The sequence below is a fragment of the Pipistrellus hanaki genome, assembly GCF_964339955.1.
Source record: "Pipistrellus hanaki genome assembly, chromosome: 10".
Lineage (NCBI taxonomy): Eukaryota > Metazoa > Chordata > Mammalia > Chiroptera > Vespertilionidae > Pipistrellus > Pipistrellus hanaki.
Window position 1 is genome coordinate 59560079 of NC_140512.1, and position 144179 is coordinate 59704257.

The 144179-nt window shown below is 40.0% G+C and overlaps 3 protein-coding genes across 4 annotated transcripts; 2 read left to right on the plus strand and 1 right to left on the minus strand.

The window, feature by feature from the left end:
* Positions 1 to 1728: 1728 nt before the first annotated feature.
* Positions 1729 to 33181, minus strand: ASB15 (ankyrin repeat and SOCS box containing 15). Of its 2 annotated transcripts, XM_084897675.1 has the most exons (11): positions 33088 to 33181; positions 29372 to 29439; positions 24131 to 24239; positions 22479 to 22531; positions 22262 to 22393; positions 20568 to 20726; positions 14282 to 14527; positions 11646 to 11817; positions 8958 to 9528; positions 7325 to 7478; positions 1729 to 2363 (listed from the first exon to the last, which is right to left on the minus strand). In XM_084897675.1, exons 3-11 carry the CDS (start codon positions 24235 to 24237, stop codon positions 2191 to 2193), a joined length of 1767 nt encoding a protein of 588 aa, XP_084753801.1. In that variant the 5' UTR covers positions 24238 to 24239; positions 29372 to 29439; positions 33088 to 33181; the 3' UTR covers positions 1729 to 2190. The 2 variants fall into 2 exon arrangements, with proteins under 2 accessions (XP_084753801.1, XP_084753802.1); XM_084897676.1 differs by lacking the exon at positions 7325 to 7478 and having other exon boundaries at positions 1730 to 2363.
* A 13924-nt stretch (positions 33182 to 47105) lies between these two features.
* NDUFA5 (NADH:ubiquinone oxidoreductase subunit A5) lies at positions 47106 to 54959 on the plus strand. Its single transcript, XM_084897681.1, has 5 exons — positions 47106 to 47243; positions 47496 to 47540; positions 48090 to 48206; positions 50415 to 50480; positions 54792 to 54959. The coding sequence occupies exons 1-5, from the start codon at positions 47223 to 47225 to the stop codon at positions 54891 to 54893; spliced, it is 351 nt and encodes a 116-aa protein (XP_084753807.1). The 5' UTR covers positions 47106 to 47222; the 3' UTR covers positions 54894 to 54959.
* A 7797-nt stretch (positions 54960 to 62756) lies between these two features.
* Positions 62757 to 114604, plus strand: IQUB (IQ motif and ubiquitin domain containing). The gene is made up of 15 exons (XM_084896440.1): positions 62757 to 62930; positions 67413 to 67489; positions 68381 to 68453; positions 71769 to 72187; positions 74355 to 74489; positions 82590 to 82748; positions 82836 to 83008; positions 83215 to 83370; positions 87102 to 87312; positions 91112 to 91287; positions 97308 to 97478; positions 101126 to 101302; positions 105754 to 106002; positions 107174 to 107359; positions 114283 to 114604. The coding sequence occupies exons 4-15, from the start codon at positions 71773 to 71775 to the stop codon at positions 114466 to 114468; spliced, it is 2394 nt and encodes a 797-aa protein (XP_084752566.1). The 5' UTR covers positions 62757 to 62930; positions 67413 to 67489; positions 68381 to 68453; positions 71769 to 71772; the 3' UTR covers positions 114469 to 114604.
* The last annotated feature ends 29575 nt before the right edge of the window (positions 114605 to 144179 follow it).

Consider the following 144179-nt stretch of genomic DNA (forward strand, 5'->3'; position numbering starts at 1 on the left):
AGATAGAAGGAAAAGAAAATGCAAAGACTCCCAAGATGTGAGAGAGCAAGGTCTATTCTACAGCAGTGATTCCAAAACAAAGCACCTAAGACACTTGTTGGGCCAGAATGAATTTTTTACCCGTCAACAGGAAAATGAGGGCAGTGTGGTAAGTCTTTCCTAAGCTAAAGTCACTCAATTTTAATAATTGAGTTTAAGGCTGCCTTATTTTCTGGCATGAAAATGGCTGCTGTTTTATGAAATGACAGTGGTAGCAGATGATATACAAATCTATTTGCATTTCCTTCTCCTGTTGCCTGAGTGCCTCTATGTATATTTAGATAAATGGCCCCATTTTTAAAACGAGCAAAACAAAAACTACTGATGTGTAGATTTCACATAGGTCTGGGAATCACTGTTAGAAAAATACATTTCTAAAAATGGTTTAAGCCCTGACTAATTTGGCTCAGTGGATGGAGTGTCGGCCTGCAGACTGATGGGTCCCAGGTTTGATTCCGGTCAAGAGCATGTACCTTGGTTGTGGGCACATTCCCAGTAGGGGGTGTGCAGGAGGCAGCTGATAGATGTTTCTGACTCTTTATCTTTCTTCCTTCCTCTCTGTAAAAAATCAATAACATATTTTTTTAAAAAGTAGTTTAATATGGTTGAAGGGGAGGGGTGAAAGAGATATCGAGAAATAAGGCTAAGGAGGAAGGCAGGAAAGTAGATCATGGAGGAACTTTAAACTTTATCCTAAGAGCAATGGGAATGATTTTAAGCATTTGTAAAAGATCATTCTGGGATGTTATGTGTAGAATGCATGTTAAATGGGACCCAGACAGTGGACATAAGAGCTGGAATTAGGGACAAATCAGGGAGACTGAGAAGAAGATGATTTCAAGAGATAAACATACCAGGATCTGGTGATCTGTTACATTGGGTAAGGAAGATGGGATGGTCAAGGCTAATATCCAGGCTTTTGACCTGGGAAACAGAAGTGATCACTGCACTAACCATTGAGCTAGACAATATAGGAGAAGGAGCCTTTTGGTGGAGGAAGGTAGTGACTTCATTTGTGACATGTTGAACTTGAGGTGTCTTTGTGTTTATGTGCATCAGGGCAATTGTCTACACAGGTCTCAAGCACACGAGAGAAAGAGCTGAACCTCAGATGTACATTTATAGTCAACAGCACACAGGCAATAATCTAAACAGTGAACATGGATGAAATGTCTCAGAGAATGTAGCCAGAGAAGAGACGCGGGCTTAAGACATCCTACAAAAGGGCTGGCAGGACAGGAGCGAAGCAGAAAGAAGCCAGAAGCACACGGGTGGGGAGGAGCGCCAAGACACAGAGGCAGAGGAGCTGTGGAAGCCGCGGGAAGGCCTTTTCCAGGAGCAGCCAGCCAGGGCAGGTGCTGCAGGAACCAGCTGAAGAGACTGAAGAATGAGCATTGACAGAAGCAGCAGGAACTTGCTAAGGACCCTGGGAAAGGCAGTGGGGGGAGCAGAAGCCAGAGAGAGGGTGTGAGGCTGCAGGCAGGAAGGCGCTCGTTCATGCAGTGTGGCCATGAGAGAAAGGGGAGGGAGGGCAGCAAGGGGCTGAAGCTGTGGCTTGAAAAGTGAGTCCTTCGTTGGTTTATAAACATGGGAGGGACTTGCTGATGGACACTGTAGGAGCCACTTGATAGGGAGAGTTTGAAGACTTGTTGCAAATGAAGAAAATCAATAGGGAGTCAGACAAAATATTGACTTGCTTTAAAAAAAAAATCGCAATGTTTAATGGGAGACTTAGGTAATATTTTCAGCAACAAAGATCACAATGTAACCAAAACCATGGCTGTCAGAGGGGAGGGATGGGGGAATGGGTGAAATGGTGAAGGGGAATATAGCAATGATATTGTGTTGTTTGCACAGTGACAGATGATTACTAGAATTAATAGGATGATTACATTATAAGGTATAAAAATGTCAAATCACTATATTGTATATCTGAAACTAATACAACCGATATCATATTGTTATATCAACTATACTTAAATTAAAAAAAAAATCACAATGTTAAGGTCTTTAAAGATGTAAAACGTGGTGTTCTCATAAGAGCACAGGATTCTGTTATGAAACTGTCAGTGGACTTAAACACAGTGATGGAGGTAAAATGATTCCAGGAAATATTTTTTTTAAATCGCATTCTAAAATGTTACTTTTAAATCATGGCAGCTTTAGCTCTTGTCCATAGAGGTCATACTCCTTAAACAATAGGTATCTCTGAATGGTTGGTGGTAGAGGAAGCTTCTCCATGGAGGCGGGCTGGCAGAGCCGCTGCAGTCCCATAATTCTTCGGATTTTTAACCGACACAAATGCTTTAATGAGCAAGGATTCTCTGAAACGAATGGGAAAAACAAGTAAAAAGTAAAACCCAGTATTGGTGGGTGGGTCTGGAAGATACAGACTGTTTTAGAATAACACCAAGAGGTATGCTCACGTTAACAGCTGTGGCTTTAAGGGGAAGTCACCTTGTCACTAGGCCTTCCAGAACATTCCTCTGGGATGTAAGCTCCAGGAAGGCCAACCTGCAGTCTGTCCGTGTCAGGAAGACAGCCTCGCTCATAGCGGGTGTTCCACCAGCGGATGGATGTTAAATGAATGAATGGATTCCATTTAAGCGAACAAGTGCTCATACCTCCTCCTACTTATTCTTTAGAATTGGGTATTACAGAGATACATTTCTTTACTTTCTCTCTCTTCTACCAATCTTTCTGATGAATAACCATCTAGGGAATATCTGATGCAAATGATTCCATATGTCCACGATTCTTAGGTTTGTTTCAGCATATGACACCTTACCATTTTATATTTAAATATCTACTGAGGTTAAATATCAGAGTTAGTCTTTATTTTATTTATTTAGACTCTTAACTTTATCTCGATGGCAACGACAGTACTGACACCTTATCCCGGCAATGGGAGCTGGTGAGAGGGCAGCATCGCACAGGGCTCAGCCGCAGGCCCTGGGCTCGGTCAGGATTAGATGCTGGGGCTCTGCCACTTAGTATTGGTGTGACCTTGACTTCCATGAACTCAGTGTTCCCATCTGTGAAATGTGGATAAGAATGGGACCTACCACTTAGGGTTATTTGAAGATAAAACAAATTAATTCGTGTAAAGTATTGGAAAAGTACTTGGTACCTTGTAGCCATTCAATAATGTGAACTATCACTCAGTTCAAAAATGAAAGACATCACATTTCTATTACACTTGAGATGGTAAACATGCAAATTATTATTATTTTTTTTAAATGAAAGCAATGTTTTTCAAAAACTATTGAGGCAAAATAATTGTTACCCAAGTAGGCAGAATAAACCCATCTTCCTTCCTTCCTTCCTTCCTTCCTTCCTTCCTTCCTTCCTTCCTTCCTTCCTTCCTTCCTTCCTTCCTTCTTTCCTTCCTTCCAATTTTCTTCCCTAACAATACTATACTGCCCTCTGTATACCTGGAGAAATGCTGACATCCAGTGGTTATCCATACTCACAGCAATCAACTGACTTACATTCTGGTTGCAATAATATATGACTGAAACAACCAACAACATTCCTCCTATTTATTTTGGGATTACCTTTCTAAAGTCATAAGAATCGGTCCTTCTTTTTCAGTATAAACACATGGAAAATTAATTACCAATTAGAAGTAAATGTTCTATGACAGGAAATACATTGGTGATGGAGAAAAAGCCTAAGTTTTGAAATGAGACAGGCAAGGGTTCAAATCCTTGCTTTGTTATTGTCTATGTCTACAATTTTGGAAAATGAATTTGTCTAAACGTTAGGGTTTTTGCCCTTATGATCTCCAACATTTTTTAACCTTTTTATTGTAAAATAAAATATGGAAAGAGCAACTGAACAAATGTATAGCTTCTTAAATTATTATAAGTGACTAGAGGCCCAGTGCACAAAATTCTTGCACTGGCAGGGGGAGGGGGGCCCCTCAGTCTGGCCTGTGCCCTCTCACAGTCCAGGAGCCCTCAGGGGATGTCTGAATGCCAGCTTATAGAGTGGGCCTAAGGCATCAGCTGGACATCCTTAGCGCTGCTATGGATGAGGGAGAGGCTCCCGCCATTGTCACTCTACTCCCTAGCCATAAGCCCAACTTCTGGCTGAGTGGTGCTCTCCCTGTGGGAGCGGACTAATCACTAGGGGGTAGCTCCTGTATTGTGTCTCTGCCCCCTGGTGTTCAGTGCACATCATAGTGACTAGTCATTCTGCTGTTTGGTCTATTTGCATATTAGCCTTTTATTATATAGGATTATTAAGTCAACATCTTTATCTCCCAGGTTATAATAGAATAACTTCTCTAGGCACCCCACAATTCTTTCCAAAGTCCACCCCAAGCTTCATTTATTCCTCCTCTCTAAGAAACTACTATTCTGACCTGTACAGGAATCACTTCTTGTAGCACTTCATCATCTCAGTGTGTTTACCCTACACCAAGCATGTCAAACTCATAGACTAACAAGGCCAAATTAACAAGATTTAAGTTTATGTGGGCAGCAAAAAAACAAAAGCTTCAATTTTCATAAAAATGTAGGTTTATTTCAATAGAAACATGCTGAATACAAAGGGCTGAAATAAATGAGTCATTGTTAACATAAAATAATAGAACATATTAATAGAAATTAATATTTTTTCTTGAACACTAGCTTACACCGAATAACTGCAAATTAATAAGCGTAACACAAATAAACCTATTTTTCTTGTTCTCTGAAAGCAAAATATTTTCTGTTATGCACACCAAACAAGGCAGTACTAGACTAATGACATTGAAATTGGCTGCTAAAATATTTGCTGCTAGTTGTAGTGGAGAGAAATGGTGTGCCTGTGTGTAAGGCGCATAAGGGAAATGAATGCAACACGATTATAGTAATTAGTCATTAGCGAATGTTGTAGTTTGTTACTAATAATTATGTATAACAGGATTTTATAAAAATTAAGTTATGAAATTTTTATTAAAACGTTTCTTACATACCGTTATATTAGCTGGGCCACAAAAATATTCACTGTGGGCTGCATGTGGCACATGGGCCATGAGTTTGACATGTTTTCACTATAGTATTGACAATTGACAATATTTTTAAATTTTTGACATGTCTATATTTTTCTTATAATAAATTTATATGAAATTTGACTGCGATACTTTTCTGTTGCTCATTTTTATGGGACTTTAGTTTTCCCAAATTTCTGGAAGGAAGCTAGGTTCAAGATAGCTCTTTTAAGTTAATGGAGCTTCCTATTCTGTCGCCTTCTTGCAAGGATCCTCACCATGGCCGGTGTCTTGCTCTCTGAGGTTTCCTGGCTTTGTTCACACCCACTCACGTGGACCTGTCTTACCTCCATCCTGCTTGAGTTTGTTGTTATCCCAATGTGGGCCCCGCTCAGAAAGGGAGGCCTGTCAGCCCGGTTTCCTGAGTTCATAGGGTCCGGACTATGTTTTATAATTCTCTTAGCCTCAGCTTTTTATTCATAAAAATTAGCATGACAGCACACAACTTGTGAGGATTTCATGACATACTTTACATGTGCATTTCATACTTCACATAGACTTATGTGTAATAAAAATAATATAAAAACACTAATATTGTAGTTCATAAAATAGCTAAATTTGTTAAGTGCTTTAATGTTCTACATAGTATGCTAAGCACCTTACATGCATCATCTCTTTATTTAATTTCTAAAATATATTTTTATTGATTTCAAAGAAGAAGGGAGAGGGAGAGATAGAAACGTGAATGATGAGAGAGAATCATCGGTCAACTGCTTCCTGCACACCCCATACTGGGGATGGAGTCTGCAACCCGGGCATACCAGCTGGGCCACGTGTCATCTTCTTTAAGTTCCCACAACAACTTTATGAGGTAACTACTATCCTAGCTTCATTTTGCAGTGGGAAAACCTTGGCATAAAAAAGGGTAACTTTCTCAAAAATCACCCGGCTAGTATGCTATCTAGATCTTTTTTCAGAAAATAAAGAAATTTCACTCTCTTCAATGAAACAGGAATGATACAACAAATTGTTGTTTGTTTCCATGAAAATATCAGCCCTGAATGACATATACAACTCAGCAATCTTACTCCTAGACAACGTCAGAATTTTATGCCAGCCTAGGTCTATCTAACCCCCAGAGGTCAATTTCTAGGCTCACAATACTGCATTTCTCAGCAGATTCTCTAAGATTCCGATGTTAGTTCCCACAAAGTCTCTTCTATTGTAGAACTCATTCAAGGGGAAGTCATCTGAGAAAACCCAAGCCTTCCTGCAAATCTGCATTTGAACTATAAGTCTTTCTAGCCAAAGCCTTCACCCTTCCCACAAAAAAACTCAGGGGAATTAATTTAATGTGTGAGATTGATTGAAACTAAATGTTTACATGAAAACTACTTTATCACGCATATTTCTTTTTATAGAACTTTATATCTAACAAATTTGATATGTAAATCAGCTCAACATTTAAGTTTTATCTTTTTGACTGAAAAATATAATCTACCTAAAATTTGCCTGGTCCTAAAGAATTAGTTGTGGAGGTTTTGTTAATCCGTTCATGGGTGATTTGGGTTTATTAAGAGTGCCAGGTTATATGCATCTGACCCAAAGTTCTATGATTGCATCCATGCAATTGATGTCCAAGTAGGTTTGGGTGTTCATTTTTCCAAACTCATATTTTTTAAGAGAAAACCTCTCCAATCTATTATTATTTTTTTTTATATTTGAAGTAATTTTAAAACACCATTTTATTGAAACATTTGTAATATAATTCAAATTTATAATTATAACTAAACTTTAACCTCGAGCACACAAAGTAGCTTGTCTATAATAAAATCATTTGATGGTAGGAATTTGTTAATAAAGACCAGAGAGAGGGAGCATATCAAAAAGGGTAATTCTAATACATACCATTCATTTATTTACTCAGTATTTATTGACTAACACTTACTAGGAATTATGCTAAGCCTTGAGAATATAAAAATAAACGAAACAGATTCCTGCCCATATGGAGATTACAATCTTCATACATCATGATATTCTAGAAGTTAACTTTAAAAAAAATGAATTCTATTTAGAATGTTAATATAGTTATAATATTACCTATTATGCAACCAAAGAGTTAGAAAGTATTAAGAAAAGCAAAACAACATTAGCATCTTAAATCAGAGGAGATAGTAAGGGTGACTTTCAAAAACAGTGAAAATAAAGCATCGCTAAAAAAAAAAAAAAAAGTATTAAAGATAACATTGAGAAATTTACCCATAGATACTTTTCATAAAAAAATTTGTAGGCAAAACTTGTTTTTACCTAGTATTTGACGGATTTCTGGCCATTCTCTCTGTACTTCCAGTGCAGTCTTCAGTTTATCACACAGAGGGATATAATCCATGTAATCTATTAACACACGAATAACGCTGCCTACCAAGTGTTTCATCCAAGGAACTGTAATGAACTCACAGAACTGAGAGAATTGATAAAATTTAATTTAGTAGTCCTTTTACTATACCATATACATAAGCACTCAACTTGGTTATGAAAATTACTATCTCTGTCTTTTTTACAGGAAATAAAAAGTACCTCCTTGTAATGAACGAAAAATAAAAAAATAAATGGGTTGCTTGTTTCTGTGAAACAATGGGTCCTGAAGTTACATGCTCAGCTCTGATGTGAGGTAGATGGCGTAACATGGAAAAATCATGCTTCTCTCCAGGATTCTTCTTCCCCTGCTTTTAGCCCCAATATCCCACCAAATAAGCATAAGTTATTAACTGAATACATTTTCACATTCTTCTACATTCAGTTTCCAATTCAAGAAAAATCAACACCTTCTTTGGTGCCTAGTTTTACTCCTATATCCCCATATTATTGCTAACAAAAGTACAAGCGTGAGAAAACTATCAAAGTTAGAGTTGATTTTTCTTTTCTTTTTCTTTTTAAAAAAAATCTACTTTATTGATTTTTTACAGAGAGGAAGGAAAAGGGATAGAGAGCTAGAAACATCGATGAGAGAGAAACATCAATCAGCTGCCTCCTGCACACCTCCTACTGGGGATGTGCCCACAACCAACATACATGCCCTTGACCGGAATCGAACCTGGGACCCTTCAGTCTGCAGGCCGACGTTCTATCCACTGAGCCAAACCAGTTTCGGTGATTTTTCTTTTCTTGTTACATCTCCCAATGAGCCAAAAGTAGGCTCATTGGGAGATATAACAAGAAATGAGCCCAGCTGGCATAGCTCAGTGGTTGAGCATCAACCTATGAACCAGGAGGTCGCAGTTCAATTTCCGGTCAGGGCACACGCCTGAGTTGCAAGCTTGATCCCCCAGTGTGAGATGTGCAGGAGGCGGCCGATCCATGATTCTCTCTCATCACTGAAGTTTCTATCTCTCTTTCTCCCTCTCCCTTGCTCTCTGAAGTCAATAAAAATCTATTTTTTTTAAAAAAATGAAATGAGCCGAAACTGGTTTGGCTCAGTGGACAGAGCATCGGCCTTGGACTGAAGGGTCCCAGGTTCAATTCCAGTCAAAGACATGTACCTTGGTTGTGGACACATTCCCAGTAGGGAGTGTGCAAGAGGCAGCTGATGGATGTTTCTCTCTCATCGACGTTTCTAACTCTCTAACCCTCTCCCTTCCTCTCTGTAAAAAATCAATAAAAAATATATTTTTTTAAATGAAATGAGCCGAAGCCTGTATGGCTCAGTGGAAGAGCGTCGGCCTGGGGACTGAAGGGTCCCGGGTTCGATTCCGGTCATGGGCATGTACATTGGTTGCGGGCACATCCCCACTGGGGGGTGTGCAGGAGGCAGCTGATGGGTGATTCTCTCTCATTGATGTTTCTAACTCTCTATCCCTCTCCCTTCCTCTCTGTGTAAAATCAATAAAATATATTTTTTAAAATGAAATGAAAAGATGCACAAGGAAAGGCTGTCACTCACCGGGTTGTCCTTTATCACACAGGACGTCCAGCCGGGCAGCACCTCTTCCTCTATCTCGGCCCACACGAAGGAGTTGCCGAAGATGTCGCCGTGCCGGCACTGGAAGCACAGCTCGGCGCGGTAGCCGTGATTGAGCAGCAGGCGCAGCATGGCCTCGTCGCCCAGGGCGTACTGGATGGCGCTGGGGAAGCGCGTGTCGTTCACCTGCATGAAGTAGCAGTTGACGTCGGCCCCGTGGGCCAGGAGCAGCCTCACGATTTCGTGGCTGTGGGCCCGCACCGCCACCAGCAGGCAGTTGAGGGGGTCCAGGTTGGGGTCCGCGCCCGCCTGCAGCAGCAGCTCCGTGCAGCGCACGTCGTTGTTGGAAACCGCGAAGTACAGCGCCGTCCTGCGCCCGTCGTCGTAGCTTTCGGAGATGTGGTCGGCCAGCCGGGAGTTGACGTCAAAGCCGTGCTCGATGAGCAGCTCCAGGCACTGCACGTTCTGCCCGTCCGCTGCCGAGTGGATGGGTGTCAGCCCGCTCTTCCGGATTGCATGTTTGGATGTTACTGGGATGAGAAATTTCAGCGCACTGGAAATAAAAATAAATCAAATATCCCCATGTCATGAAGACGATTGAGAAATGAATTAAGTAAGCCAGCTTCCTCATGAAGACACATGAGTGCAGTTTGTTTTAGTTTTCTTTACGTTTGTTGGATAACCTTATACAAAGATATATAATTGTTGTCCATTGTCTTACTACTATTTGGGTTAGTGTAATGTAGTTTAGGTTTTTTTAAAAAAATATATTTTATTGATTTTTTACAGAGGAAGGGAGAGAGAGTTGGAAACATCGATGAGAGAGAAACATCGATCAGCTGCCTCTTATACACCCCATACTGGGGATGTGCCCACAACCAAGGTTCATGCCCTTGACTGGAATCGAACCTGGGACCTTTCAGTCTGCAGGCTGACGCTCTATCCACTGAGCCAAACCGGGTAGGGCTGTAGTTTAGTTTTTATTTAGCTTCCTGTTCTAAACGTTCCTGGGGATCACGATGGATCATATGTTTGGCCCTAGAATTGTGGCTCCTCAGGGACCCTCCCATCTTCCAGTTCTTCTCTGAACAACATACAATTTACCAGCAACCAATGCTGTTTCATGGAAACTACAAGAGAAAGGGAAGCCCATCTGATGCCATAGAGAAATGCTTCCTCATCGTGACCATTAGAATCACGGAGTCACGGGAAAAGAAAACTGGAAGTGGCCTTGAACATCACTCAGAGCAACGCCTTCATTTAACAGGAGAGCCATGTGCAGCCTGGAGAAGTAGAACGTCTTGTCCAAGGTCACACAGACGTGGAGCAAGGGTTAGATTGTAGGCCTCTTAGGATTCTCATTCATCACTCCTCTTTCACTGCTATCTGAGCCTTACCATTGGCCGTGGACATCCTGTCTACTTCAATATAACTCAAAATTGAATTATAAGAAGCTTCTTTCTTATTTCATCAACCTTCTAATAGTCCAACTGAGGTAATGAACACTGCTTATGTTTCTAAGAACTTGTGATAGCTACGAATTCCACACTTGACTGACCAACTAAACATGCACGAGAGCCATCAGCAAGGATAACCTGATCTCTTGTGCCTACCCCAGAGCTACCATGTGTGAATTTATGAACCCTGGGAACAAATCCAGGTAAACTTTAACAACGTGTCACTTAGCGTTAATTATGTCATTGGCCACTTAGCCGATGTGGCCACTGGAGATGATAAAGCCTAAGCATTTCAAAGTTTTGGAACTTATTAAGTATATTTCATTCCCTAAAACCAACCTCTCACTGCAGGTAGTTTAATATAATATAATGATTCTAGACTTCTATTGATATGCCAATTGTGGCACTTTTGTGATTTAAAAATCTATCCAGCTTTTTTTTTTTGAATAAAGAACTCTATACTTATAATGAGACTTTTCTACTCAATAATATATTTGACATTATACTAGAATATCCATTCATGTTGCTAAATAACTAAAGTAATACTGATAGTATTTTCACAAGTTTTAATTTTTTTCAAAGGGCAAAATTTTTTAGAAACGATAGTCTTTTAAAAACACAGTTAAAAAACAGGAGGGCATATTTGGATGGCTTGTGAAGAATTCTCATGTGTAACTTCCTTCTAAAAGAGAAACTCTTCATTATAAAAGTAGTATACATTCAATGTGGAAATTTTATACAGTGCAAAAATATATTATGATGTGTATTATGATGTGTCTTTGGAGATGGGTGAAAAGGTAAAGGGATTAAAAAGTACAAAGGGCAGTTGTAAAACAGTCATGGGATGAACAGTACAGCACAGGGAATACAGTCAGTAACATTGTAATAATTGTGTAATGTCAGGTAGTTACTAGACTTGGCGGGTGAGCCCCTCATAAGGTGTACAGATGTCTGAACACTCCGATGTACATCTCAAACTCATAGACTGTTGTATTGTATATCAACTGTAACTGAAAAAATTTTTAAATTGTTAAAACATAAAAATATAAAAAGGGCAACAGTCAACATCTTTAGAAGAACAAAATATTTTGAACATTTTGCCTATTTCTTTTTGGATTTGGGGGGTTATTGCTTAGAGAGAATTGTGATTACATTATACATGCACTTTTTTATTTTTTAATTTGAAATGACCATCCGCCGATCGGTCACTCACAGGTAATGGCCCTCATAGGCAGCTCGGTGTATGGGAAGATGCCCTGCCCTGTTGGGCACGTTGCCGCTTCCTCCGTATTCCAGCAGGAGAGAGATGCAGTCCGGGTTGCCCCCTCCTGCGGCCTCGAACATCACGGACTCCCCATCGTCCGCCAAGGCAAACACGTCGCCCCCTGGCGGCATGAACAATGCATAGCGGTCAGAAAGAGGGGCTCCTTCCGATGAGACAATTGTTTTTTCCTTGTTAGGACTTACAATCGAAAGTATAGAGTGAAGAGCATCTACATTCTCAGTATTTTTAATAAATAACGACACAACCCGTTTCCTTTTATTAGCAAACCTTTGCATCGCCGGAAGATCTGAGAAGTGAGTCAATCTCTGTATCAGACAAATGCTCCTGGGGAAAGACATCAGTTAACACGCTCTTTCAATAATGTTTACCAGCTGTGCCGCATGGGAAAGCACTGGGTGAGACTCAACAGAAGGTCCTAAGATAGCAACTATTTTAAGAAACTCCGAGGGGAAATGAAACAAACAAAAAAATCATCAAAGAACACAGAGTGTGCCATTCACCTGGCATCGGGACTAGCAGGTTCCGTGGCGGGGCGGGGGGGGGGGGGGGGGGGGGGGGGAAGGTTTGTGTTTGAAGTGCGGCTCCGCGGCTGAGCGTGGTAGCTGGGGACAATCTAGGTACCTGCATGAACCACATCTCCTCCTCTAAACTAGGTGCACAGCTTATGTCATCAGACTTACTTAGCAATTAAATGAGGTGCACTTTGAGGTTCCCGAAAATGTTGGTCTTTTCCCCATAGGTGATCCTTGTGGACCCTGTGGTCCTAGCCTTTACTGACAGATGAGGGAAGTCCGAACCAGATGTTTAAGTAACCAAGCTAGGGGCAGACAATGAGTAGGTAGCAGAAACCAGTTTCAGAATTTGGTTTCTTAATTCTTTAAAAAAAAAAAAAATATATATATATATATATATATATATATATATATATATATATATATATATATATATATATATATATATATTTCAGAGAGGAAGAGAGAGGGAGAAATATTACATGAATGATAAGAGAGAATCATTGATCGGCTGCCTCCTGTAACCCCCACACAGGGGATTGAGTCCACAACCCGGGCATGTGCCCTGACCAGGAATCAAACTGTGACCTCCTGGTTCATAGGTCCACACTCAACCCCTGAGCCACGCTGGCCAGACTGGTTTCTTAATTCTTTTTTTAAAACAATTTATTTTTATTTTTTTATATATATATTTTAAAATATATTTTATTGATTTTTTTACAGAGAGGAAGGGAGAGAGCGAGCTAGAAACTCGATGAGAGAGGAACATAGACCAGTTGCCTCTTGCACACCCCCTACCGGGGATGTGCCCGCAACCAACGTACATGCCCTTGACAGGAATCGAACCTGGGACCTTTCAGTCCGCAGACCGATGCTCTACCACTGAGCCAAACCGGTTTCGGCTGGTTTCTTAATTCTTAATAAAGCACTTGGAGGTTTCAAAGGAGGGGCAACGTCACAGTCTGTTGGGCAGAATTGGGGAAGGCTTCAGGGAGGAGGTGTCTCGAGAAGGTGATTTTGAGTTATGTCGGACAGAATTCCAGACGAAGGCAAACATCTGACTCTGACCCAGACAGTGGGATGGGAGGCATGCTGGGGAGCAGCCATCTAATGTGGCGGGAGTGCAGGATACACGCTGGAAGTAGTGAGGGATACACCTGGTAAACAATTCGAGAGGATGCAGAGGGGCCTGTGTATGACGTAGCGGGCAGCGGGGAACCACGGAGGACTTCTCACTGATTTACACTGTTGCAGCTGTCCTTCAGGCAGAGCGACTGAGTTCTGTATGCACTAAATATTCTCTGACAGGGAGACTTGTAACCTGAAGAACAATCAAATGACTGCCTCGGTCCAGAGAAGATGTGAGGGGCCTGACCAGGAAGCAAACCAGAGGGACTGCCAAGGAGAACAGATGAATGGGACCCAGCGGCATTCAGCACCCGACTGGATTTGGGAAAGAAGGTGATGGAAGAAGTAGAGATAAATCTACTTTGTCTCGGACGACAGAAATCTTTACATCAGAAGTGTGAACGAAGAGGAATTCCATTTAGAAGGTGAGTGTGAGACTCGGTGAGCCATCTCTATGAAAACGGGGCTGTTTTTATTGAGAGCAAACTGAGCGGGGCATGCAGACCTGCAGGTAAGTGTGCATACGGTTTAGTTGAGCACTCCTCGGTTTGGTTCAGTGGATAGAGCGTCGGCCTGTGGACCGAAGGGTCTCAGGTTTGATTCCCATCAAGGGCACATGCCTGGGTTGCATGCTTGATCCCCAGTAGGGGCATGCAAGAGGCAGCTGGTCAATGATTCTGATCCTTAATGTCTCTATCTCCCTTCCTTTCTGAAATCAATTTTTTAAAAGTATTTTTAAAATATATATATATATTTTAAAAAGATGTTTTAAAAAAATGAGTTGTGGCATAGGGGACCACTCGGGAGGCTGTGGAGAGCTGGGCACCAAGGCCGGATGCACAGTTCTTTCAGAAGAGGAAGAGAAGCCAGCGAGGGATGGAGGAAAGGAGACAAGCCAGGGACGGGCAGCTCCTGGCCACGTACCTTTGTGGATGAGGTGCTCCAGCACCTCACAGTGGCCGAACTCCGCAGCGACCCCTAGCGGCGTGACGCCAAAGCCGTCCCGCAGGTGCACGCTGCCCCCATGCTGCAGCAGCAGGGCCACCAGGTCCTTGCGGCCCTGCTTGGCCGCCTCGTGCAGGGCCGACCAGCGCTTGACACAGGGCTGGTCCAGGCTGGCGTCGTGCTTGAGCAGAGCAGACACCATGTCATAGGAGCCCCTTCTGACAGCTTGAAGAGATTTTTAAAACAACAATCGACAGTAGGCATGTTAACATGATGGTGTTACATGACCAATGTTACTATCAAAAGAGAATATTGCATTTTTCACCCCCATTTCATTTCTTATATCCAAATTTTCTATTCCAGGCCCTAGCCGGTTTGGCTGAGTGGATAAAGTGTCAGAATGTGGACCAAAGGGTCCTGGGTTTGACTCCCATCAAGGGCATGTATCTCGGTTGCAGGCTCTTCCCTGGCCTGTGCCCTGGTAGGGACAAGTGCAGGAGGCAACCAATCGATGTGTTTCTCTCACACCGATATTTCTCTCTGTCTCCCTCTCTCTTCCACTCTCTCTAAAATAATAATAATAATAATAATAATATAATAATAAACCCCACATATTTCTATCGTGAAATGTAAGCAAGCAAGATGACACTGCTGTTTCTTTAAGACTCTGACCTGAGAAGGTTCAAGAGTTTCATGAAAAGCAGTGCATATTGCTAAGATAAGATGCGGTATATAATCTTTCTAAATTTTTATTTCTTCATTAACAAAATTAAAATAACATCTGCTGTTTGGTTGTATAAATTAAATAAACAGTGCATATTGCTAAGATAAGATGTGGTATATAACCTTTCTAAATTTTAATTTCTTCACTAACAAAATTAAAATAACATCTGCTGTTTGGTTGTATAAATTAAATAATGCATGTAACATTTTTAGCATATGATAGGAGCTCAATAAATGATAACTATTATTATTAATAATATCATCTCATCACTTTTAGGATTCCGAAGCCACATATATAAATAGGGTTTATCAAATTTTCCTTCCTCTAGAAAGTTCCCCCAACGATAGCAATATGAAATGAACATCTCTTTGCCATAATCTTAATGGGCGTTTAGCAATAAGAATGTTTAGAATCTAGGTAGGTTCTCAATAGATGAAGCATATGACAGCCAATGAACTAGTTTCAGAGGCTTACTAAATCAGCTCTCCCATCTTCTTTGCTTGTCTCTAGTAGCTAAAATTACACTGTTAAAAGTGGTTCCCCCTTTAGATTAATGATATATTTCCCCAGCTTAGAGATAAATGTTTCTTTTTAAAAATATATCTTTATTGATTTCAGAAAGGAAGGGAGAGGGAGAGAGAGATAGAAACACCAATGGCGAGAGAGCATCATTGATTGGTTCCCTCCTGCATGTCCTCTACTGGGGATCCAGCCAGCAACCCAGCCTTGTGCCCTTGACTGGGAATTGAACTGTGACCACCTGGTTCATAGATTGACACTCAATCACTGAACCACACTGGTGGGCTAGATGTAAATATTCCTAAAAGATGTAATGCATTTTCTCTTATCAATAAATAAAATCTTATTAAGAAACAGCAGGATGAATGCTGCTCCCTGCATATGGAGATAAACACAGATTCATTCATTCATTCATTCATTACCTGCTGTGATATGAAAGGCACTATTAGGTACTGTGGACAGCAGAAAAAGACAGATGTTTCTCACTTGTGGAGTTTACAGTTAGGGAAGAAGACTATCCTGTCTGGTGTTTGGAGAAGAAGTCAGAGTCTGGGCCTTGGCTGGGAAAGGCAGGAGGAGATGTGGGCCCACACAGCACATCCCAGGCACCCAGGAGGCAGCATGCACAAAGGCTCTGAGGCCAGGCCAGGGGAGAGGGCCCCTGAAGGCCTAAACTCAGGCTGAAGACAAGCTTTGGAGGCAGGCAAGCATCGCTGCAGTTAGGTTCAGGTTTTGCCCTACTCACTGTCTAAATTAGAGTCTGTTGACAAATGCATTTCTCTGAAATAACCCACCTGCCACTGGCAGCTCTAATTACAGGGAATGACCTCATCCTAGCTGGTGTTTTTGCAGAGCAAACATTAATAAGTCAAACCAGCTAAGAGGTGTGTCCTCGTTTATCTTCTTGCTCCTATTGCATTTTTTCCCCTTTAGCCTGATTCAGAGAACATATGAATTAAAGATATTATTCTTTCTTCACAAGAACAACAGCATATCTAGGCCGTATTCAACTTAAAATACTCTGAAAAATAAAACTTTGCTTGTAATTTACTCTTTCGGAAAGAATATGTTTTCTTTTCCATAAACATAATAATGTAAATTGTGGGGAGCCCTTCCCAAGTTTACCCACAAAAATATACCTAATCAATAAATGGTTGAATAATGAAAATTAACAAGACAATATATTTGTGTAAAATAACCAAGTACAAATAATTTATGAAGTAAAACACACACACACACACACACACACACACACACACACACATATATATATATATATATATATATATATATATATATATATAGCTTCAATAATAATATTTTAAGAAAACCCAGTTTCAGTTTAGGAGTTAGAGAATTCCCATTAGAGAATTTTGCATAGTTTATATGCAATTTGTACATTTATTGTCTGGCGCTTTTCCTGTTTATTTAAATTCCTGTCACTTTCTCTGTGGGTATATGTGTCTTGCTCACACAATTTACTTGTCAGCAGTGAATTATTTTCTGACTCATATGACATACAAAGAGAGCAGGCTTTTCTGAGACATCTTGACAGGCAAGGGAAGATCGAAAGAGGATGGAGTGAAGAGAACCTATGTTGATTTGTGAGAAAGGAAATGTCCATAGCAAAATTAACTGGCTTCTTCTGGACCTTGGGCCCCAGTGGCCAGGACAACCTCATGGCTATCCAACTAGAGAAAGGTGACACCACTTCGGAGACAAGGCAGAGAGGGAGTTTGAGTGCAAAACCCTTCAGTGTCAGGTCATCACAAATCAGGTGTCTACCACTCAGCAAGTCACTGTGTAACATGACTGCAATACATCAGAGTAAGGCCTGATGGCTGATGGCCGGACCAAAAGTGACTTCAGGGGGCCATTTAGGGATATCAGTAAATAAGTACGAGGATACTGGGATTGACATTGCACAGAAAAAGAAAAAGAACAGCAGTTTTCTTCTCTTTTCTTTCCTTCGTGAGTTATGGACTGTGAGTAGCAAATTTTAAAGCATCTCACTGATTCAAGAAGAACATTGAGAAAGTACCATGAATTATTCACTTCCCTATGAACCTAAAAAGACAATGCGGTTTCCACAATGAAGGTCCTGAGGAATTTAACCCAAGAAAAATTCTTATTCTCCAGGATGATGGGGACATAAGTGAAACCTCTGGAGTATTTCCTTCATGAGACGCTGCCTTCTCTTTGAAATTACCATTTGGTTTTAAATGTATCTTATTTCTAACTGTTAAGTCTATTTTGACTGATAACTCAATGGTCAAGTTCCTTTCCCACACTTCAGACACTGGCAGAGTAGAGAAACCAACAAATGAAACTTTGAAATGCAAAGAAATGCTTAATGCTCTGTTGTGGGCATTAAGCATTTAACAATTTACATGAAGCAAAAAGAAAAGAAATGAGTGACAATTATGACTTATTTGCTCTTTATGAAATAAGTGGGTTTGGAACAGCAAGTAGAGACTAATTCTATATTTGCAAAAGTGTGATAGAAGAAAGAGGAGGAGGAGGAGGAGAAAGAGGAAGAGGAGAAGGAGAAAGGAGGAAGAGTTGGAGGAATAAGAGGTGGAGGGGGAAGGAGAAGAAATCAAAGACTATAGAAACAACAACAAATACATGGATGTCAGTGCAGGTACTCCATGGTAAATGCCTTTACAAAAACAACGCAGATCACATTAATAGTGGTACAGCAACCTGTAGCAGAGTATCCTATTAGTGCCTGTAGTGGCCAGCTCAGGAAAAAAGCTCTGGTCTGTTTATGAGAAGCACCATGTTACGGTGATATAAAGGCTGGTTAACACGCATACAGAGACAGCTATCGGTTCCTCTATTCTCGTGTTTCCCCTTTTGTTGTAGCAACAGAAGCCCCAAGTTTTAGCTGGTCACAGTCTATCCAGGTAGATGCTACATAACCAGGCCTGCCTTGTCCCTGAGTGTGGCCACGTGACAAAATCTGAACTAATGGCATAAGAATGGAAACGCTTTATCGATGTCCAGGTCATCTTCTTAAAGGGGAAGATGCTTTCCAAAGACTGCCTCTTCCCTCCTTCCCACGGGCTGGGAAATGGCACCTGGAAGCTCTGGGTGCTGGTGGTGCAGCCACCCTGCCACCCAGGACCACACACTCCGGAATGCTGTCTGAGAGAGACATGATCTTCTTTCTTCCTAAGTCAGTGCTGTTTGTTTGCTTTGGGTCTCTGTGTTTGTTTTTTGTTACATAAGCTTCGCCTGTACCCTAACTATAACATTAGCTTGGCCAATCAGAACTAAATTTAGGAAGGCTGAAAGCTCTGACATGGGGCAAGAGTTAGCAAGAAGGAATCGGATCAGAGTGACCCCAGGCTATGGTGGCCCCATTTATTTAACATTATGTCTACGGGCAGAGCCCCTGCCCCGATTTCCCTCCGCTGTCTGTGGATGACCCTCTACGCCCCCCAAGTCACAACAAAGAGCAACTATATCTGTGACAGTTTCACAGATTCAGTACTTCCTCATTTCCCTAGTTTACTTCGAACATATGCCTTTATTATAGTATTTGTAACATTCATTTTCTACTTATATCGTATCTAGCTCTCCTATGAGACTCTTGGAGAAGAACAAGATCATTCCACTTCTCTTTATATCCATGTTGCCCAGCACACCACCTACTCCACCTGGCTTAAGGTAACGTCTCAATAGATGTTGTTTGCATTGATGTTGTTGAATTAATGTGGAATGTAAATATTTTATGAATGTTTATAACTCGTCTGAGTTTTCTGTTAATATTTAGGTTGTTTTTTAAACATTCTAGTGATTTCCCTGTAAACAGGAGTGGTGGTAGTGTTAGCTAGTTATGACCAGAGCTCATGATGCTTTATTCTCTTTCCCTGTGATTGCTGATAAATAATCTTAGGTCTCCTCCGGACACACACACACACACACACACACACACACACACACATACACTTTCATAATGGCTCTCCTCTCCTGAGCATCTATCATGTGGCAGGGGTTTAATATATTTATATTTTCTCTAATTTTTATAACAAGTCTGTGGCAGGTGGTATATTTTCATTTTACACATGAGGAAACTGAGGCCCATAATTGCAATCTCAGAGCTAAGATCTAAGTCCATATAATAATACTCTACTGTGTGTTTGAAAGTTGCTAAGAAAGTAGATCTTAAAAGCTCTCATCATTAAAAAAAAAATGATAACTATGTGAACTGATGTAAGTTAACTAAACTTCTTATAGTAATCATTTTGTAATATATAAAAGTCATGTCATATATCTTAAACTGATACAGTGTTTTATATTAATTGTATCTTAATAAAACTAGGAGAAAATAAAACCACAGATCTGATATCAAAGCCCAAATTCTTACTCTACAACCCCAGTCCCTAAGAGAAAGGTGATGTTATCCCTGGTCATTTGTAGTTAACATCACCTCTCTCTCTGCCTCTGCAAACAGACCCTCCAATTCCTTCTGGTCTACAAATAGCAGGATACACAAGGCTGAGAATATGCTGATAATGACACCTTTAGGTTTCCATTATTTCTTTCCTTTGTGTCCTGGTGGTTAAGTCCTTTAGGGACCCAAGGCTGCATGTGAGAACTCCTCATCTGCTGGCTCCTTTTTGTTCTAGTTTGGCTTCACTGCTGATGTGGACCTGGACTCTCCTGTTGGGAGTCCCCTTCTGCCTCTTGCCTCTGACTGTAGACCGACCATGCAACCCCCCTTACAGCTGGCCCCTTCCTAGACAATGTTCTTTTAGAACTGGTACTTCTTGTTTCATAAAACTAGCTTGGATTGCTCCTGGTTAGTTGGTGCTGAAGACTCTTTTACATTTGACCTCTTTGTTGGATAGAAAAACAAAATCTTAGGACAGGTAATATGGGAGATAGGGAAGAACCCAGGGAAAGAAAGGAGACGAGGTCACATGATTTTAGCCAATACATAGTGGTTTCCAATAAATACACATTAATTATTATTTATTGCGAACAAAAAGTTATAGGGAAAAAGTCATTTACCAATGAGAAGAGGTGTCTCTCCTTTGTCGTTTTTGGTGTTTGGCCATACTCCTTTTTCTAGTAAAGTTCTTACATTTTCCACCAGATCAGCTTTGACTGCCAAAGTCAATGGTGTTTCTCCATCAGAGGTCTTGAACTCCCAGAGCGCCTTATAGGATGCTGAGATGTGAAAGCATTGCATAAAGTTAAAAGTCTTTGTTTAAAGGATATCACATAGATCAGAATAATACAACATTATACATATTAGTCTCAACAAAGTCGATTGATGAAGCAGCAAAGACTAAAGGAGATGTGAGTAAAGTTTCTCAAACTATAGTATATATACGTAGATGAGCATGGATGTGCTAATCAAACTGACAGCTAAAAAAACAACATGTATATTTCAAGGTGCTCTTTTTTAAAAAAAAAAAATGTGTTGTAAATCTTCATCCTGATAAATTATAAATCAACTTCCCAATCCTTAGCATTATCATTTAAATTGTATCTGAAATTGGTTTTTGTAAAATGAAGCTTGTGAATGTGGGACTGAGAATATATTTGAATGAATGTATCCTGTGAGAATATGTTAGCTACACTCTGCTTAACATCATCTTCTATATCTGTCTATATGTCTAGCTATCTATTTTCTTTACCTGACTAGCTGGCTGGAGAGTTAATCATGAAACATCATTATCTTCTACAACATACAACTAGGGAGCAACATTGAAGGTTGAAAGATGAAAGCACTCTCTAAGTGTTTTATGAGACATTGAGGTATGAAAAATACTGTATTAGAACGTGGAAATTATTATTAATACTTGAGTAAGGTCAAGTTACCGCAATATTCATTAATATTTATATTATGAAGAAATAATTCAAGATGAAAAATTAAAAACTGACTTCCAAAAGCAAAAATATTTATATTCAGCCCTGGCCAGGTGGCTCAGTTGTTGAAGCATAATCTCATAGACCAAAAAGGTAGCAGGTTCAATTCCCTTTCAGGGCTCATACCTAAGTTGAGGGTTCAATCCGCAGTTGGGGCATGTATGGGAGGTGACCAATTGATGTTTCACTCTTACTTTTCTCTATCTCTTTTTCTCTCTCTCTGTCTCTTTCCTTCTTTCTTCCTCTCTTCCTCCCTCCTTTTTTCCTCCAATGCTTCCTCTCTCTCTCCAAGTAATAAACAGTCTGGCCCTGTGTGGCTCAATGATTAAAAATCAACCTATGAACCAAGAGGTCATATGCCTGGGTTGTATGTTTGATCCCCAGTAGGAGGTGTGCATGAGGCAGTCCATCAATGATCCTCTCTCATCACTGATGTTTCTCCCCCTTTCCCTTCCTTTCTGAAATCAATAAAAATATTTTTAAAATAAAATAATAAAATCAATAAAAATTATCCTTGGGCAAGTGTTAAAAAGATTTATATTCAAATCAATTAATTCATGATGTATACAAACTTCTATCACTTTTAGGTGATAACCACATTTTCCAGCCAACCTGTGTCACATTCTTAGAAGGTTGCAAAGGTGAACCCAGAGACTCACAAAATGTGCTCATTTTTGTGCCCTACTGTTTAAAACATGGCTATTGCCTTTTCTCCGTTTCAAATAATATTTTATTCTGCGTCTTCTTTTTGCTTGTTACATTCATTGACATCACTCCCAACTCCTACATTCCTGCTTCAGTTTGGTCCAGGAGGCTTTGTGTTCGCTTACCATCCAGGACAATTTCAAGTATCTGTTGAATGGGCTGAACAACAGCTTCATGAAGGGGAAACCATCCTCTTTCATCCGCTTCATCTAAGGCATATTTATATTTCACATACTCCTGGAGCTCAAGAATGTGGCCTGCAGGAAACACAGGGGCTGATTAATCTGTCCCAGCGAGATGGAATCTCCGACTCCTCCCTGTTTGGGCAATGCGCTCACTTACCGTGCTTTATGGCCTCCACAAGTTTTCTGTTTTGATCACTTAGTGGCACAAATCTCCCAGAGAAAGAAACAGAAGCCATCATTATAAAAGTGAAATACCCTGAGGAACCAACATTTTAATCTATATTGAGTTCTGAAGATAATTTTAATAATCAATAGTTCAAGGAAATGCACACAACTGATTTCATCCACTTAAAAATGCAATGACTCAGAGTCAGATGTAGAGTATATTTATGATACACTACACGCAGGAACATTAGTGGAGATGATAAAATATAAACTCATAACACCCTCTCGCAAATGAGGGCCGAGCATGAAGGAGTAAACAACCTGAGGCGGAGCCATAGGAACCGGCTCGGGTTTTGTGCTTTGTGACTCTGGGGAGGCTGTGAGCCTTTCTGAGTGATGGTTCTTCACCTGTAAAGTGCTGGGAGTAAACAGAAAGGTCCCTAAGACTTCTTTCCACTGAAAAAATCCTATGCTCGATACATGTTTGATGCTTTAAGCGTAATAATTGCTAATTAATGATGGCTCATTTGGAGGCTTATGATCCACCCCGAATATTAGTTTTAATCAACTCATCCACAAGTGAAAACAGGCTGAGCATGCACAGAGCAAACGTCCAGTTACCAGCCCAGGAGGTCATGACTTCAAGCCTCCTGGCAAGTCTCTGGGGTGAATTTATTCAAAGGAAACAAAGCCTTTCATAACAAATTGATTTAACATTATCAGGCAGAAACCTGTGCTGCCATCCTAGGGCTGTGAATGCTTTCCCCAGAACGCTAAAGTTCTAATACCTGTTGAAGATATGGAGAAAAATTAAAGAGGCCAGAAATTTAAATGTAATATGTCCATTTTTTTAAAAAAGCTCAGGAACAATAATTTATAGCACCAAATCTATCCCAAAGCACTAGTAAGTTTCAGAATATTATAATAGAATGTAAAGGTAAACTGAAGTTCAGTTTAGTCAGAAGGATAATGTGTGTTGTTCAAGACAGAAATCTATATTTGCAGTTTTAGACTCTATAACCCCTGCTAACATAAAACACCAAATTTGTTAACTTCTGTCATTCGAAAAGTAGATAATGAAATAGGCTTTGGTTTGTATATTACTTCTCCAGGTATTATAGAAGCCCTCAGCCTTTTCCCCATTCATTGAATATATGGGCTAGGTGGGCTAGCATTACTCTTCAGATTTTAGTATATGTACTGCCGAAGCTAGCACTACTCTTCAGATTTTAAAGATGCAAATATAGAATACATTACTTATACTCGTAAAGGTTGCCTGAGTCTGTAGCAGAATGGGGTCTAGAATGTACAGAACAGACCTCTGTATACCTATCTATACATTACTTGTATAAACTGTACTTGTAAATTTGTTTATTGTCCTTTTCATGCCATTAATTTAGAAAATAGGCAATCATGCACAACTGAATTCAACTAGAATTTCCATCTTCTGCCTGAGTAGGGATTTGTGGAGGGTCAGCTGCTGAATCTATCACAGTGGCCCTTGTAAAGCTGCTCGATTCTCTGCCAGAAAAGAAGGGTGGCATTTTCCTGGAAAGAGTCAGGAAACAGGATTTTTTTTTTCATCTTATAACCAAATGATTGTCATAAAGGAATTTTGTTGAGGACAGTCAAGTCGATTGTTACCTTTCAGGATAAAATTCAGTCTTGCTGGCTTCAATGGATTCTTGAATACTGAGCTGAATATCATAACTTGTAAGATTGTCTTCATTGGGGTCATCATTACTATCCATGACTAAATATAATTTTGAAAAAAGCAATTTCTTATTATCAGCAAATGGCACAGAACACTCATATAAAGTTAATTTGAAAGATGCAAAGTGAAAAACTAAAATGTGTTTACCTTTCTCCATTTAACAAATACAAATGCATTTGTTAACATTTTAATCCAAATTGTATATGAAGCCCATCCTAATTTTTGAACCTTTAATTACCTGTCTTTTGGGTATCTGTGTTTACTAATTTTGATTTTCTTTTCAGTAATGACTATAGTTGGGCTTATAAGAATTCATTTTTTCCACATTTCTGACTTAACAAGAATGTTGGCCTATCCATTTCCTCAAGACACAGCACATTAGAAGTTTAAAACTCTAATCCAGAAGTAAGAAAATGGCAGGAATAGACAACAGTGAACTTTCCCATTCTTTACTCATTGTTTCGTGTCTGCTGTCCTTGCTTATTTGTTGATTAATTCCTTTGCTCACACCAGCAGTGGTTTGAGTTGTCTGCTTTGAGTAGCAACTGTTTTTGTATTTGTGTTCAACTTCTAATGGACTCTGTGCTTTTTGAGGTGAAGGGTTCTCTCTCACTCATGTCTGCTTCCCCTACTGTTTTAGAATGTACTGGGCACAGGAAAGATTCTCAATGACTATTTGTTGATTAAAGTAGAGAAAACAGAACATCACAAATGCAGTGCCCTAGTCTTACCTTCAGAAATTTTGAAGCATTGAGATAAGAACTATCTTAACTCCATTCCCAGACCAGAGAACAGCCCTCTGTGGATTAGAAATCCCTTCCCCTGCATAGTTATCCATTAGAAGCCACTGCTCTTGATTAGTCCCTCTCCTCTGAAGATAATATATAAAAATATAGCTTATTTATCATTGCCTTATTTCTTCCAACTATCAAATTAGAAGAGTGAGTGTCTCTCATTGCTATCGGATCTATTGTTTTATCTTAGAAATGTAGTAAGTGTAGAAATCCAAATAGTACTACAGCTAGGCTGATTGATCAATATGAAATTATTTTTGACTAGTGATACTTTTCAAGACAAAATGTATTTACATGTAGTATGTGTTTTCAAGGTGAAAACAAAACAAAACAAAAACAACTCAAAATAGTATTCTGTGGGCAATTTCCAAACATAAGAATTGTTTACCTCTTCTCATGGCTCAAAGTTAGATAAGCTCAAAAATTAAGAAAAGTTCTGTTCATGCTGGCAGCTAAGGACCCTGACCTGTGCGCAGACTGCACACAAGTAAATTGCATCATGATGATTTTATTGTTCATTGTTCTGTATCCAGTGGCCTTACTATCAGCTGGAAACAGAGAGGAGAGCATAGTGATAGTGTGCACTCCACTGAACATATTTTCTCACACCATGATATCTTAGTCTACTCAAAAGGCTAACATGTGCCCTAGGGATTATATTCAACAAATAGATGCAAGTGATATTTTATTTTCTTTGTTATTATTTACTTGATCATTGTCTTTCTGTTCCCCCTAGAATGCAATCCAATAAGAGGAGATAATTGGTCTGTATTGCCAGTGCCTAGAGAAGCACCAGCTCATGACTTATGGTCTCTAAATACATATTAAATGAATGAATGAATGAATGAATGAATGAATGAATGAGTGAGTGAATGCATTAATAACTGAACACTAACATAATCTAAGCTCTGATTTATTCTTAGAATTAACTATTTTCCTCAGGCATGGAATCTTTCTTCCAACTAAACAACTTTGCCCACTCTGCACTTGGCTTCATTTTTTGCACTTTTGTGCTTTCGTACCTTATTCCTATGCATTCACAAGCCTCCCAGCTGTTCCAGGCCCATGGCCTTCATTGCCTCAAGCCTGGCTTGAGACGTTCTTCGTATGGAAGCCCTTGCTGAAATTCTCTAATTCCTCTCCGGCCTTCTTTATCTGTGTGTATCTCCTCTTATATATATTTTCCCAACATCTGGATTTGCACTCATTTTGTATTTGCTTTGCAAGTTCCTCACATATCTGTGTTTTGTATTCTCACTTGGACAATTAGTTTTATGAGTAAAAACAAACTTTCTTTTTCCTTCATGTCTTCTCTCTCTACTCCACTCCTAGTCAACCATAGCGAATGGCTATGCGTAGTGGTCACCGGATAAAATGTGGTGACTCACGAGCAGTGGAAAGCACTGAGTCCTTCGGGCAGCACAATGAGACGATGAAGTTCAGCCTGAGGCATTGCCTGTTGCCTTTCTCACTAACATCGCGGTGGTGATAGGGGATTGCATGGCTCTGGGATTAGTAATGAGATACAGGGCCTTTCACCTATTTAAATCACCGGCTTAACTCTAAACCTGTTGGAAATTTGGGCTTCCAGGTCATGAGATACTACAGACTCCTTAGAGAACTGAGCTGATGTGTGGAAAGTTTTTTTTTTTTTTTATGTCCTTTCAATTACCACCAGAAGGAAGCTATCTAAGACTTTCCACTGCGTTGTGTCCCTACTCTCAGCAGGGTAGAAACGATGAGGAAACTACTACTACATAAAACAACCCCCACCAAACACGAGCTGTCTCCATCCTTTTCCTGAAAGTTTCAGATGAAGGGACAATCTGTGTGCAGATGCCCTAATGTGTCAGAGAGACAAGGGCGCATCATTGGAATGGGTCTAGAGACATTAAAACACAATGACAACGGAATACTACAAGGTGGTAAAAAAAAAAAAAGAAGGAACTCGTCATATGCAACAGCATGAATGGACCTGGAGAGTGTTATGCTGAGCAAAGTAAGCCAGTCAGGGCAAGATAACTATCACAGGACCTCACTCACATGTGGAGTCTAAGGAACAAAATAAACTAATTAACAAAATAGATCCAGAGACATAGAAGCATGGAACAGATGGATGAATTTCAGAGGGAAGGTGAGGGTTGGGGTCGGTGGGGAGAGATTAAGCGGGGAATTTACATGCATGTATGCATAGTCCATGGACAGAGTCAATAGTGTGGTGAAGGCCTGGGAGGGTGGGTGCAGGGTGGAGGGTATCAATGGGGGGAAAAAACTAAAAGGGACATAATAGTTTCAACAATAAAGATAATATTTTTTTAAAAAAAGACACAGTGGGGAGGGCAGGAAGAGAGTTATTTATCTGTACCTCAAAATTAAAATGACTAAACACAATCCTAAATGAAGGCTGAAACAATTTTTTAAATGAATATTTTAATTGATTTCAGACAAGAACAGAGAAGGAAAGAGAGCTAGAAACATCGAGGTGAAAGAGAATCATTGATCACTGCCTCCTGCAGGCCCCACACTGGGGATAGAGCCCGCAATCTGGACATGTGCCCTGGCCGGAAATGGAACGGTGACCTCCTGGTTCCTAGGTCAATGCTCCACCACTGAGCCACGCCTGCCAGGCTGGAAACAACCTTTAAGTAAAATACAGCCAGGTACCTGAGGAAAGGCCAGATACTCGTTTGGCATCCTTGAAGACCTATTTACAGGTGCCCCACTGCTCAGACTGCAACATTCATTGACCCCTTCTAAATGAATAGTTTGCCAATCCTGTTCTGAAGAAGCCCACTACTTATTCTCCATAAGTAGCTGGTTTACAACATAACTGGGACAATCCGATTGGACAGTGAGCCATTTCGTTTAAAGCACTGGTCAGCCTTGCTTTCACGAAAGCAACGCAGTCTCTCCACACACGTGTTTTCTGAGGTCTCATGTATGCCAGGTAAAGAGCTATTAAATTAAGGATTCTCAGACGCTAAATGTGCTATTCAGTTGTCAACAATAATTACTTTACAGGTGGGCTGAGTAAAATCCTAGATTTAGATGGTGGGAAAGAGAGTGGGTGATCTTGTAAGTTTTAGATGCTCTTGGGTAATAATAAAGATGGTGATTATAACGATCGCCACAAATCATTGAGTGATCATGTCATTTCCAGCACCATGCCCTTAAAAAGCAAACACTCTGATCTTGCTCTTAACAGCCGGTCTCGATGACAATGACCTTCCAAAAATAAAAAATAGCTTCCAGGACACACAAACCTTTCTCTTTGGGTCCACGTGATAAGGCTTTGCGCTTAGGGAGGTCCGAGGTGTCCCAGATTTGCCTTCATTCTGTGCCTTTGTTTTGGAGTCTACACGTTACAGTCTGAGAAATAGGATCAGCATGCCAGTTGGTGCCTGACCCAAGTGGTCAGGAGGTTGGATGATGTTGCAAGGTATGATGCAGGAGGCAACCTCTCTGCCCTGGACTCTAAACCACCTCTAATCCGTGATAATAGCAAACTGTTGATAAGTTTGTGAGGCCCCTCAGAGCTTCCCTGGAAACCTGGGAAGCTGACCAAGGTCCTCCTTTTCCCTCAACCATGGCAAATATGTCTTTGCTCCCTATAGATTGTTTATTTCCAGTGGCATCCCAATCTGTTTCTCCCATTCACCCTCACACTCTGTCTTGGGCAAAACAAAAACAAAATCATTTCTGTGAATCCTAAACAGGACTGGCCTTAAGAGTTCCTGGAGGGGCCCTCGCCAGTTTGACTCAGTGGAGAGAGTGTCAGTCTGCAGATGCACTGAAGGGTCCCAGGTTCAATTCCAGTCAAGGGCACATGCCTGGGTTGGAGCTCGATCCCCAGGAGGGAGTGTGCAGGAAGCAGCCGATCAATGATCCTCTCTCATCAGTGATGTTTCTATCCATCTCTCCCTCTCTCCCTCTCCCTTCCTCTCTGAAATTAATAAAGAAAAAGAAAAATTTTAAAGCGTTCCTGGACTGGACCATTGCTTCCAAGTTGCAGGGAAGAGCTTCGTGTCCATAATGTAACACTGCCCCCAACACCAATCACATCAGTGCTATTCTGTTACATCAGTCAGAGGTTCTCTCTGGGAGAGCTTATGGTCCCTTTTAAAATGCCAATAGCCCAGGGCAGAATTAGGATCCGTTGCAATAGTTAAATGGGAGGGGATGATGGCAGAGGGTCTAAAACTGAGGCCAGTGGGAGGTGATAAGAGAGGAGAAGAAAAGAGTAAAACAGTAACATTTGACTCTGCTCACAGTTTTCTACAAAGGCCAGCCCCTGGCCGAACCCTGTCATTCTGCAGGGGGTGCAGGCCCTGCTGTGTGGAAGGGGAGACCCTGATACCCTGAGGAATTGTCCTTTACCTTAATCCTCTCTGGCCAGTGAGTGAGGAGTTCTGCTGGAGGTCCCGAGAGTTTCATCAGGATCTGTCCTGCGAGAGGAGCAGCAATAATTACAGGCTTTCGGTTTTGTTAGACAATAGAGCTATATACAAACAATGGGCATTCTCCTTGTCTGCATTTTGACCATCCATCTGTATAATGTCAAAGATATATTGAAGTCCATACAAATAAAATGTTGTAATAACTTTTGTTTTTATTTGGTGGCTACACACCTTGTTTTTTCAGCATAAGTGGCAAGTCAAATAAAGGGCTTCCTTCAGCATCAGAGCTAACTAGTCCCCAAGAGATGCCAAAGAGAGGCGACACTCTGTCAGAACCAGGACCCACCCCACAGGCACAAACGATTTTTATTTAAGCGCCATGGGTTCCAGCAATTCCCTCTTCATGGTATTTGCCTTTTCTTTTCTTTTTCTCCTCCAGGTGAAAATTTTCAGTTACAGTTTACATTCAATATTATTTTTTTGTTATTTTCAGGTGTGCAGCATAATGGTTAGATGATCCCATATGTTACAAAGTGCCCTGATATTTCAATTACCTGCCTGGCCCCATACATAGAGATTGCAATAAATATTACTGATTGTATTCCCTATGCTGTACTTTACATTGCTGTGACTGATTTGTAACTACCAATTTGTACTTCTTAATCTCTTCCCCTTTTTCACCCAGGCCCCCAACTCCCCTCCCCTCTGGCAGCCCGTCAGCCTAAAGAACAAAATAAACCAGCAAGCAAAATTGAGCTTTGCATTTTTTCATATTTATTTTGAATTCATGTTCAGTCTGTTGATTTCTGCTGGAGATGGGTGATTTTGGTAGTTGAACCTTCATTCAAATCCTGCCCTCCAAGGGTAGCTGCCTCATTAGCTGTGTCTGGCATGTTGCAAGTAATCAATAAACATTACATGTTAATAAACATGGTAATATCCTGTGACTGCACTCCTCTGGAGTGGGAAAGTAGAATTTTAAAGCTTGTTTGGCAGTTCTAGCTCTATTCCTCACCTTTGAACACACACTCTGGCACATTCATCATTCCCCTCTCCTTCCTTTTCTCTCAAATCACTTCACTTCAGAGTTAAAGACCATTGGGTAGCTCCACCTGTAAACTCCACTTACAACAGGCCCAACAAGTAATTTCCCAGACTCAGCTTGAACACCAAAGTGGCAAGAAGCTTACTGTACCTCACACTGTCCTTCATCTCTGGCAAGCTTTAACAATTAGGAAAAACACTGAAGTTGAACCCATCTCCTCAAATCCTTGTTCTATGGCCCGGGTATTTTTCAGAGCCACCCTGAGAAATTGTTGTTCCTCTGCCACATGAGAGCCTTTAAATATTTCCCATGCCGAAACTGGTTTGGCTCAGTGGTAGAGCATCGGCTTGCAGACTGAAAGGTCCCAGGTTCGATTCTGGTCAAGGGCATGTGCCTTGGTTGTGGGCACATCCCCAGTGGGAGGTGTGCAAGGGGCAGCTGATCGATGATTCTCTCTCATTGATGTTTCTAACTCTCTATCTTTCTCCCTTCCTCTCTGTAAAAAAAAAAATCAATAAAATATATTTAAATAAATAAATATTTCCCACGAAGGCCGTCAGGTCTCCACTGAGCCTTCTCCTCCCAAGGCTGGACATGCGTCTTTCCTATGATGTGGGTTCACCTCCCTCTACAATCTTGGTCGCTTTCCTGTAAACACACTTCTTTAATATCCATCACTTTCTAAAGAGGCTCTGGGCCATGGGCTCTGATGGCAGCTACAGTCAAATAAATGCAACATTAAGCAGGGGTGACCATCTCCTTTTCCCCAGACACCTCGGATCTGTTAATGCAGCCCAAGCTCAGATTAATTGGGGGACTATCATGCTACACACTTGATTCAAATTCTACAAGTCATATCCACCCCCCCCACACACACACACATTATAGCAGTGCAATTCTAGAATAGAATTTATTTAATTCTATTACATTTTCTTTCTTTCTTTTTTTAGATTTGACTTTTAATGCAATCTGCTAAGATTTAATGCATTTTCTATCCCTCTAAGTATTGTTCTATTTGCAGATGTATGTGCATGTTTTCTCTATGTCTACTGCTCCATTAATGATGATAAGTGTTGAACAGAAATTGGCATAGGGCAGAGGCCTTCAGGTTGATCTATTGTTTGAGAAAATATTTTTATCCAGGTACAAATCCTCCCAAAGACATCAACATCTGGTATTAATGTTTCCTTTTCAATAACGAGACTGTCATTAAGAGATACTTCTAAATACCTTGTGGAAATACAGATGCACATTATCTACATTCTCCTTCTCTACTAAATAAAAATTACAAAGGAGAAGAGTCGACCCACCAGTTCTCAGTGATTATATCTTTTTTCCTAAGGATTTTCTGAACATCCTATCTGCTCACTCAAAAACAGGCATTCAATGTCTGCTATGCTCTAGTCACAGTGCTAGACACAAGGAATCATGCCTGTGAGTTTGCTACCCTTACATAATGCATTCTAGCTTTTACCCACATACAACATTAACCTCTCCCCTCCTCTCCCTTCCAAAGTTTTTGCAGAGAGTCAAGCTCACAGTAGGTGCTCAATAAATATTTGTTATTGAATTTGATAATTATTAGAATATCTATTGAGTGCTTACCTGTGACATGCATTATGCTGAGCACATTAAATAGATTGTTATTTAATTTCTACAATACACTTTCCCCTTATTTCACAGATGAGAAAACTAAGTGAGGCAGGGTGTGGTTAGGTAATTTACCACGCAGTCACTTGATACTGGAGCACCCAGGTTTAACCACTTCAGCATATGACTCAGCTACTCTCATGGGATTAATGAAAAGAGGGTCTCATTTTGTAATCCTAGTATTCATAAGCCTCAGAAAAAGTTTCTTAAAGGGTTTAAGCAAACAACCAGGAAACCTACCAGACAACTCCAGTAGAAAATATAAATATAGTAGGTAAATTTTCATTGGAAGTATTCCCATAAAAACAGCAGAAGTCTGAAATTATATTTTATGACAATAATGTTCTTATCACAAGGCAGTGTTAGAACTTCTGTTCCATATCACTGCTATTGCATAGAACTAATTTTATTTTAGATGTAGATGCTTTCTTAGAAGTTATCTGTTCATTTAAGTGATGGTATCAGATAAATTCTAAGGACTTGCCAACCTCAAGATTGTATGATTTAATTTGCAGAAGCAATTTTTTAATTCTATTGAGTTCCTTTTCTTCTTCTGATTTAAAAGAATTTAAAGATTTTTTTATATGAATAAAAAGCATCCATCTTTTACTATAGGTGATAATAAAAAAGGCCTAGATAGAAATTTATTTTAATTATTGACAATAATCATTTAACTTTTTTTTCAGAAACCAGGGCCAGCTAAGAGCCTTCCATAGTGTATATAAACATATTTATTCTTGATCTGTTTTTCTCATGATGCTATTGTTTATTGTGATTAACAAGTATGTAATTGAGTTAATTCTCTATAAACAAACAATACAGCCCTGGCTTTATTCTGTAATTAAAAAGGCCCTAGACAGGCAAACCCATGGTGATCAACTGGAAAGAAAGTAATGAGAAACTACCGTAATATGTATTTCTATCTGTTTCAAATATTCTTAATCCTAAACTACGTAATAAGCTATCTGGTGAGGTACAGATTAAATATTTCATAATCTCACCTTTTGGAATGATGGTCTTGTCATTCTTACCCAGGGCCTTGCCTTCCTAAACCAGAGGAAGTGCCTTGGAGCCAATGTGTTCCTCTGTGTGTCTAAAATTAAGCACCCAGTTGGTGGTTAAATTAAGATCTGACCTTGTACAACCGAAACATAAGTGGTTCTTGGCACACAGTAGAGTATTACCCATGACTTCTCTAGACTCTTCATCAAAAGAAACACAAACCCACAAAGGTGTAATAAGATTGTCTGTGTCCTGATTGGTTCAAAGAGCTCTCCTGAAAACAAATGATCCCCTAACCCAGCTGCAATGTGGGTTCCTTCGGGAGGAGCCAAGCAGGACCCCGTGCACAGAATTAAACCATATTTTTAAGTCATTTGTTCTAGACACAACATCTATGAGGCTGCAGACCCAAATCCACGCTTCCTCAATTTTAACACACACTATTTCTCATTCTTTACATTTAAGACTCGTGAAATCTCACTAAGTACAATCTGATTGTCATACAAATTTACTGTCTTTCCTTTGGCTTGTATTTAATAGCTGTCAATGTGAAGTACCGATGGCGTATGACAGTCAGTGGCATCTAATCTGATCAGGAATCTTTAGGCCAGATTATACTATAGAACATGTATATTCTATAAAGAGAGCAGCCGATCCAAAGCAAGCAGCAAATCAGCATTTAAATTGAGGAGAGTTGCCAAAACCGGTTTGGCTCAGTGGATAGAGCATAGGCCTGCAGACTGAAAGGTCCCAGGTTCGATTCCAGTCAAGGGCATGTACCTTGGTTGCCAGCACATCCCCAGTAGGGGGTGTGCAAGAGGCAGCTGATCGATGTTTCTCTCTCATCGATGTTTCTAACTCTCTATTCCTCTCTCTTGCTCTCTGTAAAAAATCAATAAAATATATATTTTATAAATAAATAAATTGGGGAGAGTTGTTTGTTCTCTGTTTAAAAAAACCAATAAATTCAGTGTCTTCACTGATTTTCTAATGAAAATAATCAGCCTTCGATGTGTTTTGACATGGTCATGCTTGGATTAACTCGGGCCACAGTCAGCATTCACAGGGCCACCTGGCTTCTGTCCCCTCCACTCCACTAACACAATTCTTCTTAAGGGTCTCAGCCACCTGCCAGTGTCTAGGTTGATCACCACTTCTTGTTTCTAACTTTGCAGGCCCTCTTTTAGATTTGCTGCCCTTGGTCCCTTTCTTTACTCTCCAGGCTTAAAGGGGCACCGTATGCTTTTGTTTTCCTTCTTATCTCTCTGACCCATTGTTTTTACTTGGTGTTAATGAATAAACACAGGCATTATCATGAGCTTAGCAGTTTTATTTCAAAATTTGGGAAACCGTAATCAGAGGACCTAACTCTTCCTTGCGATAGAAGAGATTGTATTTGTTGGAGCAAACCTCAAGAAATATTTGGTATTTATGCTGCTACTGACTGTGTCTTGAAAAAGTCAAGGTTGAAGTTTATAATTATTTTATAATTACTAATCTAATTTGGGATTTTTCAATAAAGAACTCTTCTAAAAGCAATCAGCATTGTGAAGTTCTTTGTTTGTTTTACAATACATTAAAAAGCTTACAATATTAAAAATTCATATAAAGAATTAGAGTATAATGCAATTTTCGGGGAAATGTATACTCAGCATTTTAAAAGGTGGTTCAGCACATTTCAGGAACATTTCTGCTCTTATACCAATCAACTTGTGCCTGTTTTATCCATTTATAGAACAGTTATTATACAAATCCTTATAAAATATTTAAAATAATGCTTGTCCTAGCTGATTTGGCTCAGTGAATAAAGCATCAGCCTGTGGATTGAGGGGTCCTGGGTCCGATTCTGATCAAGGGCACATGCCCAGGTTGCAGGCTCGATCCCCAGTAGGGGGTGTGCAGGAGGCAGCCGATTAATTATTTTCTTTCATCATTGATGTGTCTATTCCTCTCTCCCTCTCCCTTCCTCTCTGAAATAAATTTTTAAAAATTTATAAATAATGCTTAAAATAAGACAAAAAAGGAAAGGCTGGATGATAAATAACTGAAAATATGTTACTGATGACATAGCCCTATGAACAAGCTTTGTTTTACCACCTACTGTCTCTGTCATGCTAGATTTGTTATTTAAATTTTCTGTCTCAATTTATTCATCTGTAAATTGGAAGTGATAGCAACAAGGATAATAATAACCATAATAATGAAAATAACAGTAATACAATGAACATGGCACCCACTATTTTTATGAAGTCTATTCCTCAAGTATTTCATCACCTATTAAATACACAAGAAAGCATGCTTTGAGTAATTCAAATGTTTCAAAGAATATCTGTTCATAATGCTAATAAGCACTTCCACACTTGCTTATTTTGGAAGCTGGCTTTTCCTGCTGGTTTTCTCAAAGTGCAAACAAAGTATATCAGGTTTTTAAACACTGCCTCTGGTTTGTTTGGGACCCTCTGGTGAGGGCGTGTCAGGGTGGGGTGTGAACAAGCAGTGAAGGACTATTGAATAAGACTGTTATTCTGAGGAAGATACAATAATGACAGTGACATCCAAATATATGTCGCTGCTATCTATATATAGCAAGAAATGCATGTCCTGTTTCAAGGTGATAATTATAGCAACTGATATGAGTCTTAGGTTGAAATAGTTGGGCCACAATGTTAGAGGCACTGTCCCTGGAACCACCCATTTTTTTTTTTTTTAATTTTTTTTTTTTGAACAAGCCATTTGGGTAGCACGGAGCAATGATGTGTCCAGTCTTCATGTTTTAAGGTACATGCTGCTGGTATAGATCTCACTCGCTCACAGGTACTCTGTGTTCCTGAAAACATGTTTGGGACATGCAGGCCTTTCTGAATTAAAAATACAACTCCTGCTGCGGTTAGCTATAGAATCACATCCAACCCCACACAAAAAGTTTTATCATATTCCTTTCTGATCCAGCCCATTTTTAAAATTATCATCATTATATTATTATTATTATTATTATTATTATTATTTTAATCCTCACCTGAGTATATTTTTTCCATTGATTTTTAGAGTGTGTGGAAGGGAGGCAGAGAAGAAGGAGAGAGAGAAAAACTGGTGTGAGAGAGACACATCAATTGGTTGCCTCCCACACATGCCCAGTCTGGGTAGGGGTTGGAACCTGCAGCTTAGATAAGTGCCCTTGACCAGAATTGAACCTGGGACCCTTCAATCTGAAGACTAATGCTCTACCCACTGAGCCAAACCAGCTAGAGCTCTTTCTTTCTTCTATTCTTTCCATGCCCTGGTCCATTCTCCCAACACCATCACTGCTGGCAGCTGTATCTCAGACGACTCCCCATGAGTCACGTGCCAGGTTGGGGCCTCCCTTCCAGCGGTCCCCAAAGTAGGATTTAGGGAAGAGGGAGAAGTTCCCTTTCTGTCACCATTGAACTCGGCTAGACCATTTCTTTTTCAGAACGTCTAGCCTGTAAAGTGAATCTTAAAGAGGGGGAATTAGTACATAACTCAAATGCAAGATTATTTGAGTTCATTGTTCAGATAATTAAATCCCACACTTAAAAACTGCAGCCAGGGAAGTGCTCACACATTCATATACCCATCTATTCCTTCACTGATACCATGCTATTTTCATTATGACAGCTTCGTAGAATGATATGGTATTTGGGAAGGCAAACCCTCCCTCATAACTTTTCTTTTAAAAATAGTTTTATTTCACACATTATCTCTTTCAGATATGGAATTGGGACTAAGACTAGACTCATTTAGGAACACCTGACATGTCTAAATATTTAATACCCCCACCCAGGACTATGGTATGTCTCAATTTATTAAAAACTTCTCTTGGAACTTATATACAGTATCATAATTTATATTTGTCTTGTCTATCTATTTATTCCTCTGTATCTTGTAATTTTGATTTCTTTGGGAATAAAATTTTTTTTCCTCAGTATATTTCAATTGGTTATTTCTGGCATATTGAAAGCTAGCTCTCTTTGTATATTTATTTTGTTTCAGTTGCCTTTTCAGACCTCTTATTTGTTCTACTAATTTTAGGTTGATTTTCTTGCATTCTTGACTTTCTGTACACAGTGCTGAGTGGCTGGAAATCTTACGAGGAACATTACACTAGCTCAGTGGTTGGCAAACTCATTAGTCAACAGAGCCAAATATCAATAGTACGATTGAAATTTCTTTTGAGAGCCAATTTTTTAAAAACTTAAACTATATAGGTAGGTACATTGTTATTAACTTAATTAGGGTCCTCCCTAAGCTGGCCTTTGCTAAAATCTCAAGTGGCCAAAGAGCCATATGTGGCTCTCGAGCCGCAGTTTGCCGACCACTGCACTAGCTTGTTAGGGAGGAAACAGATTCTACTATGAAACATTTAGATCCAATCATTAGTATGCAAACACTAACGCTAGGTATAATTTCTAAGGAGTGTGGTTCTCAGGCCTGGCTCTCGTGGGAATCACCAGGGAGCTGCAGAAAATGCTGTTGCCTGAGCCCCTCCCCAGATGCCTAATTCGTGGCCAGGAGGACATTGAAAGCTCTTCAGGTGATTCTAGACTGTACTGCCAAGCTTAGGAACCACATCTGTGTATAGAGTGATTGAATATAAATATTTCTGTCATACAAAAACCAATTTCTCTCATTGCCAATTGTTAGCTTTGCTCTTTGGTTATTCTAACTCCTGATTTGGAAGAAAAACATATTTTAAAGTATGTATTCATTCTTACTTGTGTTAAAATCGTTCCTTCCCTTATTCAACAGTGTTATGTGCCAGATGAATGGTCTGGCTACTCAGGACGCAGAAATGAATACAACATATTCCCACCGAACCTGCAGGGGTTTCTCTGTTTGTGAGAGGGGAGGCCAGGATGGAGCCTAAGCATTCTGAACAATGGGCTTGCCATTAACTATGATAAAAAGGTGTCAGGGGAGCAGCTTTGAGAGGAGGAATAGGAGCTCAGCTGGGATCATGCAAAGCTTGACACACCAATGAAAGTCCAAGAGGAGTTTTGTGAGTCCAGGTTTAGGGGACAAGTCTGACAGGGAGAAATAGGTTAGTGATAGTTAAAGCCATGAGGCCAGATAAGTTTATCAAACCAGCCTGTGGAGACAAAAATAAAGACATTCAAGGCATGCACCCTGGGATTGATCACAAGCAACCAAAGGGAAGAAAACTATTTGCAGTAGAAAGGAGGGATCAATTGTATCAAATTCAGCTGCTAGCTCAAGTACCATGAGGACTAAGAACTAACCAGTGAATTTAGCAACACGTAGGTTTGTTTTCTATTCCAGAATCATCCTGTCAGGCTTCCTCTCAGTGCTTTGCCATCTTGCTCCCCATCTGCCCTGCTTTTCAGTATGAGGAAGAAGTACTGTGTTTAGGCAGTTGTTAGAAATGTTACTTTCTTTTTCTATGCCTTTTCTCTTTGAAGTCTCCCTTAACTCATTTTGTTTCCCTTATTTTTATGAATAACAGCCACTGATTTGTAAAAGTCAATTATTTTCACATTTATACTAACAACTGTATTAGAAATAAAAAGAATCTTCTACCTATATATATAAAAACCTAATATGCTAAGTGTCCAACCATTCCAACAGTTGCTATGACATGCACTGACCAGAAGGGGGCAGATGCTTCGACCAGTAGGTTAGTTTGCTGTGGGGGTCCAGCCAATTGGGACTGGGGAGATGGGCGAGACATGCCCTGGAGTCCTCCCATAGTCCTTCCCCAGCCCTGGTAGGATCCCAGATTGTGAAAGGGCGCAGGCCAGGTCCAGGGACCCCACTGGTGCATGAATCCATGCACGGGGCCTCTAGTATATATAAAAAGCCTAAGCAACCATCCAGCTGTTTGACTGCCCCACCGTTCAACCAGTAGCATTGGGGAACCTGCAGTAAATGAGCAGAAGAGTCATGCAGAAGTCAGAATATTGAGGACATTGTACAGTGAGCTAGGGGATTCAGGGTTTTATTTCTTCCTTTGGGGCAGTGGAGGTGAGAAATCACTAACCTTGGGGTAATCTAGGGGTGGTGGTGTCTCTACCTCCAGAATCTCCAGAGGCCGTGTGGATAGCCTGAATATTTTGAATACATGCTTTCTTTGGGTATCCTAATGTAACCTCACCTCTCATGCTCACGCATCCTTCTTTTCATGAAGACATAATCTTCAAAGAAGGTGGAATGAGTCTTGTCCTTCAAGTGCTCGTCTTCTGAGAACCACTGCAGGAAGCAAGAGGAAGCCATGGGAGCATTTCAGGCAAAAGCATCATGACCCATTTTAACAATTTCTCCTCTCTCTTCTCATTTGCACATCTTTTACCACTAAAACCGAGATGTAGCTTTTGTTCCAAATTAATAGAAGGTGTTCTGTCTATAAATGGTGTAGAGCAGCAGCACAGTTTTTGCCCCAGCACTACCCAGAACGCATGGCTGGGGCAGTTAAAAAAACAACAACACTCTTTACACTGTGTTAATCATTTACTTAAACAATTCATTTATGTTGTTTTAAATGGTGTGCATAAGTCTTTTTAAACATTATCCTTGAGCTCTCATATTTTCTCCTCCAAGAGTGACAGAAAGGGAGAAATTTTGCAAACATATATGGTATATTCACAACTGGACTTAAATAGCAAAAAATATAACATTGTCATTTTATGAGGAAATTTATTACATAATTTCCTAAGTAACAAGTTATCCTCATAATTTTGATAGGGGAACCAGCTATAATTGTTAAGAAAAATTAATCATGCTCTGTTAGCCTTGATTGTTTTATTCTGATTAAAGAAGGCACATTATAACCTGGCAGTTACACAGGGGACCTGGGAGCTCACCTGGCAATGCAGCCCGTCCCCTTCATCAGGGAGCTGCCTGTTATCAAGTAAAGATTAACAACCTGTTGCAAAAACCAGAGCCTCAGCCCTTTAAAGACCCTAGCCCTCTATTGACCTGTGAACCGCCCATTTGGCATACTCTCTGGCTACTCCTCCATCTAATCTACCCAACAGAAGCAGCTGGCTGCTGATGGGGTGCTGAGCAGATTTTTGTGGGTGACCTGCTTGCTGCTCTCCCATACTGCCAGCACTGTTGGAATAAATACTCATATATGATTCAACCCTGTCTCTGCTTAATTGGCTCAAGTAGTGACAGGCAACACGGACCCATTGATTGTCCGGTTACAATGTGATGTATACAAGTTTAATTAAAAGACTTCTCAGAAAGGCATCCTTTGTGTAGCAAAGCTCACAAGTTCTTTAGATCCAGGTAAGTTTAAGAAAATAGAAATCATGAAAATACAGCCTTAACACTTAAGTTGGGTGGAATCCTCTTCCTTTGACATGCAGATGAGGAGTCTGGGAAATAACCTTTTAGAACAGCAGAGCTGAACTATCACGTCCTGCCTCCACTCTCAGACAGTCACAACGCCCAAAGTGGTCAAACAGTAAAATTGTTAGTTGGTAATTTAATTACTGAGGATATTCTTTCTTTCTTTCTTCTTTCTCTCTCCTCTCTCTCTCTCTCTCTCTCTCTCTCTCTCTCTCTCTCTCTCTCTCTCTCTCTCTCTCTCTCTTTCTCTCTCTCTCTCTCTCTCAATTCAATGTATTAGCAAGTTGCTGGAGAGAATCATTTCTTGGAGCAGCGTTTCAGTATACTGTGCAACCCCCGTGCTCTGAGAAGGAAGTAACACCTAACTCCTCGCCCACGAAGAACTGAGAAAGCCCCGGGGCTACAGGCACCACCTGGCTATTGCCTGAGTTATCAGTAAGTAGAAGACATTTCTAAATGGAGGTAGATTCTACCCGAACAAGCTGAAGTCTGTGCCTACATGAAAGACAGCGCCACCTAGTGGGAGGAGAGTCACACAGGAATAGACGCCCAATGGGTTGCTTTCCAATTCTCTATTTTGAACTGTGTTCTAAGACTTAGGTGTGCATTGTGAATCCAACCTTCTCTCTTCATAACAAATTTAACCGTATGTCTCCGACTAACCCTCAACACTGTGTTTTGGAGTGGTTTGTCACCTAATAATTGCAATAATGGCCAATATTTATTGAGTTCTTGTTATAACCACACATTGTGCTAAGCTCTTCTCCCCTTCCTCCCCCCACGTCTGTGCACAGTTGTGCAGGTTGCACCCTGAATGAGGATGCTTGGGTGAAGGGGCCAGGGGGCTGAAATTCAGCTTCATCTCAGCTCACTGCCAAAAGTGCCCTGGTGAAGGGTTGTATAACCTGGAGAGGGCCAACATTTCCTAAATTGCATAATGCTCTGTAATACAGTCCTGGTCATGTATATGCCTTAACTCACATTTAATCCTCACTGCATTCCTGCAAAGTAGATGTGATGTTATCATGGCCTTTTTTTTCCAGGAGGAAAGCTTCCTTATAAGGTTAAGTAAATTGCCCAAGGTCACAAAGTTAGTGAGAAGCAGAGCTATAATTTTAACCCAGCCGGGCTTTACTATATGTTAGAAGCCTCTCAGGTGCGTGCGTGCGCGCGCGCGCGCGCGCGTGTGTGTGTGTGTGTGTGTGTGTGTGTGTGTGTGTGTGTTTACATGTAGAGCCACTGCCCTCCCCATTTCCATGCCGAGGTGAGACATGCTTGCAATGCCTTCCCACTACAGAGTAGCCCCTGTTTAAATGGCCCAGAGTAGAAGCAAGCTCAGAACTGCCCCTGTGCCTGGTAAGTTTCATTGTGATATCTGCTCTGCTCAGTGATTCAAGCAACTCGACAAGTAGCCAAACCAAAAATGTATCAAGCACTGCATTAGAGAATTGGGGATTGCCATGCACCTCAACACTTCAGCAGCTACTGTAACATGATTTAACATTTATTTAATATTACCAATCTAGTCATCAACGTTATGTATTCTGTGTTATCTCAAAGTATATAATCAACCCTATGTTTTCTTAAGGTCTGTAAGTCAATCCTGTGCTTTCATCTCTGGCCAAGTTCTCATTGCATTTGAGCAGCCTACTTTGGAAGTAAGGAGAACACCGACACTGGCAGTGAAACCACAATGGCTGTTTGAATCAGGACAAAGGGATCAAGCCTGAGTGGGAGCTGTGGTGACTCCTTTTCAGCCCTCTCCCTTTATTCCTATTTGCTTTTCTCAAGAGACACTGCATGTCTATACTCCCTCTGGGAATTTCCCCCCTCCATAATTCCTACCATCTCCCTATAAGAATCATTGGCTTGACCAGAAATGTTAGATGGGTTTTTGAAGACAGGAGTCACCCATCTTTTTGAGTTGCTGGCACTTGAATAAACCACTTTCCTTCTCACCAGCACCTTGTCTTATCAGTTTGGCTTTCATTGTGGCAGGCAGTCAAACTTGCGGTTCAGTTTTGCTACCTTAACTTGTTTGCTTTCTCAACAGGCAGTGCACATTCTTCCCTTTGTGTCTTGTTCAGTGGTCTCCTGTCTAAAACGCCTTCCTTGCCACTCCCATTTCTGCCTGACAAAGTCCTTCTGATCCTTTAATAACCTGCTTAAAACTTCCTTCTCCATCTCTGTAATATTTTTCTAATCCTGTCAGAGCCCTCTCTTTTTCTCCTCTATTTTCCAAATATATATTTTCTATTTGCCTTGTATTGTAGTTATTCATGTACATTTCTTACATCAAATTTTTAATTGTTGCCTCTGAGGACACAGGGTGTAACCCATGGGATTTTCATAATGCAGGCATTCAATAAAAGTGAATCAAATGGAAGGCTTAGGGTCCTGAACAGAGAAACTTGCTGCTTCACCTTATGTTTAATGTTCTCACTTAAAGTAACTGTCTAACTAGGAATTTCATAATACACAGGAAAGCAGGCTAGGAGTCTGAAGGTAAGTTCCAGCTGCATTCTATAACATAATAGATTTGTTTTTAATAAATGCCTACTGAATAATTTAATTAGTGTGATTTATCATAATGAGCTCCCAGGAGCTGAATGGTCACATTACAGCTTTATAAATCCCTTGGTTTCAGGCAGGTTGCAAACTAGTTCTGACTTAATTTTTGACTTTCCTTTTGGCTATAATTATCCATTAAGCCCACAGGCTAAAGTCAGGCAGAGATAAAATAGAAGGAAAAATTATAGAATTTTAGTTTGCATGGAAGTGAATTGGTAATAAAAAAAGAACTGAGAGAACAAATGTAACCAATATGACATCTGTCATAAGTATATAACAATATAGAAATTTAACAATTAATATTCATTTAAAATATAGGTGTATAAACCTTATTCTTCAATCCTAAAACCATATAGGTACTTGCTCAAATTATTGCAGTGGTTTCCAAAATTTCTTTTTTCAATTCTTTCCCTGCTCCAATCCATTCTCCCAATACCAATTGGAGTCATCTTTTAAAGTCAGAATTTTAAAAATGTGTATCAGATAGTATTTAATCTGTTTTCCTCTCTGCCTCTATCTCAGCCACAGTCCTGTCACAGAACTTTCTCTCCTCAGACTGTTGTGTCGCAGATCAGTGAGCTGGACAAGATGCCTAATGAGCCAATTAGTTAGGAGTCATCTTTATTGTGCTCAGGTTTAGAGCAGATTATCCCTGTCAAATTCTGAACAAACACAGGAGGGAATGTTTCCTTTTTATATCCTTCTAGTTCTGTGTGTAAGACAGCTTGTAATCTTGAATACATATTATATCTAATCAAACACCTGTAACCTTGGATGAACAAACACTTGGCAGAATATGTGAGTTAATATGGTGTATCAGCCCCTTTAGATGACTAGCTTACAAGGTCAGACAATTAAGTTTATCTTTTCTACTCAAGCAAAAAACAGTTATTCTACAGTCTAAAAAATGACAGAGTTGACCTATGGAATAAGAGGCTGTCTAAGAATAGCAGAATAGTTCAAACAGCAGTTTTTCCAAAGGAGGGACCACTATGCTTCAGTACTTTCGCCTGTTCTGTTCCCATTGCCTGGAAAACTCTAGCTAGTTTTTATATGACTGGATCCTTCTCTTTCTTGATGTCTCAGAATAACTGCCACCTTCTCAGAAATGTTTTCCTGCACTCTTAACTATCATAGCACATAGTTCATTCATTTTTTAAAAAAAATCACATTTATTTTAGTTATTAATTGGTTTATTTGTTTACTGTGTGTCCAACTACTAGAATGAAGCTCCTTAATGATTGATACCTGTCAATCTGGTTCACTGACAGGATGCTAGGACCTATAGCAGTTCAGATGCAAAGTAAGGACTCAATATATATTTATTATACTTAACCAATGACTATTCATTTAGTGTTTCTGCTGTTTTTCCAGTTTTAAAGAATGATTATATGCTTCATCTCCAATTTCTGAAGTCACATCTCTAATTTAGCTATTGTCTCCCATCTCCATTTTATCTCAATTATTTTACTTAATTTGTTATTTAATATTGGGTAAAGCTAGTTAAAATACAATATCAATATTTATGATATATTTTCATCTTTTTCTTTTACCTAATTTTATCTATTTCTAAATTCTGTTAAGGTATTAGGTTTTTTAAATATATATATATGTTTTTTATTGATTTTTAGGGAAAGAGGAAGGGAGAGGAATAGAGAGAAATAAGGATTGGCAATATCTCCTGCAGGCCCCTAGCGGGGATGGAGCCTGCGACCCAGACATGTGCCCTGAATAGGAATCAACCCAGTGACCTCTTTGTTTATGGATCCACGCTCAACCACTGAGCAACACTGGCTGGACTGTGAAGGTATGAATTTTTAAAATAATCATCTTACTACCATTGTATAAGTATATTATTACCATTTATGTAAATAAATACTTTTTATTTTAGTCTCATAAAATAGTTTTCACCTCCTTAAACAAACTGAGTTACAGCCCAATTTAGAAAGGTTCTAAAACCCATCATATAGGAAACACATTTATCTGGTTATGGACCATGAAGCATAGACAAAGAAGACAGGAAAAAATCCAAATGGTTTTGAACGTGCCTGATATGAATGGAGGCACAACAGGTGGATAATACCCAAACTATTACTATTTTAATATGTCCGTCTGTCCTAAGAACTAACCTGAGCAAATGATTTTATTTGTTTCCAAGTTTGGGAGAGAAAAGAATACTCTCTGAGTGACATTACTTTCACCTCTGCTTCTTGCTCAGGGGAAACTGGCTAAGGCGGTACTCATGACCTCTCCATTTTCCAGACTGAGGCCCTCATACCCTGAAAATTGGAATGCTTTTTTCCTATTCAGTCATTCAGTCTCATGCCTCTCTCAGGTAAAGGTCCCCTCAGCATAGCTTCGGAACTGTACGGTCCAGGGAAGCATTTCAACTACCTAACTTGGGTAAGATCCAGCCCTCTGCAAAAGAGCCTTGGGCTGTGACAAAGTAGTGTAAGAGGTCCTAACGCTTCTAGTTACTTAATTTTGGAGAAATGAGCCCTTCTCATAAACTCCTGCTCATCTAAATTTCAGTGGTGATTTCAATATTATCTGGTTTGAAAAACAGGGTATTTCCTCCCAATCCTAAGGGGGTGTCCTGTATCTAATCGAGTGTCTCTAAATAGGTATGTCACCTTTGTAGGAGCAAATGGTATATCAGATGGTTTGTTCTAGTTGCAGTTTCTTTACATTTTGTATGTTATATATTTTGTGGGGTGTTACATATACATCCATGCACTTGCGTATCTTTAAATTGCCATAATACATCATGCACATTTGTTAATACTAATACACACATACACACACACACACACACACACACACACACACATATATCCTCTGTCCAAAATTGTCATTGTTATATCCATGGCTCATGTTTCTAGAGACAGCTATCCTAAATGGAAGAGAGGAACATATGATCAAAAATTACCCAATGTTAGTTTATAGGATTGCTGTAACAAAACTGAGTGGCTTACATAGCATAAAAGTGTTAGCTCACCCACTGAAGGCTAGAAGTTTGAGATTAAGTTGTCGGCAGGGTTGGTTTCCTGAGGACTGAATCTGTTGCACGCTTCTCTCCTAATTTCTAGTGGGTTTTTGTTTGTTTTTGCAATCTTTGGTGTTCCTTGGCTTGTAGAATTACCATCCTGATCTCTGCCTTCATCTTTTCATGGCATTCTCCCTGTTTGCATGCCTCCCTGTCCAAAATTTCCCATTTATAAGAATATCAGTCATTTTGGACAGGGCCCACTCTAATGACCTCACCTCAACAAATCACATCTGCAATCACCATATTTCCAAATAAGCTCACATTCCAAAGGTAGTGGGATTTAGGACTTCAACATATGAAGTTGAGTGTGGACATAATTCAACCCATAACACTCAGTTATAGGTTTTAACATATCTTCAACTAATCTTTGTAAAATGATTCCCCAAAGTGATTATACTGGACCACTCCCACAAGCAGTGTATGAATGTTCCTGTTGCTCCACATCCTTGTCAACACTTGGTATTGTCAGTCTTTCATTTTTGTCCATAAAATTATAATTATTTTCCATTTACTTAATTATTAGAGAGCTTGAGTCCTTTTCATGTTTATCAAGTGTTCCTGTTTCCATTTTTGTCAATTGCCTATTAATTTCTTTTGTTTTTTTTCCTATCATATTTACTAAAAACATATGTATTGAATGCCTAGTATGTACCAGATATTATTTTAGGCACCTGAGAAATGGTAGGACATAATTTCCATTCACATATGGTTTATATTCTAGAAAGAATGTTCTTTCACTGGGATACTTGCAGGAATTGACCTCTGCAGCTCAGCGGCCACTGGGACAGCTCCACCACCACCCTCATTGCACTGACCCCACTGTGCAGGGACGGGAAGGAATTCGCCAAAGGCTAGCAGAGTGCAGGTTCCTAGAATGCCTACTCTCATTATTAGCGGCTTGGAGTATTTCCCTCAACCGCTGGGCCATTGTCAGCGGTGGAAGGGACAGGAACCGAAGGCAAGGCACCTAACACAAGCCCTGCCCCCGCCTGCCCGGAGCAGACCCGGTATACTCACTGCGCATGCGTCAATTTCCCCTTTTGGCGCAGGCGGGGCATTGGTGGGATCGTGAGGGGGCGGAGCCACGCTGTTTCCCAGGTGACGGAGCGGCGGCGTCGGCGGTGGATTGAGCGGGCCTGAACGAGCTTCCCAGAGGGCTGCGCGCGCTCGGCGCTCGGCGCTGTCATGGCGAGCCTGCTGAAGAAGGTGAGGGGCCGAGGTCATGGATCCGCGCGGCGGGGTGGTCCGCCGGCAACCCCGGTTCGGCGGGTGGCGGGCCGGCGCGGCGGGGCGGGGGCGCGCAGTCTGCTCTGCCCGCGGGGACAGAAGGAAGCTCGGAGCTGGCGGCTTCGGGAGGCCGGTGGCTGGGGGAGGCCAGGGGATCGGCGGATTTGCTTTTTCTCGACGTGGTGGGCGCGCGAAGGTTTAAAACATGCATCGCGTTTTGTTTTTGAACAGACCACCGGCCTTGTGGGACTGGCTGTCTGCGAGACCCCGCACGAGGTGGGTGCCTCTGTTCTTGCTCTCTCTCTCCTGGGTTCCCAAGGACGACTGCCACCCTGCGACCTTGTTTCCCGGAAGGTTAATGAATGGGGGCAGTCCAGCCCCGAATGACAACTCCTCCTGAGCTCTTTGTTTATTTACTTAATTATTTTACATCGATGAGAGAGAAACATCGATCAGCTGCCTCCTGCACCCCCCGACTGGGGATGTGCCCGCAACCAATGTACATGCCCTTGACCGGAATCGAACCTGGGACCTTTCAGTCCGCAGACTGATGCTCCATCCACTGGGCCAAACCGGTTTCGGCTATCCTCTTGAGCTACTTTGTTGATCCGGTGCGACAACAATTTTCTTTAAATTGTAAAAGAGATAGACAGTGTATAGACATGAAGAAATTACAGCTAGGGTTAAATGTTTGTTGTTGTTTTTTTAAAAAAGAGTTGTGAGGTTTTGGTTGTTTTTTTTTTAAGCTGTGAAACTTTTTAAAGTGTTCCATTTTAATTTTTGGTGGTATTGTAAAATAGAAATTTGTCTGATTTGTCTTTTCAGAGGTTAAAACTATTGTACACGAAGATTCTTGATGTTCTTGAGCAAATCCCTAAAAATGCAGCATATAGAAAATATACAGAAGAGATTACAAATGAAAGGTTGGATATGGTTAAAGCGGTAAGTAGCTAACTTAATTTAAAAAAATTTTTTTTATTAAATTATTATCTGTGTACATATTTTAGCTGACTTAATTTTTCGTGCTTGGATTTATGTCTCCAATGCAACATTTAACAACAACAACAAAAATGCAGTTGTTTATTTTTTGCATATTCTATTCACTTTCCTCTTATTTCTATTCTTTTTTCATCCTTTCTTTCATTCATCAAACACGTATTTACTGAGAGCTGACTATATGCAAGGCCCTATAAATGGTGGAGTAAAGGAATAAGATCAAGTCATTTTTCTAAGTTAACACTGTACCTATTTCTTTTACCTCTCCTTTCTATCCAGGCCTTTGTTGATCTTTTATTTTTAACCTATAGATACAGTCAGTCTTCTTTCTTTTTTTCTAGTTTCAGAGTAGAGAATGAAAATGAAACAAAAAAGGGGTGTTGTCAGAAGTAACTCTTAAAAAGTGCTTTTTTGCAAGAAGGAGAGGACCAAATTAGTCACTTAACTACAAAAGTTTATTGAGCATTTTAAGGAGTGAATGTTTGTGTCCCTTAGAATGTATATGTGAAGCCCTGTGAGGTTCCTGTGGCTGGGACCTCTATGAAAGTCATAAGATTAACGAGGTGATACAGCTGGTACTCTGATCCAGAAGAATTAGAGTCCTTAGAAGAAGACACCAGAGTGCCACATGAGCACACAGTGAGAAGGTGGCTATCTGCAGGCTAGGAAGGTAGCTTTCACAAGAAACTTACCCTGCCCGACTTTGATCTTGGACTTGCAGTCGCCAGAACTGTGAGAAAGTAAATTTCTGTTGCTTTTAAGCCACCCAATCCATGGTATTTTGTAGGGAGCCCGAGCAGACTAACATAAGCATGTAACAGCTTCCAAATTGAAGGCTTTAGTTCAGTCAGTAGACCGCTATTGATTCTTTTATACCAAACAATATTACACTATTATCGTATTTCCACACCAGCACTTAATTCACGAACTTTTGCAATTATCCAAAATTGTGTTCATAGATCCCAGAAGTCATTGACATATATGCAATAAGTAGTCTAATGTAAAGAACTTTTATCGTTTCCTTAGGTATACAACAAAACAATGCGATTTGATTTGGAACTTTTAGCTTGGTGATTGTGGAATTGATTTAATTGTGTAGAGTAAGGTCTCTAAAGGGGAAATTAACATTGCTTTTGGGTCAAGGCAGGAGCAGGAGTCAGTGCTTCTGAAGTGTGAAGGCCACCTGAGCGAGGCAGGTTAGCACTGGGAAGTTCTCTGACTCACATCAGTCAGTCCAGTACCCTGCAGTGTGGCACCCCTCCACTGAGGTGGCACCACCACTCAAGCCCCCCCTCCCAGCCCCTGCCTCAGGGGTGAGGGTCCTTGCTCCTCTGCCCGGGAGTCCTTCCATGACCCTTGATTCCTGGCTGGGCTCACCCGCGTCTTAGAGCCACTGCATTTTCAGAACCCCCAAATCCTCTCTTGTTCCTCTAAGTTACTATCCTCCTAAAGATAACTATTCTTCTGACCTCTGACCTCACATACTCCTTTTGCTTTGTTTTTGAATGGAACCATCAGCGCATATACTCATTTGTGTCTGGTTAATTTTGAGAGAATCATTGTTTATAGTTATAGTTTGTTCATTCTCATGGCTGAATAGTATTCTATTATATTCAAACATTGTAGTTCATTCTATGATATGTGGTCATTTGGATTATTTGTAATATGAAACTGTGATTTGTGCTTCTTTGAATTTTCTTGAACATGTCATTTGGTTAACATATTATGCATTTCTGTTTAGTTTACACTTAGGAGTGGAATTCTGGGTCATAGATTAGCTACTATTTTTTTAATGCTAATGGTGTGAGAGGAAATATAGGAAATAATAAAGAAAATGAAGTGGTATTTTAAAATCTGTATTTTAGAAAGACTGAATTAGGCATCATTTTTTTGTTTTTGTTTTTACTCTTGATAAAACATCTCAGTACATGTTTAATAATATTAAGATAGAAAAATATTAAAATAGAAAGATGAAATTAGTTTCCACCAACTATTTGATAAAAATTAGTAAGGGTACGATGAGAGAAAAATTAATTACATTTGTTATAGCAAGTGCATTTTTTGTTATATGAGTTTTTAAAATATATGATATTGAAACATTCAGATATTGTGTTTACATATTTTTCTGTGTTTCCCCTCCCTCTTAAATTATAGGAACCAGATGTGAAAAAATTAGAAGACAGGCTTCAGGGTGGCCAAATAGAAGAGGTGATTTCTCAGGTAAAGAAAAAGTTGAGCTGGGACCGGTTTGGCTCAATGGATAGAGCGTTGGCTTGGGGACTGAAGGGTCCCGGGTTCGATTCTGGTCAAGGGCATGTACCTTGGTTGCGGGCATATCCCCAGTAGGGGGTGTGCAAGAGGCAGCTGATCGATGATTCTCTCTCATCGATGTTTCTAACTCTCTATCTCTCTCCCTTCCTCTCTGTACAAAATCAATAAAATATATTTAGAAGAAAAAGAAAAAAGAAAAAGTTGAATATTTAGATGTTTGGGTTCAAAAGTTCAGAGATATAATGTATTGAGGCACAAAACTGACGTTCCAGAAAGAAAGAAAAACTAAATTTCTTTTATCAACTCATCAAATATAAGACTAATCACAAGTAAAAAATACTTCTAATATATATATCAGTTAAATATTGATTATAACTTTAATTTATGAGGCTTCTATTGGAAGTTTGGAGTTTTATATTCTTTAAATATAATGGGCATGTTCTTATTAGCCTTACCTTAGTTCAGCTTAGTTACACAATATTACTGTTTCTGGAATAATTTTATCTTTTTAGATACAAATACTTTAAATTTTTAATGGATTGGTAAGAATACTACAATTTTTAATTAAATTGGGGGAAGTGATGCCCCCCTTTTTTAGTTGTGCATTTCCCCACTAATTAATAGTAAGATTAAATGTTAAAAATTATCTATACTAATAAAAGGGTAATATGCTAATTAGACTAGGAGACCTTCCAGACAAAGCCATGGTGGCGGGGCCAAGGCAGAGGTGGTTAGGGAAGATCAGACCAGGAGGGGAGGGCAGTTGGAGGCGAGCAGGCCGGCAGGGGGGGCAGTTGGAGGCGATCAGGCCAGCAAGGGGGGACATTTGTGGGTGAGTAGGCCAGGGGGAGGCAGTTGGGGGCGAGCAGGCTGGCAGGCAGAGTGGTTGGGGTGGCCAGGCAGGCAGGCAGGTGAGTGGTTAGGAGTCAGTGGTCCCTGTGGGATCAGGCCTAAACCAGCAGTCGGACATCTCCCGAGGGTTCCTAGATTGGAGACGGTACAGGCCAGGTTGAGGGACAACCTCCACCCCTGCACGAATTTCGTGCACTGGGCCACTAGTGTTCTTATAATTCATGTTCTATAAGTTATTGGTATTTAAGGAATTTTTTAATCGCTTTTTTAGAGAGAGACACACACATTGATTTGTTGTTACACTTATTGTATTTATCCATTCATTGGTGATTCTTGTATGTGCCCTGATTAGGGATCGAACCCACAACCCTGGTTTATCCGGATGACGCTTCAACCAACTGAGCTACCCAATTAGTCCAATTATTAATATTTTGTTGTTGTTGTTGTTGTTGTTAATCCTCACCTGAGGATATTTTTCCATTGATTTTTAGAGAGAGTGGAAAGGAGGGAAGAAATAGGTAAACATTGATGTGAGAGCGATACATCGATTGGTTGCCTCTCATATGAGCCCTGACCAGAGCCAGGGATTGAGCCTGTAACTGAGGTATGTGCCCTTGACCAGAATCTGACCTAGGACTCTTCAGTCCATGGGCCCACACTCTATCCACTGAGCCAAACCAGGGATAGGCGATATTTTTAATCTATAATTTGTTTTTGGTGTTTTTCTTATATATTTCTTTGAGAGTTTTTTTTTTTTAAATAAAAGAGATACTAACCTTAATATTTTGCCATATTGCCTAAACATTTTTTTTAGCCTCTTGTTTTGTCTTTTGACTTCAATTGGATATTATCTCCCATATGTAGAGGTTTTAAAAATTTTTATTTGAACAAATAATCCTCCCTCTGTATACTCCCATGTTTTTCTCTGATGTGAGTCTTATAAATATTCAATTCTGTTTCATTTATTTTTATTTTTTACATTTTTTTGTATTTTTCAAAAATGTAATCATTTTTTCTTAAATTTTCTTGCTGTTTAGCAAAGGAAAAATAAAAGGAAATATTTGAAATGATTATAGATTAGGGAAGTATTTTACCAATAGACATATTTAAAAGCATTGTTAAGCTCTGTTAAGAGAAGAATGGGGCATTCATACAGCTTTAATGAATGTACTGTTTCAGTCATTAGAGGCCTATTTTCCTGGCCTTTCTGTTCATTAGCATATATGGTACTAGATGTAGAGTATGGGATTGTCCTCTTCCTAATCTTTTCTACCTGACTTATCTTTGATCATGACTTTTGTTGATAAATTAATTTATCAAGCAATTGTAGTCTCATGATACATTAAGTATTTTTAAGTCAGTTCTACACATTTTCATGGTCAATATAAGGTTAATATTCCTATATAATAAAAGGGTAATATGCAAATTGACCCTAACGGTGGAATGTCCAGCCACTATGACACTCACTGACCACTGGGGGGCTGATGCACAGTGCAGGAGCTGCCCCCTAATGGTCAGTGCGCTCCCACAGGGGGATCTCCGCTCAGCCACAAGCCAGGCTGAGGGCTTCAAACGCAGCAGGGGTGGCGGGAGCCTCCCGCCTCCTTGTTAGTGCTAAGGATGTCTGACGGACCTTAGCCATCAGTCAGACATCCCCCGATGGCTCCTGGGCTCCCTGGGGAACGAGCCTATGCCAGCAGGTGGACATCCCCAAGGGGTCCCAGACTGCCAGAGGGCACAGGCCAGGCCGAGGGATGCCCTCCACCCCCCAAGTGAATGAGTTTTTATGCACTAGGCCTCTAGTGTTTTATATAACCCAATATACCTAAAATTTATTGAAACGTAAGTATAAAAAATTGAGATACTTTACATCTTTTTTTATACTAAATCTTCAATATTTGATGTATATTTTATACTTGCGGCACATCTGAATTTTAACTAAGCTACATTGCAGGTGCTCACTCAGTAGTCACATGTAGATAGTGGTTACCATATTGGACAGCCCATTCTAGAGCAATAGTAAGAGAGGGATGAGGAAAGGGTAGTGTGTTATAAGCTAGAGATGAGGGAAGGAGTGGGCTACAAGGGCCGTATGCAACTGGATCCAGATCTCTGAAATAAGGCTGGCTTCACTGATGGTTAGGACTGGACAGCCTCCCCACACTACAGTGCTTTGGGGCATAGAGAAAGCATGAGTATTCCAGAGACCCAGATCAGGGAAACGGCCATTCTAAGGGATATTTTAAATCAGTATTTATACTGTTTTCTCATTTCGGCCTTGGTAAATACTTCTACCTCCAGATTTCCTTTAGTATACTGTTTAACTCATTGTTTTTGTATACATTTTAGACTATTGCTGTTAAACAGAGATTTGCTGTTTTGAACCACTTTAGAATTATAGCTTCTGTTAGGATAAATCTAAGCACTCTGTTTTCAATTCCTTCCATGACATCCTGACAAGTGTCCAACAGTGTTGTTCTAAGTTGGCCAGAGTTGTCATAGGTTTCTCTGTTCTAGGAAAAATGTGAAATAATAAGATACATAAAATATATTTGTTAGATGTGTTATGAATTGTGTTTGAAAGGAAAAAGTGAATGTGACAACCTGATTAAGGAAAATTAGTTCAATCAGAAATATTTTTGGGTGCCTATTGTATTCTAAATCCCACGAATCACTGTTTTACAATCTGGTCTCAAGTGATTATGGGTCATACAGGTGGGTTGTGTCTAGTACTTAAAAAAATACAATAGAACCTGGCCGGCATGGCTCAGTGATTGAGCCTTGACCTGTGAACCAAGGGCACATGCTGGGTTACAGGCTCAGGGCCATGTATAAGGCAGCTGATCAATGATTCTTTCTTATCATTGATGTTTCTCTTTCTCTCTCTTTCCCATACTCTCTTTAATCAATAAAAATATCTTTTAAAAAATACAATAGAATATAGTGTATCACAGCTAATAAAGGTAATATTTTTTTCTTTGAGTTATATGTATGTATTATAGGTCCCTTAGTAAAATTTTGTTTGTTTCTTTTGTTTTTACTCTGGACCATGGTAAAATAAAATTTGAAAGCCATTGACATCAATGAAGAGACATGCTTTGCTTCTTAAAGAATTTGTAGTCTAATGGTGAAATAGACAAGATTAAAAAAAACTAATCAATTAAACTTTTGAACAATCTAATAGCAAATTTTAATCAAATAGAAGAAATCAAAATCTATTCTTTCTTACTCTTGGCGGTTACATAACTGTGATAGTTAAGGCAATTCATATTCAACATTTGGTAGAATAGCTTATTAGATACTACTATGACAATAGTAGCTCTAGTAGTTATATTTTAGTTATTAGCTATGATAAATGTCTATTAAACAGTATAATCAAATGATTTTTTTTTTAAATGTCATTAACAGGCTGAAAATGAACTAAGTCTGGCGAGAAAAATGATCCAGTGGAAGCCATGGGAGCCTTTAGTGGAAGAACCTCCTGCCAACCAATGGAAATGGCCAATATAATCATCATCAAATGACTTGTGTGTTGAAGGGAAAATGATGTAATTAAATGTTCTGTTATATCAAAAATGTTTCCATATTATTGACATCTTAGAATAAAAAAAAACTGATAATGCAGAACGTTTTTAGAAGACTTGTAAAAACTGATTATAGTATTAGGGATTTGTGAATCAGTTTTTGTTAATGCATTCCAATTGTCCTATATAATAAAACCTTAATATGCAAATCAACCAAACGGTGGAATGACTGGTCACTGTGACATGCATTGACCACCAGGGGGCAGATGCTCAATGCAGGAGCTACCCCCTGGTGGTCAATGCGCTCCCACAGGGGGAGCTCTGCTCAGCCACAGACTGAGAACTGCGAGTGCAGCAGTGGTGGTGGGAGCCTCACCTGCCTCCTCAGCAGCTCTAAGAATGTCCAACTGTGACTTAGTCCCGCTCTTTGTGGGGAGCAGGCCTAAGCCATCAGTCAGACATCCCCTGAGGGCTCCTGGGCTGCCAGAGGGATGTCTGACTGCCATCTTAGGGCCAATTCCCCAGGGAGCAGGCCTAAGCCGTCAGTCAGACATCCCTTGAGGGGTCCTGGTCTGCGAGAGGGTGCGGGCCAGGCTGAGGAAACCACCCCCTCGCCCCCTGTGCATGAAATTTCGAGCACCGGGCCTTTAGTTTCAAAGATAATATATTTTTAAATAGAGGTTCTAGGAAGAATTGAAAGTTAATTGGAAAAATTCTTTTATTTTTGAAACCAGAAAGGAAGTTATTGCTTAAATGTGTAGGTCATTGAAGTGAAGTAGCAAGAGTAAAATCCATTAAGTTAGAATTCATTGTACAGTTGAGGAAATTAATTTGTATTTGAAAGATTTATTTACAGTGGTAATTGGAAAACTTATTTTTGGGTCTCATTTAAGGGAATTAGGTTTCTGGTCCTAAGAATTTCTGTAAAAGAAGAAGAGATATTAAGAGAGATCAGTTGTGAAGAAAAAAAAGAGAGAGAGAGACATATGTACTACTATTTGTAATACCTTAAACCAGTATTTCCCAAAGTGTGGTACGCGTACTCCCAGGGATATGGAAAGAGTTTGGTGGGGATATGCACTGCACCGTGCTTAGCTGCGCCTAATTCTACGTTCTCATGAGCACGAGGGGTACTCAGCGTTACGAAAATTATAGAAGGGGTACACATATGTCAAAAGTTTGGGAAACACTGCCTTAAACAAACAAACAAATAAATGAAAAGTTTCTGAACTTTTTCTGGCATATGGATAGGCTTATTTTATTAATAAAAACATCTTAGTTGTATGGTTATAGTTTCCAAATGAAATCACTAAGGAGTTTTTACTAAGTTTCCAGTATGAGTATAGTTGGTTGTCAAACAGAAGATAAAGTTGTTCAAGGAAAGAAGTGATAGGCATGTTTAATGGTAAACAAAAAATTATTTATAGTTATCCTCCCCTTTCTAGCCCTATATCATTTCTAAAATTTTAGTTAAATTTGGTATTTCTTGCCTTCAAGAAACTTTTGGATATCTGTGTGTATGTACATGTGCGTTTTGCTATCTCTCTGGCAAAGCAGAATATTTCAGAATGAGAAAAAAAAATTATATTTTTCTTTTCCCCATTATATTCCCTTATAGAGCTGTAAATGGAATGCTTAATAAAGATTAAGTGAAGTGGATTGAGCTACTTTTCAGCAGCCAGACTAAAGGGAAAGCTTCTGTGGAGGAAGTGGGGAAAAGCATTGGAGGAAGAGGGTGAAGTCCAGGGCTTCTCATTCCGATGATTCTAGTGCCATTGTGAACTCTAAAAGGAGGCAACTTGTCAACCTCTCAGAATGGCCTATTTCCTTCTCTGTAAAAGAACTAGAATTTGTGATTTATAGTTTCCTTTTCAATTCTGAACATTTGCTTTAATATGAAAGACATTGTATTTATTGAGATCAAAATATGTGATTGATCCTAAGGCATGTTTGCATAGATGCTTTCAGGATAATTTTTAACCAACCATAAAAAGGTGTCTTGATGTGCCTTTGTCATATTTTCAGCCCCAGTTCTCCCATGATTCTTGGGTATCTTATATGTTTCACTAACAAAGCTCCAGTAGCTATTGGTAAAAGGGGGCCTATTGATGTTTGAAATGTTCGTTGTAGTTTAGTAGTAGTTGTAGTAATTATTAGAATTAGAGGCCTGGTGCACAGATTCATGCACCAGTGGGGTTCCTCAGCCTGGCCTGCACCCTCTTGCAGTCCAACATCCCTGGAGGGATGTAGTAGTGTGTGAAGCGACCCAAGCCCAGGCCAGCACTGTGCAGCTCCCTCTTATCCTGGCCCCTCTGTGTCTGCCACTGCTGCTGCTTGGTAACACGCTGCTGCAGCTGAGCTCACCAGCCATAAGCCCAGCATCTGGCACCTGTTGGTTAGCTGAGTGGTGCTCCTACTGTGGGAGTGCACTGACCACCAGGGGGCAGCTCCTGCATAGAGAGTCTGCCCCCCTGGTGGTCAGTGTGCGGCATAGTGACTGGTTGTTCTGGTCATTTGGTCGCTTAGGCTTTTATATCCTGTATAATAAAAGCCTAATACGCAAATTGACCGAATAGCAGAATGACTGGTCGCTAAGACACACACTAACCACCAGGGGGCAGATGCTCAACGCAGGTGCTGCCCCCAGCTCTCAGGTCCTAGGCCAGAAAAGTGGGTGCCAGAAGGGCCTCCCAATCACCCCAACGGTTACCCCACAGATCCACCCTGATCATCAGCCAGGCCTAGGGACCCTATCTGACGAATTTTGTGCAACGGCCTCTAGTATATAAATAATAGCAAATGTTTGTTAATGTTTGCCAGGCACTAAAAGTACTTGACTGATTTCATTTATTAAATCTGTACAACAATTGTGAGACCCTGAAAATTATCTCCATTTTCCACATAAGGAAACCAGATTCCAAGGTGAGCAGTGCTCCCCTGCAATTGTGCAACATGGGGATCCTGAGAAATTGAGACAGAGAGATGGTGTAGTAACATACCCAGGGTTGCATAGCCAGTAACATATGGAGCTACATTTTGAACCCAAGACAGTCTTGCTCCAGAACTCATGCCCCTAAGCATTGTGTTACTCCTTATGAATGCTTGAGAGGTCACCCTGCCTGTGCTAGATGGGCTGTGTCAAAAGAACCTAGATCCTGCTCTCTTCACTTTTTCTGTCCAAGTACATTTAAAGAATAAGTACGAACAGAAGTAGTAAAGTGGATTTTAGTGCCAAAACCTGCGCTTGGATCCCAGGCTGATAACTGGTAGGTATCTAAAAGGCCTTGCAGTGTGGTCCATCAGTCTCTCACATTTCTTAATTGCCATCCCAACTGCCCATACAGCCTTACACTCCATTGCTTTTACTCTTTCACATGTTTTCAGTTGCTTCCTATAAACGTCCAGATTAAGCTTTCCTGACCAATTGGAATATGTGTTATATTTAAAGATATTCAATGTTGCTTAGTGTGGTCTAGATTAATGTAATTTTCAGAATGGCCCATTTCAATTTTTCGTAAGTTCCTCGTATGTTTTATGCAATTACCATAATCCAGGCAATCCAAAAGAGAGAAGCTAATCAATTTGAGCTTTGTAAACAAGAAAACAGTAGCAAAATCAATGCCCTCTTTCCTTGGCTAGAATGCTGAATATTCAAATTTATGGACATGCTTCACTTTGGGGTGAAAATGGCTTAATTTGTATAACCGTATGATTTTTCATTGAATCTGTAATGATTTTGAGAGTGAAAGAAGTTAATTTTATAAAGATAATAGGTATAAGTCATGACTGCCCTGGGTAAACAGGATATGTGGCACCCACTTGGAGTAAGAATCAACTCAGGGTTGCCATCTATACCACGAGAAGTTGGTGTAGTCTCATCTGAATAGAAAAATTATGCCATTAGTGGCAACCATCACATGCCACCAGGCTTCACTCTTCATTATTCTCCTCCGCTCCTACCTTTCCCTCCACTTTGGGAATGGAAGGAGTTTATTTTGATTGTAATATTTCCTCTTTTTTTTTAGTTACATTTTTAATTGATTTTTAGAGAGAGAGGAATGGAGAGATAGAAACATTGATGAGAGACTCATCAGCTGCTTCCTGCACTCTGTTACTGGATATAGATCCCACAACCTGGACATGGGCTCTTTCTTCATGGGTTGTTCAACCACTGAGCCACACTGACCTAAAATGTAGTTAGAGAGGTGAAGCTGAGTTTTTGTTGTTATAATGCAAGCAGGTTTATTTGCATGGATAACAATGAGGGTTAAAATACTAGATAAAAAAATGAAACAAAGCAGTCTGTCAAATGGAAGTCAAGATTCTTAAGTAGCTGACATTGGGACTTACTACAATGGGAAGACTTGCTGAATACAAGTCTTTAGGATTTCACTGATATGCAGAATCTAATGAACAAAACAAAATAGAAACATACAGAAAACAGACTAACAGCTGTCAAAGACTAACGGCTATCAAAGACTAATAGCTGTGGAGTTATTCGAAGAAGTTGAAGGGATTAAACAAAACACCTCATAAACAACAGTATTGTGAGTACAAGAGGGAGAGCAGGGTGGGGACAGGTAGTAAGTAAAACGGGGATAAATGCTGATGGAAAGGGACTTGACTTTGGATGGTGAACACACAAAACAATGTACAGATGATGTATTATATAACTGTACACCTGAAACCTAAATAATTTTATTAACCAATGTCCACTCCTCACACACACACACACACACACACACACACACACACACACACACACGCCAAAAAAAAAAATCTCTTCACCTGATCTTCAGCAGGCTTTTCAAACAGGCCTCTCTGCTGGACCAGTTCTAGTTCCTTCTGACAGCCACGGTGATATTCCAGAAGGCTAAACTCCAAAAATGTTGGAAAACTTTTTCACAACTCACTGAAGCAGAATTTGACTAGAATTGACATAAGGCTACTAATATTGTAGTTTTTACCCCACTTTAATGTGAATATGAATGTATTTTGCCACAGAAGTATCAATGTATTTGATTCTGCTTCTGTGATTCTATTTCTCCAGGCCCACTGAATGTGTCACAGGATATATAGTAAATGCCCATATTAGCTTTCAAAAATGGGCAAAGCCCTGAATTTCACGCACATCTGTTCCTTATGGGAACGGAAAAGGGACTATGGAATTACTACCTGTATTTCTAGTCTCTTCACTAGCTCACAGATGTAATCCAGATAGATGATTCCCAAAGCACAACTTTAGGTCCTTGGTTTTCTAAATTCTCCTAATGTGTTTTTTAATTCATTTATATCAAAAACACATGTTAGCCTGAAGTAAAAGTGTGAAATCTTTTGAAATGCTTGATTTAATAAAGCCTCTAGGTGACATCTTTGTAAGAATAAAACACTGGGGCTGGGAGGAGGTGGTTAAACGGGGAGGAAATTGGGGGACATCTGCAATACTATCAACAACAAAATGAAATAATAAATAAAGCCAAACAGTAAAGCATTTATTGTATAATAAATGCTGAGATAAACAAAGACGGGTGTTGCGTGAGAAATAAAGATAAGTCATTTGGGGCAATAAACCCCAAGAAAATGTACAGGTTTATTGTGAACAGTAAATGTACAGTGATGTAAAATTATTTTTCCACTTTTAGAATGACTCTTTCCCATTGGTTGTTTTCATCTTGCTTTTATATTTATTTTATACAACCAAATTGTGTGTGTGTGTGTGTGTGTGTGTGTGTGTAATTCTGATGTGCTAATAATCTTTCCCACCTGCATAGAATGGAGTGCCTGGAAGCCTAGCAATTAAATTAGGCCCATATGGTTGTATAAAATAATCTCCACAGTAAACTGTAAAGAAAATGTGAACATGTAGTGAGTATCCGGCCACATTTCACCCTGTGAAGTACTTGCTTGACACTCTCTGCCACCAGGTTTCCTCCCCTCCCTCTCCTACCTCTATGCCTAACCCTAGTTTTTTCATACATGGAGGACAGTGGATGACAAATTTGAAAGAGGAGATCTAGAAAGGTGAAGATATACTATGATTTTGGAGATGGGAGTGGTTTACCAATCACACCTGGTTTACCCATAAAAGATGGTTATCTGAATGTTCTTCCCCCTTTTTTCTGCTATTTATGAATATGTGGACTTATGCAGTGGTTTAAATGAATTTGCTTTCATATAAATCCATTATTAAAGCCAGTTTTATCTGACAATATAACACATATTTTATATTGTAGTAGTTATAAATATATATTTTATAATAAATAGGGTGAAGACTGAAAAATGACACTGAGTAGTAAGAAGTTATTGGTAGATCAGAATATAGTTTTAGCAGAATGACATAAAGGAATGAAAACACTGAACATTATGAAGGAGGAATGAACCTGTACTATATATAAAAAAATTTTAATTTTATTACTTAATCTCACCTTTTGTATGTAAAGGGTGTTAAGTCAAACATGATAGCATAGATTATTAGTTTAAACTAGAGGCTCTGGAGTCATACTACTGGGTTTAATCTAGTTTTCTCACTAAACCTCTACCTTTAGTTTCTTCATTAATAAAATGGGGTTAACTAATCACAGTTCTTCCTTAATAAAATCATTGTAAGAATTAAATTAGAAATATATCCCTTCTCCTCCCCTCCACACTCCCCTCTCCTCCCCAAGCCTGCACCCTACTTTTGTCTGTGTCCATGTGCTATGCACATACGTATATAAGTTCATTGGTTGATCTTTTCCCTCCCTCCCCTTCCCTCTGAGGCTCCTCAGTCTGTTGCATGCTTCCATATCTCTGGACCTATTTTACTCATCGGTTTATTTTTTTCATTAGATTCCACATATGAGTGACAACTAGATTAATTAAAAATATATATTAAAATATATAAAGTGCTTAGTAAGAAATACTTAATAAGTGTTAGCTGTTACTTTAAAGCAGCCACATTAAATTTATTATTACATTTGCAATAGGAACATAAATGATCCTTTCCCCCAATTCTTTATAAACCTCAATTTAAAGAACATCTGATGATAGAAAAAAAAAAACCCAAAAAACCCACCCTTTATACAAACCGTTGCTTCTCCTGAGTTAAAAGGGGGAATTATTTTAATAGCTCCTGACTCCCTTTTCTTTTTGGTTGCCAGGAAGCCAAGAGCCAAGTTCTACATTTAACAAAAGCAAGCAGGCACCTACTGTTGTACATCGTGAGTTCTCCTTTGTCAAGATCGTCATTCTCATTTCATATTTAAGTTTTCTATGATCCCGATTTCTTATATGTTACGTGTAAATTGCTTTCATTGTTTGGCTCGGAGAGCTGTGCTCTTTCGCTAGTGTACAGGGGAGCTGGGAGCGTGGTCCCAGTCCCTTTCCCTCTCAAATCTCACCCACAAGTGGCAGGGGTCCTCGCCCCTAGCCCCACCCAGCGCCCTCAGCTCGCCCCGCCCCGCCTCCCCTCATTCTCCAATCCCTACTCGCCCCGCCCCGCCCCGCCCGACAACGCCCCGCCCCTCCTCCCCTCATTCTCCAATCCCCACCACTCGCTCTGCCCCGACTCCGCCTCATCCAGCCCCGCCCCCGACAACGCCCCCGTCCCTCCTCCCCTCATTCTCCAATCCCCATTCGCCCCGCCCCGCCCCCTGACAACGCCCCGCCCCTCCTCCTCTCGCCAATCCCCAACCCCCTGATTCTCTTCCCCTCCCCTCGTCACTCCCCAATCCCTACTCGCCCCTCCACACCCCTGACTCCGCCCCGCCCCCGACTCCACCTCGTCCCGCCCCGCCCCGGCCTCTGCCCCGCCCCTCCGCTGCCATCCTATCCAGCGCGAGAACCCTCTCTTCTCGGGAACCAGGTTGCTAGGATACCGCCGGTAACAGAGACTCCGGCCGGTGCGGACCTTTTGGAGACGAGAAACCACAGGGACCGAGTGGCCGATTTCCGGTCGGGTAGGAGGACAGGTTCGGGCTGCTGGCTTCTGACCCAGCCCCTGGCCCGGCCTTGCCTCAGGGACCTCCCGGCGCAGAGCTCCGAGGTCTCTGCCGCCTGGGCTCTGGGGACTGGCTGGCCAGGCGGGAATGTGCCCCGTTTTGGTTTAAAAAGCCGTGCGAAGCATCCTTTCCTTCTCGGCTCCTTTCCTGGCTCCGCCTCCCTGGTTTGGGATTCGGAAGGAGTGCCTCCCCTCCCACCCCCAGTGCCTTTCACGGTGACAGCACAGGAGCAGGAAGTGTGTGTCACCCAGCCAAACGTTTAGCCATCCATGGTCCATTTTCAGTCTTTAGTCAATAGAGGGCGTCCTGACTTTCCTCACCGGCACGGTCACTCCTCCTTTCTTCCCAGGATGTTGCTGTGCCTTCAACATTTTTTTAAAACTCAAGTCTGTTTGGTAGAAAGCAAAACTGGACCCCTGCCTTACTGCTTACACTTAACATTCTAGATCTATCATGCCTTGCAGGTGGACTTTTTTTTTTTTTTTTTTTTGTATGTAAGCATAATGGAGACTGTTTTTATTTTATAACAATTTTCTTTTAAAACAAAATTTCAAGATTAAAACATTTACTTTGACTAGGTAATAGAAATGCATGATGAAACATTAAAGTAGTAAAAATAACGAACTGAAAATATGCCTTCCACCCATTCGTGTCCTCCAGTTCACCTGCTAGAGGCGCTCTCCATATACAAATATGAAAATGCACAGGCTGGTCTGTGCTTCAGTTGAAGGTCGTCAAGAGGACCTGACTGTGGGTTGACCCTTGAACTAGACAGAGAAATGGGAGGTTCCTCACCCCCTCCACTGTCCTTGGGGAGTCTGCCCACTGGCCCCTTCCTGTACCAGGAGGAGCTACTTCAATGAGGAATCTTTAGGGAGTAACGTGTTGTTGAGACCATCTGGTCTGTATATGTGACCCGGCAGGATTAAGGTCTGTATCTATATAAAACCGTAAATTCTGGTAGGTGATTACAGAGATCTACTCTTTGAAGCTGCCCAAGACAAGCCTCCTATGTAAGTTCCCTTTACTTACTAAAATTGCCACCTGTCACTCTGGCCGGGTAGCTGACATTATGCAGATACACCAAGGTTGTGGGCACATAAGTATGGCAGCAATCATTTCAGGTAGAAACTGCAGTTTTAACTTCAACTTTAACCCTGCTGTTTTGGGTTCTGTACTTATTTGCTCGCTAAAACAATAGAAACGTTATTTTGATTTTCTGAACTTATGTATTGCTACCCCCAATTGATTGAATACTCCATGGATGGTGGTTTGAATACCCCATTGATTGTGATATTACTGGTTATCGAAGCACATTCCTCTGTACCTGGGAACCAGGACAGCACAATTACCCTAAATTGTCTCTGGCTCCAGATAATGTGCTTCTGTGGATTCAGTGATCCATGGACCCAAAACAATACTTAATCTTTATAGATAACTGACTTGCTCAATTTCGCTTCTGTAACTGCTTTGTGCAAACCAGGTTCCTCATTCTAAACCCAAAGATGTAATTGGTACCTTTTTGATATTCTGCTTATATAAGCCAGATGTGGCGAGCATTTTGGGGCTGCGAGATTTAGAGCACTGTTACCCCTCGTAGCAACCGGCCTTTGAATAAATGACTCCATAATTTGACTTTTAAAAAAATATATATTTTATTGATTTTTCACAGAGAGGAAGGGAGAGAGATAGAGAGCTAGAAACATCGATGAGAGAGAATCATCAACCAGCTGCCTCCTACACACCCCCCACCGGGGATGTGCCTGCAACCAATGTACATGCCCTTGACCGGAATCGAACCTGGGACCTTTTGGTCTGCAGGCTGACGTTCTACCACTGAGCCAAACCTGTTTCGGCCATAATTCGACTTGTTGAGGCATCCTTTGTGAGATTCGGGGTACACTACAACAGTAATTTGCATAAATAAATGAAACAACAGATCAATGTTTTTCTCTTCCCTTCCTCTCTCTCTCTCTCTCTCTCTCTCTCTCTCTCTCTCTCTCTCTCAAACAAAACAAAACAAAACTCTGTTGCAGTTTTGCATTTTACCTGGGGAGCTCTTGAGTTTGTGAACCAATAGCTTTGCTTTATCACTTCAGTGAATCAGGCAGTATGCAGCCGCTCGAATTGGCTTCTTGTTTGTTTATTTATTTATTTATTTATTTATTTTTTAAATATATTTTATTGATTTTGTACAGAGAGGAAGGGAGAGAGATAGAGAGTTAGAATCATCGATGAGAGAGAGTCATCGATCAGCTGCCTCTTGCACACCCCCTACTGGGGATATGCCCGCAACCAAGGTGCATGCCCTTGACCGGAATCGAACCCGGGAACCTTCAGTCCCCAAGCCGACGCTCTATCCATTGAGCCAAACCGGTCTTGGCTGGCTTCTTGTTTAGCATAATTCGAGGATCTTCCATGTTGTGTGCATCAGTAGTTTACTCCTTTTATTTTTATTGATGAGTAATATTCCATTTATGAATGTATCACAGTATATGAATCCGTTCATCAGCTAAAGAACATTTGTATTGTTTCCACCCAGCCTTTGGTGACTAAGAGTAAGGCCTTCTAAACTTTTGTGCTCAGATTTTATGTGAATGTAGCTTTCCATTCCACTTGGGTAAAGCACACAAATTGCTGGTCCAGATGATAAGTATGTACTTAATTTTATAAGAAAATGGACAGAATTACCCCAAATGCTACACCAGTGTTCATTTTCACCATCGAGGTATAAAAGCCACTTGTCTTCATACTCACTATCCCTTGATAATTGTTGAGCTAAAAAAATACTGCAACATACATTAACTATTGTAACAAGTGTGTGGTGGATTCTCATTGTGATGTGAAGTTGCATTTCTCCGGTGACTAATGACACTGAGCATCTTTCCATGTGCTTGTTCTCAGGACCAGAACTAGAATGAGGTAACTGAGGCGACCGGGTCCAGAACTTTAGGAGGCCTTTATTCTCAGGCTCAGGTGCAAGTGTCCAGCAGTGCAGGCACCACACTTGCTCAGACCAGTCCCAGACCTTGCTGATTTTCCTTCTGTATATATTCTTTGTTGATGTGTCTATTGAATTTTTTACTCTTTTTTTTTTACTGTTGATTTTTAAATTGCATTTTGAGAATTCTCTGACTGTTTTGGATACAAGCTCTTTATCAGGTGTGAGTTAAAAAAAAAAAAAATTACCTCCCAGTCTATGGTTTGTTCTTTTATTTTTTTAGTTGTGTTTTTTGAAGAGCAGAAGTTCCTGATTTTGTTGCTGTTGCTGATTTAGAAGAGCCATTTTGGCCATTTCAGGGGGAGAATGACCCTCCAGATAGAAACAAGAGCTCTACCCCAGACTCTCCAAAAAGGGGAGATGAGTATGTTGCAGAGTTAGGGTTTGTTTAGATACTCTCCTTCTAATCAGGCCACTGAGCTCTGTTATGGTAGAAAATAAACCAAAGGAAGTTTTGTTTTAGTGGGTGAGAGCCTAAAGAAGTTTCTTGAATTTTTTTTAAAAAATTGAGGTTTTGTTCAGTTTTATCTCATTTCACTTTTCCCCTGTCATTTGTTTTCGAATTTTAAAACTTCAGTTATTTTATTTGTTGTGCTTGAAATTTTGTACTGTATTTTTAAACAGTACAAAGATTCAAAACAGTTTATTTTCACCTTTCCAATTACATATCTACACTAATAAAAGAGAAAGATATAAATTGACCATACCTCCGTGACACCCACCAGCCAATCAGGAGTGAATATGCAAATTAACCCAACAAATATAGTGGGATAATTTGCATACACAGGCCACGCCTGCAGGCTCCTGGGGGAGCGGGGGTTGGGTAGAGGCTGGTGATGGTCCGCTGGGGCCAGAGGAGCAGAGACACAAGCCTGCAGGGGGGTCTGGCACCCAGAAACCCAAGCGCTATGGCTGTGGCAGCGCTGGTGCTGCTGGGCTGCAGCGGAGACACAAACCTGCAGGAAACCTGTGGAAGGGAGATAAACTATCTTAACTTTATCTCCCTTTCCACAAGATGAAAAAACTGATTTTTAGTGATATGGCTCACACCTCTCTACAAGCACAGGATATGTTATGACCACTCCCAGGAAGGTCTGGTCAGAATACCATCTTCAGGGAATAATGCTACTGTGGCAAATCATCTCAGAGAGGAAACAAGCTTTTGTTGGGTTTATTCTGGAGGTCAGACAACATGCCACCCCAACATATGCTGTGCTGTTATATTGATGATCTTCAGCTGCAGATGCGTGAAAAACAGCAAATGCATGCAGAGGATTTCACTGAAGACTCCTAATCTGCCTAAAATTGAACCCCCAAAAGGAGCTTAAATGTCATAGGTCTCCTGGATGGGAAAAGTGTCATCAGCCAGTGAAGACTGACTCCTGTCACAGGACAGGAAACTAGAAGTTGACATCATACCCAAACTTTGTTACAAACTATTTCCCCCCACCCCCATTCATTTTTTCTAAAAATCGTTTACTCTCCTCTAAGAGGCCTACATCTCCCGTCCCCTTTCCCTAGGAAGAAGGTATTTAGATCTGGATTCTAAGCCACCTTGGGGAGTTATTCATTTTTCCCTGAGGTCTCCCACATATACACGAGGTATACATGTTAATGAACTTTTGTTTTTCTCTTGGCAATCTGTCTTTTGTTACAAGAATCTCTGCTAAGAACTCTGAAAGGTAGAGGAAAACTGTTTTTCCTCCTCCATAATTCTCTCAGGAAATCACATCCCGGGCTGAACAGTGAGGTTGACTCAAGTACCAAGCAGTCCAGGCTGAGGGGAGGGAAGCTTCTAGGGGGAAATCAATGATATTGGCATCAAAGTAGGACAGAGGGCACATGCATGGTTGCTGGTGGGAGTTTAAAGTGGTTCAATATTTTTGGAGGATGATTTGGAAAAATTGATAGAAATGTTCAAGGTACATCCAAGAGTCTTCTAAGAATCACGTCTGCTGAGTTATAGTATGAGTTAATAAGCCCTGCTCATAACCCAGGATGCTACCGTGGGCTCCCCTTCCATGATAGGAAAACCTGCTAACAACCTTCATTTTTAGAACGAGGTGGCATCTATACTAATAAAAGGGTAATATGCTAATTAGACTGAACATCTTTCAGATGATCTTCCGGACGTCCTTCTGGACCAAGCCATGGTGGTGGGGCTGAGGCAGAGGTGATTAGAGGCAATCAGGCAGGCAGGGGAGAGCATTAGGAGGATTAGGTAGGCAGGGGAGAGCAGTTAGGAGGATCAGGTTGGCAGGGGAGAGAAGTTAGGGGGATCAGGCCAGCAGGCAGGTGAATGGTTAGAAGCCAGCAGTCATGAGGGGTCCTGGATTGGAGAAGGTACAGGCTGGGCTGAGGGACTCCTCTGCCCCCATGCACGAATTTCGTGCACCGGGTCTCTAGTTTTATTATATAATATTTCAATTTTGTATTGTTATTTTGTGTTGACAATGTATGTTTATTTGCTCATTTTTTCTTCTTGAACTTCAGACTTTCATTGGACTCATTTCATCCTTCTCCAAGTATATCCTTTAGAAGTTCCTTTAGAGCAGATATCTTGAAGGTAATTTATTTATAAATGTATCTATTTTCTTTTTTGAAAGATTATTTTGCTGGGTGCACAATTCTAGGTTGATAGCTATCCTATTTTATTAGTACATTGTTGCCTTGGCTTCTATTTTTTCTAATGAGCAATCTACAGTGATTTTCTTTCTTTTTCTATTAATGTCAGAAAGTGAATATGATTCAAAACAGTAGATGATATGTCCTTTTCACTGTTTGCTTTCCAGACCTGCTATTTGTTATTATGTAATTTAACTACAATATATATGGTTATGAATTAGATATATGTTATGCTTTTTGGATCTGTGGATCTATATATTTCATCAGTTTTGAAAAATTCTCAGCCATTATTTTTAAAGATATTTCCTTTTTCTCATCTTTTTGTTTTCTTCTGGAACTCCAGTTTGAAATATGCTAGAAGATGGCCTGGCAAACTTTCTGAAAAGAGCTTCACAAGCCACATGCAGTTTCTGCATATATATTTTTTTATTTTTTATTTTTATTTCAGCAATACAATTCTATTCTTAGCTCACAACAAAATATATGCTTAGCAGAAAAATATACTGGTGGGGAAAATGAGACATTTTGGAGGGGCTAGCAATTTGAATCTGTGCCAATAACCTAGTGCTCTTTCTTTTTTGCCTATAATCTAGTCACTGCCCCTTCTTTAATTATCTGGTCCTGAAAGACCTGTTTACCTAAGTACTACTTTCATTTTAGAGAGGCCGTAAACCATGAACATACACAACCCCCAGACAGAATTGTCAGCACTGGCGCCAAGCCAGGCCTTTAGATGTGGTCTCACGGCCTCCACCCCAACACATGGGGCTTTCTGCAAAGCCCATAAAAGGTCCAGAAATCCCATCCCATATTTGAGGGACAAAGAAACCTAAGGGTATAAAGGGAATTCTTCCTCCATATTGGCTTGCTCAGGATTTGGAGAAACGGTCTCCGATGAGCCCTGTACTGACATGTGAAACATCTGAAAATAAATGTTTTTTTCCTGTGCCTCCAGTACCCTTGCATATTTTTCGGTTGCCTGGTAAATTCTATAACATAAAAATGGTTCCCTAGTGGTCTAGTGGTTAGGATTCGGCGCTCTCACCGCCATGGCCCAGGTTCAGTTCCTGGGCATCTCCTTTCCCTGATTGCTGGGTCACCTCCTGCCCTTGAGGGCTCCCAGACTGTAAGAGGGGGCAAGCTGGGCTGAGGGACCCCACTCCAGTGCATGAATTTTCATGCACCAGGCCTCTAATACATATCTTATCTAATAAAAGAGTAGTATGCAAATTGACCATACCTCCACTACACCCATCAGCCACGCCCACCAGCCAAGCAGAGCAAGAATGCAAATTAACCCCAACCAAGATGGCTGCAGCCACAGAGAACAGGAAGGAGGGTTGGGTTTCCCAAGCAATAGAGGAAGCCAAGTTTACTGCCTGCCCTTGCTGGCCTAAGCCTCCACTCAAGGCTACAAAGTTTCAATTATAGAAGGTAAACAAACCAAACAGAAATGGTGGGAGCCACAGAGCGAGCAGAAGGCTTGGCTCTGCTCCAGGCTACAAAGTTTCAATTATAAAAGGTAAATAAATTTTAGATACCAGGGCCTTCACTTGGGTTGCCAGGGGGCATGGCTGGCCTGCAAACCACCACAGGCTACCCCTCACCCCAAGGAACCACCACCCTGATCTGGGACACCCTTCAGGGCAAACCAGCTGGCCCCCACCCATGTACCAGGCCTCTATCCTATCTAATAAAAGAGTAATATGCATCACTCCAACACACAAGATCAAGATAGCTGACCCCCTGTGGTCAAAGATCCTGCCCCCATGTGGATACAAGATGGCCAGCAGGGGAGGGCAGTTGGGAGGAACCAGGCCTGCAAGGGAGGGCAGTTGGGGGTGATCAGCCCTGCAGGGGAGAGCAGTTAGGGGTGACCAGGCCAGCAGAGGAGGGAAGTTGGGGGCAAACAGGCTGGCAGGGGAGCAGTTAGACATTAATCAGGCTGGCATGGGAGTGGTTAGGAAGTGATCAGGATGGCAGGTTGAAGCAATTAGGGGCAATCAGGAAGGCAGGCAGGTGAGCAGTTGGGAGCCAGTATTCCTGTATTGTGAGAGGGATGTCCAACTGCCCGTTTAGGCCTGATTCCAATGGACAATTATGAATGGGCAGTCGGACATCCCTCGAGGGGTCCCAGATTGGAGAGGATGCAGGCTGGGCTGAGGGACACCACCACCCCTCCTTCCCCCCCAACCTCCATGAATTTCGTGCACCAGGCCTCTAGTATTAAATAAATACTAGAGGCCCAGTGCACAGATTCATGCATTGGTGGGGTTCCTCGGCCTGGCCTGCAGGGATAAGGCCAAAATAAGCTTTCTAATATCCTCTGAAGGGTCCCAGATTGCAAGAGGGCAGTTCTCAGGTGACACACCCTGGAATCAGGCTCCCTCCTCTCTAGTTCAGGTTGTGTCACCCAAGAACCACAGCTGCCAAGTGACTGCAGCTCAGCAGCTCCTGTGTTGAGCATCTGCCCCCTGATGGTCAGTGCGTGTCATAACTACTGGCCGGTCGACTGGTCGTTCATGGGTAGGGCCCCTAGGCCTGTCCAGCGATCAGGTCTGATCGGGGCCTTCCAGCTGCCGGCTGGGGCCTCCCTTCCCCAGCTGCCAGCTGCTGGCCAGGGTCTTTCTTCATCTCATGCCATGCCCTTATGGTCAGCACATATCGTAATATATCATAGCAAGCAAATGGTCTCTCTGTCAAACTCCTGTGGGGACAATTTGCATATTAGGCTTTTACATATATATGTATTTAAATATATTTCTTTATTGATTTCAGAGAGGAAGGGAGAGTGAGAGAGAGATAGAAACATCAATGATGGGAGAGAATCATTGATCAGCTGTCCCCTTCACTCCCCATACTGGGGTTTGAGCTGCAACCCAGGCATGTGCCCTTGCTGGAATTGAACCTGGGACCCTTCAGTCCACAGGCTGATGCTCTATCCACTGAGCTAAACCAGGTAGGGGAAGATGACAATATATTTTAAAATATTTTTCAATATGTTCTTTAAAGAAGATTTAGTTTAAATTAATTATGCTTGGAGGCTCCTTTTGGTATACATTTTTACCTTCTGTAGTGTTTTTATTGAAAGTCCACTGGCGTTTTACCTTATGCCATTCCTAAAGTAATCATTATATTTTAAAAGTAATGAGCACCACTGCAGTATATTATGAACATTACTGTATACCAGCAATGAATTTGATATTTGGTATATATGTTTCTATGTATAGTAAATGTATTAATTTTCTCAATTCAGGAAAATGTCTGAACTGAAGGAAAAAATTGATGCTCTGGATGCTGCTGATGCAACAGAAAAAGGTGAAGAACTTGATGACACTATCAAGATCCCAGGTGTCTCAGAAGAGCTTCCAGAGTCAGACCAAACGGAAGACAATGATTCTGAACTAAAATTACCTGGTGATGGCCGTGAACCGCGTGCTAAGGAGCAGAGTGACCAGGGCTCTTCAGGCCTGGCATCAGACGAAGAAGTAGTAGGCTTGGAAGAGGTTACACCATCTGAACAATTTTCAGATCCCAAGCTAGCTGGATTTGATCCAGCCAAACGGTATTCCAGTGATTATTATCAGGAATTCATGGAGAAAATAAGGTCTGTCAGAGAATCTGTGAGATCATCAGTGATAGATTCTACAGCAACAGGTATTACCCAGGGAAGATAGGATAATTCTTATCCTCATTTGGAGAATGCTTGCTTTTTCCTGTTTGTTTTTGCTTGAAGATTTGTTTTATATTTGATTTCACTTTCCCCTATCCTATACACCAAACCTCTCCAGCCATGCCACTTGTGTCTCTTAATTACGTGTGCAGTATCTACAGTATCTACTCTCCCTAAATAAATGAATATCTTTAATTTTAAATGGATATTTATCTGTTTTTTCCCCCCTATAAAGTGTATTTTTTAAAATGTGTAGGGATCTTAGGAAGTGGCAGATAAATTCTCGAGTATAAATGAAGTTTTTTTTTGGCATGCCAATTTGGAATTAATTGTAAAGAGCTAGCAAGCAGTGCCATGGGAACTTGACTCCTGATTTCCCAGTTTCAGAGCCAGTGCTCACCTATCGTGTTGCTTTTACAGATGTCCTAATGTCTGCATAGTGTTAACCTTATTTTTATCTTCAGAAAAATCATTGTCTTTCATTACAGTTTAATTTTAAAGACACAAGGTTGGTGGCATGTAGGAGTTATTACTACATTGTTGATAACAAAGCAGAGGGGGGCGGGAAGAAAGTGATTACACAGAGAGCCTTTCCACTTATCTGGTTAACTGTCTACCGCTTCTCCCCTTTCTCCATAAGTTTGAGAGAGTTTTCATCCATAGGGTGAGAACCTGAGCCATCACTCAACAATCGCGGCAGCTTAGTTTGGCTGGTAAAATGTATCTTTTTAATTCAGTGGAGTAGTTTATTTTGTAAGGCGTGACCACATAAGTTAAGAATGAAAAGGAAGAGGAAGAAATTAATCAAGCCCATTACACCTAACTGAAGGTGTTATTCTTTGATTTCATTATTCAGTGTAAACTGGGATTTGTTTCTTCATATTTCTGTGATTCCCTGATATTGTAGCTTATAACAAACATGTTGGTGATTTTTTAAAAAGTTGTCTTGGTCCTGAGGCTGACAGATTCTTCAACAGTCCTCCCTTCCCAAATGTAAAATATATTTGCTATCAAATTTTGAATCCATAAAACAATTAAAATAGCCTTCTGAGAATTTAACATCCGTGGAAGTGTTCTTTGTTGACAGAGAACTGTGAAAACAAATTTTAGCAAGTCTGAAGACCCTTGGCATAAGCAATGCCTAGCTGAATTTTATCTTGGGATTACTGATGTCTCATGTAGTCTATGAAAATTGTCATATCAGGCATAAGAAATATACAAGACATTTTTGGCTTACGGTGTGCACTCTTTTCCTTCTTAACTTTTCCATCTTCTTCATTAAAAGTTAAAGTCTATAGGTGAAAAGAAAAGGTTTACCCATAATAGTTTTTAAATACTGTATTTCCTTCTTATAATTTGTGAACAGATAATAATTTTATAATGACAGTTTTTTAAAAATTTCAATGTGTCTTGATTTCCTATTTATAAAGTGGGGAGTGAACCACAGAATGTCCATTTTTGTGAAAAGTGGGTTTGTGTAGTTATTCCAGATTTTTTGTGTGTGGGTATTTCTGATATTTGCAAAACTGATTCTGTGTTTTCCATTTTGGCAACTATAGACATAAATTATGAGAAGAAGAATGGATTTAGTATGAGATATCTTTTGCATTTGTAGGGTCAAAGAAAAATTTCTTTGAAAACTTATTTTTCTTAATTTCATAAAAACACACTGATTTAGTGATGTATGATATCATTGGTACACCCTCTAGGCCTCGGGGTCCCAGTACGACACAAAAATGCTTAATTTTCTGAGATGTTTTCTATGTCTAAATCTGAATAATATATAGCACATAGTGGGATTTTTCAAAGCAGTTAGTTTTATTTTATATTTCTCCCGATATTTTGAGTCAGGAGGTGAATATGCACTAATCCTCATGCCAGGGAAGAGGAGAGAGATCTGAACTTTGACCTTTGGCATTGGGGAGCAGGTGTTCATCATCAGTGCTAATTTTTAGATTCTACTGATGTTTGTCACTTTCTCATAAAAAATGAAAAATAACTTATGGAGGTGCAGGTGGTGGGGGAATATGGCAGAAGCACCTGCATTCTATGTAATTAAAAATTGTTCCATGATTTTTCATCTGTTTATTGATTGTAGTTTGCTCACCATTGCTTTTGACCAGGATTCTTTCTTTCCTTTTTTTTTTTTTTTTTTTTTATAATCTACAGTAAAAGTTGTACTTCTTCCTGTGAGCCAGGAAATTATAATTCCTTTTAAAATTGAAAACTTTTTAAAACAACTCAAGGATCATTTTTCATACTTATTGAATGTGCCATCGGATGTACTGCAGTTAAGGTGTGCAGGTAAGCTTCGAAGCTAATAAAATATATCAAGACTTCTTTAGTGTTAATGATTTAATTATTTACATGTAAATAATCAGGATCTCTGATTTGTTAACTAAGTATTTTGATGTTTACTAATTGAATTTTAAGTTGTGGTTATGTATTCAGTCATTCAACATGTTTTTATTGAGGACATATTTTGTTCTTAATACTTTGCTCAGAATTGAAGATGTAAAGAAACATGAAACAAAATCCCAGTTCTCAAGTTGTTTATGGACTAGCAAGGAAGGAGATTCATACAATAGCTCCCACATAATGTATATGCACAAAAAGCTGTGACTACAGGGAGGAAAGGTTCTAAAAAGCTTCTTTTAATGAAAATTATAATACTTGTGCTAAATTCCAAAGAGGTGCGGAAAATTGGGACTTTTGGGAAGTATGGCTGGAAGAAGACTATATATGGGAGTGGGAGGATATGAGGTTAAAAAAAAATAGGGGATGAATGAGCATGTATAGAGTAAGAAGAGGGATAAAAATAATTTATCTGTTAGCCTTCTATACATTAAGGTCAATTCACATTCCCACAATGTGCAGGTTTATTTATATATATTTTGTGGGCAGTGTTGAGCAGCCGACTTTATAGTAGCGTTGTGTCCTGAGAGGAAGTAATCTTTGTAGCTGTGATGGAGTTAACCAGACTAATATCTATATCTATATCTATATCTATATCTATATCTATATCTATATCTATATCTATATCTATATCTATATCTATATCTATATCTATATCTATCTATGGGAGTGTGTCCCTCAGCCTAACCTGCACCCTCTCCAATCTGGGACCCTTTGGGAGATGTCCGACTGCCTGTTTAGGCCCCATCCCTAGGATCAGGACATCCCTTTCACAATCTAGGGCTGCTGGCTCCCAACTACTTGCCTGCCTACCTTCCTGATTGCCCCCAACTGCTTCTGCCTGCCAGCCTGATCATCCCCTAACCATTTCCCTGCAAGCCTGATCGACGCCTAACTGCTCCCCTGCCAGCCCGATTGTCCCCAACTGCCCTCCCCTGAAATCCCCGTCACCCCCAAATGCCCTCCCTTGCATATTCCCTCTTTATTAGATAGGGTTTTTTCTTTAGCATATTGGACAGTCCTAACTGGTTTGGCTCAGTGGATGGAGCATTGGCGTGAAAATTCAAGGGTACCAGGTTCGATTCCGGTCAAGGGCATATACCTTGGTTGGGAGCACATATCCAGTGGGGAGTGTGCAGGAAGCAGCTGATTGATGTTTCTCTCTCATAGATGTTTCTAGCTCTCTATCCCTTTCCCTTCCTCTCTGTAAAAAAATCAATAAAATATATATTTTTAAAAAGAAACATTTTAAATTCCTCCGTATCTGCCTGGCTGGTGTGACTCAATGGTTGAGACCCCAGGCTGCCACCACTGGAAGGGGTCCACACCCTGCCAGGCTGAGAACCCAGCCCAGGCTGCCTCCTGGGCCAGGGGATCATGCGGCTTGGGTACGAGGCCCTGTTGGCCTGAGACCTCAGCCCTGGCTGTCACTGTGGCCAGGGTATCCTGCAGCTTGGAAGCTAGGCCCTGCCGACCTGAGATCCCAGCCCATGCTGCAGCCGCTGGCCGGGATTGCACCTGGCATTGGCGCCTCCCAGCCAGATACCTTGGGCTGCCACCACTGAGCAGGGATTGCTGTGTGGGGGCAGGTGCTTCTCAGCTAGACAACCTGGACTGCTGCCGTTGGGCAGACTTGGGGACTTCAGCAGGGCTAAGAGGACTGGGCCCTGCCATCCTGTAGCTATGGGCGCCGCCATTTTGTTGCAGAGTGATGATTAATTTGCATATTACTCTTTTATTTGATAGGATAAAAAGCCTTAGTGACCGTTACAACCGGTCAACCAAACTACTGGTGGCTATGACACACACTGAACAGCACAGGGAAGATGCTCAACACAGGAGCTGCCAAGCTGTGGTGACTTGGCAGCTGTGGTTCTCTGGTGACGCACCAGGAACCAGAGAGGAGGGAACCCAGTTCTAGGGTGTGTCAACTAAGAGCTGCCCTCTTGCAATCCAGGACCCCTTGGGGGATGTTGGAGAGCCAGTTTTGGTCCAGTTCTTGCAGGCCAGCCCGAGGGACCGCACCTGTGCACAAATCCGTGCATGGGCCTCTAGTAGCTAAATAAATGTTTCTATAGACTATGTCTACGTCTGCACAAATTTTAATATTTTATTTTTTAATCTTTATTGTTGGAAGTATTATATATGTCCCTCTTTTTCCTCCATCGACCCCCCTTTAGCCTACCCCCACTCCCTGCCCTGGCCTTTGCCAACCTATTGTCTGTATCCATGGGTTATGCTTAAATGCATATAATTTATTTAGTTGATCTTTTCTCACTTACCCACCCACCCTCTCCTGTTTTCCCTCCGAGATTCTGCACTCTGTTGTTCCATGCTTCCATGTCTCTGGATCCACTCCATTCATCAGTTTTTCAACATCCTGTAGTTTTCTGGCACTGGTCTTTTACCTCCTTGGTTAAGTTTATTCCTAAGTATCTTAATGTTTTTTTTTTGTTGCAATGGTAAATGGGATTGTTGGTTTAGTTTCTCTTCCTGAGAACTCATTATTGGTACATAAAAAAACACATATCAATTTTGGGATGTTGATTTTGTATCCTGCTACCTTGCCAAATTCATTTATTAAATCTAGTAATTTTTTGGTGAAGTCTTTAGGGTTTTCAATGTACAACATCATGTCACCTATGAGTAATGAGAGTTTTACTTCCTGCTTTCTAATTTGGATGACTTCTCTTTCTCAGTTTGGATGCCTTTTATTTCTTCTTGTCTGATCTCGATGGCAAGGACTTCCAGTACTATCCTTTCTAATAAAAGAGTAATATTCAAATTAACCATCATCCACCAGCCACACCCACCAACCAATCAGAGCAAGTATACAAATTAATCCCAACCAAGATGGCTGTGGCCATAGAGTGAGCAGGAGGGAGGCTTGAGTTTCCCTGGCAATGGAGGAAGCCAAGCTTTCCACAAGCCCTGGAGGGTCCAGGTCTCCACTCAAGGATACAGAGTTTCAATTGTAGAAGATAAATAAATTCCAGATACCAGGGTTACCAGGAGGCATGGCCAGCTTGCAAACCACCACAGGCCCCTCATCCAGGCTGCCTCTCACCCCAAGGGAACCCCCACCCTGATCTGGGATACCCTTCAGGGCAAACCAGCTGGCCCCCACCCATGCACCAGGCCTCTATCCTATCTAATAAAAGAGTAATATGCAGATTGACCATCACTCCAACACACAAGATGGCTGCCCCCATGTGGCCAAGGATCCTGCCCCCATGTGGACACAAGATGGCCACCACAAGATGGCCAGCAGGGGAGGGAAGTTGTAAGGGACCAGGCCTGCAAGGGAGGGCAGTTGTGGGTGATCAGGCCACCAGGGGAGGGCAGTTAGGAGGGACCAGGCTGGCGGAGGAGGGAAGTTGGGGGTGACTGGGCCTTCAGGGAAGGGCAGTTGGGGGGACTCAGGCCTGCAGAGGAGAGAAGTTGGGGGTACCTGGCCTGCAGGGGAGGGTAGTTAGAGGTGACCAGGCCTGCAAGAGATGGCAGTTAAGGTGACCAGGTCTACAGGGGAGCAGTTAGGCATCAATCAGGCTGGCAAGGAGTGGTTAAGGGGTGATTAGGCTGGCAGGCAAAAGCGGTTAGGGGCAATCAGGAAGGCGGGCAGCTGAGTAGTTGGGAGCCAGCAGTCCTGGATTGTGAGAGGGATGTCCAACTGCCCTCTTCCAGGCTTAAACGGGCAGTCAGACATCCCCCAAGGGGTCCGAGATTGGAGAGGGTGCAGGATGGATTGAGGGATAACCCACCTCATCCCCTGTGCGTGAATTTCATGCACTGTTGAATAAGAGTGGTAAAATCAGACATCCCTGTCTTGTTTCTGTTCTTAGAGGAAATGGTTTTGTTTTTTGCCCACTGAGTATGATATTGGCTGTAGGTTCATCATCAATGGCCTTTATCCCTCTATTAGAGGCCCAGTGCATGAGATTCGTGCACTGGGTGGGAGGGGGGGAATGGTCCCTCAGCCATCCTGCACCCTCTCGCAGTCCAGGAGTCCTTGGGGGATGTCTAACTGAACGCGGGAGAGGCTTTTGGCACTGCCCCTGTGCTCACCAGCCATGGGCCTGGCTTTTGGCTGAGTGGCACTTTCCCTGTGGGAGTGCACTGACCACTCAGGGGCAGCTCCTATCTTGAGGTCTGCCCCCTGATGGTCAGTGTGCATCATAGCAACTGGTCATTCTACTGTTCAGTCAATTTGCATATTAGCTTTTTATTATATAGGATTCCAACTTTGCTGAGAGTTTTTTTGTTTGTTTTTAAGGGGTGTTGGACTTTATCTGATGCTTTTTCTGCATCTATTGATATAATCATGTGATTTTTCATCTTTCAATTTATGTCATGTATCACATTTATTGATATGTGAATATTGTATCAACCTTGCATCCCTAGAATAAATCACACTTGGTCATGTTGTATGATCTTTTTAATACATTGCTGGGTACAATTTGCTAATATTTTGTTGAGGGTTTTAGTATCTCTATTCATCAGGGATATTGGCCTATAATTCTCTTTCTTTGTCATGTCTTTATTTAGTTTTGGAATTAGGATAATGATGGCATCATAAAAAAGAGCTTGGAAATATTCCTTCCTCTTGGATTTTTTGTAATAGTTTGAGGAAGTTGGTGTTACTTCTTTGAATGTTTGGTAAAACTCCCCTGTAAAGCCTTCTGGATCCGGGCTTTTGTTTGCTGGGAGTTATTTGATTACCGTTTCTATTTAATCAGTTGTTATTGGCCTATTCAAGTTTTCTAATTCTTCATGATTCAGTTTTGGGAGATTGTAGTTTTCTAGGAATTTTTCCATTTCATCCACATTGTTCAGCTTATTGTCATATAGTTGTTCATGGTATTTTCTTACAATCCTTTGTATTTCTGTGGTGTCTGGTGGTTACTTCTCTGCTTTCATTTCTGATTTTATTTATTTGGGTTCTCTCTCTTTGTTTCTTCATGAGTCTGGCTAAAGGTTCATCAATCTTGTTTATCCTCTTAAAGAACCAGCTCTTGGTTTCATTAAATTTTTGCATTTTTATATTTTTTAAATCTTTATGTCATTTTTTTTTTTTGCTCAATCTTTATTATTTCTTTCCTTCTTTTTAACTCTGGGATTTTCTTGTTGTTCTCCTTATAATTGTTTAACTTTTAGGATTAAATAGTTTCTTATTTTTTGAGTTAGGCCTATAGTGCTATGAATTTTCCTCTCAAGACACCTTTTGCTGTGTCCCATAGCAAATCTTAATATTTTAGCTTTAAAACGTCTTGTCTTTACTTACAAAGGTGCCACCATAACTTTTTTGTGTGTGGAAAATCCTAAGCACTATGAAGTAATAAGCTATACATATCAAGTTTCTCCTTGCCAAATCAGAAAAAAACAGTTCAATTTTAAAATTGTTTTCTAAGACTATTATAATCTATATACTTGAATAGTGTAGTGCTTGTGTACTCAAGCAACTGATTATTAAAGGTTGGTTGGGAAAACAAAGCTAAAATTTATATAGTAATAATAATAATAGTGATGATGATCATGATGATGTTGATGATGATGGTTGATTTGTTGAGCATTTACTATGTGATAGCCCTACAAAATATGCTGCCTACATTATCACAATATCATCCTGTCCACACAGCAATCCTTTATTATGAATTTTTTCTTTAAAAGAATAAAACTAAAGCTCAGGTTTCTCTTCATATCACATAAATTCACATAGCTAATAAGTGGCAGAATCTAAACTTAAATATAGGTCTAACTCCAAAAAGGGAACTTGAAACTGTGTGGCATTAATTATAAGGTGAAATTTAAAACTGGAGGAGAGAGCACTGGAGAAGTTGGCTACTGGTACCATAGAATCTCTTTCTTTGCACTTCATGGCCTTTTTCTTTATGTGTAAGCACGCTGCATCACTACCGGGCTTATGTCAATAGCAATAATAATGAAAAAGCTGGATTTGTGTCAACTAACCACCTTCTAAGATAGGTGCTTTTTTCTGGTACTAGAACTGGAATTCAAGTTTGGTATGGGACTAAGCCTACTACAGAAACAAGGAGAGGAATGAAGAGGCTCTGGGCATCTGTATTAGGTTCCCATGACTGTTATAACAACCCCTGATATAGTAGCTCAATGCAACACATTATTTCTCTCACAGCTCCAGAGGCCAGAGGTCCTCGCTCCCTTTCACGCAGACAGACGTGTCAGCGGGGCTCTTCTCCTGAATGTTCTGGAAAGATTCTGCTTCCTTGCCTTTTCTAACTTCTAGAGTTGCATTCCTTACGTTCATTGGCTCCTGGCCCATTCCTCCATCATCGAAGCCAGCAGCATAGCCTCCTCACATCTTTCTGCTCTGTCCTGTCATCTTCACCCTGCAATCACATCTCCCTCTTGCTTCCTCTCATAAGAGCACTTGTGGTGCCAAAACCGGTTTGGCTCAGTGGATAGAGCATTGGCCTGTGGACTGAAAGGTCCCAGGTTCGATTCAGGTCAATGACATGTACCTTGGTTGCGGGCATATCCCCAGTAGGAGGTGTGCAAGAGGCAGCTGATCGATGTTTCTCTCTCATCGGTGTTTCTAACTCTCTATCCCTCTCTCTTCCTCTCTGTAAAAAAATCAATATATATATATATATATATATATATATATATATATATATATATACACATACACACACACACACAGATATATATATGGAGAGAGAGAGAGAGAGAGAGAGAGAGAGAGAGAGAGAGAGAGAGAGAGAGAGAGAGAGAGAGAACTTGTGGTTATACTTAGGGCCAACCTGGACAATCCAGGATAATCTCTCCATCTCAAAAACCTTAACAGTCACTTTTCCCATATATGGTAGCAGTCATAGGTTCTGGGGATTAGGACCATTATCTCAACCTATCACAAAAACCCATTGCATTCATGTTAATTTTAAAATTATGAGTTGAGGGTGAATATAGAAACCCAGTGATTTTTTGTGCTTTCTTGAACTATGTATGGTGCCGGGGGGAAGGGGGGGTGTACTAAAAATATCAGGGGGAACACTTTGTAAAGTATATAGTTATCTAATCACTATTCTGTACACATGCAACTAGTATACAATAATATTGAATGTAAACTGTAGTTAAAAAAATTAAAAAATATTGATAATTATCATTTTTAAAAGGCTAGTGATGATATGTGATATATTTCTAAGAATGAGTATATCAAAACCTTTGCTATGCTTAACTTATTAATTGTAATTAGGAAGATTATATGTTGGAAAATTGGTATGGGTATTATCAATAAACTTTCCATGATACAAAACTGCAGCCAGTAACATTATACATATTGTTGTATGCCTTAAAATAGAGAAATAAAATTAGAATCAATTTATAGAATAAACCAATGGGGAGAAGGAAGAGGTAGTAGCAATACAACGTAAAAATAAAGTGCACTATACTTTTCCAAGCACAAAAATGAGACTTAGCTCCTTCTTGGCATTAATTAATTTGTATGAGTTTCTGATTATAGAAACAGGGACAGGAAGGGATTCTTTAGAATTCTGATTGTATACTTTTCTGCTGGAGAGAGATGTATTAGGTTTTCTCGGATTTGCTAGGTCTGGAGCTTACATATAATGCACTATCATTTTTTTTTTAACAGAATTATTATTTTTTAGAGTATGATTTTGCTTATTTATAAAATAGGTTTTTAAAATTTTCAAATGTTTACAGAGTTGCATGGTTATTATGTATTTGCATTTCTGAAGAGTTAAGACTTGTAGCTTTACTTAGAATGCTGAATTCTTGTTCGGGATACCACCCTGAGTTTTCCCACTGCAGAGAACTCTGTATTCACTTTATAGCAAGAGATGGACACCATTAATACTTGGCACTTGATACTAATCAATATTTTGGTAATTAAACAACATGTGTTTATAGATATTTTATAGCCCCTTCAAATGAGTATATATATATTTTTTTGTTATAACACTTCTTATATATAATTTTATCTCATTTTAGGAAATATTCTTAAAAATAATGAGACTCTACTACAATATGGAGTTAAGCCACAGGACACTGTACAAGTGGATATCTATTCCACACTTCCAGACCTATATCCAATCAAAAGAATAAAGAGATTACCTGCCCCCGAAACCATAGTTGTCAGAGTACAAACTGGTTAGTTACTTTGTATCTTTTAGATAAAAGTATTTTAGAGTCATTTTGTAGTTGAACTTCCATTTAGTCTTGGTTTTATCTCTTCAGGCATTAATCAGTACCAGAGTGTAACTGTTGAGATTATAAAATCTGACTTTCACAAACCATTTCTTGGTGGATTCAGACATAAACTAACTGGAATAGAATATCACAATGCTGGAACACAAACTGTACCTAAAAGGATTCCTGGAAAAGGCAATTTATTTTGTAGGGATACCCAGGTAGTATTTTTATTTTTCTTTATAGGCTTTTAAAGCTACAGAATAAACACATGTTATGCTGTATTCCTCTCTAAAATAAAAGTCTTCTAAGGCATTATATGGCAATTAAAATAATGAATAAATAACAAATATGTAGGAGAATATGCTCTTACTCATTTATATGTGTATAGAGTAGATATTTATTTAAATCTTTTTTTTAATTTTAGACAGTTTTTCAGAGAAAAAAGCTCCAACAAACTACAAATGCAACATCCACACAGATGACTAAAATTGGTGTATATGTTTCAAATATGACTGATAAACTGCTAAAACCAGGAAAATATTTTACAGCAAGAGAATATCATGCTCGAAGATTAAATGCGGTAAGATAACTTTTATTTTGGGTGGTTACTAAAAATTTAATATGTGAGTCAATTGCTCTGTGCATATCTATGTCTTTGCTTAAGCCACACTAGCTTGCATGGGAAGAACCATGTGAATGTTGTTAAAGACTAATTACAATATTTGTTAAAGATGATAGGGCAGATTTGATTCAAAAGGGGCTACTACAATGGAGGGAAGAGATTAGGCTTAATTTTGAATACGGCAGGAAAAGTGGGACTTTATAGCCAAAGAAGGGGTCAGTGGATGGAAAATTACTATGAGAAAACATCAGGGATAAAGGGGATTCTGGCTGAACCAATCTGGCCAGAGTGAGTAGGCATCATCTGGGGCTGGTGGAAGATGAGGAACCGGATCAAATATGGAGAGTGATCAGATATTGAGGGTGGGGATTCTGATTAAACTGAGTTAGTAGGATTTTTTTAAAAAAAAAATCAGAATTCTTAATAAAATTGAAAAAATGCAAAGCTGAACACAGAAGCCCAAACGTCAAGGCGTAGTTGAAAAAGAGCCTTAGAGGAGTTTGATTATAATTTGGTCAAGGAGAGTCTTTGTCAGTATGAGCCATGTTTTATTGGTAATAAAAGCAGTCCTTGGCGTTAATCTGCCTCCAGTATAAGGAACCAGAATCCTTCTCTGTCCCTGAGGGAATTCCCAGGACTTTGTGAGTTGCCTTGGCCATTTATGAGTTCGGTCCCGTCTATCCCTTGGTCTTAATCCCCATGACAGTAGGATCAGCTAGGAAGGGTTCCAGACTAATTGAAAAAAAAAAGGATATTAAAATCTGTTTTCCCTGATATTAGTATAGCCACTCCAACTCTTTTATGTTATGTTTGCATACTCTTATCTTTCTTCATCCTTTTACTTCTAACCTAATTGAGACTTTGTATCTGGAGTATATATCTAGTAAATAGCATATAATTGGATCTTATTTTTTATCTAATCTAGTAATTTCTGCCTTTTGACTAGAGTACTTAGTATTCATATACTTAATATAATTATTGCAAAGGTTGAATTATATCATGATTTTGGTATTGTCTATAATCCTGTATCTCTCTGGTACATCTGTTCCTCCTTTACTACTTTCTTTTATGTTAAATATTTTTCTAGTTTGCCATTTTTATTATTTTATAGTTTTTTACTGACATAATTAATATCTCTATATATAAAAGCCTACGTGATTGGTACAACTGAATGACCACAACTGAACAACCAGTCGCTGTGACATGCAATGACCACCAGTGGGCAGATGCTCCACACAGTAGCTCCCCCCTAGTGGTCAGTGTGCTCCCACAGCCAACCTCCCACAGACAGGCAACCTCTCCCAGTCCCTCTCCCCATCTGGCAGGCCCGGTCTGGCAGTCCCTGTCCAGCAACTGGAAGTCTGTCTGATGTCCCAGCAGGCCCCCAGACTCCAAAAGGCCCCCAGGCCCTGGCCAGCAGCTGGCAGTCTCAGGCCCTGGCCAGCAGCTGGCAGGCCCCGGCCAGCCCAGCCCTGACTGAGACTGGGAGAGATGGCCTGCATAGGCCCTGATTACTTGTCGGGCCTAGGAACCCCACTGTGCACAATTTTTTGCACCGGGCCTCTAGTCTTTAAGTATAAAATTTTCAGTGGATCTTTTCAAAAAAAGCATACAGTTAAAAGATTTTTCTATGTAAACAGAATTATTCAACCATTATCACAATCAATTTTAGAACATTCCCTCTCTCTGTTTTTCATCTTTGCCATTTTAAAAATGTAAATTATTCTTTGTTGAACGAGGCACTTTTTATTTTGTTGGCTTTTCTTAAATGTTTTGTTTTTCTTGGGTGTGTCCTCAGAATATTTGAGGTTTCTGATGTCCACTGTGTTACAACATATTTCTGTACTACAGCCTTACCCAGTGGCTTTAGGGGATGGGCAAGGCTTGATTCTGGGAGAGAGCTGGTTTTGTGAGAGGGCGCTTCTATTCACCCAGTGCCATGAGCCTTCTGAAACACTAACTCCTCCAGCCCAGAGGCAAATACCTCTGTTGCTTTTAAAAATATATTTTTATTGATTTCGGAGTGGAAGGGAGAGGGAAAGAGAAATAGAAACATCAGTGATGAGAGAGAATTGTCCATCGGCTGCCTCCTGCAAGCCCCCTACTGGGGTCGAGCCTATAACCAGGGCATGTTCCCTGGACCAGAATTGAAACTGGGACCCTTCAGTTCGCTGGCTGACACTCTATCCACAGAACCAAACCAGCTAGGGCTCTGATGCTCTTTAACTAATTAATTCTTAGAGGATCCTGTCTCTCTTGCATTTTTCAAGAAGTCACCTAGTTAGTTTCCCTGGGATCCTTCTGCTCACATGATCCACCAGTTTGGGGCTTGAAGCAGTCTTAGAATAATTTCTGTATTTTGTGACTTGCCGGTCCAGTGTATGATTAGTCTCCTTCTTCAGTGATTCCACCCACTTCCTTTCTTGAGGAGATTCTTTAAAGTTTCTCTTCCTTTATTATTTTTTATTTTTCTATTTTTTAAATATATTTTATTGATTTTGTACAGAGAGGAAGGGAGAGAGATAGAGAGTTAGAATCATCGATGAGAGAGAGTCATTGATCAGCTGCCTCTTGCACACCCCCTACTGGGGATATGCCCGCAACCAAGGTACATGCCCTTGACAGGAATCGAACCCGGGACCCTCCAGTCCCCAAGCCGACGCTCTATCCATTGAGCCAAACCGATTTCGGCAAGTTTCTCTTCCTTTAGAGGACTCCTTCAACATGATCCAGTGTCTTTTCTTATTTCTGCTTATATAATTATCTCTAATTATCTGGGACTAGAAGGAGGGAAAGGCATGTATCAACATATTTGTCTTCAGTCTTGATCCAGCCTCTTTATATTTTATTTGTATTTATGAGTCTAGTAAATAAAAATGGAAACTCTCTCAACTATATTGCAAGTATTTTGTGGATCCAGTACTATAGTGGACCTTCAGACATATTTATATTTCTCATAATTTAATAAATACCTGCTTGCTTAAATCTCCCTTTTATCTAACCTGCCTTTGGTGATTTTCACCACATAACCTACCTGCCATACATTTAGGAAATACAAATTTTCTTCCTTATGGGAATTCTTGTGAACAAAATTTCTGGATCTTATCTTTTTTTTTTAAATGAGATTTAAGGGCCTTATCTTAGAGTGATATATTTCATGAGAAAAAGTTATGGTCTTCAATTTTGTTTTAAATATGAGCTGATGCTAAGGACAAAATGATAAACTAGAGATAATTGATATTCAATAATAATATAGATAATTAAAATATGACAATAATATTTATTGACAGCTTGAGATATGTCAGGTGTAAGCTAACTAAGCACTTTAGATGCATATTGTTATTATCACTGTCTTATAAATAAGGGTGCCAAAGCACAGAGAGGGCAAGCAGCTTACCCAAAACCAAACAGCTAGTGAGCAGCAGAGGGAAGATTTAAACTGAGTTTTTCTGTAGAGCCTGTGCTCTTAAGTATTGTACTATCTGTCTCCCATGAAGATGTATTTGCTAGATTTCAAAGTCAAATAGCTGATGTGCATTATCCGTATTATAACATGCGTGAGAATACCTGTCACAGAACTAAAACTAGACACAGAGTGTTTTAGTATTTATTGAATTGGAATAAAAATAATCATTGTTATTGACTCATAAAGTTGATGGTAGATACTTTTTATTTCCTTTTAACTACAGGTAATAGTGTTACAGACTTACTATAGAAAATGGCATGCTAAAGTCTTTGTAGATAATCTAAGAAGACAAAAAATGTTAAAGTTGAAGTGGCTAGAAGAAGAAGAACTAAGAAAGATAAGAGAAAAAGAAGAATGGTTGAAAATGGACTATCAGCGGAGGCATAATCCTAAAACAAAAGAAGATTTTGAACTTCTTTATAATGCACTAGAACGTAAGTTTAAAATAGGCTTTGCATAAAATACCAATTTTTCATTAGTAAGAAAAACAGGTGTACTAAAGACAAAAGGAAGACTTTATTATCTTAGGGGAAATATCTTGGGTATCTAGATTAGACAATTTAAAATGATGAATAGTGTTTTACATTTGGTATAGGTATTAAGGGGAAATGAAGTTGGAAATGCTTTTATATTAACAATGGGTAAATTGTGCAGTTTTAGTATTTTATCTAATTTGATCCTCAACCCTGTGTTATAAAGAAAGTATTGTCCAGAATGGTTCTTTGACGGTCTTGGGAATATTTGAACTCAGAGTTGAACTTCTTTGATTTTTTAAAATACATATTTGTATTGATTCCAGAGCAGAAGCGGGGTCAGGGGGAGGAGAGAGGGTTAGGAGCATCAGTGATGAGAGAGAATCATTGATTGGCTGCCTCCTGCACACCCCCTACTGGGGATTGAGTCCACAAGTCAGGCATGTGCCTTTGTCTGGAACCCTTCAATCTGTAGGCTGACGCTCTAGCCACTGAGCCAAACCAGCTAGGGTCTTCTCAAATTTCTTAGTCCAGCATCCTGTCTCTGATTTGTCCCTTTAGACGAGGGGCGTGGCAATATATTTTAATTCCCTCACATCAATGATAATATATAAGTATGTGTTGTCTACACATTTGACTTTTTTGCTTCATTTCTTTCATTCAATGTATGCTAGTCACTGGCACAATTAGAAGCTTTGGTTACTCGAATAAGCAGTAGATGCACTGTTTTTCTTGAAACCTGTCTCATCTTTCAGCTTAAATGTCATCTACTCCAAGCCTTTTGGACTGAGATCCTATTGCATCTCATGGTCTCATGGCATTCAAAACTTTTCACTCACATCATCATAATTTGTGGTAATATATCTTTTATTTAACATTAATTTTCATTACTGAGTTGTAAAATTCAGGAGAGAATAACTGCTTTTTAAAAAAAACCATCTCTGTTTTTCTGTGTTTAGCTCATATCCCAACAAATATGGGTAGAATGAATGTATACATGAATGAAAGGGAAACAGGCGTATAGTAAATGCCACTCTTTCCAGCTTCTGCTTTCCTGGAAATATAATACCTGCTGAATAACTGGAACAGAAGTTTTTCTATTGCCTTAGGTGCCAGAAAGTGGGGGAGTTGGGCGCTTGTGATAACAGAAGAATTTTAGAAGTTAAAAATGACTTCAATTATTATTATTTTTTTGGTTGAACAGGTTTTTTTTTTTTAAAAAATCCAAATAAATAAAAGTATGATTCCTATGATGATTCATAACATTAACTTTTAGCAAGTGTTTTTTACTCTAACTTTATTTGCTATTTGTGGATGTTATTATGTGTTCTATCACTCAAGTCACCGTTTCCGCTCTAACTAAATATAATTTAAATGTCTACTTACATAGCTGTGCGATAAGACACCACTTCCTCAAGACGATACAATTCAACACTGGGTCCAACCAGCAACGTTTAATGAGTGTGCCTCACACGCCCCCTGAGCGGCTCTTCATGTGGCCGATGGAACCGAAAGTTGCTCCCTAGATCCCTACATCTGCGCCCCCTGTCTCCTCAGCGTTTACCTGTGCAAATTCTTTCTTTCTTCCTTCCTTCCTTCCTTCCTTCCTTCCTTCCTTCCTTCCTTCCTTCCTTCCTTCCTTCCTTCCTTCCTTCCTTCCTTCCTTCCTTCCCCTCTCTCCCTCCCTCCCTCCCTCCCTCCCTCCCTCCCTCCCTTCCTTCCTTTCTTCCTTCCTTCCTTCCTTCCTTCCTTCCTTCCTTTAAATATGTTTTATTGATTTCACACAGAGAGGAATTGAGAGGGACAGAGAGTTAGAAACGTCGATGAGAGAAAAACATCGACCAGCTGCCTCTTGCACACCCCCCCACTGGGGATGTGCCCGCAACCAAGGTACATGTCCTTGACCGGAATTGAACCCGGGACCTTTCAGTCCGCAGGCCGACGCTCTATCCACTAAGCCACACTGGTCCCGGCAATAATTTCTTTTTTACTTTAAATTTTGCTTCTACTTCCATTTGCTCTGTCAGATGAAAACAAAGGTTATTTCTAAGTGTTAGTAGTTAAACAGCTATCTGTGAGAGGTCTTACTGATAACTGTAAAACTGAAGTTCTGTTAGAGCAGAACTCTATTCAAATAACATGCCAAATTCATAGGTGAATAAGCCAAACAATACCATTATTATTTTGTTTGGTTTACAGGTAACTGCAAAATAATAGGAAATATGCTAAATGAGATTCTACCTTTTCTGCTTACTAGTGGGATTAACTTGCACAAGTTACTTTTCCTAAGCCTCAGCTTCTTCATTGGTAAAATAACTTAATAATTTCAGACTCATCTGCTTCGCTTTATAAAGTAGAAAATACAAAATATTATATTTATGGAACTACTTTAAAAAAGTACAAAGACCTATGCATGTCTAAGTTACTATTATGTGGTAAATAATTTTATACCATGTTAGAGCAGAACAAATATATTTTATGTTTACACATGTTTTATATGGAAGCAAATGGAATTTGCATGAAAGAGACATCCCCTAGTTTTTTTTCCATCCCTAAAATTCTAAATTTAAGCTCTTAGAATAATAATTTTAAAGTCCTTTTTGTTGAAATTAAAATTTCTGGTTCACAAACAATAATTTATACCGCTCTCCTACATAATAATATATTTTCAATCCATATTCTTAATTCCTGTACGTATTTGGAACTGCTGCCCTCTTGTGGCTCAGAGTAGCAATAACATAGTTTGAATTAGAACTGCTAATACAAAGTTTTAACTTTTCCTCCAGATAATCTGTCCCTCAGTAATAAAAGTGAATACTTCTTTATTTACTTAATTTTCCATTGATCTCAATGGCTACTCTTACCTCAGACTCAGCATAGGGGCCAGCATCTTTAGAAGCCTCTCCCGACAGCGTGGCTCGAGCTCACAGTCTCTTTTCCTGCTTCGTTATTCTCTGAGCACACCACTCTTTTTACTGTTCACCGTTGTACCTATGGCATCTGATAGGACCTTGCTCAGTATGTCTAGTAAATATGTATTGAATTGGATCTTCTAACCCTTTGCTTTGCTTTGTCTTGTGCTAACTGAGTCTTTCGACTCTAATTATTACCTTTTGGTCAAGGTACCATTTCTGGCTTTTAGAGACGCTGCGGGCCCAATCCCTTTAACATACTGGCCCTGGGCTTTCAGTCTGAAAACAGGAAATGAAGTAAATGGGAAAGTTACAAAAATTCTTTTTTTTTTTTTTTTTTTTTTTTTTTTAGTGCAGCCAGTAGAATAGAAAGGATGTGAAGGCAAGATCTAGCTATACCTTGAAGCCACTTCCAGTGTGGGTTAGGAGAGAAGAGACTGAGATGTGTATAAGAAAAGGCTGGAGCATTTGGCATATCTGATGTGTTCAGGGGGGCGGGTATCTGGAGCCAAGCTGAGGTTAGGTAAACGTGCATGGATGAGGACAGACCTGCTGCCTGTGGCAGGAACCAGTGAGCAAGCTTACCTCCAGGCTCACGCTGACATTCTCGGCACCGATTTCCTCTGGCTTCTGTGTGACCACTTCTGTTGCTTTAAGCCTCTCAGCTTTTTTTTTTTTTTTTTTTTTTGTCCCATTTTTTTCCTATGTCAGATGTACATTATGAATGATTCCATTCATGTATAATTTTATTGAAATTGACACAGAAATAAAAGACTGCTTGTCAGGATGTGGTGGTAAAAAGCTGTGGGATTTTAAAACCTCAGGAGTCTCTCATGTTATTCCCCCAGTCTGGCGACAAGAAGAACTGGAATACATTAACCAGTCTCTCTGTGGCGCTGACAGGAAAGCTGCTTTGTGCGAACTTCTGGAAAAAGAGACCCAAATCATTGCTTCCATTGGGAGGCACAGACGCATCGCTTTCATGGCAAACCAGGACGCCATCATACAGGCTTTCTTGAATAAGGTCAGTGCAGCGGCTCTTGTTTAAGCATCAGTGTGTCCTTAGTGTAAAACAACTAACATTTACGTTTTAAGAGTTTGTGTGAATTTTATTTAGCATTTTGGTGTAATATTTCTTTAACTTCTATTTTTACTTTTGATGCATCTTTACATTTCAAGTGTAGCCTAGAACACTGGTCGGCAAACTCATTAGTCAACAGAACCAAATATCAACAGTACAACAACTGAGATTTCTTTTGAGAGCCACATTTTTTAAACTTCTTCTAACACCACTTCTTCAGTGGAAGAGCCACACTCAAGGGGCCAAAGAGCCTCAGTTTGCTGACCACAGGCCTAGAATAGTGACGGACAGGTAACATGAAATTAATGTGTTTTCAACAAAAGGGATTCAGCCATGAATGAAAAAATAGAGGCACTTTCCTTGTGACTGTTCCTTTAGTTTTTGGCTGGCTATAGGAACTCGATGAATCGCACCCCCTGATAAAATGGAGTATGAAATTCACAAACTATCTTTTCTGGTGTGCCCATAGGGTAAGCAACCCAAGGAAATAGCTATAGACTAGTGTTTTTCCTCTTGCTCACCAGGTCATTAACTGATTGAACATTTCTGACCAAAAAGATACATGGTTATTGAAAACCATGAAAACATACAATTAATGGAAAAACTAAAGTAATTACCCTTTCTTGGTGACACTCTGATACTGAAGAGCCTGTTTCCATAGAGACCAATTTTCTTTTATAAACCTGATCTTTGTAAACAATTAAAAGGCAACCAGCTACAAGGAAATGAATATGCTCTTCAAGATATTCGGCTGTAGGGAGTCTAGTGACTTTAGTGTATTTTTGATACTATAAATGCCTTCTTCTTATCTTACCTGCACACTCTCCTGTTTGATCTCAGTTGTTTTTTTTTTTTCTGGCTTTAACTGCTACCTGAATCCTGGACTTCACTATATGTGATGGTAAAAAAATGGCCAGACCTCTCTTTGGAGCTCCCAAAATCACATATCCAATTGCCTACTGTCATTGCTCTTTGGATGTCCCAAGAGTCCACCTCACATCAATCTTTAAGTCATATCATCTCACCATTCCTTCACCTCAACCTCCAAACTTATCCTGTTCTGTAGCACTCACACCGTTTATCTCTGTGAATATTACACAATCTACTCAGTTGCTTCAGGAAGCATTATTCTTGACATCCATTTAGCCACTAACCTGTTTGTTCTATTATTTTAATAGTCTCCTCTGTTCTTTACTGCTTTGCTTCTAAACTCACTACCACTGCCTGTAAGGAAATGGCTCCTTCATGGCACTCTGATGACTTCCCATGTGTCCAAATAGGCAAAGACTAGAACTGCAGCTACTCTGAGTCTTGTGGAATGCCTCGTGGTCCTGCTGGAACACAGAGGGATGGGAGGCTTCTGAGAGTATGCTGTGGCAGCTCCTCTCTCTTGCTGCCCTTTCGCCCCCAGGAGGCTGTCATGAGACGCATGTCCTGTGTGTGTGAACTTGCCACTGGTTGAAATAATTCTGATGTTCTCCTCCTCTGGATTACTCTTATGTCCCCAAATTAGGCTCGCGGTGTCCAGTCTCACTTTGCAGTTCCCCCCTCCATTATCCATACTGTTGCCACTACCATAGTGACCTCATTAATTACCTCTCTGCCATGCCCCTCCTCACTGCCTCAGGGAACAAAAGTTTTAATTTTAATTTTTATTGATTTCAGAGAGGAAGGGAAAGGGAGACAGAGATAGAAACATCAATGATGAGGGAGAATCGTTGATTGGCTGCCTCCAGCACACCCCATACTGGGGATGGAGCCTGCAACCTGGGCATGTGCCCTTGATTAGAATCGAACCTGGGACTCTTCAGTCCACAGGCTGACGCTTTGTCCACTGAGCCAAACCAGCTAGGTCTCAAAGATTTTATAAAGAATTAAATATTTTGTACTTTTAACACATCAAACATTGACTGCCACAGGTTATCAAATGTTAAAAACTCACAAGTTAACAGAGATGAAGAAATTCAGGTCAAGAAATTTGAAAGAAAAATCATCAGCTGTTTTCTAATATATCTTGTGTGCTTTTTATCCAAACTGTACTGAGACCGTTTGCACCTTGTAAGAGGCTTTCTGTAGAGCCGAGGCCATTTATTCTTTATTCTCTTGATTTCACACCACTTCTCATCATCACAAGCTAAAAAACTGCCACCTGTGTCAGCTGTGTCATTTACATGGCTTTTCTCATTACTCAGGTGGCCAACAGCTAATGGGACAGGAAAAACGCCACCGAGTCCCGCCTCTCTCTGAGCTCCGCAGTGTGAGGGGTGTCCTCCGAGGACCAGCACAACCCCCTCGCGTGAAAGGAAAGCTGACCACTCCCCAGCAGCCATTGGCGGGTTGGGGCTGTTCCTAATTTGTGTCCTTAGGGACCCCAGTATTAATTGAGGAGGAAGAAAAGACCTCTTCACAGCGCAGTCATTTCTCCTCTTCTGGGGAAGCCTGCTGCTCTCAGGGTTCTCTCCACCTTCCCTTCCCTGAAAGGTGTCTTCCTGCTGTTCTTCTGTTTCTCTCCTCCAGCGTCCGTGCTGTCTCATTTGTTAGCTGCTGAGTGGAATTTATTACGCGCCTGTTTTCAGAGCCAATTTAAGAACAGCGTTGTTGTGCACCTCCTAGTACAGCCAAAGCTTTCAAAGGAAAAAAGGAAACAGGAAAAAGAAATCAGCAGAGTTGACATTTTCCTACATCAGAGTAAAAAAACATCTTAAGGCCTGAAATCAAAGAAGCGTAGGTTTGAAGACCAAATTGTCAGTGTTGGCAGAAATAAATCCGGTATAAAAAAGCTTTGCCAAACAGATTTTTAATATCTTCGCAGTGCCAACACCAGGGAACTTGAACTTCAAATCTAGGATTCTTTGTATCTATTGATATCACTCATTATTCCTTTTACTCTGGCTACCTCCTAGTTTTTCTTCGGGTTTCCTCTCAGATTCTATTTTTTTCATCAGTTAATTACTTATTTACCTGCAATCATCAAGCATAATTTTTTTTGTTACTTATTTTCTTATTTTTCTATCTCATTAGATTTGAGAGTCCTTGAAATCAGGACAGTATTTTATCTACTAGATACTTAGTGTGCTGACGGATGTACTGTAAACACAATAAATATTAGTGGGTTGAATTAATGAGTACTGTTAGCCCAGTGACATATACACAACTGAAACATTTATTCTTATAATCTTTGGGGAGATATAGAATTAACAAACATAAAATAATTATAGAACAATTTGGACACAAATTTTATTGTCCCGAGCAATTGAAATAAAAATACTGTGTGTGTGTGTGTGTGTGTGTGTGTGTGTGTTTAAAGTAAAATAAGATTTCAGGTACTAGTAATTTTATTGGTTCAGACCATAGTAGTTAGGAATAGAGTTTGAGCTGAAAATTAAATGATGGGAAGGTTCAGAATGTTGAATATATATTTTGAAAAATTCAAGATATTACTGTATCATCCTATTTAGATGGGGCTAAAAACTTGGAGGTAAGGTAGAGTTAAACCAACCCACCAGCTGGATAAAATACAATGTAGTAGATGAAGTAGGTGTGAGAAATGGCTCACCTGTCCGAATTTCAAATGACGGACTGGGAAACAGAAACATGGCGAAAATGAGACTTTTAATAATACTCTGGACAATGGGTGCCCACTGTACAGGAACACACGTGGGGGAGGGAACAGGGCCTATTTATCTAGTCCTTCCTCTGGTTCCTCATTGGCTGAATACTATTTGGTCACCTGTTTCTTAATATGCCTCCTAGGTCTTGCTGTCTCCCATTGGGCCATTTAAAACATTGGGCTGAGACCTTTCTAGCTGTCTCCACCTCCCTTTGTTTAGGGGAATCTTGCAGGAAAGTGTGCTGTCAGCCCCGTGCACAGCTCTCATACCTTCTCCCCACACCCCACCCCCTGTTTGCTCTGGGGAAATTCAGTGACCGCCTGGCCACATGCCGTTTCTTTTCTATGAAGATGAATCAGAGGCATGTTTCTTACACTAGGTATTTCATTAAAAGGTTAATATACATGGATTATTACAAATGAAATAAATTATCAGCCTGCAGAGCAAAAGGTATCGTCCACATTACTTGAAGATTACATTTAACAGAACCACCCTGAGGAAAATTGCATATTAAATTAGTTAGACTTTAGAATGTTGCAATAGAAAACTTATCTTAAGATTGCTTATTCCTTAAAACTTTTAAAAAGAGCTTTGAAACAAGCATTAAACTTTAATAACATTCTGAGGCCTATCCCATACAAGGCTATATCCAATTTAAAACAATATTTTTATTTCTAATTAATAATAATTAAGTGATAAAACACTTTATTATTGAGCTATATATGTTTTGTAATTCTTAATAAATTTGCTTAATTCTATCAGCCCACTAATGAATAATACATTATTTAATACTACAGTTATGCTCTAAAATATAATTAATTATAGGGCTGATGCTTCACATTTGCTGAATTAAAACTAGAATTGAGAATCTAAAAGTTCTGATTCATTTTGGCTTTAACCAGAAAATGATGTCATTATCATGTCAAATATAGTTGATTTATTTTTATAAATATGTTTTTATTTTCCTTATAGAGAGCAGAAGTGAGAGGGAGAGAGAGAGTGAAATGTCAATGAGAGAGAGAAACATCTATCAGCTGTCTCCTGTATGCTCTCTGCATTGAGCCAAATGAACCACACCAGCCAGGGATCAAATATTTTTTCAAAGGTTGCTTTGTAGTTCTCAATGTAACTTATCTAATATGAAATCTAAAATAATAAAAGGTAAATTGATGCTATAACTATAAATTTCTCATAATACTGTCATACCAAGTGCATCTTAATATTATTTCTTCATTTGTCTAGACTACATTCCTGATAATTTGTCCCAACACCTGGGATTTTATTTAAACTCTAAATTATATCAAACCTAAGATTTGAATGGTTGCAAGTATGGCAATTGGACTACAGGTCTCCAAAGCGATTACCAATCAGCCTCCAAAATCTGAACAACTAATAGTCATGGTAAGAGAGATAGCCTTGTTCCTGATAGAGTACAATCAGGGAGAGAAACAGCAGCTTTCTACCTTAAAGTGGAAGAGCAAATAGACTATGAGTTTTCACAGGGAAATTTCCAGGTGAATGCATCTTAAAGGCAGGAACAGGAGCATTGGCAAACCCAAACTTAACACTCGTCATTAAGACTGTGCTGGTGGTCTGAGTTGCGGAGGACTTTCTCCACTTCCTGTCTCTGGTCTCTGAATTCTTAGCCTGGAAGTAGTCAGAGGAACTTCAGGGCAGGTGAACTCTAGTTTTCACCCTCAGTTCTGGAGGTGGGCTCAGTTGGGAGGTAACACGCCAGATTTGGAAATAAAAACTGAGACTCTTAGCCATTACCAGGGAGCAAGGACCACAGCAACTGCTAAGATAGCTGAGTAAAGCTGCTTCATTATGGACATCTGCTTTGTGAAGAATTGTAAACTTTTGGTAGATTTATTTATGTAGGAAACAAAACTAAAACTCACAGAGTTCTTTTGGCTTAACCCATTGAGGACTGTAACAATAGCTCCACCAACAAAGGTGGTCTTTAGTTGGCAAGGCACGACCAAGACATTTATACAACTCAGTATAATTGAACTGAGCAGATAACTTTTAAAAACATTCTAAATGTTGGTAATGAGTTTTTTCATGCACGCTTCAAGCCATTCAAAGTACCAGCTAGTACAAATTAGTAGCAAAATCTGAATCCTGTAGAAGTGTTTATACTTTATATGCTGAACAGCTCTCTCATATTTTTTCCTCAAAATGTCTTACTGTCGCATGGTCTCCAAATTCTTCAATTAATTTTCTGATGTTTTAGTGATACTCTTATTTATAAAGCACATGATAATTAAGGTAAACTTTTAATAGAAAAAAACAAGGTTATATCATATTTTAGCCTTTAACTAACTGATAATTATAATATTATTTTTTAAGTGTTCAGCTCCGAAAACATGGAGAAGAGTCGATGGCAAAATAATTGAGATGGATACACAGTACACTATCAGAGCCAGAGAGCTTCAAAACATCTATAAGTGCATTATGCTGAAAAATCTCTCGCAAGATGAGAGACTGGACGTACTCTTAACACTTAAACATACTGTGAAGGTACATTAACTCTCTCTTAGTTTTGGGGTATTCTTAGCACTATCAATAAAAAAAATTGTAGAGTGAAATAAATAAGATATTTGCATTCAGTAATTATAAAAATGATTGATAAATGTTTACATAAATTTGTCAACAACTATATTGTTTTGGTATAATTTGGAGAGGATATAGGCTATGCATGGATATTTGTCTAAAAGTTCTCAAACTATGTATTATGGCACATAATAAATGTAAAAATAGCACAATAGACATTCTAAATGTAAATGTATTTTTATATATATGCAGTGAAGCAAATATATGCAAATACATTGCATGGGATTAATATTCAACTCAGTTCAGTAAAACAGCAGCTATTGTCTATATGTTTGTTTGTTTTTTTAACATATTTTTTTTTTATTGATTTCAGAGAGGAAGGGACAGGGAGAGAGAGAGAGAGAGAGAGAGAGAGAGAGAGAGAGAGAGAGAGATCAATGATGAGAGAGAATCATTGATCAACTGCCTCCTGCACACTCTCTACTGGGGATCAAGCCTGCAGCCTGGGTATATGCCTTGACTGGAATCGAGGAATCAAACCTGGGACTTTTTAGTCCACAGGCTGACTGACACTCTATCCACTGAGCCAAACAAGCTTGGGTTGTCTATATGTTTTGACAGTCGTCAATGAAAATTTTATTTTTAGCAGTTTTAAAGCAGCATTAGTGTAAGTATTTTTGTTTTTCTCCCTCATTTAATATTGATTTTGTGTGTTTTAGTCCTGCTTTTAATGAAAATGAAACAGATATCACAGGTCAAGTTCCCAAGAAATACTCAAATTGAAGGCGATATTGGTCATATGTTTTTGTCAATATAGGTAAATTAAGTGGGCAATTCACCTAAAATATTTGGCTTCTGAAAATGATTTTCTGTTCACTAAATTTATAAGGCACCTTCAGTTTATGGCATAAAGATATAAATTGTTTCTGAATTACCATCTGTTTTAACTATTATAAAGGTTATAGATAGGCAATGGATTGGATAACTGAATTGTGTGTCTATTTTGGTCATCAATATGAGCCAAATTCTCAGAGCATATAGATATAGATATCCAAATTATAACCAGGGGTTCATTATAAATAACTGAAAATTGTCAGCTATATTTAAATCTATATAGGAGAATCATGTGATTGCAGTCTAAGAATTTCATCAGTAAAATGCTTAGATACCTTGTGTAGGTTCTTTGCTTCCTAACTGCATAGAACAGGTTATTCTGTTGAAAAAAAAACAAGACCAAAATACACCAAGTTCTTATGACATATTAAGTAGTTGAGTAAATGGTTCTTATTAGGAGATAGGTCTACACAGGTCTCGCATTCCTTCCTATTTTGAGAGCAGAGGCACTGAGTGCCTTTGTCCTGAACTACTCTTTCAAAGATGTTCCTGTAGTGAGTGGCCTTAAAATACCATTGTACTTAGGAAGAGAGGGCGAAGCAATAGATCCAGCGGTAGGAAATAAGCATGATATCCAAATTGTTAAAAAGGGAGTGCAGGTGGGGAATCTAGTAGAAATCCTCTTATCTAACATAATTAGAACCATTATCTGGCTAATTAAAAAACAAAGGGTGGTTTATAAAAGATAAATTATTCATCTCTTCAACAACATGTTTAAGCTATTATACCCACATGTGCCTTTATTTAAGAACCAGAGGCCTGGTGCACAAAATTCGTGAACTGCGGTGGGGGGCTCCCTCAGCCCAGCCTGCGCCCTCTCGCAGTCCAGGACCCCTTGGAGGATGTCCGCCTGGCGGCTTAGGCCCTATGCCCCCGGGGATTGGGTCTAAGCCAGCAGGAGGACATCCCTCTCGCAGTTTGGGCTCTTGCAGTCTGGGACCCCTCGCTCCTTACTGCCCACCTGCAGGGGGGATGGGAGAGGCTCCAGCCAGGGTCGCTGCACTCCCCAGCCATGAGCCTAGCTTCTAGCTGAATGGCTTCTCACAGGGAGATCGCACTGACCACCAGAGGACAGCTTCTGTGTTGAGCGTCTGTCCCCTGGTGGTCAGTGTGCATCATAGTAATTGGTTGTTCCATCGGTCATTCCACCATTTGGTTGATTTGCATATTAGGGTTTTATTATGTAGGATATTATGATGGACGATTGAGGCCTTCAAGAACAATTCAAATTCTGGCTTTTATTTACTTATGGCTGTGCAAACTTAGATAAGTTGCTTAATATTTCTGAAAATCAGTTTCAATTAATTTGTAAAATTAGTTAAGGATATAAATATATTTATGTTTGTGCATACATACACACACACACACACACACACACACACACACACACACATATATATATATATATATATATATATATATATATAAAATAAAAATATAATCTGTATGTCTCAGTACTTACAAATAAAAATCCCTCAATAAATAATAGGTATTATTTTGATGACAATTGCTAATATAGACCAGTGAATCTTGAACCTGAGTACACATTAGAATCATCTGGAGAGCTTGAAAAGGAGAGAGTGGCAGACAGACAGACACAGACACATAGACCTTCTGCCCCCCCATACACACAGAAAGAAAGACGATATGAGAATGATTAGAAATAATATTTAGGTTCCATTTCAAGGTAGTTAAATTAGATCTCAAGTGTGAAATCAATGTTTAACATCTTTAACCCTCCCCCAGGTCCTTCTAATGTGCCTTCAGGCTCAGGGACCACTGATGTAGACTCACATATTAGCTATGCCAAGAATTTATTAAAAAGTACAGAAGAGAATTGGTAACTGGCTCACTCATTTCTCATGATCCTCTGTGGGGCAGTTGGAGCAACTTGTATTTGACTACTTATCAATCCTTCTACCTTAATCACTTAACTCTTACCTAGGGCTTTCTTATTTAGCCACACTCATTTCTATTGCTTTATTAAAAATTATTGTGAATTATATTAGCATGCAGACAATATGTGAAGACATGTATGTGCAGTCTAACGAACATAAAGCCATCAACCATATAACCTCCTTCTGGATCCAAAACAGGATAGAACCAACATTGCTGGTGTCCCACTTTCTATTTATAATGGCAGTTCATCCTCTTATCAGCTAGCAGTACATCACACTGGCTTTCATGGTGGTAATTTCTTTTCTTTATTTTACCACTTCTGTGTACATTTTTTTAAAAAAATATGGTTATGTTGCTTATTTTTGTATTTTATTTAAATGGGATGATACTATATGTACTATTTTGTGCCTTGATTCTTTTGTTCAACATTAATATGTAAGACTGAAAGTTGTTATTGTATATAGCTGTAGTTTATTTCCTTACATCAGATAATATTCTGGTATATAACTATCACTTATTTATGTTATTAACTTATTTATGGCTCTTTGGTTATTTTCTACTTTGGAGTCACTGTGCGCAATGACTCCATATGCACATTTCTCTAAAGCACTTACAGAATTGCTGGGTTGTAGATTGTGCATGTCTTAAACTCTACTAGATAATGTCATTTTCCCCCTTCAAATTAGTCGTGCCAGTTTATATTGTTATCAGTGATGTTTCATTTCTTCTGGAATCTCATTTTAGTTTCTTCGGTGGTAATTTAAAAAACTAACTGATTCTTAAAGTTCTATACTGAATATTTTTGTGTGTGTCTTAAATAGGAACATGAATGTAAATTGACTCAGGAAATTCTAGAATTGATTGACAGAGAGGTTGACCTTATGATGAGAGGAGTCAAAGATGATAACCTTGAAGGGCTCAGAAAGAGAATTACGACATTGTTTTTTCACTACATTAAAACACCTTTGTTTAATGCAGAAGTTGCAAGACACCTTAAGGTACTCAATTTTTTCCTGTATCGCTTTCTCAAAATTCTAGGATGTGATATAGTAAATGAAAGACTATTCAAAGTTTGCTTTAACACTTTACTTGGGGTCCATGTGTAAGACCATCTTATTGTGAAATCTCTTTTGAATGATTATTTTTTGTGTTGATGAATTAAACATTTATCTTCTGTGTATTTCCAATCTGGACTTCTTCCCTAATATCTGAATCAAATTTCTAGTTAAATATTGCACTATGGTGCCTGTATCGTCACCTCTCACACTTTTGCACGTACTGTTACTTCCATCTGGAGTGCTGTCTGCCTCCTTCACCCAGCCAAGTCCTAATTCATTTCCTTAGACTCAGTTCACATGTCCCTCCTTCATGAGGCCTTTGAGATCCTGCATCTCTGAGATTCTACATGCACCTGGTTTGCGTTCCCTTAGAATACTAATCCATGTAGCTATCTTGTAACGTGTGTCTGAATTAAACGGTCTTCTCCAACTCCAGTATGTTTAGGTTTCAGTAGGGCTTTTGCTTTTTGAAGCTAAGATAAATGCCTGATTGCCTTCTTACTGTACAAAACTGTTTAAAATATTTTTAGGGGTAGTTTACTAAAGAATTCTAAATAATGTTTTATTCCAATGATTATTTGTAGAGTTGTAATTTACTTAAGAAGCTGACTGAATATCTGTTTTGCTTTTTGACACACAAATATCTTAATAGTTAATCAAAATGTTTATAAAAATGAAAATTATCTAATTTTTATATTTTTATTTTTAAATGAATGTTTAAAATGTAATTGTATCGGAAGAGAATATTGAGATATAACAAAAATTCAAGAGAAAAGTTTCCCATTTTATTATTTTAAATTTAAGTCAATGTTTCATTTGTCTCTAGGCTAACCTCTAGCCTTTTCTATAGACTTATTTAGTTTTTATATGTTTGTAGTAACATAATAAAATTTTATATTCTATACATAACATTATATAGTTTTATTCACTTCGTTAGTTACCTTTGGTAAAATTCACTCTTTTTGGTGAGTTTTGACCAACTCAGAGAGTCATATAACCAGTAGCACAGTCAAGATTAAAGAAGTCATATTACCTTCCCAAATTCCCTCACGCTGCGGTTACCTTGTAGTCAACCTTTTCCTTGGCCCCTAACCTTTGGTAACCTTTGGTACTGATCTGCATTTTGTTTTTATGGTTTTACCAAACCCAGAATGTCATAGAAGTGAAACAACATGGAGTCTTTTGAGACTGGCTTCCTTTATTTAGCATACTGCATTTGAAATTCACCTATGGTTTTTAGATTATCAGTGGTTTGTATCTTTATTGTCGGGATGTACCAGAGTTTATCTACTCACAGTTGTAGAGCATTGAGTTGTTTAGAGTTTTGTGGTTTTGTGAATAAAATAACTACAAACACTTGATAATGAATTTTTGTGTAAATTAATTGGGGTTAAATGCCTAGAAAGTGGGATATTTTGAATCATATGGTAAATGCATATGTACTTTTATAAGACACTGACAAGCATTTTTTCTAAACTGGCTGTACAATATTGTATTCCCATCTCAATGTAGGAGAGTTGTTCTGTTTCTTTGTCACCACTTGGTATTATCAAGTTTTATTTTAATTTTATTCTAATAGATGTGAAATAGTATCCCATTATTTTTTATCTCCATTTTCCTAGTGACTAATAAACATCTTTTTATTCATTTTTTTTTTTTTTTGCCATACATATATCTCTTTGGTGAACTGTTTGCATATATCTTGTGCTACTATCCCCTCCTTTTCTTTTTTTTAGTTGGACTATTTATTTTCTTATTTATTGAATTATGAAAATTCTTTGAATATTTCACATACAAGCCATTTGTAAGATAAATGATTTGTAAATACCTCATTTTAGTTTGTGGCGTGGCTTCTTATTCTCTGCATAACATCTTTAACAGAGCATAAGTATTTGATTTTGATGAAGTTGAATTTATCCATTTTTTTTAATCAATCTTTATTGTTCATATTATTACAAAGGTTCCTCATTTCTTCCCCCCTCCACCAGGTTCCCACCCCACCCTCCGCCCCCTCCTCATCCCCCATTGTCCTTATCCATAGGTGCACAGTTTATGTTCAGTCTCTTCCTCCCTCCCTTTCCCCGATAGTAAATCCCTTTTCAGATAGTAAATCAGTTACTTAGCATTTTCTCATATCAATAATACCTCCACATGGACCTATTTGGAAATGTCTTTTGTGTGAAGAATTTATCCATTTTTAAAATGGATCATGCTTTGGTGTTTGTTTTGTATTACTAAATCTTTTTGGAAGAATTAATATTGTTAAAATGTCTGTATTACCCAAACTGACCTACAAGTTTAGTGCAATCCCTTTCAAAATTCCAATGGCATTTTTCACAGAAAAGATTCTTAGTAACCAAAACAATCTTGAGAAAGAAGACCAAAATTGGAGACATATGCTTTCTGATTTAAAACTATATTTAAAAGCTATAATAATATAATTAAAACAGTATGGTATTGCCTTAAAAAGAGACATATAGATCAATGATACAGACTAGCCAGAAAAAACCTACACATATAGCGTCAACTAATATTTGACATAGAAGCCAAGAACATAATGGAGAAAAACATAGTCTCTTCAATAAATAAGATTGAGAAAACTAGATAACCACATACAAAAAAAATAAATAAATCGATTCTTATATTTCTCCACATAAAAAAAATCAACTCAAAATGGATTAATGACTTAAATGTAGCACCTGAAACTAAATCTACTAAGAGGAAACAGGGAAAATGATTTTTGATGTTGGTTTGACAATGACTTTTTAGTCATGACACCAAAAGCAAAGGCAATGAAAGCAAAATCAGACAAATGAGATTGCATGAAACTAAAAAGCACAGTAAAAGAAACAGTCAACCAAGTGAAAGGCAACCTATGAAATAGGAGAAAATATTGCCAACCATTTATCTGGAGCTTTTACAACTCAGTAGCAAAACAATTTTAACCTACTTTGAAATGAGCAAAGGACCTTTAGAGACATTTTCCAAAGAATAGAGAAATGACCACCATGCACATGAAAAGTGCTCAGTCATCAGGGGAATGCAAATCGAAACTGCAAAGTGATAAAGACAAAAGATAAGTATTGACAAGGATATAGAGAAAAGGGAATTCTTGTGCACTATCGCTGGACGTGTAAACTGGTACCAATATTGTGGAAAAACAGTATGGAGTTTTCTCAAAAAAATAAAAATAGAACTACCATGTGATACAGAGTTTCAAATTTTGAAAATTGATCATTGAGCCTATCCAAATTTATTGTTAAGCTGAATTAATAAGAACAATTGGTTTAGTGGGCTTTTACTTATATGTTAATCTAGTTGCCTGTAGGATTAATTAGTGTAGCATAACACCAAAATTCTAAATTCTTAAAAATAAGTGCCAAAGCACTTGGAAGGTTTTCTTACTGTTTTGCAACCCAAAATCTTCACTTACTAATTTTCTTTCAGTCAATTAATTTTCTATGTGATTTCACTACATCTATCCAAAGATTGATGAATACTACAGGTTTTTAATATTTTGGCAGTATAAATAAATACTGCTTCAAGTTTAAATTTTGTATATAATAAAAAGTTAAAGGGAAAGTGTGACTTTAAAAATTAACCAACTTTTGCTCAGATGGTGTGGCTCAGTTTGTTGAGCTTTGGCCTAAGCACCAGAAAGTCGCTGGTTCAACTCCTGGTCAGGTCAGGGCAGGTCCCTGGACTGTGGGGTCCATCCCCAGTAGGGAGTGTGCAGGAGGCTGCCAATCAGGTTTCCCTCTCTCTTGAAGAGCAATATAGGGGGAGCCAGCAGTCTGCATCTGGGCTTGTGACTGAAGTCCTAGTGCATTCTTGTCAGCCTAAAGAACTTCCTTAGGCAATAATCTGTTTTTCTAGATACTCCCAGTTTACAAGGGCCACCAACCAAGAAGTTAACAGCTTAGCTAGAGGGGAGGTCACTAGCACCACCCAGGCCAGGCCTCTAGCTGTAATCTTACTTCCCCATTCCTATGGACTCAAGAGGGGCTGTGAAGCCTGGAAGTAAGGAAACAAAGAACTTAGAAATATATGTAAGGAGTAATCTCATTGTTTAAGTTGTTCTGGTTTTGGATCTTCGAATCCTGGAGCCAGCAGCGCTGCTTCAAATAAAAGGGTTTTCCTGAATCTCCAATACTCCTCCTGTATTTTCTGGTCACCTGGTAAATTCTGCAACACTCTTTCCTTCTCCCTTTCTCTCTCTGAAATCAAGAAAAACATATTTTAAAAATAATTAACCAACTTTTTATCTCGTTCTAAGATGTTAGCCCTCTGTGCTTCTTTTGGGTGGTATTTGACCTGGTTTTTATTTACATCTTTCTCTCACTCTCTTTATATAATTAATATAAATATATGTATTTATTTTTACTATTTAGGTTCCTCAAGATCCACTGAAATATTATAAGAAGATTTACTTTTGCCACAGTTGCCAGCTCTACTTACCGTCTACAGAGTTTTCTATATCATCCACTGCACACCGTGTATATCGGTGTCGTAACTGTATTAGCCTTGATAATGAGACTCGACAACGGGAATCATTTTTGAAGTACAAATATTTACTTAAGCGGCTCTACTATTCAGAAGTTAATTATGAAGATGATTCTACAATTGCTTTCCTGATACAGGTATGATCAGTGCGAGTTGCCAATCATAGATGAAAATTTACAGACAAGATTCCTGCTTTTCCACCAAAACTTTTAAAAATAATGGATTTTACCTCCTATGCTTATACTTTCTGAAGCTTGCTCTTCTGGAAATTCTACATTTATATATGTAGACTTCTTGAGAAAAAGTTGCTTCAACAGTCTTAGCTAATATGGTTTAAATTAAAAAATGTTTTTAAAGTTATTTTATTTCCCCCTTCTTTCTTTCTTCATTAAAACAAAAAAATATATTTTTAACACTAAGAAAATTGCTTTTTTAATTTTAAAAAATATATTTTATTTATTTTCTATAGAAAGCAAGGGAGAGGGAAAGAGAGTTAGAAACATCAATCAGCTGCCTCCTACACACTCCCTATTGGGGATGTGCCCAGCCAAGGTACATGCCCTTGACTGGAATCGAACGTGGGACCCTTCAGTTTGCAGGCCAATGCTCTATTCACTGAGCCAAACCGACTAGGGCAAATTGCTTTTTAAAATTTTTATTTCCTCATTTGTAAAATGGGAATAAAAGACAGTAACCCCGAGGACAAGATGATAGCTACTCATACATTTTGAAAAATACTTACCATATACACTGAGTGGCCAGGTTGTTATGATCTCTGAATGCATAATAATCTGGCCACTCAGTGTGTGTGTGTTTGTGGGTGTATTATAGGCCCGGTGCATTAATTTGTGCATGGGTGGGTCTGGCCAGCCTGGTCAGGGGGAAGGGACATGGGTGGTTGGTCGGACTGCCTGCTGGTTGAACTCCTGGTCGAGGGGACAATTTGCATATTATCCTTTTATTATATAGGATATACACTGAGTGGCCAGGTTATTATGCATTCAGCGATCATGATAATCTGGCCACTCAGTGTAAATGTAAGGTAAAATTAGCATACTGGAAGGAATATAGATAGCTTGGTCTAGGTCAAAAGTACAGTCATGAGTGTGAGACTGATAGCCTAATTTTGTCAGAATGAACAAATATTTAGTGAAAAATGAGCAATATGCCACTGAAAACCTCACTAATAGTATTTCTCTTTAAAAAATATACTCAATATAATTTAATTATTTCCTTAAGTAATACAGTAATCATAAGTAATTTTTATGTTTATAAGAAAACATTTTTCAAACTTATGTTTATATGCAGCTGCAAGATATTCAGTACCTAGTAGAAAACATCTGGGCGTCCCAGTCAGCACTCAGTGCCTGTAATGACCTCAACGACCTGGTCCTGGTCAGGTGGGACAAGGCCGTGGAGTGGTCCCCTTGGAACTGCATTCTCCTCTCCAAAGATGAAGCTGTTGCTCACCTCAAGCTAGCAAGTATTGAAGAGGTAAGAAAGTTGCATTGTACTGGGGAAAGTTAATTTAATTTTTGGAATTATTAGCGATAACTTGACTGTATTACCACATTCTATGCATGCCCTGCCTGGTTTAGTTCAGTGATTAGAGAATAGGCCTCAGACTGAAGAGTCTAGGATCTTTGATTCCCCATTAAGGGTGTGTACCTCAGTTTGAGGTTCCATCTCCAGCTCTGGTCTGGGTGAGAGTGGGAGGCAACCAGTCAGTATGTCTCTCTCACTTCGATGTTTCTCTTCCCTCCCCCTTTCCTTCCACTCTCCCTAAAAAAATAAAATAAAAATAATGGAAAAAATATCCTCAGGTGAGGATTTAAAAAACGCATATTTCATGCATAATTTAAATACTTCCATTGAGTTAAGAAACAGGGAACTCATTAGATAACAAAACATGTGGGTGGATGGTATGTGTGATAGAGATTAAAATTAAAAGAAAGCTAAGGTGAGAATAAAAGAAAATGAAAGGTGAGAATAAAACACCCAAAGTTTTGTACAAGTACCCAAATATGATACTACTTCCATCTAATAATAGCAAGTTCAAACAAAATCTCTCCACAAGGGCAGATATTTTGTTTAGCTTTTTTGTGTCTGTAGCTCTAATGCTTACCGCATTGCCTATCACAGATTAGGGGTTTAATAAATATTTGTTGAGTGAATAGATGAATATTACCACTAGATAGATATTATAGAACTTAAAATCTGCCCTTTGATTAATCATCACAAGTCTACTTAAAAGCACACTAGATTGTTAAATAAATGTTGTTCATAGGAGAATCCAAGATGGCTGCACAGGTAAATACCTAGCCGCAGCCGCACACAACAATTTCAATAAAATACAACGAAAATATAAAATGGACATTACCCAGAACTACAGGAAAGTCGACTGACTGGAAATTCTACAACGAGAAGCAAGGAAAAAACCAGAAGGAAGAGCGGAGGAGCTGTAAAAGCCTAAGATACGGAGACACGCGGCACGCGCGGAGAGGACAGAACTGGAGAGGAGGGGGAGGCTGAGTGCCTGGCTGTCGTTCCCTAGTGGGAAGGAGATAAAAACTCCAACTGTGCTGAACCCCATACCCGACAGTGCTGAACCCCAGTTCTAGGCCAGACCCTGGGGACCCAGGTTCAAACAGAGGGAGCCTGGGCTGTGAGGCGGAATCCCAGGGTTGCGGCAAAGGGCAGAGCCCCCAGAGGCATGCACATTGAACGCAGAGGACAGACTGTTGATTCTGCTGCCAGATTGCCCTGGCGGGAAGGAGACAAAGGCTGGGCCCCAGTTCTGACTGCTCTGAACCCCAGGGGAGTGGCGAAAGGAGGTCCCGGAGGCGCTTACATTGTGCACAGAGAAGGGACAGTTGGCTGTGTCACGGGATTGCCCTGGCGGGAAGGAGACAAAAGCTCCAGACTGCTCTGAATGCCACCTCCAACCCCACTTCCAACTGAACTGAACCCCAGTTCCGGGCTCATTGGGGGAGAGCCTAGACTGTTTGGTAGCAAGCGAAAATTGAGGGCACCTTTCTCTCAGAGGTGCTTGCAGAGAGTACTGAAGGACCCTGAGAAATACTGAGACTCAGGAGCTGCATAGGGCGTGGCTGACGGAAGCCAAGCCTGTAGGCTCCACCCTGAAACCCCGCCCCATCAGAGAAGCTGCGAAAATGTCGAGACAACGAAATAGATCACAAACGAAAGAAATGGAGGACAAAAAGCGACTGGATATAGAGTTCAAAACCACACTTATAAGGTTCAAGAATCTCCTAGAAAAGGCCGATAAAATAAATGAGACCTATGAGGATATGAAAAGGGATCAACTAGAATTAATAAGGAATCAACAAGAAATAATAAGGGATCAACAAGAAATAAAGAATACATTGTCTGAAATAAAAAATATTATACAGAGTCCTAAAAACAGAATGGAAGATCGCAAGAATCAAGTCAAAGATTTGGAACATAAAGAGCCAGAAGACACTCCTCCGCAGAAGCAAGAAGGCAAGAGAATCCAGAAAAATTGAAGATAATGTAAGAAAGCTCTGGGACAATTTCAAGCGAACCAACATCAGAATTATGGGGGTCGCAGAAGATGAGAGAGAGCAAGATATCGAAAACATACTGAAAGAAATAGCGACAGAAAACTTCCCCCACCTGGTGAAAGAATTAGACTTACAAGTCCAGGAAGTGCACAGAACTCCAAACAAAAGGAATCCAAAGAGGACCACATCAAGACAAATCATAATTAAAATTCCAAGAGCAAAAGACAAAGAGAGAATATTAAAAGCAGCAAGAGCAAAGCAGGTAGTTACCTATAAAGGAGCATCTATACATTTGTCAGCTGATTTCTCAACAGAAACCATGCAGGCCAGACGGGAATGGCAAGAAATATTCAAGGTGATGAATAACAAGAATCTACAGTAAAAAATAATCTACCCAGCAAAGCTATCACTCAGAATCGAAGGCCAGATAAAGAGCTTCACTAATAAAAAAAAAAGCTAAAGGAGTTCATCACCACCAAACCAGAATTATATGAATTGCTGAAGGGGGTTCTTTTGGAAGGGAAAGTAAATAAAGATAAAAACTATGAACAACAAATACGTAACTATCAACATGTGAATCTAAAAACCAAGGAAATTAAAAAAAAAAAAAAAGAACTGATGAACAATATTAACTGTTGAATATAATAGAATCAGAGGTATGGAAGGGGAGTGAACTGATGATTCTTGGGGAAAAGGGGAGAGGGAGATGTGGGAAGAGACTGAACATAAACTGTGCACCTATGGATGAGGACAATGGGGGGTGGGGAAAGGGCAGAGGGTAGGGTGGGAACCTGGTGGAGGAGAGCAATGGGGGAATGGGGGAAAGAGGAACATTTGTAATAATATGAACAATAAAGATTTATTTAAAAAAATAAAATAAAATACTGTTTGAAAGTTGAAAGAAAAATAAATAAATAAATGTTGTTCATAATTTTGCGCTCAAAATAGAAATCATCATACTGATGGAGTATAGTTTCAAGGCTCCATTTTTTATTTGCTTCCAACTAACTGGGAGTGGAGAAAGCACTTTAAAAATTAAATACCACTTAGGTTCAGTAACTTACAAGATGTAATTTCTAAAGTTTTTTGATGAATGGTTTTGAGGAGTCCCTAATGAATTCCCAGAGAGCTTCATTACACTAAGCAAGCCTGGGACTCCTACTGCTGCTCCTGACTTCTGTTGATTAAATTGAGGTATTGAATTCCATGTAAGATGTCAGCTAAGAGAAACTAAAGAAATGACTTCAAATATAAGTCATGTTGGATAGTGCTGTTCCCTGCCGGTGTTTTTTGGGGGGAGAGGGAAGATGTAAAGGGAAGAAACTAATTAAATTTTTAGGGTTTTTTTTTTTTTTTTTTTGAATCATTTTACAGGAGAAGCCAGGCTAAAATAAATTTTACTTCAGCTATTGAAAAAAAAAGCAAGAAGAAATTTTGAAGGTGTGTTATGTGTTGTATTTAGTAAACTAAGCTGCCTCCTAAATACTTAATCACTGGAAGCATAGCCAATACTAGCAAAATCATTTCATCTAGCAGCGTAGTGGGATTGGAGTGCATTCCCAAAGCTGATATTCCACCACTTCTTCAATTAATACATACAGCTCCCCCTGTGTATTTAATCAAATTACTGCAGAATCAAATTAAGTTCTATCCCCATTTAGGATGCCGACCTTACTGAATTTTTGTAAACAGAGCTAAGGTTTATAACCAAACTCAAGAAATAAATTACCTTCTTGATAGTTTTGGGCTGATGTAATCTTTTTTTTTTTTTTTTTTAAATATATTTTATTGATTTTTTACAGAGAGGGCGGGAGAGAGATAGAGAGCTAGAAACGTCGATGGGAGAGAAACATCGACCAGCTGCCTCTTGCACACCCCCTACCAGGGATGTGCCCACAACCAATGTACATGCCCTTGACTGGAATCGAACCTGGGACCTTTCATTCTGCAGACCAACGCTCTACCACTGAGCCAAACTAGCTTTGGCTGATGTAATCTTTTAAGGTATTAATATTCAGCCTCGTGTAATCATTTGAGTATAAATATTCAACCTAGTTAAAAAATAATTGTTGCTCTGGTGGTTTACTCAATGGTTAGAGCATTTGTCCACCAACTGAAGGGTCATGTGTTTGATGCCTGGTCAAAGGCATGTACCCATGTAGCAGTTTTGATCCCTGGCCTTCAGTCGGGCCCCATACAGGAGGCAATCAAATGATGTGTCTCACATTGATGTTTTTTCCTCTCTCTCCTCTCTCTGTCCCTCATGCCCCCCTCTGCTCTCTCTAAAAATCAATGAAAAAAATATTCCCAGGTAAGGATTAACCAAAACAAATAAAAAAAGAATAATTTGTCTTGCAGCAAGTTAAAATATTTCCAGATTTTCCGTAATGCACTGATAGTTGCTTTCTCAGTAAATTAAAAAAATATATTCAGAAATTAAAATAATTTTGACTTCCTATAATCATAACACAAGTTATAGGAAAAGAATGGAAAAAAGCTTCTCTAAACTGAAAAATGAGGCAGATCAATTTCTCATGGTGTGCACATTGGCCAAAGTAGGACAACAGTGGATTTAGAGTCAGCAGACCTGACCTATTCCTGTCAGTAACAATATGAATGCCAGTAAGGCCTGCCCCCTTTGCTTCATATGTTTTTATAAAAGTTACCTAAAAGCATGGGTTTGGTACAGAGGACCTGAGCTGCCTGACTTTGAATTCAGGCTCTATCACTCCTGAGCTGAGAGAAGTTGGGCAAGGTTGTTAATGTCTTGGTGTTCTGGTTTTCTCAGAGCTGTTTATTATTTCTTTAATTGTATCCTATATAATAAAGAGGTAATATGCAAATTGACCCTCACACCCTCACACAAAATGGCCGCCCCCATCTGGTCAAAGATGGCCACCACAAGATGGCTGGCAGGGGAGGGCAGTTGGGGGTTACAGGGTCAGCAGGGGAGGGCAGTTGGGGGTTACAGGGTCAGCAGGGAAGGACAGTTGGGGCCAATTGGACTGGCAGGGGAGCAATTAGGCATCAATCAGGCTGGCAGGGGAGTGGTTAGGGGTGATTAAGCTGGCAGGCAGAAGTGGTTAGGAGCAATAAGCAGGCAGGCAGGCAAGCAGTTGGGAACCAGCAGTCCTGGATTGTGAGAGGGATATCGACTGCTGGTTGGACATCCCCTGAGGGGTCCCAGATTGGAGCGGGTACAGGCTGGGCTGAGGGGCACCCCCCTACCCAGCGTATGAATTTTGTGCACCGGGCCTCTAGTGTACTATAATATGCTTATCTCATCTTTAAGGACTACATTTTGGATCTATAAAAGTACTTTGAAAACCTAGAAAGTCCTGGGTATGGATAATTTCATGCTGCATACCAGAAATGTATTAATTTTTCTTTAATAAATATGAGCTATGAAGTGATGGAACAAAGTTAGATTAGTGCGAAGGGTTTCTATTTTGACCTGTTAAATTTGTCTTTGGAGAGGAAACTTAAAAATAGGCCCAGGATACTGCTACTAGTTCTCCCTGCAAGAAGATCATATTCTTTGGCTCCCATCGGGCTTTCTTTACTTTTGATTGACACTACAGAGGGATCTTTACTGAGGGGCTGTTTTACTCTCAAAAAACAGGTGGTGAGAGAAGGTACAGGTAGTTGCCATCACTTGGTTGAAAAGAAGGGTCAATTAATATTAATAAAGAAAATATGTGGTATTTATTACTCCAATCAGAATTTAGTTTTCAATGTTCCAGATACTGTGCTTAGTGCTTGAAGAAAAGCCTAATTCTTCCATGCTCTTTCCTGTTTAGAAGCTACAAGAGAATGACTGCAGGGATTCATAAGGTGGAATCTGAGGCAATAAAAGGGTTGACCAACACCAACACCAATGTGAACTTTAGTTTGAACCATAGAGATGTGGGAAGGACCAAGCTTGGGAAAAAATTTAAGTTGGTAATTTTATCAATGTGAAAGAGACTTAAAGAGAGAACAAAGCCTGGCTGGCCGGCGTGGCTCAGTGGTTGAGCATCAACTTATGAACCAGGAGAACATGGTTCGATTCCCAGTCAGGGCACATGCCCTGGTTGCTGGTTCGATCCCCAGTGTGGGATGTGCAGGAGCAGCCAATCAATGATTCTCTTTCATCATTGATGTTTCTACCTCTCTTTCCCTTCCTCTCTGAAATCAAGAAAAATATTTTTTGAAAAAAGAGATAGAGAGCACAAAGGTGGCACAAGTGCATTCATTCAAAAATATCGATTAAGTATTTACCTTAGGGACAGGGCTATGAGAGAGACCCAGTGTGAACCCTTGAGTTCTCTTTATCATGGGAGAGATTTTCAAGAGTATAGTGAAGTTCAGGCAGAGTGACCTAAAATTACAATGAAAATACGTGAAAGTGTTTGCAAGTACGAAGGCAGGAAGGATCAGTTTGGACTCAGAGGTTAGCTCCTATCCTCAAGGGCTGTTTACTTTTGATTGACACTATGGAGGGATCTTTACTGAGGGGATGTTTTACTCTCAAAAAACAGGTGGTTGGAGAAGGTACAGGTAGCCTGTTTCCCCAAAAATAAGACAGTGTCTTATATTAATTTTTTCTCCCAAAGTTGCGCTAGGTCTTACTTTCAGGGGATGTCTTATTTTTGGGGAAACATGGTAGTAGCCATCACTTGGTTGAAAAGAAAGAGTCAGGAGAGGCTGACAGGTTAAAGCTCATAGGAGCTGATCCCTGAAAGACGATGATCAAAGTGGGGAAAAATGTATACTGGGCTCTGAGAAATGATAAGCAAAGGCAGTGAGGCATGAAAGTGTTTTTACTTGGCTAAATATAACTGTGACATTTAATAGAATTTTTTTTTTTTTTTTTTTTTTTTTTTTTTTTAGGGATATGAACAGTTGTTCATTCACAAGATCAAACACAAACATATCCTGGCTAAGAACTACTTTGCGCAGATTCCAGTCCTGGCTTCTTTTTTACTTGATGATAAGGAAATAGCTGGAATCAGAGAGAGATATCATGAAGACACATCACCTAAGATTATAGAGCCCCAGGTGCCTGCCAGTCCTTAGAAGACCCAGAAGTATGTGTTTGATAATCAGCATTTTGTCCACTGCAAATAGAATAATACAGAGGTCACACCATATGGAAATAGAATGTGTTAAATTGATTTTAATTGTTTTTCAAATAAAAGTATATTGAAATGGGAAACAAGTGGCTTTTGCTGGATACCCTTCCTTTGCCTGTGTAGCTCTGCCTTCCACCGTCCCTCTCTTTCTGCTTTGTGCCCTCAGAGGCTGGTCATTGTGTACCACATCCACGAGTATGTCATGCCCTTTAGTTGTGTTGGTCAGTGGGAGCCATGAGCAGGAAACCTGAGGTCTTAAAGAAAGGCAAAGATTGTGGTATTCATTCCCCTGGCTTCTCTCACCTGATTCTTAGTCTGTTGTCGGTGACTGCATTCAGCTGCACACTCTACAACTCTGAATTCTGGGACTCATTCTTTCTCCAGCTTATGGGTGCAATGCCTTCCTTTTGTAGCTAGGTTTAAGATGATTTACTTTTTAATTTTGCTTAGTAACAGGCAACGGGAGCGACTGGATTTTCTGTTTGTGTTTTTATTCTGCCTTCATCCCCCTGCTTCTGCTTATCCTAGGTATTTTTTAGTGTCAACCTAGCTATATCTCATTCATTCATTTACTAATTTATTTAACACGTATTTTTTAGTTTAATATGGACTGACTACTATGCCTTGGGGCCACAATGTTCAGTAAACTACTATTTATTCTCTCAGGAACTTATGAAAACAGACAGACAAAGGGTTAAAATCTTTCTGTGTCTCCTTATCGATAGTGATGTTGGGAATGCGTCAGCTGTAGGATTGCTGAAAATTAGAATGAATAGGTAAAATATATGGGACACAGGCAGCGTTAAACATTTGTTAAGTGAAGGATTTATGTTTGCTTGCCCTAAGTGTTACAACAGCATAATTTTCTTTATTATTTCATATGCAATATGTTGATGGAAACACACAGAATTGGTTTGCCCTCCAATGACTGATCATTTTCTTAGTGGCCTACACGGTTGTTAACTGTAGAATAGTCACATGGCATTGTGGGAATTTGTCCAAAAGTGGTTATATTCCCATTTGACCTGGATCATCTCTTGTCCTTACTGTTTCCTTTTATTCAAAAGAGACAGACTTCTGCTTTCCCGGGGTGAAGGTCCCAGGTATATAAAGTGCGTACAGCTACTGCTGATACTTTCAGCTCTGAAATTTACAGGTGTTCCAGATTTATTATAGACTTTCAGTGGGACTTCCTTAGAAAAAAATCTTTCGGATTTCACAAGAGATTTCTCTGCAAATGGATTGCCCTGTCTCTCCTCCCACTCAGCTTGGCTTCCGGCTAATGCTTGTGTTTGGCAGCTTCCAATGGTCTTCCTACCTGCATTTATCTTTTCCAAATTAGAGGCAGCTGGGCAATTTTAGGAAGAAAACAACTCACCAATTCCCTCTTTTCTAATTTATTATCTCAGCAATTCTCTCAAACTTCAGGAGATTGATTTGGCTTTGAAACAGAGAACTATGCTAGTTATGTGGTCTTACACTTTTTAGGCTTTCTTATTTTATAAATATTCTGTAACAATGTGAAGCTTTGAAAATACCAGTTATTATAATAAAAAATATTGTGTGTTGTGATAGCTCTATTCTTTTCATCTATTTTTAAATTGATGTGCACAAAACCAACTGGACTTGGTCTCCCATTGTAAGTAAGAAACTATTTAATTTCTATTATACACAGCAGCAAGTGGCCAGGAAAAGACCCTGGAGTTGAAAAAAAATAAGTTGCTTTTGAATAAAGAATAAAGAATTCTTATTTGCTAAACAAAACCCCCATTTGTTTTATGTTAACAATGTTTTTGTAATTATCTTGTAGTTTTAGCTTTACATTTGGGCCCTTGTTCCACCTTGAATTCATTTCTGTATATTATGTGAGACTAGAGGCCTGGCGCAGTGCACGACATTTGTGCTCTGGAGGAGGGAGGTCCCTCAGCCCGGCCTGTGCCCTCTCACAGTGCAGGACTCCTTGGGGGATGTCCAACTGCTAGCTTAGGCCCAGTCTCTGTGGGGAGGAGGCTTAAACTGGCAGTCGGATATCCCCGGAAGGGTCATTAGCACTGCCACAGAGACAGGAGAGGCTCCTCACCACTGTGCTTGCCGCCATGAGCCCAGCTTCTGGCTGAGTGGCGTTTCCCCCGTGGGAGCACACTGACCACCAGGGGGCAGCTCCTGCTTTGAGCGGCTGCCCCCTGGTGATCAGTGCATGTCATGGCAATTGGCCATTCTGCCGTTCAGTCGATTTGTATATTAGGCTTTTATTATATAGGATAGGCATTGATTACAGTTTCTTTTATCAATAGGATATCTAGTTTTTTTTGTTTTTTGTTTTTTTAGCACCATTTGTTTTTGGTTTTTATCAATGACATTTTATATTCAATAGTAGAGGCTCAGTGGGGTCCCTCGGCCTGGCCTGCAGAGATTGAACCAAAACTGGCTCTCCAACATCCCCTATGGCATCCCAGATGCTGAGAGGGTGATTCTTGGGTGACACACCCTAAAATCGGGCTCCCTCCTCTCTGGGTCCAGGGTGCGGGTGAAGCAGATTCAGGGCTGACAGTGCCCAGCAGCAACCTAACCCATGGCCAATTCCACAAGGAATTAGGCTCTGTCCTCTACTGGTTAGAGCATCTTCCCCTGGTGGTCATTGCACATCATAGCTACCAGGCGAACGGTTGGTCAGACGGTCACTTAGGCGCATGAAATTGTGCATGTGTAGGGTCCCTACGCCTAACCTGTGATCAGAACCATGTCTGCTGCTCTGCAGTGCTGCTCGCTGCTGCCCCAGGATTCTCTGCAACACTGCCACCAGCCCGCGATGCGCCATGATGCTTCTTGCTGCCACTGCCCTGCGATGCCTTGTGATGTTGCTTATCACCACCCTGGGACGCTCCATGAAGCTGCTCTCCACTGCCCCAGGGTGCTCCGCGATGCTGCCACCGCCCGCAGCCCTCTGTGATGCTGCTGCCACCCTGAGATGCTCTGTGATTCTACTCACTGCTGCTGCCCATGAATCCAGTCCCCAGTCCTGCTCTTCTGCCACCCAGCCCAATTCCTGTGTTTGCTCATTGGCCATCCAGTGATGGGAGCCTGTGGGCTGTGGAGAGGGACCAAGAGGTGGTCAATGCACCTCATAACAACTGGTCAATTGGTTGTTCTGGTCAGGACACCTGGCCTTTTGTTATTATAGACTAGAGGCCCAGTGCACAAAATTCGTGCATGGAGGGGGTGTTCCCTCAGCACAGCCTGTACCCACTTTAATTGGGAACTCATCAGGGGATGTCTGATCCCTGTGGGATTGGGCCTAAACCGTTGGTCAGACACTCCTCTCACAATCTGGGACCCCTCTCACTTGCCTGCCTGACTTATTGCCCTTAACCCCTCTGCCTGCCTGCCTGATCCCTTTTAACCTCTCCGTCTGCCTGCTTGGTCTCCCCTAACTGTCCTCCCTTGCCAGCCTGATTGAGCCCCCAACTGCTCTCCCCTACTGACCTAATCTCATCCCCAACTTCCTCTGCCTGCCTGATCACCCCAAATTGCCTTCCTCTGCCAGCCAATTTGGTTCTGATTGGTCAGTTCCTATGCCAGTCAGCATCTCTGGGCCTATCAATGGGTTCTGATCAGAAAGGCAGGACTGTTCAGCAGTCCAGTGGAGGCCTGGAGAGAAATGGAGGCCAGCAGTTGGCCAGGCTGGAAGAGAAAGAGAGGCAAGTTCTGATCAATGGCTGCCACAGAGGCTACAGATTAGACCCTGACTCTCTCTCTGTAGGCCTCTCTCTGGGCCTGATCCGCAGTCCCCCTAGGCAGTCAGTGCTGGGTTGGGTCACTGGCAGTAGCCCCAGTCAGTGCTGGGTCACCATGACAACCCAGCACTGACTTCTGGTCTGGTTGAGCCTTCGATTGTAATGGTTGTTACAACTCTGGTTATCTATTATATAGACTATTTTGTATTTTTTTCAGTTTAGTAACATTTGTTGAAAATAATTTTCTTTCTCCCTTCATTATTGGTGATTTCCCAGTAGAAATTTAGATAAATTTTTTGAATTATTTTTATCTTTTCTCAATACAATAACATCTTATTGAAAGCTAGAATTTTCATTAACTTTTTCAGCTGATGTTTACTCCTCATTTCCACAGGTATTATCAAAATTTTGAAATTTCGTTCAAAGGGACACACTACAGGATTCTAGTTCCATCCCAGTCCCTTTAACTCCAGCTCTACTGTATGGAAGGTGCTACTCATTTCAGGTGGCAGAACATAGCACCTGCTGTAGCTATGTTGACACATGCCTCCTATTTCTTCTTGAGTCCAGGTCGATGATTGGTTTCTCTGTGAATCCTCCCCTCTGAAACAAAATGCCCAGAAAGGCTATGTAAACTGATGTGAGACTGTTTTTTCAGCACAAGTTACATACCACACCTCTGTTCCTCTGTTCTTCATTCCATCCATTACAGTTCATAGCAGCAGTCTCACTGGATCTACTAGTATGTGGGCTAGAGGTGATCTAGGCCTTCGTGGAGGATGTCACTCACAAGGCAAGATAATTTAAGGATGGTTTCTTTGCATTTGAATTTTAAAGCACCACAGGAAGAAAAAAGGCATGTTGCCAGTGAAAATTTATGTATGGATATGGCTTTTGAAAAGTATCTTTAGAACCAACATATGGATCACAGAGATCCTATAATAAACTCGGATAATTGAAAGCTCGCTTATTTTTACTTCAGTTTATTTTTAAAGATGAATTTATTCACCTTAATATTCATAAGAGCCCAAACTATATTTCCCAGGAGAAAGATCAGTATGGTTATCCAAATGTTCGGACTGTGCATATCCTCTCTCTTTAGTTGTATATACACATCCTGTTGGTTCTGTTTCTCTGGGGAGCCCTGACTAATACATAACCCAAAGAATTAAATAAATATCCATGAGACCACATTGATGTAAATAACAGAATAAATAAATGAGAAAGAAGAGGTAAGTATTCCTCACAAAAGAATTTCAGCCAAAACCGGTTTGGCTCAGTGGATAGAGCTTTGGCCTGAAGGGTCCCAAGTTTGATTCTGGTCAAGGGCCTGTACCTTGGTTGCGGGCACATCCCCAGTGGGAGGTGTGCAGGAGGCAGCTGATCGAAGTTTCTCATTGATGTTTCTAACTCTCTATCCCTTTCCCTTCCTATCTGTAAAAAAATCAATAAAATATATTTTTTTTAAAAGAAAAAAAAATTCAATTACTAAATGAAGAAGGGTTAAAGGAAACAGAAAATCATTAGAACACTAGAGTAATAGTTGTGTGGGCAAAATCTATCCATAGATATTAAACTAAATGGGTAAAACAGGATATTTGTATCATCTCAAAGCTCTCCCTCAAAGCATGTATTTATTTATTACAAAGTTGGACTAGTAACTTAAGAATGGAGAAAACTGGCAAGTACCACCTTAATGAAGCAATGAAGATTAACATCACCAATAATAAGATATATTGATATCATAGAGCCCCTGAGATGAGAAGGCCACATCATCTCTTTGGAATTCTTCCACAAAGTCTATGACCCCTGTCTTTCCATGAGAAAACAGCAGACCAACCCTAATCAAGGGACATTCTGAAAATACTGGATCAGTACTCCGATAGAGTGTGAAAATACTGAAAGATAGGGAAAGACCAAGGAACTGCCAGGTTGGAGGAGACTAAACGAGACATAACAACTAAATGCAATGTAGTTCCCCGGAAAGAATCCTAGAATTGAATTCTAGGGATATTAGTGGAAAAACTGGGGTAATCCAGATAAGTCTATTATTATTGGTATTAGTTAATAGTATTGTAGTAATGTTAATTTTTTAGTTTTGATAATTACTCCACAGTTATGTAAAATATTAACATGAGGAGAAATTGGGAAAAGGATGTAGGGAACTCTATACTATCTTTTTTCTGAAAGTCTAAAATTATTTCAATATAAAATGCTAAAATTTACTATCATGTTTATAATCTATCAGGTGGCTTTAATGGAGTAATATGAGTTTCATTTTAAAATTTAGTGCTCCCATTATGCTAGAAATTATACCATTTCAACCATTTAAACCAATGATAACACATTTTATATTTCAACATAAAAATGTGCAAGGTGAACAAAGTTTTCAAAATTCCTTTAGAAGATTTCCAAGAAGAAACAACTGAAGCCTTTTGGTCTAGATGACTTGTTTTAAGCTGTTTTTGCTCACCAAACCCACTGTTTCTTTAATTAGTTGATATATATATTTGGGTGATTTGGGTTGCTCTTTAAGATTATTTTGATGAGTTAATGCAATTGTCAAACACACCTGAGCCTCATGGCTGGGCCAGGCAGTGAAATGAATGAGTGAAGCTGACCAGGTATCAGAATAACGACGGTACAAGTAAACTGAGTGATAATGGTCAACAGTAGGCTTCAGTGTCTGGTGGGCGGTAGGGGCTGAACTGAAATGCATGTGCTCCATCAAGGGCAACTGCTACTCAGGCTTGGAGAGGCCCACAGTCCTGATTTTTCAAGAAGAGCCAGAATTATGTACACTTATGTGAACTCCCCCAGTCTGTAAGTGTTGGAACAGATTTAAACATTTTAAAATAGGATGCAGGCCAAACCAAGCCCATCTACTTGTCTTTATCTTTCTTCCATCTAATTTGTATCTTCCACCCTCCTTCCTTTTCCTTTCCCATACCGCCCTAGGTTGTAGTCCCGGATTGTGAGAGGGATGTTTGACTGCCGGTTTAGGCCTGATCCCACAGGAATCGCCCAAGGGGTCCCATATTGAAGAAGGTGCAGGCCAAAGCTGAGGGACACCCCCCCCCCCATGCATGAATTTTGTGCACTGGGGCTCTAGTGATAATAATAGTAATAATAATAATAATAATAATAATAGTAATAGTAATTGAGTATTTTCATGTGTGAAACAACATTCATTGATGTATGGCTCCACATGGGCTGAATTGTTTAATTCTCAGAACAATTCTCTGAGGCAGATTCTATTATGAATTTATTCTACAGGTGAGGAAACAAAGGCTTAATGAGGCTTAATTATTTACCAGGATTACAGAGCTGCCTGTCTCCAGAGCCAGCCTCTTAACCATGACATTGAATCAGGCAAGAGCACCATAGGGCAGAGTTGCCAGATACAATACAGAATATCCAGTTACATTTTAATATGTATTATATTTGCTAAATCTACTAGATGGGAAATTCTTTGACATTCTATGACCCCATTTATTTGGAAAAAAGTTGAGAACTGAAGAGAACTTTGACTGCAGGTAGAAATTTTACTTATATTATACAGTATATCTCTTTTAATAAACTTCCTTTGTCTTCCTCCCCATGCCTTTTCATTCCCCAGAACTTTAAAGTGCAGCAAACTGGCCTGGCTGGCATGGCTCAGAGATTGAGCATTGACCTATGAATGAGGAGGTCACAGTGCATTTCCTGGTCGGGGTTCATCCTCGGGGTTGGCGTGCAGAACGTAGCCCATCAATGATTCTCTCTCATCATTGATGTTTCCGTCTCTCCCTCTCCCTGAAATCAACAAAGACATAAAAATTAATAAACAGAGTGCAGCAAAACCAAATCAAACAGAAATGGTGAAATTCATTAATGGTGTTTACATTTCATTTTATGTATGCTTATCTACATAAATAATTTACATCATTACAATGGTTGCGGTGTGACAAGCTGTTCGCATTATGTTCCAACCAACTTACTGAGCCTGACGCAGCAGGTTGATTTCAGAGAAGAAGGGAGAGGGAGAAGGAGAGGGACAGGGAGACAGAAACATCAATGATGAGAAAGAATCATTGCTGTGGTGCCCTCAGCTGCCCCCTGCACGCCCCCTACTGGGAATTGAACCTGCAACCTGGCCATGTGCCCTTGACCAGAATAGAATCCGGGACCCTTCAGTCTGCAGGCCCATGCTCTATCCACTGAGCCAAACAGGCTAGGGATGTACATGCTTGTTTTAGGTGCCGAGGTGCAGCAGGGAATAACGAAATGTTCTTACTCTGTGTGTGTGGTTACCGGAGGCAAACAATGTATAAGTAACATGTCCCTGTGTAAGCATAGAATGCATTATGTGTATAGTGCATAGAAATCATTGAATATAAGAGTATAAAATGCTAGCTAGAGATAATAAATGCCATCAGCAAAAGAGAAGCTGCTAGGAACAGTGGTCGGAAAGGTCGTCTTTGATGAGGAGTTTGAGCAGCAACTCACTGAAGCAAAGGAGTAAGCCCGGCCTTCGCTGCTCTCAGGAGGCTCTGGCCCACAGCTGCACAGCTTCAGGGAGGCTTGCCACCTGCCGAAGCTCAAAGGGAGGAGCTAGGAGAGCCAGAGGCAGCACCTGCTCCCTCGGGTGGTCCCCTCTACTCAGCCTCTCCACCACGGGGTCCTGAGGGTCCCCACCCGGTGCCCACACCGGCCTCTACCACCAGGCAGCGTGCTGCAGGTCTGGCTACTGTCCTGGTTGGGACTGTCCCAGTGGAGACCTGGATGCCCTCTGGCCCCTGGGTGACCCGGGGCCTGAGTGGTTGAAGGAGGACAGACAGCAGGAGCCCTGACTGCGCACTGTGGCCTTCTGGCTGCAGCACCTTCCAGGGGTTCCCTCCCTAGACTCCCTGTCCTGGCCCAGGGGACCAGGGAGTTTGCAAAGGGCATTCCTGCGTGTGAGAGCCCGCCCCCACCAGGCCCATGTTCCCCAGACCCTCCCGTGATGGGACCCATTACATGGACACCTGGAGGCAGGCAGGAGGCTCTGCTTAATATAAATTTATTTATTTGTGAATAAACTGCTGGTGTAAAAAATAAAGATTCAAAGTAAGGACAAAATCGGTTTTATGAAGTTCAGAAAGGCATAATAAGGAGGATTTACTTCAAGAGAGTAGAGAAGTCTGCCAAGAAGCAGAGAGATTTTCTCCTGGAGTGTGAATCATCTATGACCTCTCACTTTAAGGGTTAGCACTCCGAATATTAACAAATCACAGTTCTAAGTAGGGAGACAACAGCAGGCTTTATTAGAGTGGTGAATTTGTTTCAAGATGAAAGCATTGCTAGTAATGACAAAGTGATCATTGGAATATTTAAACAGGAATCTTTTTAATTTGGTTTGGAATGCATTTCAAAAATCCCAACAAATAAACAGTGTTTTGCTATGCGTTTTCGTTGACATAGATCTCATTTGGTTAACATCATGGCAAGATTCTATCTGAATTTTTTCTTGAAAACTTTGGAACACTCTGGCCAATCACGAACATAGTTTTGGATTGAGTTGAGGCCTTAAGTCATATTAAAGTGTTTATTAAAAGCTATGATTTATTTTGAGCAATAGTAGGTTTTATAAAATGTAGGTAATGGGGATTGACTTTCTCAGGAAAGGAAGGGAAAGAAAAGGAGAAGTTTGTTCTGCAATTACAAAAGCCTGATTATAGAATATTTTAAAAGAAATATGGCTTTGCCCCATATGCAATGATATCTGCATCTGAATATTTAAAAGAGCTCATTTGGGAATTTCACTAATTAGTAGTCAGCAATGATTTGCAATTTTGATTTTTTATTATTACTTGTGAGCCAATTGCTTGTCAGGGGTATCTTTTATATGTAAGTCATCACTTCTTTGTGCTTGGAAGTGTCTGATCTTTCAGATGAAGGGCTAATTGTTGTGCCTTTAATATAAGTATTTCCAGCATCCTATGATCAGCTTTTGACAAGTTTTCATCATTCTCCTCATCTCATTACTCGGTTTTTGAGGGTTCATTGTTTATAATTGTCAATTAGTAATATGTTATGTATTGTTTTATATAATCAAACTACCACAAAAGTGGTGGTGAATTTTTTTTTTATAGAAAATATCCAATAACTAATTGCACCTCTGCCCTCCCCAGGCACTCATCCCCCCACATACACATACACATGCAATGAACTGAACAGGGGGCAGAATCTGTCTCCAAGATAGCACAGTCCACTCCAAAGACAAGGGATGAAAGAGTCTAACATACCCTTTTCTGAAATTTGCATAACACTGCCCTACTCATGAAGAGTTAACATTATTTCATCTAACCCCCACATGGAAACCAAACTTCAAAGAGGCCAGTTCTGGCAGAAAGAACAGTCATGGGTGCCGCGGGTCTGGAGCACGGCCTCGCGGCAGGAGCCTGGGATGCGGCTGAGGAAGCACAGCCAAAACGCACCTGTGATGCTGGCCTGGCAGCAGGACCGCATCGGGGGGATGCTCTTTGTGCAGGGGAGACAAGGGGGGCCTCCTGAGCAATGTCTATGGCACTGGAGAAAGGGTTGGACACCATGTGGAATAAAGATGCCGTTTGTTTGGATATTCTGTTCGTTTTCAAGTGGAAAATTCAGCAAGGCCTTCCTGCCAGGGGCTGTCCTGTCCTGGAGGAATTTGGACTTGGTGCCTTTGGGTCCTGGGCAGCTTCTGCTTTGTCTGCAGGCATCGGGGCTTTTTCTCTGGCGAAGCATCATCGTGCTGGCAGTGATGAATCAAGGTGAATGTCAGATTGGAAATGAGGAGAGAAAATCATCTCTCAGATGACAGAATTACAGTGCTGAGAGCCTGGATGGTGGGCACTGACCACCAAGAGTTGTGGTGTTATCTTAGGGCTGCTTGGCTGTCATAAGCAAACCGAGGAACAAGAGATGTTAAATCTAACCAGATTTCTTGTTCTGGAACATTTTTCAAAGACAAAAGCCCCAGTGGAATTCAAATAGAAACATTCCCCTGACACGTGTGACGATAACCAAATACATACAAATAGTGCGTGGTACTTGGGCTGGACCTGCTAGCTTGTGCACATCGATGAGCACGTTTGTTGCATATGTTATTATCTTCAAACAAGGCAGCAGTTCAACAGTTTGCTTCAAGAGATGGATAAGGACAACTAACATATCTTATGTTTTGCAAATATTCTTGCTCTTAGAATTCTATTCTAACATATCTTATGTTTTGCAAATTTTCTTGCTCCTAGAATTGTGGGTGAACTCTGGGGGTAGCATTAAGAACCAACCTTGGCTCTCTGTGTTTTTTCCTTCTCTCCACTTTTTCAAGTGCTATCCTGCTCCTCACTCTTCTTCCCATATGTCTCAGCACATGCTGTCCTGGGGCTGATGGGCGATGTAGGTGTGATGTCTTGCCTAAAATAAAAGTCTAAAACACGGTCTGGAAAAAGCAACAGCCACCAACCACACGTTGGGCACAGCAAAGGTGACAGCTGCTGCTTGAGGAGGCCTGTGGTTTTCACGGCTACAGAGCACCCAGCTCGAGGTCCCACATTCTGTTTCTTCCCAACATGCCATGTGTCAGTGATCCACGTGCTCCTTCTGTGGCGGCAGCACTGATCCTCGAGGCTGCAGCCACTCTCACTGTAGCTGCTCTTGCTAAGGCACATGCAGTAGCATCTACAGTGTTCACTTCCTGACGGGAAAGAGCCTCTATGGCCATGCAGAGGCTCTGCTCGGTGCTGCTTCCTAACCTCCCACTGCGAGATCACTGGGCTGAACTGGGAAGGGACAGGGAGACCTATGTCGGTCCTGACTTGGCCCTGACACAGTTTCTGAATTGGATCAATGTCCATTGTTGCTGCCTTTTTCTAAGGAGGAGAGGGTTTTTATGATTAATTCAGAATCACATATCTAGCCGTGGTGATTTTTAAAAGATATATATTTTATTGATTTTTTTACAGAGAGGAAGAGAGAGGGATAGAGAGTTAGAAACATCGATGAGAGAGAATCATCGATCAGCTGCCTCTTGCACATCCTCTACTGGGGATGTGCCCACAACCAAGGTACATGCCCTTGACCAGAATCGAACCTGGGATCTTTCAGTTCACAGGACAACACTCTCTCCACTGAGCCAAACTGGTTTTGGCGTTGGTGATTTTTCTTGAAAAGGTTTAAATTTCCTTCCATCCCCCCCCCCCCCGCCCCCGTGATTTCCCACATATTTTTTATTTTTAAGAGAAAAGCTCCTCTCTACTGTATTTCAGATTCCGTCCTCCTGGCCACACTCACCAGGGGTCCCTTTCTTACGCACCCTGCAAAAATCTACCAGACTGGATAAGGCTTGCTGCCCTGAAGACCTGCTCTCACCTTCCCTCCAAGCCATCAGACCAGTAGTGAGGTCCACCAGGTGAAGGATCATCCTTTGGCCTTTGAAGAAACACACTCCATTGTGAGTTTTGGGGACTTGCACAATAGTTCTCTGCTAGCGAGTCCAACCCCCTGAGCCTTTCATTCCCCCCTCCCTCCACCCCACTCTCCACACACACAGTTCGCTGCCAGGGCAGTTCTGGTATTGCTCTTCATTTAATGGCAGCAAACACCAGGTGTCAAGAGACTTCCCAGCAGTGCTCCTGGGCTTGGGCTCTCAGCCAGGACATTCAATCCTGTCTCCCAGGAGCATGCTCCCCTGTGCACAAACTCTGCTTTATCCAGGCTTCTGTTTTGCCATCAGCATCCCTCCTAGGCATACTTTCCTGGTTCCAGCTGGTAGAGCCAGAGCCTGCAGCTTGTTCAGAGTAACATGTGAGGGAGGGACGCTGTAGAAAGAAGAGGAAGGAGCTATGGGAGAATCCAATCGGTGGTTGCTTTAGGGAGAGTCTAGTGTCATCCCCATACAGCGGGAATTTGGGAGTATAAATCGTACCACAAACACTGTTCCACCTGGAGACCAGGGAGCAGGTGTTTATACTCACATCTAGTCAATCATTGGCCATTGGCAAGGGGCAAATGGCATCGAGGTAGCTTCGGTCACCCATGGGAACTCTTCCAGATAGAATGCGAGGTGTGATGCCTAGAGAAAAACCAAATGTATCTAGGGAATTTTCCTCTCTAGTTTGGTAGAAGAGAAATGTCTGCTGCCCGAACAATAGCAGTGGAGTAGAAAACAAAGCTTTGGCAACAAACCATCAGAAGTGGGAAGAAGCCTTTCAACTGTTAAAGGGCAGTTGGGATAACATGAATTAAACCAATTCCTTCGTAACCTGTCTTTAAGGCATGAGATGAACGTTTGGACTATAGTTTATTTATTTTTTTTTTCCAGAGTTGGTTGCTTTTTCAAATTAGTTAAAATTATTCTCTGAACCAAGTTTTTCTGATGCTAAATCTATCCGTCTTTAAGAACAAGGTACCTAGGTAGAGTTAGTAGGTAACTTACCAAAACAAGCCGAAAAGCAAAACTATTATGAGGGCCCAAATCTCTAATGGAGAGTTCGCTCTTCATTTGCTGGAACTCAGTAACTTGCCACAGTTCTCCAGTCAGTGTTCGAGTTTTGAACAGGTTGGTTTGTGATCAGATCTTCCTGTCGGCATCAAGGAGAAACCAAAGAAGGGCCGTGTACTGTGTTGCTTGCTCCACAGCAGTGCCCTTATTCAGCGTGCCATCAATATTTATTGAGTAGATAAGTATTCAGCTTGTTTTTGTGATAACATTAATTTTACAGGTTAGCACATTGATTAACATTTTATCTCAGTATGTTATTGAAATTTAAAATATTTACAATAGAGAAATAGGATATGCGGATTATCTAAAGTTGGGACAGATCTGCTTAAACATACTTTGATCTAGCTGGGCACGTTGAAAAGAACTTTGTAGACTCATGGATTTTTTTTTTTTTTTTTTTCAGTGAAGACTACGTTAGGGGTATCTGTTAATAAGGATTCAGGGAAGAAAACTGAAATGTTTAGACAGTGTTCACATTTTGTCAAATTTAGATATTTATTTATTTATTTATTTATTTGCGGGGGAGTTCTGTTTGTTTGTTTTTTGTTTTGTTTTTTTTTTAGTGTTTTTTTTTATTGAATTATTATCTGTGTACATATCTTACCATTGTCCCCCCTCCCCCATACATACCTTCCCTCCCCAGAGTTTTGTGTCCATTGGTTGTACTTATATGGATGTATACAAGTCCTTTGGTTGATCTCTTATCTCCCCCAGATCTTCCTACCTTCCCTGCTGTAATTTGACAGTCTACTTGTTGCTTTACTGTCTCTATATCTATCTTTTGGTTCATCAGTTTATAATGTTCTTTGTTATCCATAAATGAGTGAGGTCATGTGGTGTTTCTCTTTTATTGACTGGCTTATTTCACTCAGCATGATGTTTTCCAATTCCATCCAGGTTGCTGCAAATGATGAGAATTCCTTCTCTTTTATGGCAGCATAGTATTCCATTGTGTAGATGTACCATAGTTTTTGGATCCACTCATCTGCTGACGGCACCTAGGCTGCTTCCAAATCCTACTATTATAGATTTTGCTGCTATGAACATAGGGGTGCATATATCCTTTCTGATTGGTGTTTCAAGTTTCTTGGGATATAATCCTAGGAGTGGGATTACTGGGTCAAATGGGAGTTCCATTTTCAGTTTTTTGAGGAAACTCTATACTGTTCTCCACAGTGGCTGCACCAGTCTGCATTCCCACCAGCAGTGCACAAGGATTCCTTTTTCTCTGCAACCTCGCCAACACTTGTTGTTTGTTGATTTATTGATAATGGCCTTTCTGACAGGTGTGAGATGGTACTGCATTGTGCCAGGAACATTGTTATGTCTGCTTTAATCTGAGAGCTTTTTAATCAGCTCCTCGATGATAATCTATTAAGATCCACGAACTATTAAGGCCCTTTAGATAATCCGCATATCCTATTTCTCTATTGTAAATATTTTAAATTTCAATAGTTGATAATAGATGATATTCTATTAAGGCTTCCCTTGTCATGAGGCCCTGCTTCCCCCACAGGCACATGAAGCACAGAATAAACTTCCCTAATGTTGTGAATGATTGGAGGAATCACACTATATACAGACGACGCATGTGTCTCTTTGCCATATTTCTCTTTTCTTGGCATAGGTTCCAGTTAAAGCATAATCATGTTGAGTCCTCCCTTATCATTTCTCCTGTTTTTAAAGAGGCATCTCCTTCCAGCTTCCATTTATTATAGGACTGCTTATCAACACGAGGCACTGCAATGCATGTACACACACATTCCTAAACTTCATACCATCCTGCCATGTTAGTGCCCCATTTATAGATGAGAACAGAAGGCTTAAATTAGCTTATAAACAAGTGGCAAAAGTAGAACTGGGATCTTTGTTTTACTGTAAAACCATGTTCTTTCCAGTATGCCCTGCAGATACACCCAACTCCAAATGATGAGTTTATGATTGTTTCAGCTTCAGCACAATCTTGTTAATCCCTTTAGATCAGTCCTTAGGAGAAGGTGGTTCTTATATGGGTTCTGGGTTCACTCGTTCTTGACTCTTATGCTTGTTACCCCTCGTTAAAAATATTCTTAGCTACTGATTCATCACCACACAGAGGTATAAATTCTAGAATAGCTTTGGCTTTCAAATCTCTGCAGCAATTCCCTCCTCCGACTTCCAAGGGAATTTTAGGTTCCCAAGCCATGTGAAATTCCGATTCTGAACCCCAAAATTAGGCAGCAGCTTGTCCCTGGTAGCACTGGCGGGGAATAGGCCTCTCTTCTTTCCCTTCCTCCCACCTATGCAGCTGTCCTCTATCCAGAGCATATCACCTCGTAACTGGAGCTCTCACTGGTTAATACAAGTGTGAGGACAAAATAGATGAGTGTGTCGGAAAGTGAGGTGGGGAACAAACATACGAACACACACGTGGAGAAGAGACCCAGCAGGAAACCTCTCCTCACTTTCCAGACCCTAAGCTGTGAAGTCTCACATCCCGTGTGGTTCAGGGTTCAGAATCTGGAAAAAGTTCACACACAAATGAAAGAGAAGAGACAAGAAATAATATTTTGGAAATCAGGGGACCAGGTGGGAGCCCAACTCAAGGGAAAGGACTTCACTGGTGTTCAGGCCTCAACAACCTTTTATTTAATTTTTGGATATACATCTAGCCCTTAGTCAGGAAGGTAATTATGGTAACAGACAGGCTATCCTAAAGGTCAGTAAATATTAGAAAGATTTACTTTGAGACTATTTGGAAGTTGCTTGAGCCTTCATTGTATGAATTAAACAATAGGTGCATAGCTCTGGCCCTTGCCAGGGGCTCAAGGGTTACCAGCATTCTGGGATCCTTGTTTACACTTTTCTTTCTTTCTTTTTTTCTTTAATATTTTTTATTGATTTTTTTTTTTTTTTTTTTTTTTTTTTTTTTTTTATAGAGATGAAGAGAGAGGGTAGAGAGTTAGAAACATCGATGAGAGAGAATCATCAATCAGCTGCCTCTTGTACACCCCCCACTGGAGATGTGCCCGCAACCAAGGTACATGCCCTTGACCAGAATCGAACCTGGGACCTTTCAGTCAGCAGGCCGATGCTCTATCCACTGAGCCAAACCGGTTTTGGCAGTTTACACTTTTCTGATAGTAAAGACAATGGGTGTCTTTACTAACTAAGCTTATCTATGCGAACAGTACACATGTGATTTGTTGAGTTTCTTCTAGAAATGCCAGGTACTTTCATATTTTATGTGGGCTTTACAACCTATGAAAGAAGGGGTATTATTTCACTGTTCAATAGGTGAGAAATCTAAAGCTCAGGAGGTTAAGTAAGTTGCCAAGGTGACAGGCCTAGAAAGTAATGAGGCCGTATTGGCTCCCACCATCAGCTCTGAGTCATTCTGCTGAGAAGCTGCAGACACAGATTATGTGGTGGGCGGGGCACCCTGGGGTTGGGAGCCTGGCAGCCCTTCCAGTCTGCTCTGCTGCCCTGGGCAAAGGGAAGGCTCATTTCCTTCTCTATGATGTGATGTGAATTGTAAGTAGTTTCTATTATTGATGTTCGAAGGCCTTTGAAGGAAAGGCAGAACTGGGCAAGGGAAAAGCATTTCACACCTTTGCTGCTCCTGTTTCTTGCAAGTCTGGGTTTTACAGGACAGTGCCAGGTTGATCATTATTCTTTCCTGCAATGAAAAAGAGGGAGATACTTTTTACTTAAAAGGGAAATATTCTTAAAGTCCGAGGAAATGAAAAGGATTAAAAAAAAAGGTTAAATTTCTCTTTTGACATTTTCTGTTACATTGACATTTTCTGTGGTATTTGGTTGGGGGTGAGACTTTTTCTGTTTTCCTTTGTTTATGTTTGCCTTCACACAAATCAAGCTCTTTATTTTAAACAATTTCTATTTGTTGTTGTTGTTTTTTTCCCTTTCTGATTTATAGGGGCATGTCTCTCCAAGAAAATACAAATCACTTTTATTTGGTTCAAGGTTAAAATAAAGTTTAAAGAAAGATGTATGCTGTTTTCCTTTGTTAAAAAATTTATACTTGAAATATATGTACCCCGGAAGAGAAATAAGTGAAGGTTTCCCTGTTTGAAGGGATTTTAAGTATTTAGCTTCTGCAGAAAAACATAATTATATAAACACAAAACCATATTTACGCAATACACGCAATTTTGTTTAACTCAATATTGAAAGGCAGGATGAATAATTTAGGTCTAAACTCTTCTTTGGTGTAAAGAAATATCAATGTTATGCTAAGTGAAATAAGCCAGTCAGTGAAAGATAAATACCACATGATCTCACTCATTTTTGGAATATAAAGAACATTATAAACTGCTATTACAAAAATAGATACAGAGGCAAAGAAGCATGAAACAGACTGTCAAACTACAGTCTGTGGGAAGGCAGGGGAGGGTTGGGGGGCAGGGGTAAATGATCAACGGAAGGACTTGTATGCATGCATATAAGCATAACTAATGGATGCAAGACACTGGGGGAGGATGGAGGTCAATGGGTGGGGCGGGGGAGGGGAGGAGACATGTGTACTACTATTTGTAATACCTTAAACAATAAAATAAAATAAATTCTAAAAAAGAGAGAAAGAAATGTCAATGTAACACTTCTCCAAGGAGCAGGAGTGAAAGCCTCCTGACTCAGATGGTGAGGCTAGCAAGCTGCCTTTCAATAGGTTCCCGCATTAGCAAGTCAGTTCTCAGGAGGACTAACGGTGTGGATAATTGCTTAATACACAATTTTTCTGGTTTAAGAGTTAGAGAATTATAGCATTTCAAGAATTGATGGGACTGTTAATGGTTTTAGCCTTTCCATGAAGTACACCTGTTTTACTGATGTTTTCTCTCTTTTAAAAAAATTACATCTGCGTATCACAATAGAGAAAGTACCTTGTACTGTCTTCCCTTGTATGAAGCCATTTTAGTTTGCGAGGCTTACCACAACAATACCACAAAGAGAGTGGCTTCAAACAACAAAATTGTATTTGTTCACAGTTCAGGAAGCCCGAAGTCCAAAATCAGAGTGTCAGCCTCTCCCAGCCACAGTGGCTCAGTGGTTGAGCATCGACCTATGAACCAGGAGGTCATGGTTCGATTCCCAGTCAGAGCACATGCCCGGGTTTTGGGCTCGGGTTCAATCCCCAATGTGGGGCATGCAGGAGGAAGCCAATCAATGATTTGCTCTCATCATTGATGTTTTTTCCTCTCTCTCTCCCACTCCCTTCCTCTGTGCAATAAAGAAAAGATTCCTATCTAATAAAAGGGTAATATGCAGCTTGACCATCACTTCCAGCACACAATATGGCTGCCCCCATGTGGTCAAAGATCCTGGCCCCATGTGGACACAAGATGGCCACCACAAGATGGCCAGCAGGGGAGGGCAGTTGAGAGGGACCAGGCTTGCAAGGGAGGGCAGTTGGAGGCGATCAACCCTGCAGGGGAGTCCAGTTAGGGGTGACCAGGCCAGCAGAGGAGGGCAGTTGGGGGGAAAACAGCCTGGCAGGGGAGCAGTTAGGCATCAATCAGGCTGGCAGCGGAGTGGTTAGGGGATGATCAGGCTGGCAGGCAGAAGCAATTAGGGGCAATCAGGAAGGTAGGCAGGTGAGCAGTTGGGAGCTAGCAGTCCTGGATTGTGAAAGGGATGTCCGACTGCCTGTTTAGGCCCGGTGAGATCAGGCCTAAATGGGCAGTCGGACATCCCTTGAGGGATCCCAGATTGGAGAGGGTGCAGGCTGGGCTAAAGGGACACCCCCAAATTTCATGCAGAGGGCCTCTAGTATATTTTTTTTAAATTAAAAATAATTACCCAATTAGGACCCTAACTGCTATGTGGGAATACTCAGTCATTGTGAAGTTATTGAGAATCATAACTCTCTTGGTGAAGGGAAACATCTATGACTTTTATGTGTTGACAGTTAAACCTTTCTTTTGATATGTATTGGCTTATGTAGCTATATGTTCAGGAACTGAGGGCACATTGCTGGGCTCTTCAGTGGGAGAAATGTGTCCCATATTTCTGGGGGAAGGTTTGTGCCCAAAAAAGTGTTTCACTCAAATCAAGTAGTCTGGGTCTTTTGTATCAAGGACAAATCAAGTATGAATGCTACTCTTTGAAAACCCTGAAATTGTATGTAAAATTTCACATAAAATTTTCATATGTACTTTTTGGGAGTGTAACTCTTAACTTCTAACTAATATTCAAAGGACGTTATGATGTAGGCAAAGTAAAGAGCAGCTAATTTATGAGAATAGCAATCAACCTCTGACCACTCCTATTTGTCTGATCTTATCTCTTTTCAATCTCCTTTGAGTTGATGGAACACAATGAACTTCATTTTATTCAGGACTTTTGTTCTACAAGAAATACTTTTCCTTCTCTCCCTGCCACCCCTACCACTTTCTCTCCCCTTGGGCTTCTCCCCAGACTTCAAGTCTTAGCTTAGATTTCATCTCTTAGACTTTTCCATCTAATGCAGATTCTCTGCTTCCCATATATTTCATTTAAAACACATTAAAATGTGTATGTAATTTATTTACTTTTAATCTACACCCCCAAATAGATAAGGATCTTGTCTATTTTGTTTCCTTTCAAATTTCAAGTGCCTACCTCAGTGCCCACAAATAGTAGGTGTTCAGAAAATATTTGTTGAATATATTGAGAGCACACTTTGACATTAGGTAAGAACCTAAAAGGGCACTAGATTGATGGAATTACTAGAGGCCCAGTGCATGAAATTTGTGCATGGGGGCGGGGGGGGGGGCGGGGTGTTCACCTCAGCCCAGACTGCACCCACTTCAATCTGGGACCCCTTGGGGGACATCCCTCTTAAAATCCTGGACTGCTGGCTCCTAATTGCTCACCTGCCTGCCTGCCTGGTCATTTCTAACTGCTCGCTGCCCCCCTTTGCTGGCCTGATTACCCCTCAATGTCTCTGTGTGCCAGCTTGATCGCCCCTAACTGCCCCCCTGCTGCTGGCCGAGTGACCCCCGACTGCCCCCTTCCTACCAGCCTGGTCACCCCTTATTGGCCCTCGCCAGTCTGGTCACCCCCAAATGTGAAAGATATATCTATAAATATTAGCCCTTCTTTCAATAGTTATTCTAGTCCACTTTTAAATTTCTGCAGAGAGTCACATGAGATATGGGAATCTGATCTTTGCATTTACAATGTCCTAATTTTTCAGCTAAAGAGGCACAATCTGCTTAGGTTATAGTTATATTTGTAGATTTCTAGGTTCAATAAAATATTTTAAACAATTTTATATTTATTTATTTATTTATGACCTAATTTTTCTATGACAACATAAGGGACTGCATTTAAAAATTTCTGACAAAAGCAGCACACAATCATATTGAAGAAAAATTTAAATAAGTAAACAAAATTTAAAAATAAAGCATATGAAATAAAACTGTATTGAATGTCCTTTGGGTGAGATACTTTTATCTATTTTATCTATACTTGATTATTATAAATTTATTGTTATAAATAAATAAAATGTCATTTTTAATAAGCAGTCTAAATGATTAAGATAAGGAATAAAGCCAAACCAACTGAAGAGAATGAATATGGCAGATTATTCTTAAAATTATTATCCAGGAAAAAATAAAATAAGCCAACTCAGTCCTTTTGGTCATGTCGATTTAATTATACTCCAGGAGGGCAGAAGTTTTTGTTAGTTTGTTCACTGCTTAATTCCTGTGCCCAGAAAAATACCTGCCATATATTAATACCAAGAATATCATTTGGTGAATGAGTTAACTAGGAAAATATAATAAAACTGTGACTTCTATGTGTTTTATAGGCCCCTTTGACAGAATAAATCTAACTAATCAAAATGCATTTTTCACTGTCTTCCGTGTTTGGAACTACAGAATCTGCCTCTGCTTTACGTGTGCGGAGACCTGGGCTGGTACGTTTTGGCCTCTTTGGTTTTTCTTGCTTTACAAGTCCAGCAAAATTAAGAACTGGACTGATCCACACAAATGAGAATCAGTCGAAGATCTACTTTAGTTATCTTATTAGCTAAAGATAGCTAAAATTGAGACCTATATGATTTTTGAAACTAGTTTAAAGAAACTCATTGAAGCTGTTTATGGGTAATATCACACTTGGACCTAATTGTTGTGCACTCTGGGCTATTTTTCCAATGTAACTTCATTTTCATTTAGTTTCTTTATCTAATAGCTTCTTTGCTTGCTTATATTTTCTGATTAGGTTGGCTGAAGATAATCTATAATAATAAAAGTGTAATATGCTAATTAGATTAGACAGCTGACTGACCTTCCAGACATCCTTCCGCTCAAAAACGGGGCTGCAAGGGCTGAGGCAGCTGCCGTGGGTGGCTACGAGGCCGAGCCCATTGCACGAATTTCATGCATCGAGCCTCTAGTTTTTAATAATATCTCCCCTGTCTCAACTAGAAAGGAATGTTGACCCCTTAGAAAGTGCCTTTCGAAATTTGTTGAGCTATGTTCTCAGCCCTACAGAAGACAATCTCTGCTGAGTTTCCCGAAGTCTCATCTCATGTGTATTTGACCAAGCGCAACAACCCATGTTCAGTTTCTCTGCAGACTTCTGCTTGTCCTCCATCAATATAGTTCTGGTAACTTCCCCTTAAATGCCATCTCCTCCAGCCTTTATGATTTCTGTCACTCCTCTCAGAGCGAACCCACCTCTTTGAGCCAAAGTAGCGAAGAAACCTGCAGGCAGAAACCCAGGGCTCTCTGAGGTCACCTTGCATGTTTTTCTTCCCTGGAGAATCCCAGGCCTGCACTGCCCATTGTTCAGTACCTGAAACAGTAACTTTACATGTATTGTCCAGTTTTATTGCTATTTTACAGCATGAGAGACAAGTGTACGTGGATCAGTTGCTCTACCAAATCCAGAAGCAGAAGTTCTATTTACTTTTTACTATGCTTTCTTCACCATATTCTTATTTTTTTCTGTCCTGACTTTTGTGTAACTGAACAAATTAATTTTTTGTGTGTGACTTTGTAACGTACATTCGATTTCTATTAGACTAGTGGTTATTTTTACAAAACAATTTTTGACTAATAGTTGAATCTTTTTTCCCCCCTAACAACTTCAATAATTAAAAAGTATCTGTAAGATTACTCTCTCTGAGGATTTGGTCATGAAAATTGGGGCATAAATATTAGATAAGCAGAACCTCAGTTATCATAATTACTGTGTAATTATTTATACCTAGAGAGTGTAAAAGAATGAACTGAAATTTATTGCATCTACTAAGATGCCACAAAATCAAGAGTCTTCTGTATACAATTAGCTCCTGGCAGAGGAGCCACAGCAGCCTGGGGCACAGTTCCCTGGCTCCCCTCAACTCCAGCTAACTCAGGAGAGATAATGAAGTTCTCCAACAGGAGTTGAAACTGCACTAGGATGAATATACTGAGGTTAGGATTGTAGCCCGTATCTCTCAAAGAGATGAACAAAAGGGAACTTATCTGTGCAGAATCATATAACAGGCTACCATCTCTGTGGGATGTTGACTGCACTTTTATTTTTTCCTTAGGAACATCCTTTTTCCAGTACTATACAGCCTCTGAATCTCACCCCTTCTTTTGGTGTGTGTGTGTGTGTGTGTGTGTGTGTGTGTGTGTGTAAAGAATTAGTTCCCTGTTGGTAGTGAAATCTGGGAAGTTGCCAAGCCTTGGAGATGTGAAGCTCACCCTAGACTATTCCACTGTTACACCAGCTTTCCTTCAAAGTGTAATTCCAAAGTGATGAACTAAGTCTTTGGGGAAAGTGTCATAGTAAACGATGTCCTATGGATCATATTATAAAAAAAAAAAAAAAAAAAAAAAAAAAAAAAAAAAAAGAGGGATGGATCCTTATTAAAAACACCTTCTGTGAACAAGAAAGGTGATGTTTTTCTAAAGAATCATGACAACTAGCTTGGTGAGAGCATAAAAGAAGAGACACTTTGAAGAGAAGGAAAAAAGAGTCAGAACTACAAAGAAATGATCTGTGAGAAAAAAAAAATTAAAAAAACAACTTTCTTTTTCCCATGGACTATAGGAGTGCTTTACCATATGATTTTATTTTTTCTCCAATGTTCTAGTTTCTTTAATTTACCCTCCTCCTTCCTGGCATACTTCTGTAGTTGCGTGTTGGCACTGTGGACACATGATGGAGAGTTAAGGAAAGTGCAGTATTGCCCTGGTTGTGGCATTAACACTGCATCAAGGACAGTGATCTTGGTGAAGCAGGGGAAGCTCAGAAGAGCAAGGAGTCCTCAGATGACGACTTGGGAGAGGACATAAGATGACCCCCATTTGCCAAATGCACCACACAGGCTGCACCTGGAGCTTGAAAATTGGCTTACATAACAGTTAAATAAATTCATGAGCCTTGGCTGGTGCAGCTCAGTTGACTGGGTGTTGTCTGTGCACTTAAAGGTTGCTGATTCCCAGGAAGGGCGCATGCCCAGGTTGTGGTTCAGTCCTGGTTCAGCTATGTGCTGGAGACAACCAATCAATGTTTCTCTCTCATACTGATGTTTCTCTCTCTTTCTCCCTTCTACTCTCTCTGAAGTCAATAAATAAATTCATGTATCTTTTCTTTAATTTTAATATCTGAATGCTATGATATGCATATGAAACAATATAAACAAAAATAACAATAGGTACTAGTTATTGAGTACCTGCTTTTCCTATACTTTATGCTATGCCTGAGTTATATCATTTAATCCTCAAAATTGGCCTATAAGGAATATACCACTATTTCCTTTATTTTACAGTAAAGGAAATAGAGTTTTGGAGAGATTAACTAACTTGGTTATGTTCACAAATCTAGTAAGTGAAGTATCTGGTAGTGTTAAAATTCAGCCATCTGATTTTAGATCCTACATTCTTAAATGCTCTAAACAAGCCAAATATATTGAGCACCCATATGTAGCATAAACAATAGAGCCTATAGGGCAGCTGCAGTATAGATATTATTACTTCCAGAAGTGACCAAGCATACTGGAATCTTACCTCAGGAAGTAAGTAGATGGGATGTTTTCTGGAAGCAAAGTGAGCTGGGCATTCTGCTTCCTGTCTCTAAAACAATAGGAGTTTCTTCCTTCCAGTTAATATTATTAAGCAAAGTCAAGGCCATCGCTGAGCATAACATACCAGGCATGGAAGGACTAGAAAATAAATACCACTTATACCAGGATCAAGACCATCTAATATTTTTTTGGTCCTAGACAACTCAAGGAAATATATCTCCTAAAAGATGTTTTCAAAGTACGTACTGTTTTATTTTTAAAAATTAAGATATGTTGCACATTAAAATGTTTGTGACAGGTGACTTTAAAGTCTTCTTCTACCTCTTGCCCCTAAATATGTTCACATGACAACTTTCTTCACCAAATACTTAGCCTGAAGTCTCCAGGCTAAGTGTTTATTCAAGGAAGTTGTCATGTGAACATACTTGGGGCAGGAGGTGGAGGAAGAAAGCAGGGGTCCCTGATACACTTGGTAACTATAGTTACACTTGTCTCATTTTTTCATGGAATGTAAAATAATATATCATCATCTGGCAGTCATTTTGAAAGCCTTAATGAGATAAACACTCATTTTTTTCCAGGCAATGTTCCTGTTGTTGAGTGTTAGCCATCATTTCCTTCTCTTAATGACAAAAGTGATGTCTAGCTGCAAAGCACAGGCAAGATGTGAATGCTAATGCCCTATAACTTAGAGAACAAATCTATGAATAATCATTAACAGAAGTATTTTCTAGGGAAATGTTTTTCTTCTCTTCACTAAAATAAAATAAGTCATTTATTTAATTAATGATTATTCCCAAAGCTACTTCCAGATAATGATGACATTACATTTTAATTGACTAATCCATGCAGACTTGTCAAAATATTAGTATAAAAACGATTTGAAAAATATTCACCTAAAATTAAAACATTCCTCCCAGCTCGGAGGGATGATTGTAACAATTACAAGAGCTGGGAAACTAATTTGTGGCTTGGCGATGTGACTCAGATCCTCACTACCCGGATGGCTCTTGGGGGAAGGGACGCTGGTCAATCTGTGGAGAAAGAAAGAGGTGAACAATACTGGTCCCCCCAGTTCTTATTGATGAGAAAGCATCTGTGAGGAGATTACAAAATTTACTCCCCTAGTTACACTAAAAGGCATATGTTTAGTAAAACAGAAACACTTTCATAAATATCCTCTAAAACAGGTTTTCTAGTCTTTGCTATTATGTCCAAGACGTGGTATTTCTCCCAAGGAACTAGAGTACTATGATACGCCACATAGAACTCTTTCCCAATGTATTTCTACACCATTGCTGGGGGTGCGTGACTCCAGTTCACCTTGGGCTGGAAGTAGATTTGTGTGAGTCCCGGAAGCCATCCTCTCTTTTGATTGTGGTGAACCCAAGGGATACGGAAAAAACACACTGACAAAACACTGGGATTATTTGAGTGCACATTTTTACTACTTAAGCAAAATTTTGTTATTCTGTCACAGTCAAAACTGACTTCCTAATGAATTCTGAGCCTAACTACTCTTTTAGTAGTGTCCTCCCCCCTCCACATACTATAAACACTAGAGAAACTGCTTGAGTTTAGCAACATCATTGGAAAAAAAATTAGTTTTGATGAGTTGATCAATCATTCCTTCAGATTTCTTTCCCTATATAGAAAAGATTCTCTTCTATATTGGGCTTGATTATATTTAAATGAATGTATTTAGATTAACCAAAGAACTTATATCCATACTAGAGGCCTGGTGTCCAGCTCCTGAATTGAGCCCCTGGTGGTCAGTGTGTATCATAGCAACTGGTCATTCTGCTGCTTGATTGATTTGCATATTAGCCTTTTATTATATAGGATATGCATAACCCATGGACAGAAAATAATGCGGTGAAGGCCTGAGGAGGGGGCAGGAGTGGGGCAGAGGGTCAATGGGGGAAAACAGGGATATCTGTAATATCCTCAACAATAAAGATAAAATTTAAAAAGTAATAATCAATTAAATATTTTAGCTAAACCATGAGTGAAAAATAAAACTTTTTAACTAAACCATGAGTGAAAAATAAAATTATTATATATCATAAAAATATGATTTATAATAATATCTATTTCAATAAGTAAACAGTCATGGATGGCTATATCTAAAGATATAACAAATAATTATTATTTACAAAAAATATATTTTATTGTTTTTTTTACAGAGAGGAATAGAGAATTAGATACATCGATGAGAGAGAATCATCCATCAGCTGCCTCTTGCACACCCCCTACCGGGGATGTGCCCGCAACCAAGGTACATGCCCTTGACCGGAATCGAACCTGGGACCTTTCAGTTCGCAGACCAACACTCTATCCACTGAGCCAAACCGGTTTTGGCAGATATAACAAATAATTAGTTTGATTTTATTTATGTATCATTGCTACAGATACAGATTGATGTACATCATATTAATGACTCAACCAGCACAAACAACATTGCTGTCTATGATGTCATGTGAAATGAACAACAACTCTAGTGAAATTTCTGAACAAACCAAACAAAACAGTCCCTTAATTTGCATGGTAGCAGCATTCCTGAAAAATTTGATACGTTTAAAATGGTGTAAAAAATATTTCATATATTTTTGTCATGAGGAGATGAGGTCTAAACTTCGGAAATTATAAATAAGTTTTTCACCTATGTGAGGGATGTCAGACAATTCTTTATGTCAGATTGTCCATTGCATTACAGCCTTGGCTCACTCGTGCCCACTAAACTCAATAGCACTTTACAATCATTAACAATCTCCCCCTCCCCCCTCCACATACAGCATTTCAAACTGGCCCTGGGGCCAGAGGACAGTACCTATCTGTTGAGAGCGACTAGTCCCAGTGAAAACCAGGGGGGTCTGTAACTATGATGGAGCATCAGGCCCACTTATGCGTCATTTTACCTGAGTTGCCATCAGTACGCTTCATTATTTTACTTTAACCCTTACCTTGCCAGTTTCCTATGAGCTTTTTTAGATTATTAAAAATAATAATTAGGAAACTGGAAATAACCTTTAGCTCCTGTCAGTTTCATTGGGTCAAGATCTTCAAGGGTATAAAATGAGCACATTTATGGAGTTTAAATAGTATTTTTCCATGGGTGCTAATTAGGCTGAGAAGGTTACCTCTAGATAAATAACTGGAGTTGGGGGGTCAAGCCCACAGGGACCCATTCTGGTTGGTATTCCACCAGGCCCAATGACCAAAGAGAATTGGCTGGAAAATCCAAGTCATAGCCGTAAGCCAGGAGCCAAAGAGATCATATATAAACTAGAGTTCTGATGCAAGAAGATTTGTGCAAGAATGGGCCTTCCTTCCCTTGGCTGCTTCGCTCTGGATGAAGCCGCCTTTCTGCTCTGGCTCAGAGCCACCTTTCTGCCTTCCCACACTGCCCAGAGGCCTGGAGCGGCTGGAGTGGTGTGGAATGTCTGCATTGTCATCATGGTGACAATGCAAGCATCTGTCCTGCCTTGGGCCGCTTTGCATCTGCTTATGCAAATTAACTTTTCATTTTTTGTTGGGTTAATTTGCATACTCACTCCTGATTGGCTGGTGTGCGTTGTGAAGGTACGGTCAATTAGCATGTTACTCTTTTATTAGGTAGATGTCATATCCAAAGTCACAAGAATAAGTTTAAAAAGATGAGACCAAGGCCACGAATCAGGATAAAATGACCTGGATTAGAACAAGAGACCAGAAACAAGTGAGGAGGGCTGTAAACACTTTCGGTATTTGCAGCTTGTCTTCATAGGCCAGTAGATACGTAGCTGTCTTGGGTCAGGCTATTAAAAAACAGAGTTGAAATAGCCATTAGCATATATGTGATTTCTAAAGATGCAGCCTATCAGAGCAGGTCTGTTGACTATATATTTAAACAAATTGCTAAATAATAACTTATACAGGTGACCTTTCAGTATTTTATTTGAAAATACTTATATTGACTTATTCTGCTAGATGGTGAACTGCTTAAAGTCAGTGTTGGTTCATATTCATATCTCTCTCTGTCTCTCCCTCTCTCTCTCTCTCTTTCTCTCTCTCTCTTTGTAGTGCCTGCACACACAGCTGGAGAGCTCTCTTCGTCTTGATCTTTGTATACTTATACGCCTATTCTCTCTATCCATCTGGTGAATCTCACCAAGACTGAAGAGAAGAAAGAGAAGTCAAGATTAGAAAATGAGACCCATTGGAAAAGATTAAAGGATCTTTCAGGAAAACTGAGAACCATTTTTCCCCCTGATAATCCTCATTTTTCTGGTAAAATAAAGAGAATGTTGTTGTTTTGTAATTATCTGCAAATAATAGAAGGAAGAGTGAATAAAAACTTATTGTAGCACTGAATAAGTCATAAATTCCAGCCAGTAAGAAAATATTAAGGATTGATTTGGAAAAGAAAGAAATTTGGAGTTTTCTTTCTGGATTAAGACAGGATGATGTCCTCATTTGTTTGCTGCGATCTGGGATAGGTTAACTGAGGCACGCAAAGTTGAGAGCTTTAATAAGGTGGAGTCAACTGTTAAATGTTAGAAACCCTTTGTCATTCTTAGAATGGCCTCTGGAGGTCAGGATTGAGGCACAGTGTAGAGCTAAGCTTCCTCCACTATCTGGTTAAAATGATGCTGAATACTTTTGGTTCTCCATCTGGTGTCATTTATAAGCTCTAAGTTTGTTTACTCACAAAATATAATTTAACTAACAAGATAAAATGCAATGTACTCTGTTTTGGATATTTGAATATGTATTTAATTTATATACTTAAATATTAGTCTGTATTAATTTCTGTTAAAAATAAAGAAATTAAGACTCCAAAAACATTTAAAAATCTGTGAGTTCTTGAAATGTATAGGGATTTGTAAAATAATATCTATTAAGAATGACAGTTCCTAAACTCTAAAATAATGGAATCATTTTAAGTTTTCTCACATTCTTAAAATTTTTGGATTGCAATCATTTTCTTAATTCAAAAACTCTCCAAAGAATTTTAAAAATCATTTGGAACAAGACAGAATAATTTACCATTATTATTGTGCTTCTGTGCTTTATCAAAAGTTCAAAGGATGGCAGGCAGCCAAAAAATATACTCTTTCCCTCCCTCCCCCCCCCTCCCAGCTCCTCCTGAGCATTCTCCATGCAGAACTCTAAGGCTGTGAAGGCCAGCATCCAGGAAAGGGACAATCAGAGGAAATTTCCAGCTAAAAAGCTCTTCTCCAAATTTTGAAGCTCCTATCTTTCCTATTTTCTAGTTATTCACTGCTTTATCTTTTTATTTATTTATTTTCAAACACTCTCAAATACTCTTGAATATTTGGGGAAAATATGAAGGGTAGTCTTATCTATTTAACATCTTGTTAATGTAAAAAAAAAAAAAAAAAAAAATCCGCCGAGACCGGTTTGGCTCA

Excerpts from the sequence above, each read along its gene's own strand:
- ASB15 (XM_084897675.1), bottom strand. The coding sequence starts at position 24,237 with ATGGATAGTAATGATGACCCCAATGAAGACAATCTTACAAGTTATGAT. Across the intron at positions 14,528-20,567 it reads AGAGACACCTCTTCTCATTG|CTGTCAGAAGGGGCTCCTAT; the intron begins GTAAATGACTTT and ends AATCTCTTCAAG. Across the intron at positions 2,364-7,324 it reads AGAAATCCGTCAAATACTAG|AGAATCCTTGCTCATTAAAG; the intron begins GTAAAAACAAGT and ends CATTCGTTTCAG.
- NDUFA5 (XM_084897681.1), top strand. The coding sequence starts at position 47,223 with ATGGCGAGCCTGCTGAAGAAG. Across the intron at positions 48,207-50,414 it reads GGTTGGATATGGTTAAAGCG|GAACCAGATGTGAAAAAATT; the intron begins GTAAGTAGCTAA and ends CTTAAATTATAG. Across the intron at positions 50,481-54,791 it reads TAGAAGAGGTGATTTCTCAG|GCTGAAAATGAACTAAGTCT; the intron begins GTAAAGAAAAAG and ends TGTCATTAACAG.
- IQUB (XM_084896440.1), top strand. The coding sequence starts at position 71,773 with ATGTCTGAACTGAAGGAAAAAATTGATGCTCTGGATGCTGCTGATGCA. Across the intron at positions 82,749-82,835 it reads AGTTGTCAGAGTACAAACTG|GCATTAATCAGTACCAGAGT; the intron begins GTTAGTTACTTT and ends TTATCTCTTCAG. Across the intron at positions 107,360-114,282 it reads AGCTAGCAAGTATTGAAGAG|GGATATGAACAGTTGTTCAT; the intron begins GTAAGAAAGTTG and ends TTTTTTTTTTAG.